The following is a 144,179-nucleotide window of genomic DNA, read 5'->3' as shown; positions in this document are numbered from 1 at the left end:
AATTTAGGCTGCATTTATTGTATTTTTTTATTTCTGTGTTTTTCACTACATTCCTGTTGGACAATTATGTTGTGGGCAGGACACAGTTTTGCAATTGAATGTATTACAAATACAGGAGAACCTCATTACGAGGACCTCAATACCATTTAACAATCATTTTGTTTTAATAGATTTCTCACTGTATCATGGTGCACAAACAAAGATATGTAGAGTTCAAACCAGCTTGTTTTTAGAGGCTTTTGTTAAAGCCAAACTCTTTATGGCGAGGTGGTGCCAATGTGATCTCTTATGCAATAGAGTAGAGGGACTGCTAGCATATAAACCGCCTTCAAAAAGTTGGAATAAAGCTTATTTGGAAAACCGCAATCTTTCTTTAGCACACTTTCAAAGTTATTAAATGACTGGGAATAATAGAAATGCATCTCCCACAGATTATATGGAAGTTTCTATCGCTGCATTCCACAAACATAATCCTCCTTAAGGTCACCTTTTTTTTTTCTTTTTCTTTTTTTTATAGAACGCCTACGCCTACGTCATCCCACTGCTGCTCGCTTATACGTGACGCAACAATCGGATCATTACTCTGTTAATATGTCCATTTCAAGCAGAGTCTAGACGTTTTCAGTTACTAGTAATACAACTCAGGGCATGGTCAATATATCTACAAAAGACAACATAGTGTTGCTGTCTGTGGATGAGGCGTGAAATTATATGAATCAGGTACTTTGTACTGAGAATGTAAGAGCGACGCATGGGCGTTGTTTCTCTGGCAAGATCAGAGCCCTTCAAAGAGCTCTGGGCAAAATAATGAAAGCGCGCCATCTTTCGTTCACTAATGTACTTTGTAGGCCTACATTATCCCAGGGAGGCGGAAAAAGTTGCACCTCTCTGATTATCCCATGATCTAAGCAGCAAAACACATACGTAAAATAAAACAGAGGCCTAATACTGTATATCAAAGATTCATGTGTTTCGCAACGAAAACGTGATTAGAAAATTCATCCATCAAATACTACATTAAATTAAAGTTGTGAAAAAGGATACACGATGGTGTATTAAAATCGCAGTATGGCCTGTAATAATGATGTCGATATAGTTGAGCACAACAAGTATTTCTGTTGCCATGACCCATTGATGGGAATGTCTCAGCTTTTTCATTTCTTTACTGTCCTTTTTTTAAGCTGGTAAGTTACATATGCAACCGAAGAACAGTGATTTTTGTCTTTGGACTTTCAATGTGGGGGGGGGGGGGGGGGGGCGCATAGCCACACCTCATGTATACGCTGGCCAGCTACCAAGGAAATCAACCCAACAAATTTTCTGATATAACGATATTTGGGACGGACGGAAGGAACACCAAATCCCCAAATCATAATGCTTAATAAATGAATAAATAAAAAAAGAGAACAAATCATAATCACATGCAGTCTTTCTTTCAACGTCTCAAACGTGCATTATCGTGCATTATAAGGGAGTTCATGGTTAGCGCATGCCTCATTATTTTGACCCCTACACCACAGACTTTCATATAACATGGAAAGGACCTGTGACAGAACATTTTTTGTTGAAGCATGCCACCTTTGTAATCAATGTCAATGAAATGCGTGTGCAGCTTTTGTTAAACACTATTGATGAATCACTTTCACCTGTGCGTTCTAACAAGGTGAAACACACAACTTAACATTCCAAATCATCATTTGCCTGAGGATTCTTTTCGTTTGAAAGTCAATGGCAAATACACAAACATTCTCATTTGACCTTTATTTTGCACATGCGCAAATCGCAACCGTGAACTCCCTTATCTGTATTTATTCTAACTTAATTGCCGTTTGCTTTGTTCAGATAGAAGTGATTGCATAAAAATTGTCGTCCCTTTAAACCCTGAATTATCATCGGCATGTCTGAGAATTATTGATTACGACTGACTGACACCAACTTTCCAGTTACTTTGGTTCTCGAGGAGGTTTTTGTTTCTTCATCAGATTTCGACCAAAGTTATTGCATCTTCCTAGCTCGTGATAATGGCCAAGCGCTTTTATTACAAGTTTCAACCCATCGCCCCTCTCTAATGTGACGAGACAAAATTACAGAGCGTTACTCCCAGACCAGGGGTCCGTTTCATGAAGCTATCACATAAAAGCTATCACATAAATCTTAGAATGGCCAAGCCGCTCTTAAGCTAGGAGAGACTTTCACAGAGAAGTAAAAACCATTTCACGAAGTCTCTCCTAAGCTATGAGAGACTCTAATTTTTTCAATCGTCATGTTCGAGGGTAATACTAATTAACATATCATTAGCATATCATTAACTATTCTCCCTATTGTGTTACATGCGGTGAGCACTCGCTACATAGACATAGCACGTATACACACAGTGTATACAGCGCAGGAGGCAACAGATCTACGACGGAGGCAAGATCCTGAAGGCTAAGTTGCATTCTACACCGCTACCAGTACATATTTCTATTAGTGAGTATATTTAAAGCTGTCTGCAATTGAAAAGTAATGCATGTGGATTCATAATGTGATATCATTTGGATATATTTTTGTTCGAATCTTCTACAATTCTCCAAGGGCTATCTAGATATAGGCCTAGATCTAATCTTATCGGTATTAGCGTTATCACAATAGTCCCACGTAGGCCCATCGCCGTTTGTTTGAATGACCAAATGGCCAGCTGAGTTTAGGTAGTTTGTTAGCATGGTAGGGTCTAGCCCCGGAGACCGCGCCGCTATGCGGCTGCATGCACGTTGGGGCTGGTCGCAGTTAGGACAGTGTGTAACTGTGTACACGGAGCGTCCCGGGGTTAGGGCCGGTAGTACCATCTGGAGAGTCCGACAGTGGTTAGACTAACTAGATCAAGTAGTAATAGTAGGGCCTAGTAGTAGTACGTAGATCCAGGTCTACACAGAATATGAATTGGAAACCATAGTTCAGATCTTGGTTCAGACTTGAAAGCTATCTTCAACAATTCTAAGTGCATACAGCACTGTAATCGCAATGCTGTGTGTGTGTGTGGACCATGACACATGTCCTGAATTTGTGCAGCAGAATTTGATATATTATAAGCATTCAATCTTGCTAATATTCAGGATTCTCACTATGAATCTGAATTATCATATGTTATGTACATGTGTGAGCACTTTGGAGACAAAAATGTAGGAATACTTTGATGCATTTTACCACTCCTGACCTGGACCTGGATTTGGCTTTCTTGGCAGATCTTCCATGTGTGCCCACCTATAGACATCCAAGTTGGTGACTTGTAACTTTCTCACTTCCTAACTGTGAGCTGTATACACAACTGTATACAATCATATTGCACTAAACCATACTTGATTTGAATTTATGTACATGTTTATATGCATAATCACAATGTGTGATTCTAGTAGTGGCAAAGCATAGAATTTCAGGCATATTTTGCTCCATGCTTGCTATCTTTTCTCACATCATGGCTGGAACTTCAGCCATATTGGTACTACTGGTAACTATAGACTTTTTGATAGCCCTTTCATGTGCACATGCATTACTGCTGAGTGGTGATGTGGAAAGTAACCCAGGACCACGAAAACCGAAATTCCCATGTGGTGAATGTCATAAAGCATGCACATCTTATAGATTAGCCAAAGCCAGTATACTTTGTGAGTCATGTGATACATGGTTCCATGCTGACTGTGTGAACATTGACAACAGTTTCTTGGACATCCTTGGTAGATGCGATGAACCCTGGGAATGCTGCAACTGTGGCCTACCCAAATACTCATCCAGCTTGTTTAACAACTTAGTAGAGAGCTGCAGCAGTGACTTATCCAGCTCGACATCAGACTGCAGCAACTCGAGCTTCAGAGCTTCCGGGTCCTGTTCACCTGATCCACCACAGGCTGCATCTTCACCAATCAAGAATCTGTCTTCTGAAAGGAAGCAACATCTAAAGACCCTTACTATCAACTTCCAGAGTATCGTTTCAAAGAGGGAAGAATTTTGGTGCCTTCTCGACGCAGTCAAGCCAGATGTGATCATGGGCTGTGAAACATGGCTCAAACCAAGCATCAGTGTTGGGGAAGTCTTTCCTCCTGGTTACAATGTGTACCGCAAAGACCGAATTGGTGGATATGGAGGGGTCTTGCTGGCAATCTCAACAAGCCTTAATGGTCACCAGGTAGACATCACTACTGATGCGGAAGCCGTTGCAGCTAAGGTGGTAAACGGACCCACGAACAACAACAGCGTCATATTTGGAGCTGTGTACCGTCCTCCGAACACTGACCAACAGTACTTGGACAGCATGAACCAGTTCATCCGAGACTTGTGCACATCCAACCCCGGTGCAGCAGTCTGGATTGGAGGTGACATGAACTTACCCGACATCAACTGGGAGACAGAAGAGATCACATCTCACCAGTATCGACACTCACTAAGTGAATCATACCTGCAGACCTTGGGAGACGTTGGAGTTGAGCAGATTGTCAACTTCCCTACCAGAGGGGAAAATACACTGGATGTCATCATCACAAATCGTCCAACACTAGTCAGGCAATGTGAACCCATGCCCGGTCTGAGTGATCACGATGTGATATTCATGGACATGACAACCAGGGCCCACAGGAATAAACCAACACGGAGAGAGATTTTTCTGTGGAACAAAGCCAACCTTGAAGCACTTCATAGTGATGCTGAGGCATGGGCAGACCAGTTCATGGAGTCTCATAATACATCAACCCCAGTGGAAACGCTCCTAAATGAGATCCAACAAGGCTTGGAAAAGATCCTCACAGACAACGTTCCCAAAAAGATGTCGTCAACAAGACTCAATCAGTGCTGGTTCAACACCGCTACCAAGCGCATATGCCGAAGGAAGGCCAGAGCATACAAGAAGGCTAAGGCGACATCTTCGTGGCACCGCTACAACATCTTGAAGAAGAAAGCCCAGAAAGTCTGTAGACAGGCCTACAACAGATACATTGCAGACCTTGTCAGCAATGATGCAGGCTGCAACAAGCGCTTGGGAGCGCTTGTCAAGACCATGCGGTGTGACCACTTGGGAGTAGCACCACTGAAGGAAGGCAACATACTGCATTGTGACCCAAAGCAGAAAGCTCAGATCCTGAACAAGCAGTTTTCCTCAGTCTTCACATCTGACAAGGACAACACCCTGCCAGACCTGGGACCAAGTCCTTACCCAACCATGCCTGACATATCGATTAGCCAAGTCGGAGTAGAAAAGCTGATGAAAAGACTTAAGCCACACAAAGCCACCGGACCAGATGGCATTTCTGCCCGACTACTCAAGGAGACGACTTACCAGATCTCACCTGTCATCACCTTGCTTTTCCAGGCCTCCCTCATCCAGGGCAGCATTCCATCTCATTGGAAGAAAGCTTTTGTTGTACCAATCCACAAAAAGGGATGCAAGTCCAACCCGGCAAACTATCGGCCAATCTCACTCACTGCAATCCTGTCCAAATTATGCGAGCATGTGGTGCATTGTGCTGTCATCCATCACCTCATTGAACTCAACATCCTGTCAGACGCACAACACGGCTTCAGAAAGCGAAGATCCTGTGAAACCCAGCTCATCCTCACCATCAATGATCTTGCAAAAGGGCTCAACGACAAGGAACAGATAGATTGCATACTGTTGGACTTTGCGAAAGCATTCGACAAAGTCTCTCACCGGCGACTTCTACTCAAAGCAGACTACTATGGCATACGCGGCACTACTCTCAGATGGGTCAAAAGCTTCCTGAGCGACCGTACCCAACAAGTCGTACTTGAGGGCCAGATCAGTCAGGAGATCAAGGTTACATCCGGAGTACCGCAGGGCAGTGCCCTAGGCCCACTCCTTTTCTTGATCTACATCAATGATCTACCAGACAGCGTTGAGCACTCGACAACACGCCTTTTCGCTGATGACTGCCTGCTCTACAGGCGTATTAGGTCAGCCCAAGATTGTACCAATCTTCAGGAAGACTTAGACCGGCTACAGGAATGGGAGAGCAAATGGAAGATGGAATTTCACCCTTCTAAATGCCAGATCCTCCGCGTGACCAACAAGAGGAAGCAAGTTACTGGCCAGTATAACATCCATGGGCATGATCTCGAAGTGGTGAGTTCCGCAAAATACCTCGGCCTCCACATCGACTGCAAGCTTAACTTCAACTCTCACGTTGATACCACAGTGAAGAAGGCTAACTCTGTTACTGGCTTCTTACGTCGCAACTTCAAACACTGTAGCCGTCACATCAAGCAGGCCACTTACTTCACATATGTCCGACCAGTGGTGGAATATGCTGCAACAGCATGGGACCCACACACTCAGCGGAACATCAACAAGATCGAGATGGTCCAGTGAAGGTGTGCTCGCTATGTGACAGGTGACTTCAACCAAACATCCAGTGTGACAGCCATGCTGAACAACCTGCAGTGGCATTCCTTACGGGACAGACGCCTTCACAGCCGCCTGGCTATGTTGTATCGCATCCGCTTCAACCTTGTTGACATCGCTTGGCAGTCCTACCTCAGCGAACGGACATCAGCCACTAGAGGACACGGCTCTCGACTGCAAACGATCCAATGTAGCAATCAGGCGTACGCTTCTTCCTTCTTCCCAAGGACCTGTAAGGACTGGAACAGCCTCCAAGAGGACCCGGCTTCTTCTTCTTCTCTCGACGCCTTCCGGCTTGTCTTGAGTGGGAAGAAGAAATAGTTTTGTCTCCAGAGGACACAAATTTTTACTTACACGTTGTATATACATGTACGCACTTGCACAAAAGCTATCCTGTCTTAGACGTGTGTGAGGGTCCACACACACACGCATTTCACAGTGCGATAATCTTCAAACTTGAAGCTGCACTCTACCTGGAAGAAGAAGAATAAGATAGGGAATGATGTTTACCTAAATTCATTGGCATGGAACCTCTAGAATTCTACTGCTATACTACCAGATGTCTATAGATCTAGAATCCAGTGGTATAGTGATCCTGAGTAGCACCTACTGACCTAGATACTACTTAACCAGTGTATACCAAAAGTATAACCAGACTAGACCCTTTGCCTTGGTATTCTTAAACATATTATCATTAACATAAGTAGGCCTATCACTCATCAGTAAGGAAGTTAATAGGTCTTCTAAATAGTGCTATCTATCTAGGCAGTTAGTAGATTCTATAGGTCCATACTCCGATGCTAGTACCGCTTACACAACTTCTTTTAGCAATTTAATTGATGATGATGATGACATGACAACGTGATGATCAGAGTCAGACTGTGGCTGCATTTCAGGCTGTAACTGTGATCAACCCGAATGTGAAGCCACAGTACAGCTGGTCCTACCAGATCTTAGGTAGATGTAGACCTTGCAACATGGATGCCTATCGACAAGATCTAGAACCTCAAGAAGTCATAATACCCTAAACTATAGGCTTACACATGTTGAATTGAGACAACTCAAATACTAGTAGTACAATTGTATGTCTTTTAATCATTCCCCCCCCCAAAAAAAAATAATAATATAAGGTCCTTTATATATTTAAACTGCAAAAACATGTGAACTGATTTCAAATTTCATGCAGATTCTAGATATTGTGTGTAAAATCTTGTATAATCAAACAACAGTTTGAAAACACATTTTCTATTTTGTATTCACACTTTTAATTATAATGTTAGATATGGAACATCAGTCAGACTGCTACAATCAGACTTCTTCATCTCATAAAGCCCAGAGTCAGTTGCTGAACTTCACTGAATACAGAACCAAACTGCTGAACTTCCATCTTCTCCACAGCTAGACTGCTACTGAACTTCGTCGAGACTTACGATGTATCTACCAGCATGGTCACCTTCAACAGAATGCAAGTATTTTAGCTTATAATACTATTTTAGCAGACAACATATCTGTATATTTTCAAATACTACAATTGCAACATTATTTACATTTGGACATCAAATTGTCTCTGGATTGTTTGTTGAATAGTGTTAGACAGGAAATATTAAAGACAATGTTTGCTGTAATGTCCATCTTGGTAATTGAAAACAAACATTCTTATCCAGTGAATAGTGACCCTTCTAGAAACAACTGTTTTTTGCATTTTTTATTTCACTATCTGTAGAATATTACATACTGATCCAATTAAAAAGAGATAATTCATGGAAGGGGGGGGGGGGGGGTACCTGCATGTCTACATGTATCAAGCTCCTGAAACAAACTTTAGCAGTCACGTTATCTTAATAATGTAGGCCCTACAGTGGACTCCCGTTATAACGAAGTCCTCGGGACCGGCAGTTTTCTTTCGTTATAACGAAATTTCGTTATAACCGAATGAATAAACAATAAAAATACATAGAGTCGATAATGTTGCGGCCCTAAATGTTATTTCGTTGTAACCGGAATTTCGTTATAACCGTGTTCGTTATAACGGGAGTGCACTGTACTATGATTGTTTATTTACCCTCTCCCTTTTCTAGTATCAAGAAAACCTTATGCTCTTACAATGTTTGAAACAAGAATATTCGACATAGCTAATCATTTTAAACTGTGAAAAGTCCCATATATAGCTTATGGATCAGTAGATACTAGTGAATTCATTCTTTCAAAATCAATGGTAGGGCTTTTCAATTTGATTGCTATAGCTTGTTATAGCAAAGGCAAAGTACCCATCTCTAACATACTTTCTAATGTCCCATGTCCTGCACTATTGTTTTGTTTGTAAGATATTAACTATTCTTGTATATTGAATAAACTCCAAACAGCCAAGGACCAGACAACATGTGAACTTCATCCACTTCAGAGTTAAGGACTGGGGGCAAGATGCAAATGGAAAAGTCAAGTGACAGTGTCATGGATATTCCACCATCTTCATTTGGTGTGTTAAATGATTATTTTTAGCTATTGAAGCAAGTTGAGAAATCATGTTATCTTGATCATCTACAGTTGGCAGGAAAATTATTCAGCCCCTCTCTTGCATGTTGGACACTCTGGCATAATGAATCACATTATAACTGAGATCATTTCTAAATCATAAAAGTGGTGATCAGATAGTTTGCTACAAGTAATAGATCAGTAGCCTTTGATTTGCATATAGTTACAAACTTTGATCATTCATGTATAAAGAGATATGGTCCAGGGAGCACATTTATGGTCATTTTCAGTCCTTTCAGTGATCACTGAAATGCTTCGTTGAATATGGTTTGTTCACTCAATGTTTTGATAGGTGACACAATATGATGGAATTTGATGTAGGATTCTTAATATTTCAATTGGCATTTTTCATTGTACAAAAATATTTAAATGAACTCCTTTCTAGTGAAAGTTGCCACCATAGAGTTTGTACAGAGGTTTAGCCGTGATATTAATAATTCAAAGTTTAAGTCATGTCAAAATGAATATAACCCGTTGAAATGCTAAGAGTTGTGTATAGAATGGCAAGATACTATTTAAAATTCCATAAAAACAAAAGAAATTAATCGTTATCATCAGACCATAACACGTCATGCTTCAGTGATCACAGAAAGGTCTGAAATGACCATAATGTGCTCACTGGACCTTATCTCTTCATGCATGAATGATCAAAGTTTCTAACTACATTGTATATGCAAATCAAAGACTATTGATCAGGTATGCATTTGTCATAAACTATCTGTTCACCACTTGTATATGATTTAGTAATTGTAATGTTATTTATTTTGATATAGTGTCCACAATGCAAGGGGGTGAATAATTCTGCTGCCAACTGAATAAAGTGAATGCTTGTTATGAATTTCCCCTCTCATTCATTACTAAAATTACCTCATACTCTTACAATTTGCTAACAGGGGCTCATTACATAGTGATTCAAACTTTGAAAACTGGCAATTACAACTTGTTGTTCACATAATATATCTTTAAAAATTGATAATTATTAATGAACATTTTGTTATTATTGCTTGTTTTAATAAAGATGTACACTCATCTCAAATATTTTCCAACTATCCCATTTGTGCATCCGATGTTTCTGTTTGTATGGTATTTAACTGTTCTTATATTTGCACACCCAAAGGCCTGAAGAGAGCTGAACCTCACCAAGCCTTGGGACAGACAACTGCAGCTGAACTTCACCCAGGTCAGAGTCAGACTGCAATTGGACTACAAACTGTATAGCAGCATCTTATCTACGACAGAACACAGGTATGCTTTTCTCAAATTAAACTTGAAAGTATAAAGATTTTACAAAATAAACAACTTGAATAACAGTTGAAAAAGGGCAACCTCTGTTGATGACATATCAGTTACAGGTAATTCGGTCTTTCTTATTTTAGCAATTATTGTAGACTTGGTGGACAAACAATGTCACCTCTATATGTGAACTGTTCCATACGAGAAATGAAGAAATTAGTGCATTTATACACCCCAGTTGGTAGTTTATTTAATGTTTATGTCTATATCAGCCACAATTGGGAATTCTGTACGGCTTACATTAGTTGATTAACGCACTGACATAGCAATGCAGCTGATTTATTGCATAACCCATTGAATCATCTTTCTGTTTATTTTGGAACCCCCAGCTTGCCTGACATAAGTTACAATCCTTTTTAAAAAGTCATGAATGTATAACGTTCTGTCAGACGAGTGTTTAAAGTCACAAGCACATTCTCATTTTGAGTCTGTGTCACACCTTTTTTGTTATCAGGAAGAATCTGCTACACTAATTCTTGTGTATGACATCCCAGACGATTTTCTTAGTTTTTTTTTTTCGTAGATGCTGTTAAACTGTTTCTAATATACTGTATAAGAAATTGCTGAAAAGTAGTTCTGTGTAATGATATGTGTGCCAGTCGTGTGTGTATTCATTCAACTGTAAGCCCACATATTTTAACGCTCTGTATAATGTCAGGCAGAGGGGATGAATGGCGTGTCATAAAATTTCAGTATGTAACCAATATTTTTTTTTCCATATTTGTATTTCTTTTTTCTTTCATATAGATTCTCAAGGCATGGAGCTTGCCGAGGGTGATGCAGACAGGTTGAATGCAACATATGATAGTTTTTACCGCTGTAAATATATGTATATATATATATATATATATATATGAATTTAATCTTTCAAAATCAATGTATATACAGTGAAACCCCGTTATAACGAGGTCCGTGGGACCGCCAATATTGCCTCGTTATAACCGGTTCCTCGTTATAACCGTACGCACTAAAACAAAGAAAACATAAGCATGGAGTCACATATACCAAGCAATCAAACTTATGAGCAGTCTTTGTGTTGTTATTACACAAGTAAATGGATCATTATCATTGAGAAAGAATAAAAAGGAATCATTTGTGAGTTGATACCAAAAGAATTAAAAAAAAAGAAGGGGTTGAAAACGCGTTCTTTGTTTTTCTTCTGAAAAATCTCTTCGCGTGTGTTGTGCATGCCTTCTCGAAAAGTGCACGACAGGGTTGAATTCGTAATCCTTTCTACACCTATCTCTTCCTCGTGTATTGAACCATTCTGAAAGAATGAAAATATCATTTGTGAAACACAGTATAAAATTTTAATCAACAAAATCACATTGTATTAAAAACATTTGTTACTTTTTTTTCTGAACATGGGTGCAAGCAGAGTAACATGCATTATTAAACTTATTTTACGCTGTGTGCGCCCAGCGGGATCGCAATGATTACATTATTAATTATTTAGGCTGTATTCCATGATGCTTGCACTAGCAGGGGTTGAAAATGCATTTTGTATTTTTCTCCCCAAAATCTCTTTGCATTTTGTACATGTGTCCTTGAAAGGTACACGACATGGTTGAATTCGTGATCCTTTTTACGACTATCTCTTCCTCATTATAACGGACCATTCTGAAAGAATGAAATCATTCATTTGTAAAATACAGTGTGAAATAATATGAACATCACAATGATTTCATTAATTATTTCGGCTGTAATCTTTTACGTAGTATACACATCAATGTTTCACAACCAGCAAAACAACTGGAAGTCAGAACTAATATGGAAAGGATTATGAGTTTGCAGAGGTTGTGCTTTTCTAATATACAAATAGGTTAGGAGAGTCCATCTGAATTGAGTTGTACATCATTTTAAATCTTAGAGTCTGCTCTTTCATAAAGAGGATTGAGTTTTTAGATATTAAGCTTTTATATTGAGCTTTTTAAGATATTAAGAAACCACTAATGAAGTGTTACAGAGCATACCATTCTCAGAGGAATTCAAAGTTCATTTGATGAAAATCGATTTTGAAATGGCTGAGACATCCAAAAACAAAGTAAAACAAAGTAAAAGCGATTCTAATGAAAGGTTGGTTCCACCTTTTATTAGGAATCGCTTTATTTTGCATATTTCAGCCATTTCAAAACCAATTTCATTAAGTAAACATTGAATTCTTCTTGGAATTATGTGCCCTTTCATATTTCAGAAGAGGTTTCTCATTATATCACACACAAAAAAAAATCTGAAACCAGGTCTCAACCAAAACTACACCATCCCTTTAACCAGAAATCCATGTTTGGTGACTTTTTGTGACTTTTTGGGGGTTTTGTGATGCAGAGTCACAATTGCAGTGTTAGATATGAAGCTACAATCAGACTATTGCAGTTTGACTGCTGAACTTCACTCAGAATTTTGTCATAGACGAGTCCATAGGTGATGGCATAAGTGCTTTGCCAGGCATTAACCAAAACCAGAAATGAGACAAATCCCCCTTAGAAGAAAAGAGAAACAAATGCATTGCAAAGCAAAACAGAACAGCTAAGCATGCAAAAAAGTCGGTGAAAAGCAAACGGGTGAATCGAAGCACACTAAAAAAAATAAATAAATAAAAAAAGATTTAAAAAAAACCGAAAAGAAGATTTATAGTAAAGTGGAAGAAACCATTTTAAAATGGACGAATGCAAATCTCTGTCAGGACATAACAGTCTGATTTCTGATTGCTTTGATGAATAAAAGCTATTGTGTAGTAGACAAGGTCATTATTATTACTACTATTATCATAATTAGTATTCTGATGTAGGGAACCTCAGAGTGCAAAAAGAGTGGATTGCAACACATATCATTGTTTGCTTACCAAATATTTGCAATGATAGAATTGCTTGAAGTTCAGCTGCTTTCACAATTTGATTAATAAACCATGAAAATATTTCAAATGATTATGAAAGATGTGTTGAGGTATAAGTGATCCAAACATAAATACATCAGTGAACGTTGCAGTGCATTATTTTTGTTATTGTTTCCAGGCGTGTGACGGCAAACTTTATGTAACCAAGTTAGAAAATTATATCTATGCGGGCAATTATAATTTGATCAGAAAGATATAATTAAGAATAAGTTATTATGTAGAAATGAAGTAGAGTGTAACACCAGAGAATACTGTGAGTGATAATAATTTCACAAAGACTCTAACCAGTATCATCATTGTGGTTATGATAATTGTGCTCTGATTATGACGATATTGAATAATGAAATACATGTTTTCAAGATCAGATTTTCCAATGAATCAGGCAACCAGAATATTAAAATTTGAAAACTGTTTCAATAGTTTCTGCAGTTACATAATCTGTCACATGACATGTAGTTAAATTGTGTAGAACTAATATTAACCCTATAAAGCCCAAGGGGGGGGGGCACATTGTGCCCCCTACCAGATTTTCATTCGCCACTCCTTCGCCCTTTATCCAATTTTAACCAAATTTGGTGACTTTTCCTAAAATCTTATTCCAAACATTTTGATATATAATTTAGCTATATTTGATATTGCTGGTTGCCATGGCAACCATAAACTGACAACCATGTCAGTCAGATTTTTGCGTATTTTTCTGTTCCAATTCAAATTTACAATATTATAATGTATGAAATGGGCGTTTCTTGGCTGAAATTTGCTGAAGAAGCAGAATGTGAAGTAATTATGGCCTTGAAATGTTTTTCCTATTATTTCCTTTGTTTTTCTGTGCCAACAGCATAAAACAATAGATATAATAGAGATGCTTGAAAATAACAGTATTTTCCAAAGATTGACGTTCTATTTTGTGTCATTTTGATTCCTTCACCCAAGTTATACCTCTAATATCATTTGTTTATCACATTATCAATCTGCAAACTTAAAATTCCAGTATTATGGGAATATGAAATATGATTACTATGCATGTACCTATCCCAAACAATACATCATAGGTCTCTGACCTTGAGAAATTTCAACCATAACAAATAATCAGCTTTGACTTGCACATCATTTGTGGCAAATATGAAAAATATTGGTCTATGATAAGACATATATACTGGGGATAAAGAAATCATACAGAAAAATCATGTTTTTAGCATATTTCCTATGTATTTCTTTATATTTTGATAAATAGCGCCCTCTATGGGTGACCTTGAAAAAACTCAAGTATGCGGTCATGTAGAGTATGAGTTGCTCTACCCATGTGCCAAATATGACGATGAGACATCAAACAATAACAAAGTTATATAGGGGGCACAATGTGCCCCCCCCCCTTGGGCCTGGGAAGGGTCAAAATAGCTTGGGCTTTATAGGGTTAATGAGTATGAAATTGATAGTGGTGAATGAATCATTATCGGCGCTTGTCATTCTGCATCTTTAAATGAAATGTGTTTCAATTGTGGCAATTGATGAGTAAAATCAAATCCAAGTATGAAACCATGAATACCTGCAGAAACTTGAACTATTACTTCATGTGATTTTTACCCCCCCCCCCCTCCAACTGAGGGAGTTCGTTCAACCAGCACTAACTTTATACGGTTTTATTTTTTTTTTTAAAGTTGTTACCATGGGAACGCATTGTTCAACATTGAATAAAGTTGTGTTTTGTTCATTAAAAAAATCTGTTCGTCATATGTGTCATAATTACGTATCGCAATTCAAGTGCTCAAAAACTGAGGGAGTTGGATGAATAAACTGGTAAGTCTATGATTTTCATAAAAAATGATGTTACCATGGCAACACACTGTCCAATATTAATGGAAGAAAATTTGAAAGAAAGGTTTGCACAAATACATATTATGACTGTCACATGTGTCAAATATCAAGTCAAATGCTCAAAAGCTGAGGAAGTTAGCTGAATCCACAGTATTTTTATATGATTTTCATTCAAAATACTCTGTTACCATGGCAACACATTGACAACGATCAAAGAAGAAATTCGCACATCAGTCAATGTACTTTAGCAGTCTCATGTGCCAAATTTCAAGTAAAATGCTCAAATACTGAAGGAGTAAACTGAATCCACAAATTTTTTGTATTATATTCATTGAAAATGCTGTTACCATGGCAACACAATGTTCCATATCTATGAAAGATTGAAGTTTGCACAACTGCATATCATAGTGGTCACATGTGCCAAATTTAAAGCCAAATGCTCAAAAGCTGAGGGAGATGGCTGAATCCACAATAGTTTTGTATGCTTTTTATTCAAAGTCTGTTGTTACCATGGCAACGCATTGTTCAACAATGACGAAAAATGAAGTTTGCACATCTACGTACTATACCGGTCACATGTGCCAAATTTCAAGCCATTGCTCAAAGACTGACAAATTTATCTGAATTCACAATATTTTTAGGTGCTTTTAAGTGAAAAAAATGCTGTTACCATGGCAACGCATTGTTCAACATCAACAAAAGATTAGTTCTGCACATCTACATACTGTAGCGGTCACATGTGCCAAAATTTAGGTCAAATGCTGAAAAACTATACGAAGTTAGATCAATCCACATATTTCTTTGTATGATTGGTATAGAAAAAACTTGTTGCCATGGCAACAGATTTCTTCACATCCACACACGGAAAAAAGCGTCTTGCACAACTACACATTACTTTGATCTGATTCTATGCTGAATTTCAACTGCATTGCTTTAAAACTGAGTGTAGTAGTGTAATCCACAATAATTTGTATGATTTTTATGAAAATATGTCGTTGCCATGGCAAAGAATTACGCGATATTAACGAAAAAGATGTCTTTCACATCTACCTTTGACAGTGGTCACACATGCCAAATTTGGGGTCAATTTCTCCAAAAATGAGAAAAAAGTTTGATACAATGGCTCTCTGAAAAAGCTATCACATAAACTTAGGAGTGCTCCTGACCACTCCTAGATTTATGTGATAGCTTTGCCAAGTTAGGAGAGACTTTATGTGCTAGCTTCGTTCATGAAATGGTTTGTGGAAAAAGTCTCTCCTAAGTCTGAGTTTATGTGATAGCTTTATGCGATAGCTTTTTCATGAAACGGTTTTTAGCAAAGTCTCTCCTAAGTGTGACTTAGGAGAGAGAAAGTCTCTCTTAAGACTTTCATGAAACGGACCCCAGTATACGATGACCCTTCCGCTTCACAAGACACCTGAAGCAGTGATTCGGCAACTTTTCACTATAATAAGCGGCTAATTAAGTGCGTGTGTAAATTGCGCTGAACGAAGATCGAATGTGTGCAGTGGCAAGCACAGTGGAAAATTACTATCGGCATAAATTAGGGAACGTTGCAGGCGCACCAATATTACTTATACTGAATGACTCGCTGGTATCTGCCGACAGAGGTGTTTACGAAACCAGTATTTATAATCGAACGGGACTAAACAAGAAAAATAAAATAAGATAAAAGACATACACATTAGCAAAAGCTAGACATCCACGACAAACCTCTGTCATCCGCGTAGAAAGTGCCATTAATTTGATTCTGGGTCAAGGTCTATTCGTCACTGGCGCTCAATTTCCTGATCTTTTTATGAATGACGAGCGTAGCTTATAGTCAAAGAATAAGCATGATATAAAAATGACAGAGACTGGAAACGAGATAGTTACATACTATACTCCATGCTTGCAATGAGACTTATTAAATTGATTTGGTTATGTTGAACGAAATCATGCTGCGTTATCTATCTAGACCACTTCACGATATGTTTTTGAGTATCCTTTAAAGAAAGAAAAAAAGATGACTCTCTATAGGGGAATTAAGTGATTTGTTTTGGCTCATTTATTCCCCTTTCTCCCACATTTTGTTGCTCTGATCATGTCTTTATTTATTTCTTCAATCGATTTTTTCCTCTCTATCAAAATAATATTGATCTATTTTGGCATCTCATGACAGATATTATAGGTTATTCCGGCTGCAATTGCAACATCTATTTCAAGCAGTAAGCCCCATCACTCTTGGGCCATCTACTTACTATTGACTCAGAAAAGTCGGTGATAATTATGAATAGACGTTATAAAGAGGAAATTCACCCCAAAAATAAACACATTTTAAAAGAAAGAGAAAAATATTCCCTACAGATTGATACAAAAATGACAAAAATCGGGTAAGAAATGAGGAAGGTATGACATTTTGAAATTTCACATTTTTTTCGGAAAACATTTCTTGACCAGTCCTCATGAATATTCAAATCAGCAAGTTGACGATGTCATGCTCTTACAATTTCTTATTCATTTCATATACAGAAATAACAAAAATCTCATATTTCAGCTGTACAAATATAAAACTTGCATGTCTTAAAACCACCCAAAATAAAAGAGAACAAATGCTAACTCTGATATATCTTGGTATGTTTTCCGAAAAAAAAATGTGACTTTCAAAACGTCATATCTTCCTTATTTCTTATCCGATTTTTTTTTTTTTTTATTTTTGTATCATTCTGTAGGGAATACTTTCTCTTTCTTTGGAAGTTTACACATTTTTGGGTGGATTTCTTCTTTTAAGAAATGCTGTTCATGTGTGTTTAGCTCCGCCAACAGCATACGTAGTTTTATATCTGCTGTTCTGATGAATACTGACACGTGGGATTGCATGCGTCGAGACTTGGTAGAAATGGGGGGGGGGGGAGGCTTCAATGTACATTATTTTGAGGGCTATGACCACTGAAAAGAGAATAATCACAAACAGACGGAGCATACAGATTGTCATATTTTATTCAACGATTCTTTTTTTTTTAATCGAATTAAGTTATATATCTTTTGCATTCACATCTTTTAGACATTCCTGTACAATTTCAGTAAAAACACGTCTCAATGTTATGACTATTTACAATTTATGCACAGTATACATCAATATCATTATCATGCACAACTTACAACCAGTCGGAGTTTTGGGGCAATAACTTCCAGAACAATAAAGGTTTCATAGAAAATGCCGGACGCCCATCACGTTGCAGCAACAACTGAAAGACAGTACATTCGGCACTTCTGGTGGCACAAGATTACAATATTGTCCCCTGGATCACAACAATAGTATGTTTCCAAGATAAAGTCGAAAGAACAAACTCTACAACACATGCATTCGATTTAATTTTCATATGGATTGATTTGTAAATGTACGTGTACATCATCTCAGTTCAGAGAGCTATTGGACTATTTCTACTGTATGTGTGATTGTTTTTGTCGAAATTAGCTTGTATCATTTTTCTCAGTGAACACTGGTATGAGTTATTGACCATCAGAGGTTACGAGGAGATGCTCATGGAAAACAAGACACCATGGCTGTCCCTAATAGCATGGATCTTTACCGTTGCGTTCATTAAATCAAACACTTATTGGTTGTCATTATAGAGCGACGTCTGAGAACGTGGCATGATTGCTTGTGTGACAGGACAGTAAGTTATCATCGGTTGTCATGTAATGACCAAATGGCCAATTGGCCAATGATATTTCCGAGAAAGCTTGCTGTAGTTCTCTTCCACGCTATATACATATATATTTTAGCTCGCTTAACCGTAAATCAAATCTCCATAATAAAAGTTTGTTTGTCTACCGGGCATAATAATGGCGAAGCTGCACTGTAAATGAGTAACGCTGTAACATCAAACAACAGTCTGTCCTTTATCACTGAACTGGTTTCCATCACAAACGAGTTGAGTGGCAACTATAAAGGATTTTGAAATTTCGTATGTCAAGTACGATTAGTAACAGTGTGACTTAGAGAAGTGGTTAATGTTGAATGGATTACAAAGAAAAAAAAGTGATCACATCACATATAGGCAGGATTATCAACAATACTGGCATACTTGAATAACAAGAAATATCAAGGTGATAATGAAATACCATTATAACATGAAAGTGAGATAACACTAACATTGGTTATTTGAAGATGAGCAAATATTTCAACATTACATACGATGATTCCTTTTTTCGAAAACACACACGGAAAAGTAACTGCTAGTGAAGACGTCAAACGGTAGCTGCCTTTGAAGTTCCCATATAATTTTGCACTATATTATCACACACTCTTACACAAGTGCGAACAGATATACACTGTACATGTATGAAAGACAAAAGTTCACTCATGTCTGTGTGTATAAGATTGAAAGCTACTCAAAGGCTTAGAGATATTTTAAAGGAGTATCAAAACTGATCCAACGGTAGACAAAAAATTCAATGAGATATTTCTGGTGAAACGAAGGATCAAAGAGTGTCAAAATATATTCCATAAGTACTCTTTCCTCGCTTCAAGGAACGTATGATGTTTCACAGACGAGTCATCACTACTGGATTTGCATTCTACTGTCGCTTTCGGGCATAGTGATTGTCAAAATTTTCAAGTTCAAACCTGCTATTATCAGTCCATCGAAATCAACTAAGCCTCAACTCGTCGTCAGTCGGATGAATTCGAAGGGCAAGAACCAGTGCAAGGGCAGGCTATCAATAACTGTCACAGAATCAACGGACTCTGCCCGAGACACGATTTTTTAAAGCAAACGTTCCAATTGTTTATTTGCTTTCGACAACCACCATAGCTTTATCAGGTGCTTCGGGCGGCGAGTTCCGGGCGTCGTCTGCATTCGCTTCCTCGTCCGTGTCGTCCTCGGGGGCGACCTCGTTATTCCCGCAGAGGATCATCATGCGGTAGCCCTGCAGGAGGATGACCAGGACGTTCTTGCAGGTGAAGAAGACCATCATAATGTTGAACACGTTGAATTGGATCATGAGGTAGAGCCGCATGGCGAGGAACGGAATGTCCTGCATAAGCAGCGTGATGATCATCGACCACATCTCATTCTGGCAGCACATACAGCAGCTGCAGCACTCCTCCGAGCAGCTCCGGCTGCCGTCCTGCAGCACCACCCTCCGCCGCTTACCGGCCACCGACGTCAGCACCAGCGTGAACTGCGTAAGGCTCCAGCTCCAAATGATGAGGACGATGATGATGAGGGTGAGGTTGCAGAAGACCGTCGGCTCCTTGAGGCTCTCCAGACTGAACTCGAGGATGTCGGCCGCCATGCCGACGTAGACGAGGAGAAGTTGGGAGAGCTGGTCACGAGTTAGCGCCCCTTTCGGCAGCAGCCAGCGACCCATGATGAGCAGAAAGAGGATGGTGAGTTCGAAGACCAGCACCCATTTATCACTGGACAGCGACACTGGGATGGTAACCTGCATCAGGGAAGAACAAGGAAGGAAAATCAACACTCATCATTGGAAATATGAATTTTGCAGCACTCTAGGAATTAGGATTTCAGTTTTGTCCCGCAAAAATATTGACATTTAACAAGCTTGCTGCAGAAAATATGAATGCTATTTTTTTTGGGGGGGGGGGCATCTTGAAGACTAAGGCCCTAAAAATGAATATTTGTTGTAAATGTTGTTGTTAGCAGCTCATATTGAATCATGAAGAATGCAACAACAACAACAAAAAGAATGAAGACGTCTAAATTAACGTAAAATCTGTCGATATTGTCCAGTATCAGAATCATGAAACGAAGCATGAATTCAATACCAGTTTTCTTTCATTTATCTAACACAGCAAATAATGTACATGATTTGGTGTACAGCATTTTTGTTAATGTGATAACATTGTTCTTTGCAAATGAGACCTCGGGAATGATGTTTTATTTGCACTATCTTAAAATGTTGATATCATGTATCTTTTGATTTGCTAATTTAATCAGGGAGGCTGCGTCACCCCCCTGATTTAATTGAGTGCATGATCATTTGCAATCGCTTAAATGAACAAATACACACACATGTGAGTATACACACTTGAATATGATATTTGCGTCGGCTGTATCGACATTGTTATTTAGTCAACACTATGCTATAGGAAAGTACTTTTTTTCGCTTACGATACGATGCTTCTGCATCGAGTCACGACACATAAGCTCATTATGGTGTTTCGAAGAATTCAATAGACTCGGGCAGTGGAAGAGAGAGAGAGAGGGGGGGGGGGGGGTTGATAATTTGAATTGGAGCTGCGAGGCAATTAATCTCAAAACAACCTGCTCTCCCGCGTCTTCTCACTTAAAACACGCCGAGGCGCTTTTTTCGTGATTACCCCACACGAATGCGAAACACAATCAATGGAGCAGACTATAACAGACGCGACCAATACAAACACACAGCGTGAGATTATAAGACATAACGCGTTGCGTGATTACACACATTTAAAAGGCGACTTTAAACAAATTAATTCTTCTCCCGTGCAAGAGTTATTGACGTCGTTATGCCTTTTTTGATCATCCATCTGCCAGTACCTTATTTCTTCACCATCCATCTGGCATTATCATTGTATCCATGATATGACGGAGGATATACAATTAGCAATGATTAGTGAAGTATAAAATTCGGCACTCACCCCCTGCACGGCTTCCAGCGTGGATTCGTTGTAGGAGGTTTCGGCCACGCACGAATCGAGGTTGTTCTCGTCTCTGTACTCGATGCGGTCACTGTAGAGGTTGAGCTGAAGCAGCCACATACAGGGCACCACGCTCAGAAGGTAGAGGAGCACCGAGGGACACATCCTAGTTGCAAAATGACAGAAAAAGTGTAATTATTAATATTTGTACATGTTTTCTCCTCACACAAATCAATGCACCAACCCTGATGGAACGGGGACATCCCACGAGCTAGACACCCACGAGACAGACGGCCCACGAGCTAGCCATTGAAAGAGGTCTATGAGTCATACACCCACGAGTCATACAGCCCGCGAGTCATGCAGGCCACGAGCTAGACAAGTCAAAGAGGTCCACCAGCTAGACACTAAGTAAAACGGACCCATGGGCTACAAAGTGTATAAAGACACTTGGCAAAAGCACAAGGCCCATGAGCTTGACACTCGGCAAAAAGGTCCTCGAGCCCGACACTTCCAATGTCGAGTTTGTAGGCTTTTATCGCTTAGTGGTAAGCTCGTGTGCCTAGTTTGCCTATTGTCAAGCTCATGGGCCCAATCTCTAGCTCGTAGGCTGTATGATTCGTGAGCTTTATAACTCGTGGGCTGTGTGACTCGAGAGCCTACCTTACAATCAAGGAGGTGCTTTAATCATCTTGACGTGCAGAACTGAAAGGATCTTATCTCGACAAAGTACATGCCAATGGGGCGCGCTTATGGATGTATCGTGCTCTATTGCATTGACAAAAATGACAACACAGAAAAGTGCTTATACTTCTTACACGGTCGACACTATAAAACTGTCTTTGCTGAAAACACCAAGGTCTGAGACACACATTCTCCAGTTGGTGACACACAGCGATTATAGTGTAATTCCATATGACGTGTCATTAACAACTTAAGTCTGTGTGTGTTTACGAATTATCTAAACAAAATAGTCACTGCGTTTAAATAATGCTAGAGGGTCCAATTACAGATAATGATGGGACTGCAATGTCTATGATAAAAACTAAACTGGTCTTGGACTGACTCTCTTAATGCATCTTCCTCCTTTATTCCTTTTCCGTAACTATTACAATGCTGACTCACAAACACAAGTCCAAGGTAAAGATTGTACGGCAGCCTGCATTTAAAAAAATATACATTTAATAATATAAAAACAACTTTGAAATTCAATTCCCGTTACGATTGATTTAAACGGATAGTTACTCACAACATTTTAAAAGAAAACGAAGAAACTTTCTAGAATTTCATCAAACCAGTGAACCTTCAGAGCAAGCTATGCAACAAATAAAATTCTAATAAAACTATAGTATACTATGCACCCCCACCCATTTAAACCTTGTAGCCTTGTTAAACCTAACTCGCATTACATCATTGCTTTGTCATTGCAGTTATGCAGCTGCATTTGAAGGCGCTGTTAAATAATGTTAAATAATTAATAAAAATGAAGCGAAAGAGAAAAGAAAGCGGCGATGGAGACAATAAAGTAGGGTGATTGATGTACTTTACCCTCCCAAGCCCGCGTTCTAAACCCTATACCAATCGATATTCCCACCCGAGCAACTGGGACGCAAACAAGCTTTACTCTCAATACACCCGTCGGCTATCATCGTGCGAACTATTTTCATCCTTGATGATAATCTGATAACGCTCTTTGAATTGTATTCGATATGATGAAATGATATTCATGTTTATTAGATGAGGTTAATTCATATAGTTATGAATTCAATACACAAAAGTTGACTATCGCCTTTCATATAATATCTCAGACACAAAGCGAACACTTCCAATGCAAGAGAAGAATTGGAAACACTGTTCTCACGACAATGTACGTTATCTTCCTTTCACTTGACATTACTTAGAAGTCTGTATAATTATCTGCACGAAGTGTTGTGGTAAAATAATGTGAATAATCACAGCAACTTATATTACTTTGTATTGATGCACAGCGGTTTTAGAATTGCCTTAGTAGGAAAATCATCATCGTCATCATCATCATTATCATCATCATCATCATGTGTATGGGAGGGAAGGACAGTCCTGTACATTTCCTAGGTAGAGTCTGCGATGCTGAAGAATTTCCACAAAACTATCACTTCCATGACTGCGTTGCGCGTGAATGTCAAAAGTTATATCAGACACATTCTGTCCCCTGAATGTCTAAAGTGATTGTATGATATTGGTTGAAGCGAGAATTAAGCATTTAACCTTTTGCGTGATACTTAAAAAAAAAACACTTTAAGAAATGTTAAAGAGTCCACGATGGATTATCCCGATGGAATCCCATTTTCTTTGCTCACTAGTAAAATTATGTTAAAGAGCATACAATTCTAATAGGAGCTGAATGTTTATTATATGAAAATTCGTTTAGAAATGGCTGAGATATCCAAAAACAAAGTCAAACAAAGCGACACTAATAAAAGGTGGGTCCCACCTTTTATTAGGATCACTTTATTTTGAATATTCCCTCCATTTCAAACCCAATTTTCATGAAATAAACGTTGAATTCCTCTGAAAATTATAAATGCTCTTTTATATTCAGTAAGAGGTTTGTCATTATGTCAAAAAAAATCATCATTAAAAAAAAAAAAAAAGAACGTTGGAAACCTCAAGCCCCAAATCAACATAAACTATACCATTCCTTTATGGAATTAATAAAGGCAAGGACTGAATGACTCTCAGCCTTTATAATTTTTTCACTAAGGTTTAAGAGTAATATTATCTACATTTCGATAAGTCATTATACTCGTCATTATTACTGTCATATCGAAGTATCGACGTGATCGAAGTCCATGATCTTAAATATGCCTTTAACGTTATTGTATACGTTGTAGGTCATTGGAAAACTATCGTCTGCCAAATTATGACATCAATTCAAAAGCATTTAAGCAGAAATGTGTGATGAGATGTGGTACTTTCATTATACTCGAGTTTTGTCATTGATATCGAAGGCGTTATATCAGTGCACAATCCAAGTCCCAAAGAACCAAAGTACGTAATGCACACACTTCTCAATGAGGTCGGGGCTATCTCAGATAACTTGCATATGATCCAAAGTATCTCTCTTGACTTATGTTATCGAATTGTGAGATCATACAGAGAGATTCTGATTTTTTTTTCTTTATAGTAAAGCATTCAAAGTAGACGAATGAGAACACTTCAGTGTGGATTACAGGATGCTGGTATACACTGACACCACATACACTAGACGTTTAATGAATGATAAAAGTAAAAGAGGAAAAACAATTCTGGAACAGAGGTACATGACAATTGTTAAACATTATACCCGTATTCAGCATCTACCTCAAGCACCATTAGTACACAATATACTAGTATATGAGAGAGAGAGAGAGAGAGAGAGAGAGAGTGTGTGTGTGTGTGTGTGTGTGCGTGTGCACATTGTATATAATTATGAGAGTGCTTGTATGATTGTGTGTGTGATTTTTTTTCTATACTCACTCATGAGATAAAGTTCTCAAATTCAGAAATCAGAATTATATGCAGATGACTTTTAAAACGTGAGTAATATTTTTTATTAGTTTTCCTTTATTTCATCTATTCGAATCATGGAGTAAATTGAAAAAAAAAAACTTTAAATAACAATATAATTCAGTTTTATTTGTTAGTGTTTCCGTGATTTTTAGTTGTCGTTGTTGTTTTAGTATGATTTTGGGTAGACTTACCACTTCCATTCCCCCGTATCAGTGCACTTGAGAGTTACTCCCATCTCAGCAATCAATAAGACGAGTGGTGCCAGCAGGGCGTAGAAGTAGTAGGAGTCGTAGATCGTGGTCACCCTCCATATCACTATAACGCCATGGACTCCGAAGAACAGCCGGGCTATCAGAGCTTTCACCAGCGAGATGACACCCATGGCGCCCCGCGTACCGAAACTCGCCGACACCAGAACGAGAAACAACACTTACAAAGAGAAAACAGACTCCAGGATCCTCTCAGTTATTTTCGCCAAGGCTGGTATATGTGATATATTTGCCGACAATCTCTTGTAGCTGATGGTAATCACGGAAGTTCGGTTGGAAATGCAATTAACCTAGTTTAAGAATCATTCTCTGACGTTCTGAAAGAAATGCTTGCTTTGCCTTCTATGCCGGCGACTTTCCGGAGTGCTACCAATTAACGCAGGTGTAGTGGGTCATCTATTGATCACGCTTTTCGGGGAGGAAAAAAACTTTGTGCAGCATTCCTAACAAGCTACATTGTTCAACATTTTGCGGTCCGTGGCGCAGCTTTCGAGGTGGGGGTGGGAAGGTAGGTGATCGATCCCCCAAATCGGAGGCATTCATCGCCCCTTATTGTCAAAACGTCGACAACGTGAAAAGCTTCTGTAGCTTTGAATGGGCATTAGGAGCTTATTTGGGAGCGTAACTCTGGCAACTGTTGTACGCCTAGGTCGGCCAAGAAAACGACAGGGCCGTCATTATCACACCGCCCCGCGATCATCCCGTGTATATCCTGCCGCGTCGTGCGTGGGGTTTTTGTGTGTGCGCATGTCCTGTCACTTTTTGTCTTGTTTACTATTTCCATGGAGCTACAATTCTATTTCCAAGCAACTGCCAGGTGCCGTGTTGTAATTCAAATATTAATAATGCATTCTAAGTAAAGGTCTCTTTTTTAACATCTTTTTCACTTGCACTGTGTATGTGACGTAGATTAAAAAAGATTAAATATTAAAATGCACCAGGAAGTGCAATGTATCAATGCATACTGTACATCAGGAAAATGATAATATTGGATCCGGAGACATAACATCCCAAGTCACTTTTGTGCCATGTCATCCACTTTGTTTACTGCTTTGCTAATTTATCAAGTTTTATCATTACTTTTAAGGACATTTCATTCTCACATGGAAAGAAGAAAATGAATTGCTGAAAATAGGGCAGGTCAGTAACTTTACATACATTGAAACGGGACAATTTTGATAGTATGAATTAGATATCATAACGCAAACTTACACATCAACATACACAAAATACACTTTAATACAAATGATATCACTTGTATTCAATCTGTTTTGATTTTGTTTGTTTAACAGGTTTCACAATTCTTTTAATTTATTTATTATCATTAAATATATATACACATTATACACAAATATATTCATAGATAGATACTAGTACATGTAGATTGATATATAGATAGATAGATAGATAGATAGATAGATAGATAGATAGATAGATAGAGAGATAGATAGATAAGTAGATAGATAGGCAGGTAGATAGATAAATAGATAGATAGATAGGTAGATAGATAGATATACATAGTAGGTAAGTAGGTATATAGATAGATAGATAGATAGATAGATAGATAGATAAATAGATAAGTAGATAGATAGACAGGTAGTTAGATTATAGATAGATAGATATACATAGTAGGTAAGTAGGTATATAGATAGATAGATAGATAGATAGATAGATAGATAGATAGATAGATAAGTAGATTGGTAGATAGATATATAGATAGATGGATAGATAGATAGATATAGGTAGATAGATAAATAGATAGATTGATAGGTAGATAGATATACATAGTGGGTACTAGTAAGTAGGTATATAGATATATATATAGATAGATAGATAGATAGATAGATAGATAGATAGATAGATATAGGTAGATAGATAGATAGATAGATTGATAGGTAGATAGATATACATAGTAGGTAAGTAGGTATATAGATAGATAGATAAATACAAGTAGATAGATAAGTAGATAGGTATAGGTAGATAGATAGATAGATAGATAGATAGATAGATAGATAGATAGATAGATTGATAGATAGATAGATAGATAGATAGATAGATAGATAGATGGATAGGTAGATAGATAGATATAGGTAGATAGATATATAGATAAGTAGATAGGTAGGTAGATAGATTGATAGATAGGTAGGTAGGTAAATACCGTAGGTATAGATAGGTAAATAGGTATATGGATAGACAGACAGACAGAGAGAGAGAGAGAGAGAGAGAGGGAAAGAGAGATGTCAATACCAGCAAAATTAGAACAGTAGCTTTCTCAGGATCTAGATTTATACTTAAACAATGATTTCACCACCTGATGTATAAAGCGTATTTAAGTCTGGGTATACTTTCTTGAGCTTTTGTGGGATAAGTTCTATCTGATAATGTGAAAGGCCTGACCAGTTGTTGAGAAAAGAGAGAGAAAGAATCCATGAGATCGACACTTTGATTCATGCACCGCACCTCTAACACCGATGTCGTAATCGACCATCACATCTTCTATAGACCGGATCAACCATGTCAACAGCTTGATGAAAGTAGTGGGATTATACAATTCCCATGAGTCAGTTCTGAATAATTCATACATTATAATGTGGTGCATGCGTCTGGCGTTGATATCGTAACAACCGGGGAAGAGAAAGTTAAACAGAAATGATTACAAAATCTTCGCCCGTCCCTCATATCCTTCCCCTCCTCCCCCCCCCCCCCCAAAAAAAAAAAAAAGTGAAGAAGAAATAGACTTCAGAAACGTCTTACAAAAGAGAAAAACGTGGGAAGACATAGGGCGAGTTCAAAGGCGGAACCAACACAAAGAAAATTCCTGGTCAGTGTCCTTCCTTTTGTATGAATTGATTCACTATAGAACAACGTCATCACTTCCAGTCATCTGCATCGACCCTTTCCAAGTACCTGTTTCTCGCATCAAGTGTCAGACGCTTTCTCATCATTCTAATCGCCAAGTCTCAAAAAGACTGTAAACGCTCGGATGAACATGACAAATCCTGTAATTACTGCCTGGTACATCTATCCGTCGCCGCCTCTTGGTTTGATTGCTTGCTTGTTTGTTTGTTTGTTTGTTTGTTGATGTCAGGTGGATATGTAGGCATGGGTTTCCAGTGATTTCCCGTTGCTTTGTTGGGGCGCTGTGGCTAAGTGGACAAGACTCCCGACTCCCAATCGGAGGACCCGAGTTCGATTCCCGCCCAGTGCTTTACATCCTTGGACATGTTTTCACCCACCATGCCCCTCTCGACCCAGGCGTATATAAATTATAATGGGTACCTGGTAACGCTTGGGTAATAATAATGGCAGGGCCCTCTGGTAGAGGAGTGGCAACACTAAAGAGGCTACCCTGGATTAATAAGACTTTATTAATGATTCATTTTATATAATGATAATAGTAATGATAATAATAATTATAATTATAATAACAGTAGTAGTAGTAATAGTATTTTATTATTATTTTGTTATTATTATTATTATTATCATTATCAGCATCATCATCATCATCATGATTTAATATACTGTCATTATCGTGGTTGTTATTGGCTCATCTGCAGAATTCCAACATCGTGCAATACAGAATGATATTCGTGAAGACGACCATCGTAGAAGAAGAAGAAAATCAAACGAGACGCGATTGTCTCGATCACCAATGAAATTATCGTGATGTTCGAGATGAAACCAGACGGCATTTTGTAGAACTGGAATTAAAGGAGACAGTTTATTAGGAGGGGAAAAAAGAAATGAAAATGCTTTGCCATTTGGTATCATCGTAGTATTGGGATATCATAACACGGTAAACGAGCACGTTTATCTTCGACAAACCCACCTTCTTCACTGTGTTCATGAGCATGATTCATGGGAAAGTGTCACTTGTCGGAGCACGGTATGTCAATATCGCTTCAATTCGTTCTGATTCCCCCCCCCCCCCCATCCCGCAAAAAAAAAAAGAAAAAAAAAAGGTGGAATAATGCGCTTAAACAAATCGACGAGATCTAGTTCATTCGGGCCATTATCTTGGCAACCGTGGTGTCCAAGCAATCTGTTAATCCTCTGTGTGCCACATAATACCAGTACATTGAAATATGTGCGCATTTAATTCATTGGCACAGAAAGGGCTAATATAATAGTATTGCGTCGTTTATTGAAGGGTGTTTTTTTTTTTTTGTCGAAATGTGTGACCATATCTCTACGGATGTGACGCAGATAATGTGGTGTCATCACGACAAAAGACGTTGCGGAGATCATTGTATGGATTATCTACATAGGCATTTTGAAAATTAAATAATACTTTGTCTCTAGCAGAAAGGTGGAAAGTAACACCTTCATTGGGGGATTTCATCACGCGTTTTGTCAGATATTTTCTCTGACAAACTCTTCTGAATTCCTTGTATCTGATTGGCTGAGAGCAAAGTTGTTGCTCAACAACAACAACAACAACAACAACAAAAATATATATATATATGTGACTAAACGCTTGATGAAATGCCCCCTGGGCACTGTTTCATGAAATATTTTAGCCCTTACAAGATTTCAGTCTCTGACAATTTCAGTAAAATCCTTTGTTTTGATTAGCTTAGAAGCTCTGGTCACTGACTGTGTTACTATGGTGATTGTCAGAGACTGACAACTTGCCAAGACTGACAACTTTCATGAAACGGTGTCCTGGTCTCTAGTGTTCTTTGGCGAACAGTATGAGTGATTTCAATTACTAATGATTTCAATTGATGACGCTTTTGACTCACGTGGTTCAATAATTTACTATACATGCCCATGCAGAGTCCTTGAGATGGACACTGGGGATGGACAATGGTCTTTAACTCTACTGCCCACCTTTCATTGATATTTCTACGAAGTGATTATGCACTGGTCTGCGCTTTGAAGACGATCAATAATCATGAGCTCAATGATCTTTTATGTTCTGTAGATTTTAATGATATGAATTACTTGTGGTGAGAAATGACGTGCTCAGGTCTAAATGTCTGCATGACATCTACAGCAAAAACCTAGGTGTGGCATTTTTGTATTTTTCGTTTTCATTTTTTTTTTTTCTGTGACGACCTACCGGCTCATATAAGAATTACTACTTCATAACCGTCTCCCGGCACTGCACCGTTTCATGAAAGTTGTCAGCCCAGACAAGTTGTCAGTCTCTGCCAATTATAGTAAAATCCTTGATTTTGATTGACTGAGAAGCTCTCATCACTGACTGACTGTTGCTATGGTAGCTGTCAGAGAATGACACCTGATCAGGGCCCCGTTGCTAGAAACTTTGCGTTTAAACGCAACTTGCAACTGATTGTCACTGGCCAATCAAAATCATTGTTGCATGCATGTCTTCTTAATAGGGCAGACCCTGAGCCAATCAGAATGGTCAGTGACAATCAGTTGCAAGTTGCGTTTAAACGCAAAGTTTCTAGCAACGGGGCCCTGGTCTGACAACTTTCATGAAATGCCCCAAGGTTTATCTTTTCTTCTTCCTTAAAAAAAAAAAAAAAAAAAAAAGCACGCAAGAATACAATGGAAATATTAAAGTAGAAAAAATAATGTCAGTAAGAGGCTGCGTGAGAACAGTTGATGGATGAATGGAGAGAAAACCAAACCCCCGTTGCTGTTGGCAGAGGAACGTATAGGTTGGGGTTTTTTTTTCGGTGAAACCTTGAATTTTTCTTTCAATATAACCTTTGAGAAAGAAATGCTGCGAAATGTTTGCTTGGCCTGCAATTATTTAAGTTAGGTTTTTTACCCAGGTCCCATCTGATCAAACATTTAAATTATGGAATAAGTGCATGCACCTTGCAATGACAAAGAATTATTAGGTTGCATATGAGTATCAGCTGGGCATGCACCAAGTAGCTCAGAGTTGTTACTGTGGTAACTGTAATAATTGTATCTCGCGAACCGTCGATTATAAAATGGGCAATTCATTTTTCAATTACAATTACTGTATTGTGATCGACGATCTGGATGAAAACAAAGAAAATCGATAACACAGAAAATAATCACGTACCATATTGGATTAAGATAATGTAAGCAAAGATGCCCTACCACAAACCTCTCAATATCCTGATCTTTTCGTGATTTTTTTTTTCTTGCGTGTGTGTATTATGTTGATGTTGTTGTGTTGTTGTCGTTGTTGCTGCTGTTGCTGGTTTTTTATTTTCTGTCCAATACATGTGGAGCGTCCAAGATTGACAACAAAATAACATTTCTCTATACGACTATAAAACTCATAACGCACCATGATAATGATTTAAAGAGATTATTATAGCTGAAGTCTTGACAGCACGTACCTTCAGCTCGTGTACTAGTATAGAATAATCGTAGTGTGTACTTGACGCATACATTCCCCTTGACTCGGCTATATTCAGCATCGGGCGCCGTTTTGCTCGGCCGACAGGTGATAATCTTACAGAAGCCGTTGGTGGTTGTGAAAAGGTTTGCAGATATTATACACATGTCGGGTTTCGCGGTGGAATGTCACGAAAAGCTGTTTCTAGTCACAGACTGTATGAGGCTTCTTTAACTATATATACGCATTTCAAAGATCTATGCTCTTGGCTTCAGCATGTTGGTATGGGGGAGGTGTTCTTTATCGACCAACCAATAATTACTTTCTGTGCTTTGCTGCAGCTGACTTCAGTTTATGCATCAACTTGTGTTGCTTTGGTCGAGCAATTCATTTATATAAATACTCAAGATGATAGACACACATATACAACGCATATATATGACTGTTTTATATATACTGCACTACTCTATGTAAGATAATTTCTTACATTGTTTCTCTTTAATGTTATCATATCTGTCTTTTTATTCGCTGTGTGCATACGTTTGATACACTGGATCTTCTCATTATGCAGGTCTTGAGTATCATACTTAAGTCCAACACGATCGGCCTCACGAGTCGGCCTTGCTACGTATAATAGGTTGAATTTATCCCTAACATGTATTCGGATTCAATGAATGCATGCAGACATGATAATCAGTACGCTGTAGTTTGAGGAAAATCGGACAATCCGTTCAAAAGGTTTAAACTTTTAAGTTTTGGTAAAATCAATGTGCGGTGATGGCTGAATAAGAAGATTACAACAATACGCGATGTCACAGTATTAGCAACGGTACTGAAGAAGTACAGAGTTCCACATTTCATTTCTTGTAACTTCACTGGTGTGTCCTACATGTAGGCTCTCTATACTAATATAGATTCACAGATCTGCATTTATATAACATGATACTTGTATATTTGAGGTAATTCCCATTTTATACAAATTGCCCTATAGGCCTACGTTGTGATGGTTACAGTTAGTTATTCCGAAGGTTCGTTATACCGAAGTTTCTTTGGTCCGAAGGTTCGTTATTCCGAAGGTTCGTTAATCCGAAAATGTGATAAGGTTTGATATTCCGAAGGTTCATTAATCCGAAAATGTGATAAGGTTTGATATTCCGAAGGTTCATTAATCCGAAAATGAAATAAGGTTCGTTATTCCAAAGGTTCGTTAATCCGAAAATGAAACAAGGCTCGTTACTCCGAAGGTTCGTTACGGACCGTATTTCATTTCGGATCAACGAACCTTCGGAATAAAACCCTATTTCATTTTCGGATTAACGAACCTTCGGAATAACGAACCCTATTTCATTTTCGGATAAACGAGCCTTCGGTATAGCGAACCCTATTTCATTTTCGGATTAACGATCCTTCGGAATAACGAACCATCGGAATAACGCCACAAAATGTTCGGATTAACGAACCCTTTTTCATTTTCGGATTAACGAACCTTCGGAATAACAAACCTTCGGAATAACGAACGTTCGGAATAACGAACAACACCCCGTTGTGATACACATAGAATTTGTCAGAATCTGTAGGTCTACAAGCGAATCATAGTTGTGCAAAGATCTCTCTCACAACCTGTGTGGCTGGAGGCATGGCTACACCAAGCTCTTGAGATCCTTCATAGGTTCAAGTGGAACGGTGCCACAGTGAACAGCGTGAAAGATGGGATTGTGCTTGAGGCGGCCTGAAATTATGCCAAATTGCCATGAAATTATGTTATTATATATCAACCGATGTCGTGGTGCCCAATCAGCTGACAAGCAAAAGAAAAAAAAAAGGTCATCACATTTTTCTTTTGCCATAAATTGTGGTGCCCAATCGGCTGACAAGCAAAAAGTAAGGTGCTCATTACTTTTTTTGGCTCCCCCCCCCCCGAAAAAGATTCTCGTAGTCCATGCTTCAAATTGTCAATCGACTGACAAGCAAGCAAAACAACAACAACAACAACACACACACACACACACACACACACACACACACACCAAACAAAAACAAACAGGTCTTCACAACTTTTTACTTTCAACAAATCAACTGACAAACTAACAAACATAAAAGGTACCACAGTAGGCCTACAAAACGCATAGTGGGAGAAAATTAAATTCATGATGTATGTGACCAAATTAATATACGTATTTTTTCTTTTCAAATATAATCTTTTATGAATAACATTCACTGTCCCATGAGGAAATTTGCATATCGAGCCATTCCGCTCTAGTGAACAGATTAAGTGCATGAGGCAAAGGTAGATAGTCTCAGGTAAAAAGTATACATGTGTAAGTATGGGGGAATCTACCCTCTAACAAATATGGATTTTGGACATGCAGAAATGTTGGAATCCTTCAGTGAACTATCTGTTCAAGAGTTGTGAAGTTTCAAGTTTTGGTTGAATTCATGTGCTATCTTCATTGGACAAGCGGCTACTACAGTATAGCCACGTTCAGATATATTTCTAGTCGGAGTAAAATTTTATGGCGCAGCAATTAAAATTCAAATTTATACATATCTTACCACGACCCTGTGTCCACACAACGGTCGTGGGAAGAAACTCCGACCAATTTACCACGGCCTTCTCGGGGATCACCGTGGAGGGTCAGTGCAACTTGCGGAAGTGGTAGCGCTGCGCGCGTCGACCATACGATTGTCTTTTACCAGAGGCATTTGTCTTCTCCATTCTTGTTGATGGAAATTTCTGAGCGCTAGCTTCTTCATCGCGATCGACTAGGTTTAGAATTGCACTACACGCGCACGTTTACTCGCAAAATGTCAACATTGCGATTTGACCCCGGAAGTTTTACCTAGGTCATAAGGTTTGTACGATCAGAGATACTCCGAGGGCTTGTCCACACGGGCAATTTACTCCGACCGGCTAGTCGTGGTAGCAAGATACTCCTGAGAAAACTCAGGAGTACAATTGTATCTTGGTCGGAGGAAGAGGTCGTGGTAAGTTCCTCCGACCGGCAGAAGTTACCACGACCTTGATCAGACGGGCACTACTCCAACCTTTCCTCTGAAGTTACTCCGACCACGCTTCCTCCGACCCTTCCTCCAAAGTTACTCCGACCAAAACTGCCCTCGTCTGAACACAGCTAATGTGATATCACAGCAATGCAAAGAAATGCAAGCAAGTTTGCATTGACAGCACATGGATTCAAACAAAAGCTTTAAATATTCACAGCTATTGAACAGATGGTCTTATTTTTCTAAAACTTAACGCATGTATATGAATTATGATGGTATTTCTACCTTCCATGAATTTACATGTGTGTAGGGTCTATTCTTGTCACTTTTTTTTTTCTCTTTCTCTCTCTAAAAAACAACAACACAACAAACAAGCAAAAGAGGTGATCTCTGTGTTTCTAACTTCCCACCTTTAAAGGTGTTATGACATACAAATGCATTTTTTTAATGACATACAAATGCATGTTGATTTGTGTTGATTCATGATACCCTCAACATCACTATTGCAGTGAAACAAATATCCAGAAACATTCCATATACAGTATTTTCAATATTTTTCTTCTATTTTTCTTCAGATTACTTGGATACCCCCCCCCAAAAAAAAAAAACAACAACAACAAACAAACAAACAAACAAAAACAAAAACAAACCTTCCAAACCAAGATTCTGGTTGTGACCTCATCTGTCAATCATTGCTTCAGTACTGGTATGTTTAACAAAAGACATTGGAATGCACCTTCCCCTCGACTCAGCATAACTTGCATGTTTCTGTGATATCAATGTGACTAACAAAAGACATGGCGAGGTATCATGCAGGTTATGCTACGGGTATCATGAATCAACACAAATCAATATGCATTTGTATGTCATAAAACCTTTAACTATGATTCTGCATAGAATTTAAGATGCTGCTTTGAACGTCTTTCCTGCACTGCCAATGGACTCTCATTCTTTAGCAACTGTTAAAAACTTTTAATCACACTTAAAATCACAAGGGAATACACTTCAAGGAAGACATTTCTGTTTGACAGATGTACCATCATATTTGTGCATGCATTCAAATACACAATAAAACTTAAACAAAACTTTGAAAGCTACATATTTGGCCAATTCTGCTTTCTACATTACTGAGAGGGTTTACTGTCAAAAGTAGGTATTAAATTAAGTACTTAGTGTTAGTAGTGAGGTTATAAGAGCACGAATGAAAATGTCACACCGAATGATTGAATAAGGCTACTCATTTCTGTTGGGCCACTTGTCAACCACTCAGCTGGCATATGTTACTTTCATTTTCATGTGCAAACACAAAATCACTTTGTAAGTTGGATATGCAAGCAGGTAAGTTTAGTTTTAGGAGTGGCAGACACATCTCAATACTCATACGGACACAATATGAAAAGATTGATTGATCAATTCACAGTATTTTGTACATCAGATGCTAAAACATTTTTTTTTTTTTTTACATGCTCCAATGGGAACAAGGATCGAAATTGTATTCGCTAAAAATGGAGAAAAATTGATTGCCCCAAAGAACAGTAGACTAAGAATTATCTCTGTTAACTACCTACATTATACTTTCACAGATATGTAATCTTCTTGCATCATCAATATTTCAGATGCCTAAAAATTATGATGTGATAATGAATGGATGTTTGGCCCATCTCCCAAGATTTATCCAGGCGAGTGCAGCGTTTCATTGGGTATGCAGTCGTAGCCAGCAGCTGGGCAGGTGTCTGTATAATATAATACTGTACTTGCCCGAAAGTGAGTCTAGGTTGCCCTGGGAAAATGGACAGGTGCAGTTTCAGCACCATGGAACACTCAAGTAAGCTGAGCCACAGTTTGAATTAGTCATCTACAGACAATAATGGACAAAAAGCACTCATTTTTTGTGTAGGTTCTGCATGGCACCACATCAAAAGAATGCTTTTATCAGCACCATCTGAAAAGGCATAACTTTCAAGCAAAGCTACCAAACTTTTCTGCATCAACTGATAAGTTTATTTATATAAAATAAAGCTATGTAACACCCTGAGGTTGCGATGCTTTATACACGTGGTAAATTTTGGAGGATTTTGCTATTCTTGTGAATTTCACAAGTCCACTAATATCTTCGTGAAATTCACAACTCGCGAAAAAGAAAACAATGTCACCTGTAACACAAATGCTGCATCGCTTATTGCAGATGGGAAATCACTCAAGGATAATACTCATTTTTCATTCTGTGAATATGGTTTTCGATCATGAATTCAACCATGTGCAAAACCGTCTTACAAGTCCCAACTGGCAAGATATGATACTTGCGAAACCTATGGTTTGCCAGGATACAAAGTAAGAGCTTGACCTAATCTGGTGTCTGAGAATCCATGAACCTGTATCAATCTAGACAGACACTGCTACTCGAGTACACATGGCCAGTGTGTAATTCTGTCCAATATCGGTGCCAGTGTGTACGTTATGCTCTGTCCAATATCTCACAGAGTGCAGCCGAATGTCACAACCCGACAGCAGATAAAAATGTCGAGGGATATAAAAGATGCAACAAATACATTTTCTTAATGCGGATAGCAATCTAACATTCCACAGCAAATCATCAAACCCTGTACCACCACACCACTGCCTAATCATTGCTCTTTGAATAAATAGGGAGGGCTCCATTTTTCATAAATGATGCATTATCAAGTAGTGCTTTAAAAGGTAGATTGCATCAATGCACCACCTAATACAAACACTGACAGAAATGATGATAAATCAGGACAGAAAAATCACTATTAACGTTTTAATGCCTCTGCATAGTGCAGCAACAAAAAATATTTTTCAGGCTGTTCTTCCCTTAGTCTGTCAAATTTTATTCACTGTTCCACTTCCATCTCACCGTCTCTTCCCATGTACCCACACCACCAAAAAATTCAATTTCAATGGATCATTTTATTTGCCTGTTTATGTATTGCTGTGCACACTAGAATTGCACTACATCCTGGTATTTATGTTAGACACACTGTCATTGGTGTCGCATTGTAGTGCGGCAAAGAATGAATGAATAAAATGAAATGTAATAGATCCCACACTAGGTGCTCACTAGGTCCCATGTCGCAGGGACAGTCATGAGAGACCTTATCTTCATTACGACTGACCGTCCACACTACTATCCTGACTGTCCAAAAGCTGTGGGGGCAATTGGGGTTACCCCTGCCATTTGACACCATGATTTCGTATTTGATGAATACAGCTGGGTGCTATCAATTATGTCACAAGGTCACCCCCCCCCCCCCCCCAAAGCTTTGCAAGGACAACGGGATCAGTCCCAGTAATTGTCCACACAATGGTTTGGGTTTTTTTTGTTTTTTGTTGTTGGTTTTTTTTTTGGGGGGGGGGGGGGAGTAGGTGCGGAACAGTGTGTGAAAAGGTGAAAATGGGGAAAATATGTGACCCTGCATCACAAAACTAACAAAAAGTCACCAGACATGGATTTTAGTTAAGGGCAGATTCTGAAAGAGCAGACTCTAAGCTTTAAAATGATGTATAACTCTACGCAAATGGACTCTCCTAACCTATCAAAATACTAGAAAGAAAACACACACTCTGGAAGAGAGTGAACTGAGAAAAGAGGCTCTGAAGTACAGGCTCTATTCAAGTGCTTAATCTTTACCAAACCCTGCTAGCTGTGGGAGGAATGGGACAAAAGACACAATGTAAACCACCAGAGCAACAACAATGAAGGGATTATTAGATTAAGCTGGGATTGAGCGTGCTTCATATACACATTCTGGCCATGATTAATGCTACCTTAAAGCAGTAGCATTATCTTTTCAAAAGTTATTAGAATTGAAAGTGGAGAGTGTGCAAAGGATTTTCAAGAAATGAAAAGGGGCCTCTTAGACATACTTGATCTCACTACTTTACACACACAAAAAAATCAGATGGTAGAAAAACTGCTGAAAATACACTTTTCCATTCATGTTTTTGTTATGATCCTAAACTTTAGGAATGATGTAGAAGGATAGCTCTTTCAGAAAATATGAAAAACTCAAGATTGAGTTGGTTTACCCGTTTCGCCTTATTTGAGTCCTCACATGAAATCAAGGGGTGCGACTTTTTTGTTGGTTTTGTGATGCACAGTAACATATACACAATAATTGACTACCAGTACATCAAGTGAGTCGAGTATACACCTGAACGTGACAGATCCACCTGTAGGGCACTGGATTTGACAGTCGTTCATCTTGAACTTCAAAATTTCACAACAAATAATGCCATGCATCCTGATAATTTTCTAAGTTGGCTTGCTGTGTCTATAAAGATGAAATTGCAAGCATTTTCACTGTCACTTTGTCACCCTCCCTGAGTAGAATTATCATGCATTCACATATGCTTTCAATATATAATACCAAAAAAAAAAAAAAAATGATAATTTTCAAGACAAACTGCTTGCCACTGTAGGAAATCTAACTAGTGTAGAAAACTTAGTGCACACAAAGCTGTGAAACTGATGCAGTTTGGCTGGACCCAAATTCACTTGATTTAATGTTTTGCAATCAGATTGTCGTCAATCAAATAAGGCATGTCATCAATCTGAGCAAACAATTATCCATAATTTCTGCTCAATATCCTTCGAAACAAAACTAAACAGAACTGACGAACAAAATTTCGTCAACACGATGGCACCCAGTTCAGAGAGAGTGCAAGAATGTCAAATGTCCGAGTTTAGAAACCGCTTCTCTATGACTGCTTTTGGCAATAGCATAGGCACCAGTTTGACTGACAGTAATATCCTCTTTGCAAATGAAAATGTCGTCCACAGCCCAGGGTCCATGTGATTGAAGCAAAGTCTCTGTTCGATCAACCAGCGGCTCTCCTGTTTGCATTCAGGTGTTATCTGAGATGGCTGGCAAGATCCTCAACCTAGCCTGGAGGGAGACGTGATCGGAGGAACACGTGGCATTGGGCAGTCCCCCGAGGGACTCCACTTCCACACCGGTGAAGAGAGCTCGACGGTTCACGGAGACCAACCGACTGGTGTGCTTTGGACTGTCTGCGTCCGGCGAGGCCCGCCCGTGTCGCGAGCCGTTGCACCTCAGCCCTCCGTAGGTGTAGAAGATGTAGTCCACTGTACAGTTTGTCTTTGAGTGGTTGGTGGTGATCTCCCCGTTGTCAGGGTGATGATCGTAGACGGAGGAGAAGGCAAACGAGTGTAACAGTCTCCCCCGCAGATGGTCTGCTGAATGCGATGCTGATGACGGCTCATGGTCAATTCCAGCACCACCTGCAGACCCTTTAGCCATAGAAGTAATAAGTGGAAGTGCTTTTATCATCTCATCTCTTATCAATACATACATTTCAGAAATAGCTATATTGCATCGGAATAAAATTTGAAGTGAAATACACCTTATGCGACATTCGCACTTCATGCCCACATGTGTTGCATATCATTACATCAGCGATCCAGAATATTTATTTAATAATCTGAGACATCAATGAAGCCGAGTCAGACAGCTTCTTTCTAGGAATCAATTCGCAACCAATTTTAAGTTACTGAAGGTTATGTCAACTAGTTTCACTGGTCCACCATGGACTATTCTGATGTCCCATACTGTTTGCATTGTGCATATTTGATATCTGCTTGTTGGATACTGGTATGTTGTTGGGGAAAATGTTCACTGGACGTCACTGCGAAACATATGCATAAGGCATATTTCACAGGGCTGCCAACATCTAACACATACATATCAGGGAGCCTCCAAAGATCAATCCCAGAGAGACTTATGCACTACGTCAATCTCAAAGACAATATCACTTCCTCAATCAAGGAGGCTTTTACAATACTGTATATGCCATATCGTCGTTGGGGCGACAAGACCTCGTATCTACAAAAAGTATTCAGGAGAGCCAAAAAACATGGCGGCCAAAGCACTATACCGAATGGGACAGCCGTTCCTTTGACATGCCATGGTGGCTTCACATTAGGGGTAAGACACCTAGGACTTGGACAGGACATCACTTAACTGATTATTTGACCATAAATGCAAAAAAGTCATTTTCACCAAAATTGCAGATACAAGGTCTTGTCACCCCAGCGACGATATATTTTGCAGGCTTTCTATTTTCAGGATCTTTGTGAGTCAAGTGCTAACCGCAAATTTTACAGCACATGAAAATATTCATTCTGATCACAACATTAAATGCGACATGCACGCATACATTTCCCCGTTCATTACTGTACTTCACAATAGCTAATTCAGGCACTGGCTCACAAAATTGATGTGAAGTTCCGACTTACAGAAAATTAAATTTGCTATACAGCGTACATAAACATATACAACTAAGTATTCTAAAAAGCTTGTGCAGAATTAGGGATTTTTAGCAGTTCTGAAATCATGTGATGTAAATCTTGCATATACTGTGTATTTTTTCCTCCACAAATTTGATGGGAATTGTAAAAAAAAAAAACTAGATATATCGCTATGGCGACTGATATGCCTCCGCCATAATGCATGGTTCTCCTAATAGGTCTATGGTACAATGTCTTGACAATGTGTGATGACAGTTTCACACAATTGGCAAAATACTAAAATGACAGGTTTGCCACAAATGTGCTGAATGTTCACTTTCCTAGAACTAGGTTCAATTGGATGAATGATTAGAATGTCAGAGTGCAGGTATTTGGGGAACTGATGATTTTTACTTCACTTTTGACCCTTTTATAAGTTTATGCATTGAGTAATTTTCAAGGTATTGAGAAAAAGTATAATTTCAGTATCAAATGGGAAAATAGCATCATCTAAACCTGGCCTTTGACCTTTGACCTCACAGTTCCAAAGAGAATCACTGTTAGGTTGAACATGCATAAATATGTAAGTTTCATGATGATACCTTGAGTTACTTTTGAGATATGGAGGAAAAAGTGCAATTCAGCACTTTCACTTGACCTTTGACCTTTTGACCTTTGACCTTTTGGCAAGAAACTTCCCACAGAATATATATTGGGTAATACATGCATACATCAAGTTAAAAAAAAAAGAAGACCTTCAGGCATTGCATAAATATAAGGAAAGTAGTGATATTTTGAGGAGTTGACCTTGACCTTTGACCCCCTGACCTTTGAACCATGACCCCCAACTTCCCTAGATAATCACTGCCCATTGGAACAAGCATATATACTAAGTTCCATGAAGATACCTTGAACCATTTGCAAGATATGGAGAAAAACATGAATTTTCAACCTTTTTTTTTCACAAAATAACCTGTGACCTTTGAGCTTTGACCCGTGACCCTAAAATCCAAACAAAGTATCATCCCCCCAGGATATACCCTCATACCAAGTTTGATGCAAAACCACCTCACGGTTCTTGAGATATCGACAAAAACAAAACGGGACGGACGACCCGAAAACATAATGCCTCCGGCCACTTCGTTGGCGGAGGCATAAAAAAAAAAAAAAAAAAACACACACCAAAAAAAAACCACTCTAATGGCCATAGCATGGCAACAGGTACACATTTGTAACTTAGTAATCACATGAGTCTGACCTGTAGCGAGAGTCCTCGTAACAGTGTCCCTGCTGGTGTACAGACACCTATGTGTGACCCCCAGCTTGCCGGGCAGCAGGGGGCTCCTCATGGCCTTTGGCTTCTTGACCTCCTCCTGACCAGACACTTCGGTCGCCTCCATGCCTGCGTAGGCCACGTGACCCTCCCGGACGAACCTGTAGAGGGGGCAGTTCGGCAGGCTGTTGAAGTCGCCGCACAGGACGATGGGATGGTACAGGTTGCTGCTGCTGGAGTCGGCCACATGGCTCATGCGCTCTATCTCGGCGAAAAGCAGTCCTGCAATTTGGGCAAATGTGAGGAGATGGCGGCTGCTCAGTGGATTATACAAGACAAGTAGATGTAGGTATTCAAATTTTATTCATTTCTACGTCTTTTCACTGATGACCGCTAATACCATAAGCTCTCCTCATAAATTTTAAGTGTCTGGTCTTACTCTGGGTTTAAAATCAGATGCCTATCGACTGTGAAGTAGAGAAAGTTTTTGAGATCTGCATCAAAGTATACTATTGGAACGAAAACATGGTGGGTTGAAAACCAAGAAAGTATTTTTTTTTTTTAATTCCATGGAGAAATTCTGTTTACCTGACACATATATATGGGCAAACCAAAACAGAGATAAATCTGTCAGTACGTGAAGTAGCCATAGATCTTAAGATTGAATCTGTAAATATACATTTGCAAAGTTGAATACAAGTGATTGACTTTGCAAAATAAGTGCATTTGTTGTGAAATAATCAAGAGTTTTTAACCACTCACCTGACAACATTAGATGGTGTGAATAGAATTAAACAATTTGAAACAAAAAAGAAACAATTGAATGTGACTGACTCATGATGGAAGACAACCATGCTAGAGATTCACTATAGAATGCAATCAATAGGCCAATAGCACGATGAGCTGAAAATCTTAAAGAGTATCACGTGTGACCTGCAGACTTTGGAAACCAACCATTGACAAAGAACTATTGTCAAGACCATGTTCACATGCCACATCTTGGGTTCTTGAATAATAACACACTAACCCAGGCCACTTCATTAAAAATCAAATGTCTCATTCTTTATACAACACAGAATGCGGCACTCCACGATCCCAATGTAGAGTGCAGCGTCCAGTTCAAAATACACAAAACTTTAGATAGGATAGGTCATATATCTCTACCTAGCTGTGCCAGTTTGATGTCCCCACGCCTGGGATTCCACAGCAGGTGGGTGTTGGCTACGCAGAGCTGGCGTGACGAGGGCAAGCCCCGCGGCTGCAGCATGACGATGACCGCCACGTTGTCCCTGTCCAGACAGCCGACATTCCGCCTGTACTCCAGCAGGGACTGACTGACCAGCTGGAGCTGCCCGGTCTTGTAGAAGGTCACGCAGCCGTCCAGCTTGTCTCCAGTCCTCTGCTTGTAGACCGACGCATAACCTGCAGGGAGCACAGAACCGTTGTCATGACAACTTCTCAAACAAAGCACAAAGAATGTGAGAACTGTCTGTCTTTTCCTCTCAACCCAGGTACATTATATAGATGAGTACCTGGCAATTGCGGGGGTAAGGGCCCTATGGAAAACAAGACTTACACTTGAGAGGCTACTCTTAGTAGCAAGGCGACATTACTGAAAAAGTGCATTTGTGTGTGTGTGTGTGTGTGTGTGTGTGTGTGAAAGTAATTTGATTGTACTCAGCTGGTTAAAATGAATTCTGTATGTGTTTAGTCCCCCGGGATCAAAGAAATAAAAATCATACAATGAATTGCAATGCAAGAGTACTAACTTGCTTTTATTTCTGTGGTAATTTTACATTGCTTGAAATGCACACACACACACACACACACACACACACAAAAAGAATCCACATTTTAGTGGAAATTTCCAATACAGTATCAGGGATTGTATATTAATGTAAGAGGAGCAGCAATGCAAACTGAGTTAACCATCATCACTGTCATCAATATCTGTTCACATTTGGCACACACAAGATGGGCATTGCTTATCTGATTGAAGAATTTAATGTTTTGTGAAAAAGCAAATAACATTCAATCATCTTCATAGGTGCCATGTGAGGAAATGAGTCATCTCTCTCCTAAATATAAAATGTGTACAATCCATTAGTGATCTCACAGCAAAAATGCTTTATCTCTGAAAAAGTATCTAGTCTGTCCTATAAATGTGGATATCTTTACAAAATACAGTGCTCACTTGGCTAGACTATCTCCAAAAGTAACAACACAAATAATTTATTGAATAAATAAATAGATCAAATAAATAAATAAATAAATTTATAACTAGAAATGTTGCTATGGCAACTGATGCCTCCGCCATAATGCATGATTCTCCCAATAGGCGTATAGTACAATGTCTTCACAATGTGTGATCCGTGACAGTTTCACATAACTGGCAAAATATTTAAACGACAGGTTTGTCAGAAATGTCTTGAACTGGGTTTGCTATAATTTTCTAAGAGTGCAGGTACACATATTTGGGGAATTTTTGCATTGAGTAATTTCCAAGGTACGAAGAAAGAGTGTGATGACGGTACAAAATAGATTTTTTTTTTTTTTTGGGGGGGTGGGGGGGTGGGGGCATTGAAACCTGGCCTTTGACCCTTAACCTTTGACCTTTGACCTTCTGGCTGGAAATTTCCTGGAGAATCTCCATTAGGTAATGCATGTATTAAGTTTTGAAACTAATAATGCAAGCATTGCATATACTAGTATATGAGGGAAATAGTAAAATTTTGAAGAGTTCACCTTGACCTTTGACCCCTGACTATTGACCCATGACCCCTAAATTCCCTAGATAATCCCTGCCAGACAGTACATGCATATGTACTAAGTTCCACGAAGATACATTGAACCATTTGCGAGAAAAGTAACATTGCAACATTTTCACCTAACCTTTGACCTTTTGACCTTTGACCTTATGACATGAAACTCTCTCTGGAGAATCTTTACGCAGTAGTACATGTCCACACAAAGTTTCAAGAAAATACCTTTGGGCATTGCATAGATATGGGGAAAATTGCAACATTTGTAGCATTTGACCTTGACCTTTTGACCTTTGACCTCTTGCCAATGTCACTAAAATCTACTCAACTAATTGTCCCATCATACATCATCCTTGGACCAAGTTTGGTGAAAGCTGCTTCATCCAGTTTTGAGTTATCACGTAAACAGATAAATTTTAGGATTTGACCTTGATCTTTGACCTTTGACCTCTGTCCGATTTAATTGAAAAAACTAATTAAGTAATTGTCCCATCATACATCATCCTCCAACAAAGTTTGGTGAAATTTGCTCCATCCAGTCTTGAGTTATCGCGTAAACGGATACATTTTCATGATTTGACCTTGACCTTTGACCTTTGACCTTTAGCCGATTTCACCCAAAATCTAATCAAATAATTGCCCCATCATACTTCATACTTGGACCAAGTTTGGTAAAATTCCAGTAAATATTACTCAAGTTATCGCGTAAACGAAAGCGGACGGACATATGTACGGACATACGGACGTATGGACGTACGAACGGACGGACAACCCGAAAACATAATGCCTCCGGCACCACTTCGTGGCGGAGGCATAAAAATATATATATATATAAACCATGCAAATTAAGACCTTTACTCAAACAGAAGCATACAGAATTGCTTGGATGAAATATTGCACACAAATGGCACTTATACTACAGAATGTATGTAGCACGTGAAATAACAGAATTAAAACCAAATCTTACCCAGCTGCTCTAACTGTGGCTTGAAGAAATCCTCATAATGAGATTGTTGAACTTCTTGTAAACATACAATCTGAACAGAAATGGAAAATGAACAAAATGAATATTTAAGCAACAGATCAATAAAACTCTCATTAAATGGGATACCCAAAATTATTTGGGTTAACATAGGCAACACAGCCCTCTGACAGACTACACAAATAGAGGCATTTTTCTTGACTTTGCTTGTGAAAATAATAATCGTGTCATCTGTTCCTCGGTTCATTACACTTTCTGCTCCTATTAGCAAAACACTTGCCAAAACATATCAAAAATACATAGTACTGAGGTCTGTGTCAAATGTTGATAAATCCTCAAAAAATACATCTAGATAACCTCTACAAATTAAAACTGGTGTTTAACCAAAAATCATCCCAAGATGACAGTTCGATGTGGAAGACCCCTGTTTATGACGTGGAGCAATTGAATGTTCCAGTGTACCTGTCATATCATTTGTCACATTGACTTGTTTGTTTGTTTGTTTGTTTGTTTGTTTGTTCATTTTCCATCTGAGAAGATGGCTGGATAGCCCATATTCAGCTATGTTAAGCTGGTCTTCCATGGGGTCCAGTTGGATGTGAGGTGGACTTCACCAGGTTAAACACCCTGCTCTTTGCAATGATTGAGTGCATGAGTTGTGACTCTCTCACACATGGGACCTCCATTCTATGTCCTATCCGAGGGAAAGATCAGTATTGATCAGTAGTCTCTAGCCAGTGATACAAATCTACACAGCACACACACCTCAGCATTGGCCTCCTTGAGCTCTCGTAAGATATTGTGCCGCCGATATTCCCAGACCAAATATTTCTGCGGGCAGTGCCTGTATAAATGTCTGTGGGAGTCGAGCAGACACTGGGCCAGAATGTTATATGACACGATGCTGAAGTCCACACTACCCCTCTGGCTGTCTCTACCGCTACCGTGCTCCTGTGCTCGTGATTGGACACGCTGGCGCTTGAAGTATGATTGTCTGGAACCTGCAGATCACACAGAGATGAGCAGCAAGTCAATTAAGCGAAGAAAGAAACAAACCCCACAAACAATCTTATCTAGAGAGAGAACAACACAATCCATGGCTCCATGTTGCAAGTGAAGTACAATCACTGATGATCACTTCCTCAACGATTAGATTTGGTGCTAAAGTGCAGATTTGAATCAAATTTCAGCTGAGCCAAAAACCAATAAAAACTACTAGCGCATGCTGTTAATATTGGGAAAGTGTGTACAACTAGCCAGTCTTGAAGCACACTGCTAAAAAGCTTGTAATGTAGTCAGCAGAAATCAATTCATAACAGATATCGGTACTAACAATATTTGTTGACCACAATTTTCTGGACAGCAATGATTGTAATGAAAAATAAACAGACAGTATTTCCCAATAATGCACCTAGAAAACATTGCTGCAATAGCACAAATGTGGTTGGCCCACACATTTACCATGCATCATTGTAACTGTGTTTTGTGATTTCTTTCAATATCAACACTGCCCAATGAGCAGATGTTAGTTTGCAATCACTCTGACCTTGACCGGTGGTCGCCATCTGAGGGGTGGTGCGGTGGGGGTGCAGATTCTGCTCTGGCTGTGTCAGGTTCACCTGCATCGGATTACGCCAGTTGAGACAATCACTTCGACTGGCATTACCTGCCCCAGTAGGTCCCTGAGCTCCTCTGGAGTTCCACGATTTGGCAGTGCTTTTTTGGACTGCTGGCCGATGAGATCTGTGCTGCTGCTGCTGCTCTTTTGCAGGAATCCTTCCCTCATCTCTGTCTCTTTCACTTCTCTGGGATTCCGGCTGCGCCTGGTACGCTTTCGCCTCCCGCCTCCACTGGCACTCCGCCGAGGTCTTGGGCCAGTCACTTTGAGTAAATCCTCCTCGAGCCGAGGAAGACACTGATGGCGGCCGCCTCTCGCGATCCCTGTGACGACAACACACGGCTCCCATGTTCTCTCCTCTGCCCCTGCCAACGGGTGGGTGCCCCTTTGTGGTGTCCTCCGTTGTGGAGGACGAACGCTGCCGCTTCTGACGGGTGGCCCTGGAGCTGCTCATTTTCCAGGGACCTTCCAGGACAGTTGATTGGCTGGGAATGGTACTGCCAATTCCTGTTCTCACATTGTGTATATTGCGTGTCAAGATTAAGAGCTGGGTGAACTGGAGAGGGTACTGGACAGCTCTGTGATGTCCTACTTGTTGCAAGGTGCACTGGGCGCTATTATGCTGCACACTGAGTTCAGAAGGAGCACAACTTGAGAAGAAGTCTAGGGTGTCATATGGAATAGTGCAGCTTAGAGGAAGAATGTGAGATTGGCAGACCAGCTGACTGGTCAGTCGAGGACACCATGTGATGAGGGACCTCTGGAACATTGCAAATTGTAGGGTGGGCCCTACTGTTCCACATCCACTAAACCATCTAGCATAAGTTTCATCGACACTGTTGACATCTTGGTGATGAACACTAACAGAATAGCGAAAGGTATGAAGTACCTGTATGAAAGAATAAATAGCGATGTAAGGTACTGATGAATGTGCACATCATTTCAATGTATAACAACAGTAAAAGTGGAAATTTTGTGTATTTGAAATTTTTGCAGCTTTCGCGCAAACAGAAACTAGCGTGAAAATATAAGCACACAAAAGTTTTTGCTTTCTATATGTTCCAGTAGTTCATGTCTTGATTCCACAAAATAAAAAACATGCGAAACTCATCTTATCTGGTGGAGAGCAAAAAATTACTCATATGAAAATACGCTGTATCCACTTTTACAGTAAGCCATAATATCATACTTTGCTTTCTTTCTTGCTATTTTTCCAGAATTCTGCCATTAAAATGTGGATGTACATGTATGCAGAAAAAGTTGAATTGAATGTCATGGCTTGGTAAAACTCTTACAGAACAAACTTGTGAATGGCAAGTGCAATTTTAACAAATACTGTAACTCCCTCATCCTACTCCTTAGCCCTTCTCACATCTAATAAGAATTTTCAATGTCAGCGCTGTTAGTATACATTGTATTTTTGCATACATATAGGCTCTGATTATATATCATATATTTTTTTTTTTGTTAGTAGATCTATATATAAATGTAGGCCTACATAATGAATGCCACTATCCTAACATTAATGATAAACAAAATCAAACCTGATTGATAACATTTGCAAATAGTCTACGAGGTATTTAACACACACACACACACACACACACATAAAAAAAAAAAACAGGAACACAATGGAAGTATACGAGGACTCAGTAGACTGTTGTCTCGTCTTGTCTTGCTGAAGATGCCCACAATCAATAGGTTGATTATCATGGCACTAGCAGAGATATCAAGTTCAAAAAAATGTTTATGAGCGAGATTCTCATGACTGGGCGTCTCGGCACGAGGGAGGGAGCGAAGCAACTGAGCAGGGGGAGGGTGTGGGAGGGGGTAGTCCCCCCTCCTGCTGCGGTAGGGAGCTTTTTCAATTTTCAGCTCTTAATGGTGCGATCTGGTGCATACTTGAGCGACTATTTTTTATTTATTTTGAAAGACGAAAGGGAAATATACCTTCAATTGCTGCTATCACTTCAATCTTTTCAGCCCTGTCCTGATGCGCGAGAAAAATGGGTAGGGCCTACATGCACATGCGCATGCAGGAGATTGTGAGACAGACCCTAAATTCGCGAGTCCTACGCAGAATGCGTGAGACTTGGTAGCTCTGCACTAGGGATGCAGACCAAGCCTGACCTGTCCTACGTTGACCTTCAAAGCTGCTATTTACACTGTACAAATTCTTTTTTTTCTCTGTTATTTTAAAAAAGGACTGAAAAGATGATTCATCAGTTTCCAACTTTTTTTCCTCTTTCTCACACACTGTCTCTTGCAATGTAACAAGGCAAGGACAAACCTGACAATGCAATGCACAGTCATATAACGTTTGGCACATAGTCATAGATCAATACACCAAAGGAGGACTGCATTGAACAGGAAGAAGAAGATCGTACATGTACGTCAAATGCAATGTGGATCAACGCAACGCTTTCAATTCCCGATAACGTGGACCCACCTACGTATAACCATGTGTTGTACTCTGGATCTGCTATAATTTGCTCAGGTCTATAAAATAAAATTACGAGTTTTAATAACAAAAGCCTGTCAATATCAACACCGTTATCATTCAGTAGTGACCTGGAAACTATAGTAGAATTGGAGTTTACTGTTTCATGAAATCAAAGGTATAGGAATATTTCGTAAAAGTAACTTACTACAAATGAGGCACTGACGAATTCTCAGGCAGCATTCGCCTCCCGCACCGGTCGGCGTTGTTTACGTACCGGCGGTGGTACCGCGGTGGCATTACTGACACTGGTACAGTTGTACTGTACTATTGCATCAGCTCCCGATCATGATGACTGATCTGCAAGGAGCGGCTGAAATACCTTCTGTGCGCAAAAAGGGAAGCGCTAGCGTATTCAAACTTGAGATCGAGAGATGGCGCTATTACCGACGCACGGCTTCGCAAACTCTTTATTTTTATTGGTACCATTGAAGATTCTTTTCTTTCAAAACACCCAGAAGTATTAGCATTAAACATGGATAGATCGGCTACTGCAGTTTGTTTTTCTATTCCTAGAATTTCGACACTAGACTGGAAGCTGAGAGAATTCCAATGTTATTTTTTGTAATGATAAACTTCACCAGTTTGGAATAACACAATCAAATCTGTGCTCCTTTTGTAGGGAAGAGGTTGAAACATATTATCATATATTTTATGACTGTCCTTTAGTTTATCGAATATGGAACGAGGTAGGAAATAAACTAAAATTTCCTCAGTTTGTTAATATAAATTGGCTTGACGTTTTACTTGGATTCAGGGAAAATATCAAACTCGATGCTTTGTTGAATCATGTGTTAATTTTGATTAAGCATATGATTTTTGCTAACCGTAAAAGTGGAAGAGTTCCAACCTGTAAAGAAATATCTAAGGCAATTGCCACCTCAAAACAGTCTGAATATGAAAAAGCAATTTTAAAGGATAAATTGACATTACATTACGCGAAATGGGAAAATTATACTTCATGAAATACCGGGTTTAATTATTGCATCCCGTTTAAGACATATCTTTTGTATTTATCTCAGTCAATCTATTTAAAATGAATGGAATATCCTGTGTTTTACTTTGCCCGCTCCATATACTGGTTCTTTTTCTCTGATCGTCATTATTAAAGCTTAATTATCTGGTTATGAATCTCCACTTGCCTATGACCCAGAGAGATATTAGTTCTCATGATGTTTATAACTGGTGAATAGATTACATTTTAAAGATTTTGTAATTCCATCACCTCTCATGTTTCTTGTACAGTGTATTTGTTTTAGATAAAATCTTTATTCAGACTGGTGACTGAATAAGTGTGTACAATTTATTAATGTTTAATCTATATTTTGCACAAACCTTTTTGATGTCCGTCAAACAGTGTAATATAGATATTTTGTGTCACTACAATGTAACAATGTTGATTGGTCTGAATAAAGGCTATAAAAAGCGTCAAAAAAAAAAAAAAAAACTCTAACACCTCCGGCCCAAGGAAATAGATGGCTCTCATAAGGATGACGATGTATAAATTGTGATTTTATAATGGATTATGTAACAATGCAGACCTAACAATATTTTTTTTTTTTTTTGGTCGTGGGGGGGGGGGGGACCTACTTTCTTCAGCAACACTACACTGATGAAAGCATTATTTATACCATAACATGTAAGATATCCCATAATCATGATTTAAAAAAAATGTTGGCTGATATAGTTTGCAGCTTACTTCCTATTTGAAAGTATAATTTGCTCTACAACTTTATGCAAACCATCGTCAGTTGAGCAATGCAGCAAACAAATGATAATAGGTATACAATGACGAGGTTTTATAATGCATTCAACTTTTAGTCACAGCCTGAAAACGAAAGATTTTCCGTAGCAACCAGTAGAGGCCTGATTCTACTTTATCCGAACTATTGTCATACCAATCAACCAATGGAATGCAAAATATTAGATCAGACGCAAGTAATATCGACAAAATCCACCAAGGGCAGTAAACAGATTTAGAAATTCCAGATTACTCGCATCATCTGAAAAGAAGAAAACGCCTTATTATTGCAACAAGACCACAAAACTGTCATGAAACAACAATGATCATTAACATTGTTTGTAAATGCAGCATAATTTTTTATAGTGTTTTTGTAACTCTCAACATAACATAAAAGCAAAACCAGGGCATTTCACGTTATTGACAATCTTGATACATTTCCCCCTCCCTCCCTCCATCTCTTTCTTTCTCTCCCCCCCCCCCCCCTCCCCTCTCTCTCTCTCTCTCTCTCTCTCTCTGACGCTCTCTCTCTCTCTGCAAGAGACATTAACGTGACGTACATTGCGTTTTCTTTTGTTACGCAACAATAAGCCAGATATACGTCACTGCGCGCATGGCTCCTCCGGACAACCAAGACATTGAAACAACAGCTACAGCATACAGCATGTAGCAAAAGCAGTATAACATCATCATGAACTTGAAACTTAACACACATACATCATGCAACAATAGGTAGCAAGTACCACCATACCGCATGTCCTCCCCTTAAAAACAAATAAAACAAACATAATACAAGACAAGACAAGACAAGACAACTTTTGCGCCGATGATGTATGCAAATGCCATTTGGAGATATATTATTTTCACTTGAAGAAAAAGACCGATCGACATCTCCATGGCACACCTTAAACTTCTTTCACCTCGAGGGGTTCGTTGGCTTGCTAGTCATCCGTTCGCGACTTCACATTTCCTCCAGCAAACTCAGGTCTCGCCTGATCTTCGGGCACAAAAACCACCCCTCATCGGCACCGCCCAGCAGGATCCGGGACGACGGAGGTCGATATGGACAGACTGCAAGCCGCGGTTGTCGGTGAACCCCAAAGTCTCGCTTGTCGACGAGGACCTGGTGATCGAGGCATCGGGCTTGGATGCCGGCCACCCGGTGACGATCCAGGCCGAGGCAGAGTCCGCGTGTGGCAACGTCCGATTCGTGTCAAAAGGGTGTTACGTCTCTGACAAAGAAGGAACTATCTCAAGTGAGTGGAAACAACAACAACAACAACAACAACCAAACAAGCGATAACACTCATGAAATCATTCAAAATTAATAAAAACAAAACTTATGAACCCTTCAACTTGCAATGATTATCACTACGCATTTTAATAATCAAGCAAGACAAACTTTAAACTATAACAAAAAATCTATAAGCTTAAGTCGCTTTGTCAACTTTGTCGTGTATGTTTTCCTTTCAACTGGCATCTAGAATAATGATAAAGAAACGCCTCGCCGTTCCTTACACGTTGTTGCAAGTTCTTCAAGCACATTACTTTTGTGGATTTAATGAATTTAGCAACTGTTGTAGTAGAATAAATTAATGAAGTTTGAGGAACATCTAGCGATCCGTTCTGATGTTATAACTTTTAACGATTTTTAATCAAACTCCTGTGACCATCATCGCATGATAAGAAGACTTCAGCAAATCGTGTTGCCACAGTTCAGTGGAACGATGTAGAAAAACAATAAAGGATACAAAAAACAGTTCATGATGAATGATATTATGGTACACATTCTTTTGATGACATGTTATTCATTTATCATGTTAAGGCTAATATCATTCCTCATGTCTTTTGAAGGTGGTAAGTCAAGCGCTCTTTCTTGATGATTTGAAAACAAAAATGAAAATATGTTGAAATGTCTTTATTTTTTCTTTATGTCATTCCAATATCCTGACGTCACGAACTCTAGTCTTCTCAGCCGGTGAAAACGGCACTAAAACTTGAAAAAAAAAATCAAATTGATCGTCCGATCTTTGCACTGATGTGTTCTGTCTATATTGACTCATTCAGTGAATCCACATAATTGATATTTTGGATAAATTTCCCTTTGACTATTATCCATATACGACTGCGTTCGGTTTGCTCAACCTCCAGCATCCCGTGACCCATGTCTCCGGGGCACGTATCGAGGTGTCGACCACATGGGTCCCATATGGAGCATGACTACCGTGATGACGCCCGACGTCGGTGACCCGTCACCCTCCGCCCGAATCAAACACCGCGACCCGAGTCGGTCCGTCACCATCAGGTTCTCGCTGCTCAACGGTCACGTCGGTCATCGGGAAACGCGCTTCGACGTTCTGGTGGATGACTGCGAGGTCGAGAGACGATTCATGACAGGAAATATCAGTCGAATGACCATGAAGAGTGGACCTGCGGACTCGACGCTCTATGTACCCACAGACAGAGGTAAGGAATAATACATGAATATCTCCAGAAAGTGTCATCATACAGTAGCACTTCTTTAAAGGGCCTACATTCCACCACAGTTAGCCATTTACAAAATTGATGACTAAAATAGATTGTATATTATTGTTTTCCATCTCCTATTCAGCAGTATCGTCATCAGATTTGTAACGAAAACTACAACGTTAACCACGTTAACAGTGAGTAGACACTAGTTGTGTCATATTTATTGTTTTAGCTCACTTTGTTTTTCTATTGTTGAAATATAAAAATACTAAACAATGGAGATCTGACCTTCCCTTCAATAAGCCATGATTTCATTTGTTCGACATAATTTCAATTTTGCCAAAGTTTCCCACAATGAGAACTTTCAAAGTTAATTCGTCAATGTGAAAATATAAAGGGCTGGCATGACAACGTGCAATTGGTATACAATTTGTTTTTCTGTGTGGTTCCATCATGGTTCTCATTAGCACGATGTGTTGAATTCTTTCTCCAGCACGTTCCTTCTTACTCCCCCCCCCCCCTGTTCAATCCATGCTACCATGACATTCCAATGATCCATTCAAATCCTGGAGAATTTCGGCAACAGAAATTTTTGCCTTGCCATCCTCACTAAAATAGGCTCCTCTTAATTTCACTATACGTATCTTACATTGAAGGCAAAATGCATTAAATTTTAACAAAATAAGAAAAAGTACAAACAATAAAGTTTGCTAAAAATGCCATGAGTTGAAGACAGGCACTTTAATTTTCTTAAATGCCTTGCGAGTTCAAAGATCAGCAATCTAGAGGCTGTTCACAATTCTGCAACCAAAATGAACAATCATGATAATAAAACATTATGACCAACCAAGCTAGGACTCAAATCAAGTGAAAGATTTGTTTTTCTTCTTTTTCACTCTAGCTTACAAACGTATGAAACCCTACAACACCAAACTACAAACATGTCATTTCTAGCATTTGATGGGTTAAAGTCATGATGTCATTATGAACTCTACTGTCGATTCGCAGGATCCCAGCCACTTCCAGCAATACTTGACTTCCGAGCTGAGGAGCACGATGAACATCTTCCAGCGTTGCTCGCCTCTCACGGTTTCGTTGCCATGACAACAAAGTTCTCTGTTGCCAACCAGACGGGAAACAACGATCATATCAGCGTAGAATGTCTGGAGGTGATATACATGAATGACATGTCATCCAAGTCACGAGGAGAAGGCATTAACTTTTGTCCTAGAAACGTTAACATTGTCAAGCTATCTTAACCTCCCTCAGAATGGTCACATACAGAAACGTATCATTGGCGATCATACTATCTAGAATCTAGAAAGCTTTTCCGTCCCTTTAATCAAGATCATAGTCATAGACCCGGGAGAGTCATATCATGGTGAGATACAAGAAATTATCGATACAGTTTTATCAGACATTGATGAAAGAACATTATCAAGTTCCGTGCTATGTAATTATGATCATGCGTACATGGCAAATCATATGTTATTATCCTTATGTGTGATTCTTCAAATCAGGGATTATATGGAGCATTAGCTTCCAACCGCATGGTTGACAGAGAGCGGATTGGGGTCCTGGGGCGAGGAGATGGTGTCTCTATGGCTCTGGGCTTAGCGGGGCACTTTCCCCACCTTCCCATCAGGTGTCTTGCTGGCATCAACGGTGTAACCTTCAACACGCGTTTTGGCTGGGTCCTACCTGACGGGTCGCGAGCGGAGTATTACCCGTGAGTTCTGCGTCATCAATGTCTTTCATCCCCGTTGGCAACCTGTTTATGCACACAAAAAGCATTGTACGGTGACAACCCCAAAAGGGATGTATACAGACCTTCTTCAAGACCCATCCCACTTAAAGTCGCTATTTATCATTTGCAGATAAAAAACAAAAATATAGTGCTTTAAAATAGTTTTAAAATGTGAGATAGAGATAGAAACAACCAACCTAAAAAACAAAACAAAAAAATGTTAGTCAGTATAATATATAAAATACGGACGATAGTTTTATCAAAATCATTTCTAGAGCAAACCGTCTACAGTTATGGTTAATATTGAGAGAATTAGTGATATCACCTTATATTTGCGGCTTTATTGCCTTATTTTTATATGGTAGGTTTTTTGATTTTTTTTGTGTGTGTGATACAACTGAACTGTAAATATGCATCAAATGTGACAATTCGAACTTTTTTAATCATTGCTTTCAATGGTAAACAGTATCTTTAAACTGTTTTGCAATATTTAGGGATCTCACTCTGCTTAACATAATGCTCCCACTTCGTTATAATACACAGCCGCTAATTTTTATTACACACCTGCCAAGAATTGCCATCTCTGAAATAGTAAACTGCTTGGAACATCATCAAGGTTGTATGATTTTAAACCTTGCGTATTGCAATGTTCTCTGAAGTCATTGATCACATGGTTGTGTAGGGGCACAAAGTCAAATCAAGGAGGTACAAGGCGAGCTAATATAGCTTAGTACCTCCCTGGTCAAATGATAATTATCCACTACCATGATCTTCATGTCTTTCAGGTACTACGACAATGTCAACAAACGGAAGGGAGTCAACAGACGGAAGGGAGTCAGCACGCCGATACGTTTAGCGGCCCAGTTTGAGCCCTTTGGTGTGGAATCAGTCTTAAACTCTAAGGAAAACATCTTTGTACCTGTGAGTGTACAGAATGCTAGATGATAGCGAAAGATAATACAAGTGACGTGACCAAAAAATGAAAATAACGGGCTTCATTTTCTCGATATAAGCGGACATTTCTTTGATAAAAAAACGTATTTCCTGAATAGACGATTCCACCTCCTGATAATAACAGTGCCTGGTATCACAATCATGCTTCAAGGCCCTGCCTGTGTAGGCCCTATAGTCCTGTTTCCGAAGATCCAGTGCTGAAAAAGATAAGCCGGGCCTTAATTTTCTTATAAAGGAAAAACCAGCCCGGAATACGCTATCGTTTTAAGATAGATTGGCTTACCATTCTTATCTACAATGAATTGCAAAGTAATAAATACATTGTACTCTCAGACACTCACGCCTCATATTCTACTCATCAGGACAATTCAGCAATTCAAACCACACAGAGATTTGGTTCTCCGTTATAATTATTTATCTTTGCACAGGTCCGTGACATTACAGTTCCTCTGTTAATGTTCGCTGCTTTGGACAACCAATTTTTACCGTCGCAGTACTGCATGCGGAAGGTATGACCGATCACACAATTTCGATAAATCGGTTGCATAACAGTGAGACATAATATAGGCATATTAGGATTTGCGAAGCGTGTGCAGTGGATTTTTGTTAGAAAATGAACGTAATGCTTCAGAATTATGCAACATAGTCACACTAATGAGTACGACCGTGCATCTTTTGTTTTTTTTTTTCATAATAATAATAATAATAAAAAAGACTTAAGCCAATATCGTACAAGAAAAACAACAACAACAGCAATTTATACAATAGATTTGATTCACTTTGTTTGTTTGTTTGTTTGTTTGTTTTGCCATTTTGACCTTAAAAAAGGATTATTGCATGTCAGCATATTTCTCTGACAAAAAAACAAACAAAATTGCAGTAAGATGATAGATTTCAAAGATATATTCCTAAAGTTATATCGTCAAATAAACTCCGTTGAAAATGTTCCACCGTTAAACTCACCTGTATTTCTTTCTGCGTCTATACCACACAATGTCTACTGATAATCGATAGATTATCCCGCTTTGTCGAGATGAAATAAAAGAAAGAAGCATAAATGCAACCGTTGTCGTTTATTGCATTGAACCTACAGCTGCAGCGTCAGTTGAGAGAAGCAGGAAGAGAAAATCAGTTGGAACTGGTTGAATACCACGGGGCAGGACATCTTCTCGACCCGACAAACGTCACACATATACCAGAATCCATCGAATATTTACCAGGGGTCGAAGGTCAGATAGTGACGTTGATATCATTTTCCCATCATCTTTTAATAGATCACTTCCAAATCAAGCAGTTATCTGTCCGATGTTTACCCAACTGAAAATGAACGACATTATAATAATGTTCATCATCGTAAAGACATAAACAATTGGGTGCGCGCAGTTGAGACGCAAAAGCTTTTTTTTTGCTTCACAAATTCTCTCTAGAATCATTTTTAAATTCTGTTCTTAAATACGTCACAGATTGCAACTTGGCTATAGAAAGTGAAAGCATGGAAATCAATAACAATATAATGGGGTCCTTCTGATGACGCTGCTGTTTAGTGGATTTAGGAATTCAACTTAAATTATAAAAAAAAAAGTTGCCCAAATGTGTATATTACTTATCATTTAAGTTTATTTTCTTTTATACTTTTCACTTCCTCTTATCCTGCTTGCTTTTCATTACGATTTTCACAGTTCTCATCATTTTTTTTTTAACATATAGCATTATTATCTCACATTTTCATATAACTTTTATTAACATCATCATCGTCTTCATCATAATTGTTATCATCAGTACAGGCAGTGACGTTGTCATCATGATGGTAAAGAGTTAAAAAAGCAACATTTCTTTGAAAAACCCGTTTCGTCTTCTCTTTACAAAGTGGACAACGAAGAATCGCCAATCCAGACGAGAATACGTGGACAACAGACTATTCTGCATTCTGAAGTTTATATAATTTTATATATTTTATATATTTTATATATTTTATATCTTATATAATTTGTACAGAATATTATGTTCATATGAAAGTGACTCAATCTTCTTTTCCTTCTTTTTTTTCACCACCCATGTCATATCATGCAGGATCATGCACGGGGCAACGGTTGCTGTGGGGAGGACGAAGCGATCGACACATGCACGCTGAAACAGACATGTGGAAAAGGACTCTTCAATTTTACAAATACTATTTAAGTAGAAGTAATTTCCTCGCATGACTATTTGCGAGGAAATAGTAAAGCGCCATCAACGCCACCTTGTACATATTAATTACTTTGGTTTCTGTCTTGTATTGAGTGTATATAATCTGTGTCACGAACTTTGCAACGGAATGAAATAAAATGAATACTGTCTTTGTAAAAACCTGGAATTTTTTTTTTGGCGAGTAGTTTTTCGCTGTGTTTTAAGCTTTGACTTCCACAAGGATTGTATATGCCTGTATTTGCCCTAGGTTTTGTTTGAATGTGCTTTGCTAAAGAACATTGGATTACCTCACATTGTTTCATATTAGACCCTATATAACAACAGTACATCTACGGATGTAGATGAGGTTTGGTAAAGCTATAGGCCTACCTTTTTTTCGTACCTCGAGTTTCATAGGCTTTATAAAACGAGGAGTGTTCGCATGCATTTCAATTTCGCGAATTTCGCGAGAGCCAAGCTTCGCGAATAATAAAGAAAGGGATGTATAGTTTCGGTTGAGGTGAGGATTCAGCTTTTACCTTTTGCGAGATACTTAGAAACCACTTTATCAAATTTTATAGAGTATACACTTCAAAGAGGAATTCAAAGTTTATTTGATGAAAATTTAAAAATAATTTAAGTTTTAACATTATCTATTAGAAAAAAAAAATCATCATAAAAAACGTTGGAAACATGAAATTGTACCATCCCTAATGCACGCTAAAGTTATTGTCTACTTTTTTATGCGTTGAATACCAGTGGTAATTCGTGAAAATTTCATGCGGCGAATTTTTACGTTTTACAGTAATTTACTATGCGGCTCACCTCCCTGCTATGCTCAATTTTTCAGCTCCGACAAATTTTACTACACGGTACAAGTACGTCATTCAGATCTGTATTACATAAAAAAGACAATATCTTCGGACATGTATTACACATCCGCGTACACTGTAGTAGAACGTTTCTGGCGAAGTGGCTGGAAGGCGTTGCACTGATAATTTCAGCCATTAAATCTTCAAGGAAAATTTCCTGTTCACTGTTTCACCATCTTCTACAATGGGAAACTCGGGTATCAAACAACATATTCAAAATGCGGAGAAAACAGGCGTCTGTCAGTTGTGTAATATGGGACTGACCGAGGTAAGAAAGAGTTCAGTAGTAGTTTTTAGTATGTCCCACATACTGTTATCTGTGTTATTGCATACTATGTGCGTCACTGAAGTGATGCCATGGGTGGGTGGGGCCATGGCCTGGGCAGCTGGGGTCACAACAAATCGCATCAAAGACCAGTCATACTCCTTCAATGCATTTTGATTGCATAGTGAGAACGGTTTCCGTTTGTTAAGTTGATTGTAGAGTATAATCTTGAAAATATAGCATGATAATCTTGTTTATGATAAATATCTAAAATTATTGGCATTATTTATGACATTATTGTGAAATAGGTCCCAACTCCATTGACATTCACCGCCATTTTGCTCATTTCGTCGGTGTTTGTATAGCCGGGGACTTCTTTGTGGAGACACACACACAGAACAAGAGGGGACCAATATCATGATTTTGCCAATTAGCTATTTAGCTCTACTAGTTTTCTACTATTCTAGATAAACGTCTACAGCAACAGGCAATTAAAATTTCTGTTTTTTAATAGTCAACTGCCTATAAAAACTTTAATACAAGGAACGCAAGCAGCCCAATTGATTCTACCACAAGTCACAATGCGGTCCAAAATTAGACTGCCTGCTACATGCAGAAACCTTAACCCTGCTGCGGGGCGCTGTAACCCAACACATACGTGTTGGGGTCGCTGTTTTTGCGGTTAGTGTAAGCTTGAGCATTATGGTATTAGTGGGGTAGCTCTAGCTTGGTTTAAAGATTACTTGCAAAATAGACAGCAATGTGTAACGGTAAATGGAGTTAAATCACAGTCGAGGCAAGTAACATGTGGTGTTCCACAGGGCTCAGTCCTAGGCCCTTTATTGTTCCTTATTTATATTAATGACATTATCAATTCATCTAGCTTGTTTACTTATTCGCTTTTTGCAGATGACACTTGCTTACTTGCCCACCACAACTATTTGTTACCCTTAATAAACTCTGTAAATGATGTAGCCTGACCAGACACTGTGCTGTGCACAGGGTCTGACATGTGTCAGTGTTTCAACGTTGTAAACGACCGTCACTATTGACGGTAAAATCACATAAAATACCTTTTATTTTGTATGATTTTAAGAGTAATATAATTGCAACACTTACCTACAGCATATTTTCCTGATTGTTGAGTTGAATTCGGCGTTTTGTTGGTATCCAGACCTTATTGTTGAATTTTTCGGAGTATAGATCGTGCGGTGGCATCTTTTCCTTCGAGAGCTTCAAAAAATCAACAAACTACCACGCATGCGCATTCAGAAGTGGTTGCTTTTTACCTACGCCCGTGCGCCCTTGCGTTTCATGTGTTACGTAAAACTTGTAGTAGATCCGCGCGTGCTGCACCGGCAATGATTTGACCTTTTTTAGTCGGGGTCATCCGACTATCTCATCACTTCCGCCCCGACTACCTACGTTGTAGTATACGAGAGTGAATGCCATTCATATACATTTGTAACACGCAGATGAGGAGTGAAGCAGTAAGGACGTTTACAGACCTGATTTCAGCCATAGATTTCGGTAAGTTTTAGACGTAATTAAACAAAAAATCGCATACCGGTTATTGAATAATGGTCATAGATTACGATAATTCCTTATATTTCAGTTTTCCACGATTAATAAAGATATTCAAGAAGGAAACAGTGAACGATAACAACGTCCGCGAAGGAATAGAGGTGCAGCGCTGTCGCGATTCGCGACAGCGGCTGCGTGTAGTTATAAATGATGAAATTGGTAATATATTTGAATGGTTTTGTTGTAATAAACTATTATTGAATACTAGCAAATCTCAATATGTTGTATTTAGATTAAGAGGGAAAAGAATCCAAAATGACATTGTTCCACTGGTTATAGGCGGTAACCAGATTGATCGAAGCCAAAATGTACGATTCCTAGGCGTTATAGTCGATGAATATTTATCGTGGAAAGACCACGTCAGTTACGTCTGTACTAAAGTTTCTCGTAGTGTTGGTATCATATCCAAGTTACGTCTCTATTTACCAAAAGAAACCTTAATTACTCTGTATAATGCCATAGTTATGCCTCATTTAATGTACTGTAATGTAGCTTGGGGAAATACTTATAAGACTCATATAGATAAGTTGATTGTTCTTCAGAAAAAAGCTGTAAGGTATATTACAAATTCAAACTATAGAAGTCCAAGTTTGCCATTGTTTATTCAACTTCATATTTTGCCATTTGAAAAATTAGTTATCTTGAGTTGCTTGATTTTTATGTTTAAGACACGAGGTGATCCGAAATCTTTCATGAAGGATGCATTTGTGTTAAATTCTACCGTTCATGCTTATAATACGCGTAAAAGTAATCTCATTCATCAACCCTTTGCAAGAACTCAAACTGCCCAAAATTCATTTGTATATGTTTGTATTAGAGAATGGAATAATTTGCCATTGAGAATTAGGTCAGCCTCATCACTATCCAACTTTAAACGTACATGTCGCATCTATCTTGAGGGAAATTTGTAAAACAAGAATTGATCAGGGAAGCTGAATTTAAAAGTATAGTAAAATAGAAAGTATCTTTCTGCAATTTCATGTGAATTATATGTATGTGCCTGAGCGTTTTTGTGACACGTGTTTGTGTGATTGAATGTGTGTGTGTGCGCGTGTGTGTGCGTGTGTGCTTGTGTTGCATCTGTCCTATGTAAATATGTTACTATTATACTTCTTGTTAATATGTTTAAAACTTATGTATGTTTTGCTTTGTTTTATATGTTTATCCGGGACCCCTTTTTTACAAGCTCTGCTTCTTTTGGGGTCCCAAACCATTCATTATTCTTAATGCTGTATCCTTTTGTAAAATGTCAAATGTTTAATGAATTGGTTAAATAAACTTGAACTTGAACTAGTGCAGTAGAAACCTTAACTGCATCAGTGACCCCCAACCCCGTAGATTACTGGTTACAGCGCCCCATGCCGGGGTTATAGAAACCTATAGATGCTTTTGCGCACAGTCAAACATCAGCACGGGGCAGGGGTCGGTCGACTCCAACCATGGTGCGAGTGCTGATAGTTCTGAATGATTTAAATAACTCTAAGATTAGACAGTCTAGATCTGTTCTAGGAGTCGAGGACTTGCCGGTATGTTTCTAGAGAGTGTTCTACTTCTAGACTGAAAGATCAGTCTTATATTTCCTTTGACTCATGGAGTCTGCGTCTGGCTTCACAGAATCCCTCTCCAATACAGACTGAATGCTCTAATACCTGATACTGTAGTTGTAGGGGGAATGCTTTAGTACATTGTACAATACAATACAATCAGATCATTTATATAGCGCCCTTACACAGTCAATGACTGGTTTCATAGTACTTCACAACAAAATTCAGTCACAGATACCAGTACAAAAACCAGTTTTTCCATATGGACAGTGATTAAGCATCCTCCCCCCCCCCCTTCCCCCACGCCGGTGCCTACAACATATGTATAATTAGAGGCTTCCGTCTGACTCGTTGGAGAACCGTGAAAGTCCCAAAAAGTTATAAAACTCCTATAAACAGACAATTTTTCTATCTATTCTAGGACTAGATCTTGTCTATCATAGATTTATCCTAGATTCTTCAATCATTATAACTTTTCTAGTCTCACTGTATCGTAAACACTTAGATCTACTTGCAACTGTAACTGCATGATACATAATAGTAGACTTGCTAAGGGGGTAAACGCTGCATTTTTTAGTACAAATGTCCTACTTGGCACAGATGTTCCCTAGGGCAATTGAAAAATTTTCATCTAAAGAGACACTCTGTATCTATGCAAATAAGCCTTAATTTGCATAATGTCTATAGAAATACATATAAAAATTATCAAAAATATATGTGCATCCAGCAGAAATACCTAATTTGGTAGAAGTATTCTATAGAGTAAGTGGAAACAATACCTGCAAAAATTGATTTCATACCTATAGTAAATAAACATAAAATTTGCATAATTACGCAAGTTATTGTGCAAAAATCTGCATTTTGAGAGAATTTCTAAACTATTAAGCACTGGATCTTGTAATACAAAGTTTGAACGTGGGATGGATGTTCCTTGGGTCAAAAGTAAATGATTCATCTGAAGAGACAAACTGTCTCTATGCAAACAACCTGTTATTTGCATAATATGAATATCAATACCTACACATCCACAGATAATCAGAACAAACAAAAAGCCTTAATGTGACAATGTCTTAAATCGCTTTGAACTTAATATCCAAAAAGCTAATAGAATAATATTCTCACAACAACACTTTTCAGTTGCTTAAATTGTTTCCATATCATTTAATTAACTTAGGCATTTTATGCATAAATTATGTAAATAAGTACATCAGACGTGAAATTTCAAACCATATTGATCTGTGAAAGGATTTTTGCTCAGTATCAATTTTCCCTCATTGCATAAATGCTTTGAAGGGTGGGAAAAATAGCAATCGATAGTGACACTCTTAAAATATGATTATGCAAATCTAACAGTAGGGCCTACATATGAACAGGTGCAAATCGGAACAATATTGCTTACAAAAAGACTGTTTTTCCCTTGCAAACAGTGCACAACTGAGGTCATGGTTAGAAAATCATTACAAAAAAACACTACCATAGTGAAAGTGTGAATTCTGATTTTCATTGTATTTTGTAGGCAATCAAGCGAATAAGAGGCTTTTTACATTATACTGATTATAAATTTGTGCAAATTATGTGGATGTAAGGGTATCTGCACACATTACGAACTTACAAGCCTTAGTTAGAAACAAAGTCTGTTTCTGGGAAAAAAAAAAACTTAACTCAGTATACTGATGAGCTACTATGGCATGGAAACTATGCTAGGAAATTTATACGCAATAACATTTTGATAAGGCAATAATATGCAAAACTTGTCATGTGAACAATAAAGAAAAATGTTATACTTTAAGTCGAATAATCTCAGTCTCTGACTTAAAATCAGTCAATTTCAACCATAAATCAAAGCAGAAATAATATTTTCATAGCCATAAAAGAGTGTATTCGATGGCTTTTACAATTACTAGGATGTGATTTGTCAACAGATCGTCACAGGCTACTGTTTACGAGAATCGTAAATGTCATTCGTTTCTCCCTGGTTGTGATTGTTTTCCCTTGGGATAATGTAACTCCCTGGCGGTCCAAAGAATGTTATATTCCACCACATATCAGCTAATACCTGTATAGATGATCATGACCTACATGATCTTGAAGCTTTTTCCAAAAAATAATTATGCTAACTGGTTTAGTGTAAAGATGTCAGAGGTTAAATTAAAAGAAATATACAGGTAAAAATGTAGAAGGTAAGAATGTCAGAGGTTATACATGATTGTGTGCATCAAAATTAACTTCCATGCGACCCATACAGTAAATGTAATGATGGTGATGACTATACCATGTCACTGAATTTCATGTCCTTTCCTACTTATCAAGAGGAAACAAAAACACTTGAGAGGGGAGGGCTTAACATTTTTTCGATAATCAACAAAGGTATCACTGTCAGGTAGAACATGCACACATATGTACTAAGTTTCATGATACCTTGATTCACATTCAAGATATGAAAGAAAAAGTGAAATATAGTACTTCCATGAGAGCTTTGAAATTTTGGCAGGAAATTTCCCAGAGAATATCCATTAGGTAATACATGTATATATCAAGTTTCATGAAAAATCCTACAGCATTGCAAAAACATGAGGGAAATAGTGAAATTTTGAGGGCCCAATTGACCTTGATCTTTGACCCCTCACCTATGACAAATGACCCCTAAATTCCCTAGAAAATCCCTGCCAGTACCAAGTTCCATGAAGACACCTTGAACCATTTGCGAGATTCAGAGAAAAAAAGTGAAATTTGAACATTTTCACCTGAACTTTGACCTTTGACCTCTTGACATGAAACTCTCTGGAGAATCTTATTTTGGTAGTACATTGTATGCAGTCAGTAAGTTTGAAGAAAGTACCTTCAGACGTTGAATAGATATGGGGAAAATAATGAAATTTAGCATTGACCTTGAACTTTTTGACCTTTGACCTCTTGCCGATTTTACTTAAAAACTACTTACTCACTTGCCCCATCATACGTCATCTTTGGACCATGTTTGGGGAAATTTGTATAATCCAGTCTTGAGTTATCGCGTAAACTGATACAGTTTCTTAAGTCGACCTTGACCATTGACTTCTGGTACATTTGGGTATTGATATGCACAATATGCTAATTAGGTGGTATTTGCATAGACAAATAGTGTTTTGATATTACAAAACCATTTCCTTTTGACTAAAGGAAATGCATACTACTTCCATAGTTTTCATTATAAAATGCAGTTCTTTGACTGTAAGAAAAATGTTAAAAATAATGTTTTAACTTTACTTTCTTTAGTAATTATGTAAATTAGCTGGTAATGATGGTTCAATTATTCAAATTCTTTTCTCATTTTGTTTCATAAAGTGTTTCTAACGGGTTATATCTATCTAGGATGAGATTTAAGGGGAGTTTCATTAAAGCTTCATTAAGGCTTTTTGTTTGTTCTGATTATCTATAGATGTGTAGGTATTGATATGCATATTATGCAAATAACAGGTTGTTTGCATAGAGACAGTTCGTCTCTTCAGATGAATCATTTACTTTTGACCCAAGGAACATCCATCCCAGGTTCAAACTTTGTATAACAAGATCCAGTGCTTAATAGTTGAGAAATTCTTTCAAAAATGCAGATTTTTGCACAATAAATTGCATAATTATGCAAATTTTATGTTTATTTACATAGGTATAAAATCAATTTTTGCAGGAATTGTTTCCACATACTCTATAGAATACTTCTACCAAATTAGGTATTTCCGCTGGATGCACATATATTTTGAAATGATTTTTATATGTAATTTTGCATAAATTATGCAAATTAAGGCTTATTTGCATACGTACAGATTGTCTCTTTAGATGAAAAAATTTCAGTTGTACAGAGGAACACGTGTGCCAAATAGGACATTTGTACTATAAAATGCAGCAATCACCCCTTTTTTCGCCCTTAGCAAGCCTGCTATAAATGTTGGAGAAACACTGAATGTCACTGGTTTCTTGTCAGTGTCTTGTTGCACATTTACAAGGTATATCTTGACTTTTTTACTTAAAATCTTTTTTTGGTAGTGGTATTTAAGTGACATTAACCATGATGATGAAAGAAATAATTATGGGGCTACAGTATCTTTTTCTTTTATATGTAGGATGATTAGCCTCCTTAAATCGTTGAGTTTATTGCAGATGTAACTTGGCTGTGTACATTCCATGGGGGAGAATTGTGCAAGTTTGAGTACCATGGGTATTACTATTGATAAGTGCTTTGGGTTAATTTACAATAGTGCCAGATCAGGTTGATTTATAAATGTCAAACCTTCCTTCAAATGGCAACTGAGGAACTCTACAGACAGCACCAAGATGGTAGAGAGTGGAACATTATTCCACTTTCAGGCAGTGAACGGAAAGGAAAAAATACATATTTCAATGAGTTCAGGAGAATGGAACTTGAAGAGTGGAGTCTAGGGTTATCTCTCATCAATTAAGCTGCTCTATTTGCAACTGATGGCCAGATGTACGGCATCAGGTCAAAATCAACAAGTTGATTTTGTATCTTGTTGGAGAGGATGACATGTTGCTATTCTCTTCTGGACTGAAGTGATACCCATCCAAGTTGTGCAGGCATGTTGGGAACATTACAGTTGTTATAGCAATTTAGGATATTCTGAGCAGTATCAGTGTAAAGGTCCAAGACAGTGCAGCCATTCAAGGAGTGGGAGCAGCTAAGGACTGGTAAGCAATTGTCGTAAGCAGGGCATTGGTAGATCGGATGCATGGATTTTTTTTTTCTCTCATAAAGGCAATTGTGTTGGCCCTCTAACAGATATGAGAAGACAAATGTGCTTCTTTCATTTGAGGTCCAGTGACAGTTATGCCAATGTACTTTTATACCTGGTGGTACAAATTCCGAAGGTTTCCCGCTCAGATGGCAGTGATGTTTGGAATCTGTTCCACGTTCTAGTGACTGCAATCACCTGGCAGTTCTTGCCATTCAGCTCCATTACAGAGTGGCCTCACCTCTGGCTAAATTATTCCAAATCCTGCTGAAGAAGATACCTGTATCAGGCGGAGTCTTGATGATCAAATACAGATTGGCATCATCAGCAAACGATTTGACCTTTTTACACTTTAGATGTTCAGGCTGATCATTATTTTGTGCCGCATTCAAATTTTCTTGACAGTGACATACATAAGTATTCAGTTTGGTGGAGTGTTGTTGTCATACCTTGAGATTTATTTGAATTTTACTGTTAATTACAGTAATGAAAAATCAGGACAGCTGAATTCACCTTGTTCAAAAAAGCAGTACCTCGTAGGCAAGCTTGTTTCTTTGAACAAGGTAAAAATTTTGAATGCTGAATTTTACTTTGAATGTAAGAATTGTTTACAAAAAAAGTAAACAAAGAAATTATACATATAAGACTTGTGATGTGGCATTCAAGGAAAATGGGAAAACTTAGGACCCGAATTCACAAAGGTGGTACAATCTTTGTCCATGGTGTAAACCATAGTTAATTTTGTGTGGGGCGCCAAGTGCCGCATACCCTACTTCAGTCATTTCGTTGACGAAATGTTCTCATTTCATTAATGAAATGACTGATTGTAACGAAATAGGCCATGCGACACTTGGCGCCCCATACAAAACTACGGTCTTTAACCATGGACAAAGATTGTACCACTTTCGTGAATTTGGGCCATTGTAATTGGAACATCCTCCCATTCTAGCCTAGTCCCAAATATCAGGTTATGACCACATGGATAGGATCGCAGGCTTCAATGTACATTTGAGGTTTGAATCCCAGCCTGGCTGTAGCACCCTCCACTTTTTCCTTGTTTCCAAGACTTTCAGGGGAGACTTAACTCATTGAGGATGAATCCCGAGTATACTTGGGCAGGGGTCTATTGGAAATGCATGTTGTAGCAAAATCAGCCCATCCTCGATGGGTTAAAGTCATTGTTCACTTGTTAAGGAGAGACCCTGTATACGCACAGATACAAGTAAAAGAACCCACTTCACTTCTCTCAGAAGAAATCCTGTTGAAATGGTCACACACACACACACACACACACACCCAGCTGATATCTGCAAGAATTGTCAGGATTGGACGCCGATTAACCTCAGAGGAGGAGGAGGAGGAGGAGGAGGAAGAAGAAGAAGAAGAAGAAGAAGAAGAAGAAGAAGAAGAAGAAGAAGAAGAAGAAGAAGAAGAAGAAGAAGAAGAAGAAGAAGAAGAAGAAGAAGGAGAAGAAGAAGAAGAAGAAGGGAAGAAGAAGAAGAAGAAGAAGAAGAAGAAGAAGAAGTTCTGTATTCACTGAAACCCACATGTCTGGTGGGACTTACAATGTACCCTTTATGGGGAGGTCTTCTGAAGTTGAAATTTTATTTTTCAAGGCAGGGATGATATCAAGTGCTTTACTATTTTTTTTCTTTGTATTCACATGTTTGGAGGACTTTCCCTTTGTTGATTTATCATGAAGGATGACATTAAAGGTAGGGGATACCTTTTACAGAGCTCCCAAAATGCAGCAAAACATTAAAGGTCCAGTTTACCTTTGGGAACAGTGATTTTAAAAATGTTCAAGATATAACATTTGATGCATATGTGTAGGTCTGTTGTATCACAAAACATCCTACCATATAACATTTTCGCAATAAAGCCTAAAATATAGGGAGATATCAATATTTTTCTCAATAAACCGTAACTGTATACGGTTTATTCTGAAAGCATTCTTATTATAACTATTGTTCACATTTTGTGAATTTAACAATACTTAACATCGATTATACGGACTCAAATTTTTACAGTGGTTGTTTCTATCCCTAACTCACATTTCAGAACTATTTTTAAGCACTAATGCTGGGTTTTTGTTTCATCTGCAAATGGTAAATTATGCCTTTAAATATGAACCTCAGGGGACTTGTATAGGCCACTGCTTAGAAATTTGGAAGTCAACAGTTATCTACAATTTGAATAATGCACAAAACTCAACTACTCAGTAGTTCTGTGTGTCAGCCACACTTAAGCCTTTTTGTTGCAGTCTTCTGTATTTTTTATCTATAAACACAAATCTAAAAGTATATGAGCTGATGTAATAACATATAGAGTGTGAGGCAAGAATGCATAAATGTTTGTAAGTTTTTATGAACTTTATTCACAAAATATACATGATGGACACACATGCAGCACATGGGTCTGCAAAGGTAGCCTAGTAATGTACTGGAATTTACGGTGAGCCCCGAAAAGAATTCAATTCAAAATCTAACGGTCAATAAAAATGTACTAAATGTTACCTTCCACTTTCAATACTTTATGGGAGTTTCTAAAATGATACTCTCTTCAACAATTCCCTACCTTTAAATGTGCTCCAGAGTTTAAAGTTTTTATTTGTATGATAGATTTTTTTAAAGGCTCCAAAGGAAGCACTGAATGCTTTTTTAAGCAAGCAACCCACAAGATCAATTACTTAAATAAGTCCCTTCCAAAAGACTTCATGGTAAAAATGCCTTGGTTGATTTTAACTTTGATTATTATTCCGTATGATTCTCAAACGTATTGAAAAGACAGAAATTGCCACAACTATACATGAAGAGTGGGTTCACAAGAACTGATAAGTCCATTTGTCGTGAAAATGAATTAATATTGTGATTTAAGTAATTGTGGAACCAGTCTGGAGATAAAATCAGTTTGTAACAAAATACAGTATAACTCAGATTATTCCAATCTCGAATCGTTGTTTGGTGCAAAAGCCGATGAGTCGTCTTTAACCAATTAATGTGCGGCCATCGTATATGTGCCAGGTGATTTCAAGATGTCTGCATTGATGTTACGCATGCTGTACTTGTATCATGTGCATACATGCATGATACGGACTTAGTGATAAGCATGCAAGCTTCAGTACCAATGTCGCACCTGTGTGCTGATCTAAATATGAAGCTTCTAGAGGCTGCCCAGCTTTTGTTCGAACCAGGACAAAATGGAAGTGCAAGAGAGAATAAATGCCATTACTATGGCAATGCAGTTTCCTACACATTTGAAACGTGTGTCCTTCTCCCCTTGATCCAAATAACAGTATATATGTGCCAAATTGAGTGAGCATTGCTCAAAAAAATGAGAATGTAGTTTGATCCAAGTATTTTGCCCTGATTAATTTTCATGAGGGAAAAATGAGGGAATTCTTTGATCTGCAATATTTTCCTGATTTGTTGCTAATGATATAATATTATGCTGTTTACATACTATTACCATAATATTAATATGTCAATAGTTTAATAGTTTTCAACACATTCGAAAGATATGTTGTATACTTCATCACCCGACAGTAATGTGTCTTTAAAAAGTGAGGAATTTTCTCGATCCCTAATATATTTCTGATCAATTGCCATAATATGCTGTTACCATGGCAATGCATTAGAGAATGTGACTTGCACATCTTCACCCAAGGCCAATGTTTGCACCAAATTTCATGATCATTGTTGGAAAAATGCAGAAGTAGCTCAATCAACAAAAACTATGCCCCTAATCTCCTGTTCAGCACTGGCTCTCAGTCGGAAGTTCAATGGTCCAGTGGATATGATGCCTGTCCCGTGATCATCAGATCATAGGTTTGAATCCTGCCCGAGTATGTATGCCCATGATCTTTTATCATGGCCACTAATAAAACGCTGATTAATTTGGTGCATATTTACCTCGATGTAGGCCAAATAGTCAGTCAGTTGCAATTTCGTCACAGTTTGGAGGCTTGGCACAGCTGCTTACCTATCCAAGTAGAAGAGCGCCCTCTTGTGCCCAGATATCACTAAGTAATTGAGTTGACCTCAAATTCTGCCACAGCCTGCTTTTCCTGTTTTCTCATCCTCCTCTGCCTCCTCCATCTCTTCTTCTTCCTCCCCTCCTTCTCCATTTCTTCCACTTCTTCCTCCTCCTCTGCATCCTCCTCCATCTTGTTCCTTCCTCATCTGTTTCATCTTGATCTTTCCAGGCTCACCTCTTTCTTTCCTCCTCCCCCTGCTGATCTTCTTCATTGTCTTTTCTTTTCTGTATCTGTTCTCTTCCTTATCATCCTTTTCTTCCTTCTTCCCTTCCTCTTTGGCATCTTCCCTGTTCTCCTGATGCCCTTGCACTTCAGTCCATTAATCAGTGTTTCTCTACCAAAATATTGCTAAGAGCCACACATAAGAGTGAAAGCGATAGGACAATCTTTACTTGCTCTACATGTAACTGTCATGACAAGGACAAAACAGTCTAAATATTTCATGGTGAAATAGAATTTTCTGATGTAGAAATGATTGATTTATAATCACCTGTGTTACTTTGACAGTATAAGGTATAAGGCCATTTAGATTACTGAGATACTTTTTTTTCTGTCATATTTAGTAAGTTATATGCTATAACTTAAGAATATTTCTTTTTTATGTCCCTGCCTGTCTCATGTTATACAGTGTCTGTACTTTTATGGTGCTTTTTGTTTCCCTTCCTAAAAATGTGTGAGATTGTACTGTGATGTCGAGAGTAGTATTCAAACTCTCTTTATTTTAATCCAGTATGTTGACATCCTGGACTTTCTTCACATGCTCAAACTTGCAAATAGTTGCGATTTTACTTCTCAAATCTGTGTTTGGACTATCTTGAAGGTGTCTAATGATCTATTTTGGATATCAATTCCTTTCCTTTTCTTTTGGTCCTTGTAGCTTTTGCCTTTTTTTTAATTTAGGAGGTAAAATGTACCTCAATGTTACTGTCACAAAATCTGTGCATGAATTCAGCCATGTTTCATTCTACATGTATCATAGAAGGGAACTTCAGGTCATCGAAAATATTAATCCCAAATTAGTAACCTCTTATTGACCTAGCAACGAATTTCACACATGCTATTGAAACTTTATATCGGCACATTGTCATAGATTTGAAAACCGCAAACAACCCCAAAGTGGGAACAAGATAATGATCCATCAGATAATTTTAGAGAGGTGTCATATATTCTGGTATTGGTGTAGGCTATCTTGATAAACACATGTACTCACACACATTATGGGAACCGTGTTATCTTTTCTGTGGCCATGTTAAGAAAAAAAAAACAAACCTAGATTGGTTGGGGGGGGGGGGGATGATGAGTGATGCCTCTTTTATTTCACTGGCCAGCCAGCAAGTTATAGAGACTGAACGTGTTAATGATTGAGCCATAGCTACAAATAGGTCAATCCTTGGTGTGACCTCATTGCCAACACTCTGTATAGAACATTATCTGGAGATTGTTGACGCTGAATCCCGGCTGCTGTTAAACCTCTCAGCACCGCTTTGACCGGAATCTCATTGACACTTGATACAGTATGGCTGTCTGTGGTAGTCATAGAGTTAAGTCCCAAGTCTCCTTTTGCTCAAGGTATCTCCAAATTTCACACGTGTGGACCAAATGCTTTAGCATGCGTAATATGCAGTTTGCATGCATTCTTCCAGTGCCGACATATGGTCAGTCTCGGAATCCAATAAGTGAGGGTAATACTGGTAGGAATGTCTCAGAGGGGTTGCCCATCCGCCAAGCCGGAGCTCTGGTCCCCCTGTAATGTTGCAGTCCGCCCCTGCCCCCCTGAGGGGTGAAATGAGTTCATTCATTAGTCCGACTGGTCAAACAAGTTCACTGACATTACGCTCCAGCACTGTTAAGCCGAGTGCAGCCATGATTCACACACAGTGAATCTGCATATGGCATTCAAGTTCTGAAACTTCTGCTTATCAACTATTTATCTTGAGAGAGCAATATGTGACTATTATGTTATCTGAATCATTGTGTAGATAAAATAAAGTGATTTGTTTTCCCACAGAGTGAAATGTCTGTGGAATTTGTCCCCATAGCTTGTGAGCTGATTTGGGACATCTTTTTCTTTTTCTTTTTTTTTTCCTCAGAAGTACTTTTGTATGTTATTGTATTTCAGTCAAGGTACATGTACTCTCTGTCTCTTAATTTTTTTCCCCCCAATTCGGCATTCATGTAGGTAATCAGATAATGTGTCTATGCCTCCAGGGTTCCATCAAGAGTACAGCTAAAAGACAATGCATCCATGTATAGGGCCCCAATTTTTTCTCTCTTTCTCTTCTTTCTTTAAAACAACAACAGCAACAATGCATCTTCGAGTCTACCACATACAGAGTTGTGCCAAATTGTTATGCCAGAAGTGCAAGAATGTATACATCTGTGTGTTTTGTAATTGGTGCACTAATTCCATTGTTAAAACATGCATATCATTGCACTTTATTAAATTGTTGGTGTTTTTTTAATTTCAAATATTTTTGCCACCAGATTGCTATCACTGCTAAGAACGTTTACAAAATGATAAGAACATTCTTTGCTTTGTTTTCTGATACAATGTACCTATCTGAATACAGACTGATCCATAGAATTGAAATGAGGGGAACTATTGGAAAAGGTATACACAGTGACTGTGGTGGACTGAGCAAAACAAAGGAAATATTTTGGTACATCATGCATTATGGAATTGTGTTGCACTCACACCATTCATTAGCCTGCATTAATACTGTCGTGGATGTCTTTTTCACCCATTCTAGGATTTTGAATTCTGATTGATCCATCACTTGTGTTTGGACCACCATTTGTTTGAAAGTTGTTGGTTTTTTCCCTCTCCAAATACCTTTAAAGTATGCATAGATGCAGATAGATATTGATATTGACTGCACCTTTAGTATTTTTATCGATCTGTCTTTGTTCATTTATTCTTTCTTTTTTGGGGGGGAGGGGGGACCACCTTTGTATTACAATGTTAGTTTATCTTTGCTTTCATCTTCTATGTTTTTCATATCCTAGTAAGATGGAAAATCACTGAATTCCCTTTTGATGTTACTCACAAAATTAGTTACCACAACTTTTTCATTTCAAGTTACATAAGACATGTCCACCATCTAGTAAAGAAAGTAAAGGCCTGGTCTTACTGGCATTTAGGAAGATTTGCATATGAATTGTGCACAAAGATGGTTTCTATTTGCTAAACATCCGCAATATTCGTGAAACATGCTTGTATGAATCGACCGACATCCGCACACGTCCGCAATTATCCACAGAGGCGCATTTTTCCGTTGCCAGGATTTTTGAGCTGCACACAATTTTGGTTGCAGATATTAACAAATATAAACCAATTTTGTGCACAATTCATATGCAAATCCTCCTAAATGCCAGTGGTATTGGGCCTTAAGCAAAGTAAAGTTAAAAGGGCGCATTCTTTTTACAAAGTGACAGTGGCTTCTAGGGAGGATGTGAAATGTTTGTATATGATCGTGTTACATATCTGCATCAGATATGAAATTTTCTCTCTCTTTTTGTGAACAAAAATTTTTAGCAATAGTTTTCTTACATTTTTCATGCAAAGTCTTAGGAAGACCACAAATAATTAAGTAAAGTGTTTGCTTGGACCCTGAAAAAGTAGAAGCTGCATTCCAGTTTGTTTTTGATTTTATTTTTGTTTTGTTGTATTTTTTTTTATTGCTTTATTATTTAAGCAGTGATAGGCAGATGATATCACTGACAAAATCTTAGTTTGGAAGGTTTATTTTTTTGTGGTTGTATCCAAGTAGTCTGAAGAAATATAGTAGGAAAATTATTATAAAACATGCAGCACATATTCAGATATTCATTTTGCCACATGTGAGGGTATGATGTTGAGATATTGAGGGTATCATGAATCAACACAAGTCAACATGCATTTGCATTGCATACTTCTATTAAGTTCAGAAATGACCTCTACCCAGTTTGTACAGGAAATCAGATATCAACAATAAACGAAAAGCATATCAAATGAAGAAAAGAGATTATGCATGCAGAGGGGAGAAGGTGTGCTGTAACAGGTTTTATCTTAAAATGTCTCCCTCTGTTTATAGAGAAAGCTCATTGTTCTTTAAATAGCGAGGTTTGTGGATGTAGATGGGTGGATCTACAGCAAGATGACACAGAAATCAATTTTTTGTTGATTAGTGATGGAGTAAAACTGTGATGTCACATTCACAACAGACAAAAAAAAAAAATGGTCACAGAATATCCACTTTGCCAAGTTTGTGTGTGTATCGTACAAAATACACATTTTGTGTATGGAGGTTTATATGTTGAGGTACAATAGTAAAGATTTGCGTGTCTTTTGGTTTCATTGATATTTTCTAAATTGCTCAAACTTCCTCTTGTTGTTTCCTCTGTGTACTTAACAAGCAAAATGTGGCAAAAGCCATAAAGTTCCTTTGGCACGGTAAGTGACCGTTTTTTAATGGCTCAGTCTGCAAAAGCTCTGATTCCTTCTCTGATTTTATGTGCCAAGCACTTTGGTTTTCGTGGGACAGGATGGGTGGTGTCATGTTCTCTTGAGGGCAGCATTCAGCCTCAGTATTCAGTTGCAGTCCTGTGGTGGGGTTTGTGAGCCGTCTTGATTCGGTAAACACTGCGCCAGGAAATTTGCCGGGATTTCCCGGCAGACTCTGCTAGAAGCCCCGTGTGCTAGCCTGCATTACGCTTCCAGAGGGCTTTGCGGTTGCATAGCGTTGGCTAATGAAATTGGGACTGATCTGCCCATGCCTGCCTCCAAAGCCCCCTCCAAAAATTAACAGCGATCAAAATCCATAAATTGAGGTTTCTTGAATGATTTAGCGCAGACGGGGCCTGGCCGTCACTGTCTTGTTTTTGTTTTGTGCAACGGATAGCTTGTCCTTTGTTGTGGTCAATGAATGCTGTGTGTTTGTGTCGTGGTTTGGTTTGCGATGAATTCGTTATCATCATTTAGTTATTAAATGCATCCTCTTTAGCTGCCACACAAATTCGATATTTAATCATCAATCCGTGGTTGATTCTTACAAACTGCGCCATTTTTTTTTTTCTATGCCATATAATTTCTTTGACTTGTTTGACAATTTCATTGCATTGTAGTTTACTATTTAGGATACTCACATGAATTAATGTTGTCTTTGCTTGTACATTTTTCGCCGCCGCCTTGTTTGTTTGTTTGTTTTTATTTGTTTTTGTTTTTGTTTCTTTTTTTTGGGGGGGGGGAAGACTTCAATGAGTTAATAGATTATTTCTGCCACTCACTGAGAAAAAGCTCAAGTCTCCCAGAAAACAGCACTAACACCATAAACAAAATCAGCAAGGACTCTACAGAAAAAGATGTATGTCATTGTTTTCTGCGGAGTAATAGGATGATGCTGATTCCTGTGAATACTGCATATATATCACTTTATATCTAGATTTCATCTCCTGGGGGCCATTTCATAAAACTTGTCATCAGTGACAAGTTGTCATAGATGTGACAAGCTACTGAAATCCTTGCATCTGATTGGCTGAGAGCAAATTTGTCATAGAAATGTGGCGGTTGTCGCTGATGACAAGTTTTATGAAACAGGCCCCGGGTCAAAACGCATTTATGTAGCTGAGTCAAATCAGTCTTGAAACTACTTCTTACCTGCAGTCTGTCTGATATAACAGCAAAAAGGGAGAAACAAATATATGAATTTAAACTGTAAAGAACTGGTCATATTGCCTTTAGTAATAAAAGATGTACAGTACCTGCAGCAGTTGTTTTTCGATCTTTCCACAAAATTTCTAGGTTGATATTTCACAAATTGATATTAATCATGTTTTATTTCTTTAGCTCAATTTTCCTTAAAATTCTGGTTTCCAACTTAAACCGTGAAATAGGACTTCAACATTGAATGTTCCCACAAAAAAACAAAAACAAATAAAATAAAAATAAAAACAGAGATTTCAAAAGTACCTCTTTCACTTTACTTTAGAAGACTTTCCAAGGAAAATCCACTGCACAAAGAAATCCATTTTGAATGGAATTGATGAAGTCTGATAGATGAGGAAGAGTTTTAGTGAAGTTGGTTGAGCAAGAGTTTTAGTGTTCAAAGAAGAGTTGAGGTGGTATGATAGTAAAAGTTGACCTCATGTGAGTCACTATTGTACAGTATTCATCGCATAATCGGGCATCTGATAATCGGGAACCTCGCTTAAATGACATACGCTTCCCAGAAACATTTCCAATGCACGTTATTTTCACTGGATAATCGGGCGGGGACCTCTGATAAACGGGACAATTTTTCTTCAAGCGATCTTTGATTTTGTTGATATTTTACACAAAAAATCTACCAAAATACCACAACAATATTTCAAAGATTCCCTATCAGTTGTCGTTTACATCAAACTTACAAAGCAAGCTTCGGACTGGTATGTTTTGACCTCCGTCCATCCAGTACACGTACATTTCAGCTCGCTGCCCGCCTTCGCTTTTCTGTACATACCTGTGTATATATGGCGAGCCAGATCGCTACAACACATGTACAGTGCAGTGATCGCGGCAAGTAAACAATCAAGCCGTGATGATTGAATGATTGAAGGACTTTTCATTGACGTTCCCACATCAGTTCTGGGTAATCATTTCCCATGGTTGTGGATATGTATTTATACAGAACGCCCTACGTGTACAAGAATTCTACGAATGTTTAAGAAAGTGCTAGCTTTTAATCCACATAAATTTTGTGTTCGAAGAGAGGCGACAGAAGAAGAACCCGGTTGCGATTACTCTACATCATTGCGAGAATGCAGGGACAGCTAGAGGGTCGCGCTGAGGGGTAGCGTGGTTGTGTATTCATGTACATGTACAGTACGTCAGTGTGCATGTGTGTGTGTGTGCACTACATAATGTACATGTCGTATGCCGTTAGTGTATGGTGAGTGCTCAACGCGAAATCGGGCACCCCGCTTAAAGGGACCATGTTTGCTACTCCCAACCTGTCCCGATTATGCGATGAATACTGTACCTGGTATATTAACAGGACTTTGAAATGATTATCATGAGAATGTGTTAAAAGCACTGCATGCATTGCATTTTGAAGTCATTGCACACAAGAAAAAATGAATATGATATTCCTTTTAAGAATTGTGTGAATGGTAAACTTCCGATGACGTGCCAGTTGTGCAATAATATGATATCCTTGCTGCTTATCTGGGGCAAAATCATTGGAAAATGTATGTGCCTATTGAGAAAATTAGGTTTTAGCAGCATAATTACTGAGAAAACACAATCGTCAGGCTAATGTCATCATGGACGTGTAATTAAGTTCAAGTTTGTGAGGTGCCAACTGAAATCGCGATGATATCAACCACAAGAAAATGAGGAGGAAGAAATTCAGAGACACACTCAAAATCAAATTCATGTATGCTTCCTTTGTTTATTTACAAAGTATACACACAAGTTCAGATTTCAGGGTTTACCACTGTCAGTAGTGACTTTTGACAGATTATTCTAATGTACAAGTAGCATGACTCAGCAGCTTGCATTGAATTTTTAGAATTAGGACATCGTTTCCTTATTACCAGTCTCAGTATTACAGACCAGCTTTTATTATTAGACATAATTTCTTTCTGTTGTCAATATTATATGTACAAAATAACTTTTTAAAGGTGTGTACATCTATTGTTGTGAATGCCGTCCATACATCTTGTTACCTTTGTTGACGTGTCATTTCCATCATTATTTATTTTGAACATGACTAAGGGTGCATTTATGAACTCACTTCTGGCACAGAACTAAGCCAGGTTTCCCAAGGAACTTTCAGGGGTAGAAATGCATTTCTGAAATACTAGAAGAAAAGTACAATCGCATATATGCGTTTGAGCCAGAAACGCATTTCTGTAGAGTTAATAAATGTGAAGTCATTTTGAAATGCATTTGTAGCTTGGACCTGCACCGCCCCAACCACTGCCAGCTACAATGTACACATCTCCACCCCTTGGGTCAAACTGCGCAAGAGAACGTTGCAGTGGCAAGGCCTCTCAATCGACTCACAACAGAGTTGATAAACGCAACAACTCAAGAAACACGATCCAAAAGGCGTTTCTAGCAATCATGTTTTGAATGGGTATTGAAACACGTTTTAAACATGGGAAAATGATATTTCCAACAGTCAGTTTTGTTATTACAACTTTACCCTTATTTAAATCTTTTCCTTGTTATCAGTTCATTATTTCATCTTTTTGCCACTATCAAGACATGCTTTTTGATAGATTTGATGTCATTATTGCATTCATTTTGAAATTCCCCAGTTGCCAGAGGAGCTGCAACGACTGGCGAAGAACCTGCGGACACTGGACCTGTCCAGCAACAAACTAGCCGCCCTCCCGCCATCCATGGGCAAATTCACAGTCTTGAAGAGTCTGACAGCGAACAACAACAGGCTGGGTAAGTGGTGTCCCCTGCCCCCCACTTCCTCCCCCCCTCCCCTTCCTTCCCACCCCCATCCCCACCTTCACAAAATTATGTTTGATGCCAGCTTGTACTTAGCCAATTAGGGCTAAACTGTAATTGCAATGTACCTGTGGTCTACCTGCTGTAGAGCAGCGGTGGGCCAGCAATTTACCTGTGGGATACCTGGCGGTTTTACGCTCTCAGTCTCAGGCTCTACGAGGTAAAGCGAGTCTCAGTGTGGCATAAAAAAAAAAAACACCTGATGGGCATTTCCGGGAAGAAAATCCAACATGAACTGTCTCTCTTCATCAGTCTAACAGCCCTCTTATATATCGAGTGGGTATATACCGATACCAAATGTTTACAGAGATGCCAAGTTTAATACGCCTTTCTGAGTGTGTGAGGCGGAACCTGCCAGCCTTTGTTTGTTTTTTGTGTTTTTTATTTGTTTGTTTATTTTTTAGTTATTGTTGTTGTTGTTGTTGTTTTGCTTTGCTCTTTAAAGGAAATTTGTTCAGGGATTGCAGGTAGTCTTTGGTGCAATGTCATGCTATTCAAACACTAGCGATCCTTTGCATGAATGATTTTCATTAATGAATGTATTTGGCTATGTTGGCATCTGGGAGAAGTACTGCAGTATACAACCCCTTGCGTGGTCACGTACATGTAGACTTGGCTTAACTTCCAGAGTATCTCTGTCCATTTAAAGGGATCTTATAGTTTTGGTTGAGACCTGATTTCAGGTTTCTAACATTTTTTGGTGAGATAATGAGAAACCTTTTATGAAATATGGAAGAGCATTTAATTCTATGAGGAATTCAGCATTTATTTGATGAAAATTGGTTTTGAAATGGCTGAGATATCCAAAAAAGAGCGATTCTAATAAAGTGTGGGACCCACACTTTATTACGATCCCTTTGTTTTACTTTGTTTTTGGATTCGTCAGTCATTCCAAACCCGATTTTCATCAAATAAACTTTGAATTCCTCTTAAATGGTATGCTGTGTACTATATCATAAGTGTTTTCTTGGTATCTCGCAAAAAGTTAAAAGCCCAATTCTCATCTCCACCAATACTGAACCATCCCTTTAAATGAATCTCAAGGGATTTGGATGTTTTGTTATTGCTGTTGTTGTTTGTTTGTTTGTTTGTTTTTGGTGGGGGGGGGGGGGTAGAGATAATAGCTGCAACCGAAGACAAAGCAAGAGTCTTGGAAAATACCAAAATACTGTTTGAATGGCTCAATCCTAAAGCACATTGCTAAAAAAAGAAGAAAAATGTGCATTTACTATTTCATTTTGGGAATAAAAGGCAAAAAAAAAGAAGAAAGAAAGTCTGAGGCATGAGATTTAACTTGCCAGGTAGTTACTTGTCAAGCAGGCCCAGCATCCCAGTGTGAGAAATGGCTCTTAGATAGGCTGTTACATGTGGCACAGTATACAAATAGTGAATGGTCATGAGTGCAATAGTACAAGATTTCGCACGAGGTGAAAGATAGAGGTGCTTTATTCAACTGTAATTGTTGAGTGCGCGCGGCACATGTTTGTTTATTGTGACATCAGATCACATGCAGTGGAACATTTTGGTCAAACAAAATTGCACTGCTGACAGCCAGAGAGCGTGCAATGGAACTTTTCACTAGATGTCACGTGATGGGCAATCGACCAATCGGATAGCTGTACATTCTAAATAGGTGTTGTATATATAATATAGGCCTGATGTATGCAGTAATTGCACTCTCTGAGGCTGTTTGTCTTCCACGGAAATGAATATTGGTCAATTAATGGTGAATGAGGATCAGATCAGATGTACAGACTGACCCATTCTTATTCCCCAACAAATATCCTGGAAGGTTCCATGTCCCCCCCCCCCCCCCATCACTTCTTGAATATTAACGAGAAAAGTACTCTGAGAGTGCAGACCTCCGAGGCCAAGCAGCTAATTTTCACTACTTGATCTTCTTCTTCCATAGAGATCAGTGATTTCCATTCATACATGCATGCTGAAAATTGCCCAATTTCCCAATATTGAAGTCTTTTGTTACGTCATCAGCTTCCAGCTACATTATGCAAACCTCAAATACATGCAGCTTAAACTCCCAAGTTTATTGACCCTATCTGTCAAAATAACAAAAATCCTTTAAAAAATCCATAAAAATTCCTGGATCACTACCAAACTTTAATCATCTGTTCCTTGTGTCAATATCAACTTTTCCTGCAAGTTTCATTCAAATCCGTTCACAACTGTTTGAGTATATTTCGCACAGACAAACAAACAAACAACCAAACAAAAACCAAACTAACAAACAAACGAACCAACGCCAATGAAAACATATGACTGATTGCCATTAAATCCAAAACAACAACAACAACAACATATCCTCCTTCCATGGTGGAGGTAATAATTTGAGAACTCTTGATGAGGAAGTAGGAAGTAGGAAGTGGGAAGTGTAAGACCAAGATGGAAATTCTGCCACTGCTGTGGGTAAACATTTACTGTGACTGGAGCAGAGATGACACATGCATCTGATCTAGGTTGTTTTCATAGATTTTATTGTGAGTCTTTGGGTGCCATTTTATCGTGATATTGACAATGAAACAGAGCTCGTCAGTTCTTTATTCACTTTCATCACTTCTTCATATTTGTTTGCTCCATTCATAAATCTATAAAAAAAGTCCTATAAATGTAGGTCTCTTTCAGCTCTGATTTTCTTCAATAATTTCCATTGCTTTGACCTGGAATTTGCATGAGAAATGAAAATTATGTGAAATTCACAATAATAGTTAGGTGTATGCATCATGTGGGATTGTTCATCCTTCTGGTCCAGATGTCATTATCACATTATGGAATGGTTGTACTGTGGATTTTCTTCATACCTCTCCCAGCTATGCAACGTGGGGTATAGATTGAGGCTGATTAGATTTTGGGTGAATCCCTATTAAAAAGTGAATGTCAAAGGTCATGAAACTTTTTCTAAAAATGGCATATTTTTTATGTAACTTCAGCCGGGAGTAATCAGTGGTATTATTTTAAAGGATGGGTAAAAATATAAAGCAGACTTGTATTTACATGAAATAACTAGAGGGGCCGTCAAAGGCGGCAGACCCACGCCGTAGCAGCGCTACAGAGTCGGGGTAAACATACTATGCATTCGGTCACCTGCCAGAATTCGGTCACTTACCAGTATCACTTATCACCAGCCAGTGAGTTCTACCAAAGATCGTACACTTCAGTGTACGATCTTTGATTCTTAAAGTCACATCACACGCAAATCACATTATTACACATACTGGAACACTCATTCACAACAGGAAAGTCCTTTAGTCTCCTCCAAAAATCCATTGAAAAACCCAAATTCCACCGTCAAAAGTGCAGAATCAGAACTTTTCCAAGCGCGCACGAATTAAGTCCAGTTTCAAGAGAAGGGTCTACGGGTCGCCAAAAAAGTGCGAAAAATCAAGAAATACACCGTTTTCTTGCGGGATATTTTGCTTATATAGCAAGTCGAGAGTGTGATGGTATCAAAGGTCGTATGAGTGTACGATCTTTGATGGTATCCACAAAAGTGCAAAAGAAAAAACAAAATTTACGTACCCCCTGGGCAATTACCCCTATGGCAATTATTCAATGCAAGGGTTGAATGCAAATGTCTACTGCACCAGTATTCAGTCACCAACGACCACCGCAATGTCCCCGATACAATTTTGCGCCAACAGGGTAGAGCGCGATGCATTTTTAGCGGCCTTGAACACGCATTGACATTGAGTGCGCATATCGTGCAGTGTGACTGGGACCGAGCAAATTTTTTCATGATTGAGGAATGCTCCTCCAACGAAAAAAAAGAATCAATATTAATTTGAAAAATCACCAAATACGGGCCAGTTTGTCACGATGGAGAGCAAACTTTCATAAATCCAGAAGGACATAGTCCCTCAAATAAACGTTAATTATGGAATTCTTACAAACATTTGAGCAGCGAAGTCGGATCGTTTGGGAGTTATGTTTTCGTATGGTAGCGGAAAATCGCAAAGTAAGAAACATGAAATGTTCGGAGTGGTCACTATACAGTACCATGGGGTCAAAACTTCAAGGTCACACAGAATTTGCAAGGGTCAACCGATTATCACCAAAATCTAATTGATTCTTTCCTGTCATTATCCAAACATTCCCTGAACATTTTGTTCAAATCCGTTTACCCGTTCTCTTGTTATCTTGTACACAAACAAAAAAACAAAGAAACAAAGTACGGAACCCTTTACATAACCCCCTGCCGATTTTCATCGGTGTGGATAATTATGGTGATACGTCAAGATAAAGATCAAAGGCCAATGCACTCACCCCGAAGAAAAATAGAAGAAAAAATCATTGAAAAATATATGGAATGTTTCTAGATATTCGTTTCACTGCAAAAGTGATGTTGAGGGTATCATAAATCGACACAAATCAACATGCATTTGGATTTCAGGGCCCCTTTAAAAATAATCTTGTGCATGTAGAGGATTATAGGTTAATCAGTAAGGTCAGTTTTCTGTGATACTTGTGACGAACAAAAGACATGGTGAGGGAACATGCAAGTTATGATGAGTCGAGGGGAAGGTGCATTCCAGTGTCTTTTGTTAAACATTTCAGTACTTTAGCAATGATTGACGGATGAGGTCATCTCAAGAATATTGGTTTGGAAGGATTTTTGTGGGCGTTCCCAAGTAATCTGAAGAAAAATAGAAGAAAAAATCATTAAAAATATATGGAATGTTTCTAGATATTCGTTTCACCGCAAAAGTGATGTTGAGGGTATCATAAATCAACACAAATCAACATGCATTTGGATTTAAGGGCCCCTTTAAAAATAATTTTGTGCACATAGAGGATTATAGGTCAATCGGTAAGGTCAGTTTTCAAGATCAATAGACTCATCAAGGTGGAAATTGAATTCCATGTAAAGACAGTATAGTGCCATGGTGAGAAAGCAGAACCATCCCAGTTGAATGTGTGCACGAGTGAAATTACTCTAGTTTTACATTATTATGAATGAATCTCCACTGTGCAAGGGATGTTTTAGATATGACTCTATTTTGCTAGTTTTTTTTAATATTTCATATTTCATTCCACATATTGTTGTGGTAAACTGGTATGGTACAATGCATGTTTTTATTTTGCCAAAACTTGCAGGAATCTTTGTGTAGGAAGATTCGGTTAATCTTGAAGACAGCTTAAGGAGGAGGATGATAAGTAAGCTGTTTTCACAATTTTCTGTACACTGAGAAAAGTGAGCTTGAGCTCTCTAAGGGACTTGAGAGGATGATACACCAGGGGAATGATGAAGGAAAGAAGCTTTTGTCATCCGGTCCTCGCCTAGCAACCAGGGCATCTTGCATCTTGTCTTAGCGCATATGGTGATAGCTGCAACAGATGGAGGCGAGAGACCAGACCACATCAAACGGCACAGCAGGATCGCCGGCTCACGTACACCCAGATCTAATTGTCCGGGATGACTGCCACTCCCAGTACACCAGGCCGGCACCTCCGCCAATTCAAGTTCATTTGCACCTTAAAGACTTAATCCCATGGTATTCCACACGGGCCCCTTGTTTGCTGTGATTGCTTGCCACTGATCTGGGAATTGCATTTTCTCCTGGCCACCCCAAGAATAGCATGTTGTTTCTAAATTCCATCACTGGCTAAATTTTTCCTGATTGGGATGCCCTGCACCCCCCTCCCATTCCCCTCATCCCATTTTGCACCTAGTCTTTGAAATTTGAGATTTAAGAATGTTTGCTGGAATTCGTTCTTTCAATGCCCATGTATCCATATAAAGATGTCCAATATTTCAGCCGTGTTTACCCATCACAGGGGAGAGGGATAGATGAAGCAATTGCATTAGGTGTTCCGCTTGACGTGCAGTTCAATGCGCTGGAGAACTTTGGTGGAGAAATGGAAAAACATGAACCCTAGCATTTGTGACGACAGCTGCTGAAGTGCGCTATGCTGCACACCATCATACCATAGTGCAGCCTCACCTCAAGTTCTGGTCTTGTCAATTAGCACAGCAGTTCTTGTTTTTATTGTATTTTTCTCTCTTTTTTTTTTTATAGTAATGATAGTTCCATGTCAAGTGGGAGTGGATAATTTTGTATACAAATCTTTTCAACAGAAGGAAAGACAAACAAGAAATAAGAAATATCTGCAATGATGGGAGTGTTTTGATTGTGTAACCTTCTGATCCTACCAGCCAGTTCGATGGTTGATTGACGGGCAAGGCAACGGTGGACCATGACCCCTTTGGTTCTGGACCAGGAATAGCTTATGAACTGCTCTTTGTGCATGACACCACAGTCCAAAGTGTAAGAAGCCATCCTCCAAACATCCCCCGTGGGCTAAATATTGTACTGCTTTGATGGCATCTATGTGCTGAATCGTACAATTGTTTATCGGTGCAATCCCCTCAGTGCACAGGCCTTTGTTTCATCAGTGTGTTCCCATGAACTGTGCAGATGTTTGTCACGTACATCAGGGAGGTGGAAAGCCACCTCCCTGCGTACATCAAGGTTTGAAAAAGAACAAATGGATACAGATATTTTTTCTTTTTATTTGTAATTCACAGCAGCAGTCTCTTATTCTACTCACTGGCTGTACTTATTACCTCTACCAAGCAGCATTATGCTTTTATCAGCATTGCTTGTTTGTCTGCCTCTCTGTATATTTGTCTGTCTGTCTGTCTGTGTGCAAAATTACTCAAAAGGTTATGAACAAATTTAGAGGAAATTTTCAGGAAAGTTGACGATGACACAAGAAACAGAAGATTAAATTTTGGTAGTGATCCAGATCACCACCTGGATCCAGGATTTTTTTTTTCGAATTTTTAAAAGGATTCTTTATCACTGGGAAATAGGGCCAACAAATTAGGGAATTCTAGCTGCACATATCTGAGATGCGTATACGTGCACTGAGTGTACCACGCTCGAGGCATCAGCAAAAAATGACATTTTCTCAAGCACATCACTGCCGAAGCTATTCAATTCAATTCAATTCAATTTATTTATTTTCATTCTTCCTTTTCCAACAAATCATAACACAAGATAAATCAGGTATTACATCATAAACAAAAACATTTGCCTTTGCCATAGATAAATGATATCGATAAACATAAGAGCGCATACTGGCAAAAAAAAAAATGATACAAAGTTATGCTTCAGTTGGAAAAAAAATAGAGAGGTCCACTAAAAAGCAAAGCTTGTATATTGTAAACCACTCATAACACTTATGAATTACTTATTTACAAACACTTGTCACAAATATAGTATACAACAGGAGAAACACAACAGCATGACGCAACTTGCCAGAATAGATGAAAAGAATGGAAGGAAAGAAAGAAAAAGAGAGAATGAGAGAATGCCTACACGCTGAACAAGGGAAATGGAACAGGGGATGGAAGAGAATGTGCTTCATAAGAGTTGGCGCTGCATGCAGCTGTGCAAGGATTGAGATGGCTACTTCATTACTTAATAATGAGTTTAGTGGTTGAATGATTGGTGGATGGGTGAATGATGAACCCTGAGGTTGACAAATCTATAGCTAATGAAAAAAAAAAAGCATATCAGGGAGGATTTAATAGAAAAGATTTCAACTTGCGCTTAAAAGAATACAAAGATTGGGAATTTTTCATTTCGCAGCTTAGTGAGTTCCAAAATCTAGGACCGGTATATATAAATGTATTCTGAGCCAATAAAGTTCTCAGGAGGGGTAAATGAAACTCATTAGATTGTCTAGTGGGATAATTATGAAAAGACTGGTTCTGAGGGAACATTGAATTGAAAATACTGGGAAGTGCATTTACATTGTAATTAAACATTATCTGACCAAGTTGAAAAAAATACAAAGCTTTAATTTTCAAAATCTTATATTTAGTAAATAATGGCTCTGTATGGGAACGTGGCGGGACGCCACAAATAATACGAATAGCCTTTTTTTGTAATAACAGTAGTTTATCTAGTAAATTTTGATGGGCACTACCCCACGCTAAGAGTCCATAATTAAGATAAGGTAAAATTAGAGAAAAATACAACGTCAACAAAGAGGACAATGGAATATTGAGAGTATGTCAGATGATCTGCAAAAATCATTAATATAGATGATAAAAAGTAAAGGTCCTAATAAACTACCCTGTGGGACGCCACATTTAATGAATTCTAAACTCGAGCTGTTCTCGTTCAGAGATACGTATTGTTTACGGTTTTGTAGGTAACTCCTGAACCACTCCAAGGCCTTCCCCCGTATTCCATAATGAGACAGTTTATAAAGTAATATTTCATGATTAATCGTATCGAAAGGCCTTGGAGAAGTCCAGGAAGATACCAATAATATGAGAATGATTATAAATAGTATGCGCAGCGTGGTCAATAAACTTTAAAAGGGCATGAATGGTGCTATGTTTCTGATGAAATCCAAATTGAGAAGCTACCCGTCTCGGTCAGTACAAAAGGTAGAGGCATTAGAGAGGATTCTTTATTTTTAGGAAATAGAGCCATGTTTAGCATATGTATACATGTATGATATGTGTACATGGGTGGAAATAAACTACTTGGTGAAGCTCTATGCTGTCTAGGTGCTTTTCTACTGTAAAATGAAGTGCTTTGGCATATTCAGGTAATCTTGAATTAATAAATAGTAAAAGAAAAAATAGACATCACTTGGTGGATGTTTCATTGACTTTGGCTGGAAAAGAAGAAAGTTTCTCATGCCATCATAAAACACTGAAAGCATTCTCTTTTAAACTTTGTAGAGGAGTGGAAATTCATTTTGGCCTACTCTTCATGGTTTTTGAGCTAGTTACTCTGTGGAATTTTATTATACCTCCGCCACAAAGTGGTGCCGGAGCCGGGAGGCATTATGTTTTCGGGTTGTCCGTCCGTCTGTCCGTAATCAATTTTGTGGACAGCGTAACTAAAAAACTGTCTGAGGTATCATAATGAAACTTGGCATGTGTGATGAGTCGGCAAAGTTGTGCCTATCAACTTCTAGGCGCACATGCCAAAGGTCAAAGGTCAAAAGGTCAAGGTCAAATGCTAAAAAATTTCACTCTTTCCCCCATATCCATGCAATGCCTACAGGTATTTTCCTTAAACTTAGTGTATACATATGTACTACCAAATAAAGATTCTCCAGAGAGAGTTTTGGGTCATGAGGTCAAAGGTCAAGTAAAAAATTTTGAAATTTCATGTTTTTCCCTATATCTCACAAATGGTTCGTGGTATCTTAATGGAACTTAGTATATGTGCATGTACTGACTGACAGTGATTATCTAGGGAATTTATATGTTGGGGGTCATGGGTCAAAGGTCAAGGTCAACTCCTCAAAATGTCACTTCTTCCCTCATATTTATGCAATGCCTGCAGGATTTTTCTTGAAACTTGATATATACATGTATTACCCAATGGAGATTCTCTGGGAAGTTTCTTTCCAAAAGGTCAAATTTCAAAAGGTCAAGTGAAAGTGCTAAATTTCACTTGACCTTTGAATTTATGGTCTTTAAGTCAAAAGTCAAGGGTCAAAGGCCAGGTTTAAATACTAATGTTTTACCATTTAATACTGAAATGACACTTTTTCTCCATACCTTGAAAATTACTCAATGCATAAACTTATAAAAGGGTCAAAAGTCAAGTTAGTAAAAACCCTTCAATTGCCAAATACCTGCACTCTTAGACAATTTAGCCATTCAGCCAATTAAGCCTAGTTCAAGGAAAGTGAACATTTAGCACATTTGTGACAAATCTGTCATTTTAATATTTTGCCAATTATTGTAAAGACATTGTACTATAGACCTATAAGGAGAACCATGCATTATAGCGGAGGCATACCAGTCACCATAGCGACATCTCTAGTATTTCTTCTTTTACTCAGTATGAACACCTTGTAGGATGAAAAGTTAAGGTTTCACCTAGATTTGCCATCTCAGCCATGTGACAGTAAATCCCAGAAATATTTTATGAAGGTTTAATGATGGTCAATGTGGTGCCATTATTTTTCAGTTCAAGGTATGCTAGAAACATTCCAATTCAACATGTATATATATCCAACATTTGAATTAAACAAATTCAAATATACCAGTACCATAAAATCTGTAAGTTGGTGGAATTGATCAATTTTTTTTCTTTCCTTTTTTTTAGCAGTGTTTACACTAGAGCCTGCCTGCCCATGTGCAAAGTGTATATTGCATCCACTTTGCATAGAATAAATGTTACAATTTCCTCAAGCAAATAATCATTCTATCATATAATTCCATTCGAAAACCCCCCTCAGCATGTGTTTATGTGTTTGATTTTTAATGGTTCTGATGAAAGGTTTGTGAGTGCAAGCTAGTACTCAGATGAAGTGGGGGCATTCAATTACATTGTCAGTCAGTGTACCGCCTGCGTATGGGGGAGATTTGTTTTGCAGGGGGTGCCAGAGAGATATTGGTTCCTCGAAGCCAGCCTGCCTAATGTCAAATGTGAATATTTATTTAATCCTGCAAATGTTTGTTTATAAATGTCAGAGATGAATGAGTTTGTAAATGTGATTACTTAGGTAATGTCAGCTTGCGTGTGTGACCATAACAGCAGGGGAACTCGGTAGGTGTGTTTGGCAGCTGTGAGGTAAACAAAGAAAAAGCTGTAATCCGCAGCAGAAACATGGTGCACTTTTCATTCAGATCAGAGATTTCTGTGAAACCCTCATCATTTGTGAATTTTTCATTCCTGACAACAGAAGTATGAAAGGGGTTAGTGTGATAATATACCGTATGCGCTGTATATTTTGCCAACTTATGTTAGGTGCTTTTTGCAAATGTAAAAATATGCTAAAATATTAACTCTGATCCTGACATAAATGTGACATGCACATGTATATTTCTTTGTTTGTTATTGTACTCCAAGATTGTGTCTTTAGTCACTTACAAAATCATGAAGAAGTCCAAATTTGCAAAAAATCAGACTCCCTTAATATATGGCATATGTAACAGTATTGCATTAAGTTGTTAAAATCTGAAATGACTTTACATTCAAAATAAAACCAGAGCATTGAAATCTCTGAACAAGTTTTCATCACTATGCATCCCATTTTTATATCTATTTTTTTTTGTGTGTGTGTGTGTGTGTTCAAAGTTTTGAGTTTTGAAAAAAAGTCATTTATGTAGTACAAACTGTTTAAAATGTTTGAATGCATCAACTAAGCATTCAATTTCAAAATAATTATTTTCTAACTTTAAAAAAAAAGTCATCAAGTACAAGTAGTTTATATTCTCCCACTGTCTCACTCTTTGTGTGGCAGAGAGCTGAATCTAGTGATAGATTCTGCATTCTCAAAATGCTTGAATTGTGCTGACAAATTCTCTCATGCAGATTGCAGGGTTCAATGACCAATTTCATATGATATGTTGCCAGTAAACTTTGTGTGAGTTGAAGTCTCAGAGATTGGCGGAAGTCCTCTGCCTTCAGCAGTATTTAACTCTTGTGAGAGACAAAGTTTTATGGACTCTCTCACAGTGTTTACTTTTTATCGCCTTGTTCAGTTCGTAGTTACATGTTGATACATTTAAGTGTGTATTAAATGGTGTTTGGGCATTTTTCTATTGCATGTTGTATGAATGTTGCTATCAATTAAACATGGATTTTGTCAACAAAATGCGTACACTTTCCCTTTTAAATAAAAAGGGTACTTCCAGGCAAGATTTTATTTTATTTCATTTATTTATTTATTTTTTTGGCTGTATGACAGATACACTACTCACAGACATTTATCGCAACTATTTTCATTAAAAAAAAAGTACCAACCCCACTACAGGACAACAGTTTTGCAATCTTTTGGTATTGCTGGCCCCTGCATGCAACCAGTCTTGCATGCATGATGGGTAGCTAGTCTATACCTGTTGTAGGTGCATGTATTTGGCCAATATTATACTATTATGAACACACGCTATCAAGGCAAAGATCAACAAGGCTTCCCTTGGTAGATAATGCATGTTACTCTACATTTCAACCATCCCTCTCAGGTCATCTTTGAGTAGCCAGACCCTCATAAACCATTCCAAGCACTCAGGAATCATGGATGTGTTCTTCATCATTATTTTTATGTCCTGCTCTCTCCCCCTCCTCCTCCCAGCCTCCCTGCCAGAGGACATATTTGCCCTGAAGAAGCTGGACACGCTGTCCTTGTCCCGGAACCGACTGACCACCATCCCACCCTCCATATCCAGGCTGGCGGCGCTCAAGACGCTCACCCTCTCGGGCAACGGCATCAAGCAGTTCCCGCTGGAGATCTCGGCGCTGCGGCATCTGGACGTCCTGGACCTCTCCTCCAATGCCATCACGGAGATTCCATCAGGATGCGGGGGCGTGCAGGCCATTGAGATCAACCTTAACCAGAACCAGGTGAGGGGTGGAAGGATGAGCTTGGTTGTACTGAGGAACTATTGCGGCTCTGTGGAAAAGACACAGATTCTCTATCATGAGGTTCAAGTCCCCTGGCAGCTGTAGTTGTTGCCCTAGGCAAGGCATTTTCCTTGCCTAGTACTTTGGAGGGGATCTAGGGTTAGTGGTCCTGTGGTAGCTTGCTAATAAGCATTTGAGTGCTTCATTTGTTCCCATATAATAGAAAATGCAGATGTACCCAAAAAACACAAAGAATAACCCCAAAATACAACCGTAAACACTGTTATCTGGTATATACTAGTACACTATATGCAGCTTGAGCTGAATAGAACCTTCCAAAAATCTGATGGTGTTGTATGGTTTGTGATGGATCAGGGGAATTTGATTGGAAGCATAATTATATTTATGGAAAAATATTTTACTACCATAAATTTGCAATAATTTGTAGGCAAAATAATCTCTTCAAAACTCACATTTGATCCTCAGAGGGTCTGTCTGTTTTAGATAGTGTATAAAGGCTGGAACAAAAGTCATCATGGGGTGTGGAAGAAGGGGAAAGGGGAGGGAGAGTTCACTCAGTATGTCATTGTTGAAAGAAACCTGTGTATCCCAACATATTTGCAGACATGTAGGTGTGTGTAAGCAGTCCTAGGGAGTCTACAGTACAATATGTCTGGTCAGTGCAGTCCGTGTTTCCAAGAACAAAGTGGGATGTGCAAATCTTTTTACAACAGCAAAATAAAAAGTTGTTCACATACATGTACATAGCGATAAATGAGTTTCAGCTGAATTTTAGAGAGGAGTCCGGCTTGCCCGGAAAAAGAAGTGTGATAGGCAAAGTTCAGTGCAGAGCCAAATATGTGTGGTGGATTAAGTCATGCAGTGCACTTATTAGTTGGCCATCTATCTGTCATCGTGGAACGGAAACGAGGAAGACACAGAATAGCTTTGTGCACAGATTTCCATCACGCCGCACTGTGCTAAAGTCGTCATGGTCTAATTTTGCCGAACGCTGACCAGGATTAGTCATCAGGCGGCCTGGTGATGGCAATCCCAACTGGCCGCCGATCGGAAAATGAAAATGTACAAGTTGATGGGGTAATTTGTCCCCCCCTCAAACGATGCGTCTGTAGCCCTGGTCTGGCATAACGCCCATCGGGTAAAAGAGACATCAGATGTGATTGGGTTGTTGTCAGGGTCTGGTTCGCGGGGGCCAGTTACTGCCAGCTATGCCGAGCCCAGATGATATGTCTGGGGATGCCACAACAGGCTTCTTATATCCACCTTCACGGCCAAGGTCAAATCAATTCTCGGAATCGGCGCTCAATCTCAGGGAAGATGTCAGCTGCACTTCTTTTGCCTTGGAAGATCTGGAAGTCATAAAGGAGACGTCTCCTATCAATTTTTTTATTGATTAGATCTGTTGGTATGCACACTTAGTTTGCTGATTGGTTGGACCTTGATTCATGTCCTAGCCATGACACCAGCGTCCTTGGAAGGAGACAGACATTCACACCCTCTGTTTCTCAGATCTTCTAGTGTGTTTGGTAATATGGCACCTGCTTTGGGTGTAGAAACCCTGTCATAGAAAGATCCTCACCTCACCCGTGAGAGCAAGCAAGGGACACATTCCCAGGGAAGGGAGATAGTGCACATTGCTATGTGGGATTGCAGTGCCCTCCCTCCCCCCCCCCCCCCCACCCTACTTCTCTCTGGGAAGTAGGTGAAGGGTTGCAACTATTGGAGATGGCCAAAAGCCATCTGGATTATAGAAGTGGCTAAATTATCCCAGGGTTTAGGCTGTGAGATTGCGAAGTATCTGCTCAATATGACATCATTTTCCTCAGGGCATCTTAGAGAAGAACCAAAATATGATATCTTTTAAGGTAAATTTTGGCATTTAGTTGCGAATTATGGGGATAATTATGTATGTGTGTGAGAACATATCTGTGCTGTGAGCCACCCCCCCCCCCCCAAGAAAAGGTGTATTTCCAGTAAGCATTACAGCACTAAAACTAAACCTCCCGCTCATTTATTCAAAGTACTGCAAAGGTGGAAATTTTTGTGGAATGCAAATTTTTATGTGAATTTTGCACAAAATGAAACTAGCATGAAAATAAAAGTGCACAGTTTTTTTTTTTGCTTGTTTATAATTTATCATTTTGTTGCTTTGATCACAAGGTACATGTAGGCATATATTGCAGGGAATAACTGTTGATATAAGTTTTCTTCATGTTCCCTAGTCCTGTAGAGTGAGTCAATGTGCTGTCATAATGCTACCTTTATGTGCTGCCAAAACCCTTGACTGCCATGGCAGCAGTGAGCTGCTATTAAGTGGTCACTCAATTGTTATGACCATCAGAAAGTAAAAACACACGAAATTCATCTGAACTGGCCAAGCGCAAAAATTAACTTATATGGGAAAAGTTCGGCCTTTGCTACATTCTGCTACAAAGGTCTATTCTGAACTTCCACCAGCATGGTACAAAGTATTTTGCTGCCAGAGTCTATATCTCACAGACATATTTTTCATACACCATTTCAAACATCTGTTGTTAACATTTCAGCTCCTTTTGATTCATTTGTTTATTGGATATCACCCTTTGTAATGAAATTCTCTCTTTAGCGCTCCATCTGTCACTGAGATGAATGTAGGTCAAGTTAAATGGTTGATTTTGTTGTCTTATTAGTGATTTGATGTTGCTAGTCATTAAAAAAAAAGTATTTTAAATTACAAACCTGAGAACAAGCTCAGGGTTTTGAGGGGTTATTATAGATTGTTCTAATGATGCATAGACTTCAATTCATCTCGCTGTGGGACCATATACAGTTTTACTTCTTGTTTTAACATACGATAGTGACCTGCTACACATAATTGTCAGTCACCGTAAAAAGTCTTGGTTCTCTCCCCAATCCCCATAAATCATTCCAGACTAACAAAAGAACTTATTTGAACACATGTTTCGAAGCATGTTTCATGCTTATGGTTATTTTTTGCAGGTCTGGAAGCCAACTTCAATCATGTTACTCCCCACCCTCCTCATCCCAACCGAACAAGTTTCTTGAATCACATTTTGCCAGTTGTTGTGTGCACGTGTTTTGCAATTGATATTTGCTCTCTGTATGGTGTGGCCTCTCAAAGTGATTGAGTAGGTGGAGCTTAGTCTGCTTTCTTTTCACCTTGGTGTGTGCATGTACTAATACTACATTTACACCAAGTTCCCGGTGGCCAGGTCTCTCGGCGGCCGGGGCGTTTGCCCGAAACGTAGTGCACCATGGATAGATGGGACATTCTGCTCTTTTTTCCCTCTTCCTAATCTAGTCTTGTTCGTTCCAGCCCTCGCTCCGGCGAACATATAGCTATCAGACGCCATTCTCATGGAGCCTGGTCAGGGTAGACTACACATTATTTTGAGTCGCATCTCACTATGGACGGCTCCAAGTATTGTTACGGCCTGTTTCATCATAACCGACAAGGTTTCTCTGTAACACCAGGACTGCCGTGGCAAATTTTTTTAACTGTTTAAGAATCCGACACAGTATCCACAGCAATTAAGGCCTGTCAAGTTTGCTATCCCATCCCACCGCGTTGTCTCACGGCCATCCTGTTTAGTCCACGATGGCCTGAAACATGACTGCCGTGGCCGTTGGGAACACAGTGTAAACATACTATTATACATTATTGTTGCATGTGAGCTCATCAGGGGTTTAATACTTCAAATATTGTAATTTTCACGGTGGTTTTATTTTTGTAGATTTCACAATTAGGCTTTCGATCGTAAAAAATTGAAAGATGAAAATGAAAGCAATAATTTGCCCTGCCTGCACTGTCCCATGCCAGCTCACTAGCATTGCAATATCAAATAACTATCAGTCCCTGTACTTTTTTTTTTCTGAGAGATTTCAAGCAATGTTTGAACAAAACAGCTTATTTTGGAATAAATATTTTCTTCTGAACATTTGTGTAATATTTTTTTTTTCCGGTTATCATGAAAAAGAGAAAACCGCAGCTCACAAAAACATGCAATCAACTGTCATTCACAAAATATCTGTAGGTCTAAATAAGCAGCATTTGAAGTATTTGCTGTGAGAGGATTTTGTGCGAGGACTGATTTCAGTGTGTGAGCAGCTTTGTAGTAACTTTAAACATGATTTAGAAAATACAAATGATTAAGAATCATGATCATGTATGAGAAATGTTTGTATTCTGAAACCCCTCTGCATCTCCCCTCGTTATGACCCAAGCAGCACTTCTTGGAAGTACAGTGACATCTTCTCCTCGCACGCAGCAGCGCATGGGCTGTTGTGATAGCAAGAAACACAACTCTCGTGCATCTTACATAAATCACCTCCTTACATTGGCTCCTCTTACACTGAGTTACAGCCGACATCGTATCGTTTGATAATGTTTTATAGTTGTCCTGGTCCGTGGTGTCACAACATGCCTGGCTGTCGTAAATCTTTGGCAACAGTTCACACAAGTTATCCGAGTATGATGGGAAAGTTTTGAGCAGTGCCTTTCTAAGAAAAGAGACTTTTTAGCAGTCAAAGTTATGTCACGTGAAAGTCTGTCTGTTTGTTCATTTTCCTGAGAAATACAACACTATGTTGTCTTTCTCAAATGATATGAAGTTATTCAGTGAGCCAAACGCTACTGATTTATAGTGGTATTAAATTTATTTATTTCATGTGTATAATATGAGCACTGTGAAAATTGAAGAATGAAGCAGAAATGTGCAATAAATACAAGCTCAATGTATGTTTATTAACTATGATCCTTAACAGGCAATTAATTTAGAATGTTCTTACGATAAAATCATGTAATGTTCAAGATTTTATTTCATCTTGGCCATCCATAGATATTGATGGGAACGATGCAAGTATTCTTGATGTGAGTGAATTGAAGTGGCAGCCATGACTACTCTGTGTCTATATTTAAATATCATTCAGAGAATCACTTAATGAAGTTTTGAAAGGAGGGAAGAGGTCCTCATGCACTCAGTTTCAGTTTTGATATTGATGTATAAATATTATATTAATAATGCTTATGAGACAATATTTTATGCGTCACTGTGATCATTCTAACTTAAAAAAAAAAAATTACATGTCTATATTGATAATAGGGAAAGGGGAGTTGAATGAAAATTATGGCCTGAAATGATTAGTGTAATAGATAGACTGGAATTTAGTGTTTTTAAGATTTGCAATGATTTTCCTGTGACTTAGCATGAGAAAAGTCACGTAAAATCACCATTATCCTCCTCGCCAAGCCCACCTCATCTTGTTTACGTGGAAAATTTCAAACATTTGTGGTTGTTTTTTGTTTTTCATTGTAGTGTTTTCTGAAACCTCAGAATGTCATGACTGCAGCAGGGTCATGTCATTAAAAAAAAAGATACGTGATCCATGTTTTTAATAACGTGAAAGACAGAGTCATTTTGTTTGCTGTCATCATCTATTGTGAAAGTAGAGAGCATTGGTAATGCCATCATAGTCTGAAAGTGTTTTGTCGTTGTGTTTGTGTGTTTATTTGTGTTTCTTCGCAATGATTAATTCCATGTGAATTCATTATCACAAGAAGTTGCCAATATTCCTGCATGCTTGGACTAAAGCTATATGATTATGTATTCCACTCTTTACCCGTTGAGGATGGACTGATTTTGCTACAACACGCATCTCCCATAGACAATTGCCCTAGTATACTTGGGACTCGTCCTCAACGGCGTAATGGATCCTTTGAGAGTGAATGGGATTGGCTTCTTTGCCAAAAAGAAGATGGAAAAAAATGCAAACTGCACATTCAGGGGGGAAAAAAAAGGAGACACCGAAAACCTGATGATAATAAATAACAAGCCATTGGTGCAACAAATGTGCCTTGTGTAGAATATCCTTGCCTGTGGTGAGTATTTCTAGATTCAGAGTGTCTAATTCCATGATGGATTGTCTGTTCTCACCCAAGTTCCGTGATTGCTGAGCGGAGTTGGCATTTTAGGTCAAGACAATTTGAAAATAGAGTTGCAAAACAGGTTTCAGTTTTCCGAAGCGAAGGAAAGGAATTGAATGTGTTCGTGTCAAAGAAAGGTAGTAATAGTAATAGGTAGTAAAAGGGCTGTCAATATCTCAGTGTAAGCTGGGGGAAAAAAAGACATTACGTAAGATTTTCTGTAAATGACTAAATGAAGTCTTATGTGTAATACATTTCAACAATTAATGACAGAATATGAGGAGCAAAGATTTGAATCAATTCCAGAATAAAATCAAACTGAACTTCATAAAGTAATGATAAAAAGGAAGCATTCTGATTTCAGTATGCTGTTTACGATACAGCAAGACTATATTTTTGTGATTTTACTGTTGTGCCAACCCTCTGTCTATTCAGCCATCTATCTATCTATCTGTAGCTATATTCATCTATTATCTATCCATTTATCTATCTATTCTATCTATTTTTCTATATATCTGTTATCTATTTCTGTCAATCTATCTATATCTGTCAGTCTCGGGGGCCAAGAGAGACATGTTCAGATGTAAACATGCCTCTTCACCTGTAGCTGAATGTCAGGGGTGACTGTCAATGCCCTCGATGGGACATAAAATGTTCACATGATCCAAGGTTTCATTCAAAAATTTGTCCTTGTACTCGCTCAATGACCATGACATTCTACAAACTGTCTTCCCCAGGCACCATCCAGGAGAAAGACTTGGCAGAGATGCCAGCTGTTACTTTTTTTTTTTTATTATTTTGTACTTTTTGGCCAAAAATACTGCAAGTTTTTGGAAAATACTGTTTTCCCCCAAATTTTGTTGCTAGATGTGTCTATTGCAGGAAAGATAAAAATAGTGTTTGTTTGTTTGTTTGTTTTTACCCAAAAAAAAAATGCAGTAGCAATATACAGTGTGCAGACATTTGATGTGACAGTGATACATGGAGCTCAGGCTGTCAATAAAAGCTCATCAAACATTCTCTGTAAAGGTAATAAAAACACCCCAATTAGCTGTGAAGATTTGACATTGAAAAAAAAAAACCCAAAAGCAAACAAAATTTGAAATGTATATTTATTCAACAGTCCTATGCTGTTTCATGCTGCCTTATATATACACTAAATTTCATCTTCTACTTTAAGAACCAGCGTAGTTATTTTCCTGATTAACCTTCCATTTCTTAAACCTGTGACTTTCCCCACCCCTCTCCCAACTGCTGTAATATTCAGAATGTGTTCGGAATGTATCAGCTCAATCTAGCCACAGATATTAAACAACTTCTACTTGCAGAAAGCAATTGAGTGTTTGTCAATCAAGCAATCATTACTCATGCTTTCGACACACAAAGAAAATGATCTACACTTGTATTCTAGAAACAAACAGCTTGTAAAGATGTGAAGTTTTGTTGTTGTTTTTTTCTGAGCCAGATGAAGTCAGTTTCAATGCTTAGATCAAATTCTAGTCTAAAGTTTAATTCTTTTTCGCTATTGTATGCACAATGAGATCACAAATACAGTGTTATTGATGATTTCATCTTGTCGTTGACATTGTACAAATAATTGCAGATAATTAATAACTTTGCTAATGGTCCCCTGCATTGATCTTTGAAAGAGTTCAAGTGTAATTGCACGAACTGTCATTCATCTGTTGAGAACTAAAATGGAGATAAAGTGAAAAAAATGTAGTAATTTTCAAACTTGAGTTTGTACAGCAACTCATACTATCTGTAACTCAAATAAGTAAAAAGAGAAAGTTCTTTGGAAATGTACCATTCAAGACTTATCAAGTAAACTCAAACATATATTCAGAAAAGTAAAGATTGATATAGCAGAGATATCCTGATTTGATTTTAAACAGGTTTTTAAGTATTGCAGCTAGCAATCCATTCAATGTGTTATAACATGCACAAATGCTGAAAGTCACTGTGACTCTCCATGACCTTATGAGGATGCCTACACCTATATTGATACAATGTCCAAAGTAGGTATGACTAATCCCAGAAAAAAAGGGGGGGGGGGGGGAGACCAAGAATGAGTGTCAGAAGTCAGTGTGAATGAAGTCACATTGGCACTTGATTGACAGTTGTTTAAATAACGTTGACATTATCACAACTTTGATAGAGCAGAATGAACTTTCATTCTTTTATGTCTTGAGTGCCTTTTTCTGCTATTTTTGGACACAAAAAAATACACTATTGATGTTATTGGCATAATCTACTCAATTTTTGATGCAGTTCAGCCCACTCCTATCCCGGGGATCATTTTTTTTTTCTTCTTATCGATTTTGTGAAAAGTGTGAACATTCAGCTTGATGGGGTTATTTGTTGTTGTTGGGGTTTTTTTTTGTGAGGGATGCTAAAACCCGCAAAAGTTTGGTCAACTCACGACTGCATGATGTCTTGCAGATCATGCATGTATGTGTGACATGATTGTTCTCTGGTTGCCGGTAAAAGCGTTACTCTTGGGACGCCAGACTGGTGCAGTCAGCCTTGAGCGAAAGTGTGCGGCCGTGACCATGACACGCGTCTATTCCAGGGATCAGCCCCGCCGAACGGAGCCGTCATTGACAAATGCTAATGCCAATCTGCCCGCCCCGGGTGCGCACGCGTGATTAATGAGCCAGATTTAGTTCTGTGAGGCTACAGCAAAGATGTGGGAGGGCATGTGAACTGACAAATCATACATGCCACCACTGTACTGAATTTGTATGCACTGTTGATATTAATTCCTAGTCAAAGAAGGTCTTTTCTTCTCGATATGATTGTGTAATCAAATCATCCGATCAGTCACTGAGAAGCTGGACATGCTGGTCAGCAGATAATGCATTGGAGCAGATAGAAATATTTATAATTTTTTCACAGTCCAGTGTTTGTTTATTCTACAATGTTTACAAATGTATATTTCATTATGATCTTTTTAATGGAAATATGCAACATGACAAAATGTTGTAACTGTGGCATATATCAAATGATGAAAAGGAAAATACCCAAAAGACATATACAGCATTTTTAACCATAGCTTTGTCACTCCAGACTCACAGACATAAAAAGAAATCTTAACTTTCCCCGCCACATTGGTCCATGTTTAGATGATATAGGCAGAGATGCCATACTGTTTGTTTGTTTGTTTTTTTTATTGTCGGCAATGTACTGTAGTGGCATAAGCCTTGACATTGGTGCCCAGTAATCCTCTGTCACTTTGCGATCCCCCCTCTCTTTTAAAACACTCAGAATTTCCCTGGCTGTCTCTTCCACCACAAAGACAGAGGATCCTCCAGGGTGGCAGCAGGGGAGGGATGGAGGGAGGGGGGTGAAGGGGAGAGAGAGGGAGGTGCGGCCTCAAAGGCAAAATCTTGCCACAAGCTTCCTCCAAATTCTCAGCTGATATTTCATGTCATTTTTTGGTGGTTATTGTTTTTGCTTGAGATTTTTTAGAGAGTTATTTGGCATTGAGCCAACATGAGATCCTGGATCTATCTCCCTATCTTTCTTTTTTTTTTTTCTCTCTCTCTATCTTTCTCAACATTGAGAAGAAAATCTCTTTGATTATGACAGTGGACTATGTCCTTGGACTGAAAAAAGGAAGCGGCTGTGATTTTGACTGATGGGATATCGACCACATTGTGACATCACGGCGTGCCAATTTTTGTACGCACCACTGATAAGTTCTGGTTGTAAGAGAAGGAATAGAAGAGAGAGAGAGAGAGAGGGTATAGGAAAAAGTAGGACAGATGTTTCCATCCTGGATTCATTGTTTTGCCGAAGTGTAAGCAAAGTTTTTATCGTACAATGGACATCCCCTGATAAGGCGCTTTCAGTTAGTCATGCGAGTCCATTCTGCCAGTGCTGTTTTCAAATCTCACAAAGTGTGATGAGGTAATAAGTTCCCTGTAATGAGTATTTGTCATACGTGTAGTTGATGCTGACTGTTGCAAGACTAATGCCTTTTGTCTCTTGTTTGACTGTTTTGATCGATGCAAATTCTTCAAAAACAACAACATCAACAATGGAAAGAAGAACACACAGATTAGGCAGAAATGAAACTAATTTGGATATGGAATGATGACTTAATGCTGTGTCAGACAAAATTACTTATGCCAGCAGGTTTCAAGAAATTGAACATCAACCATTGAAGGAACCTAATGATTGTAGGCCGGAGGAGTGTCTAAAAATGCTTCAGAAGAAAAGAATTTGCGCTGAATTTTGTAAGTGTCAGTGAACTCTGATGAAGCTGTGACAAACCATTTTGTTTTTTCGTTCATTTTTCATAGAGTTAATCCAGTTAATGTTCAGCTGCATGCTTGAAAAATGAATGTGTTGTCTTTTATGGTTAAAAGAAGGTTTGTTGTATTATTAATACCTATTTGTTGTTGCTGTTGTTGTTGTTATTGGCATTGTTGTTCTTGTTGTTTGTTGTGAAATGCTGCTCCTTGTGCATATTTACCCGAATTCAGCAGCTATAACAGCACATTAAAAAGCTTGAACCAAATTTTGACAGCAAACTTTAAAGTTATGGAATTTTAAAGATTCTCATGTTTGCACAGAAGACATTAGTCTCAAGTAACAACTTCAAATTAGTAAGAGTATTTGATGATGTCATTACCATCCACCTCTCCCATTGGCTTATACATAAAATTTTACTTGAAAATATGTATTTTTTATGTGGTCATTAAACTTTTTGTTGCACCTTTCCTTTAAAAAAAAATCAACAATGCTATATTTGAAGAGCTTGCTTCCAAAAGGCGCTAAATCCATCACTTTCCAATGGATTTAGCTCCTTTTGGAAGCAAGCTCTTCATTTTTGCACCTCTTTAAAGGAGAAATTCTGATGAGGTAAAAGTTCATCTGAAAAGAGAAAGTAAAACTTTAAAAGCACAACAATAAAAATTTGATCAAAATTGGATGAAACCTCAGGGAAGTTATGAATTTGTGAATTTCCTCTTATTTTCTCAAAACAGTTATTGAACAGTCAATATGAATAATCAAATAAGTAAGTTGGTGGTTATGGTATAGTACTCTTTCTTTTCAGATCTAGATTATTCCTTTATTGATTCCATGCAAATGAACTAATTTTTCCTTTTGAACTAACTGTATGTATAAAAAAAGCCAAATAAAAGTGATGATTTGCATTGAACTGAAAGAGTGACTGTATTTTTACTTTCTTTACCTATGTGATCATTTATACCATTTTGCCAGAAAATATTGAAACATTGAAACCTCATAATTTTCTTATTTAGTGTCAAATTCAAGTGACCTTTCTATCTTTCTTTTGACTTGATGGCGACATGGTCTGTGAAAGTGAATTGAACATGAGAGTGGTGTTTTAGGTAATATTTTTCTCACATGACATATTTTAATAGCACTTTCTCTCTCTAAAAAAGAAGAAGAAAGAAATAGAATAAGGTACAAGAGAATGAAAGGTTATTTTAAGATGCTGCTTTGACAATGAAAAAAAGGGGAAAAAAGTACATAGTGCGGGTGAAGGAAATGGTCTGAAGTGATCACATGTGCTAAATTAGGTCATTTCTCAGAATTTTCAGGCCTTAATGGTTCCCGCTTCTGGATACACAATGCCACAGATATCACGCACAACGGCCCAGAGATGGGAAAACAATGGCAAATAGTGTATGACTCCTTCAGAGAGGAAACCATTGGAGGTAGTCACAATTTGGACAGGTCCATACATCTCAGGCATATTGCTTTCTTGCGTTATCTAACTTAAAGGGAAAGGTCAGTGTTGTTGTTCAACAGACAAGTATATACACTGTATAATACCAACAGTCATGGTTTGTATTGTAGTATGGTAAATGCATGTGCACTCATTGTCACAAAAAGAAATTGTTCAAACACCATTGTTGTTTTCCTTTAAGTATGTCAACATTGAACTATTACAACTCTACAAGGTTTGTATGCAATTGATGAAAAAGTTATCCTCTTTCAAGTTATTTCAAGAGAAAATGCAAGACTTTGTTCAAGTTCAAGTTCATTTTTTTTTTGTCTCCAACGTAATAGCATATACATTCAATACTGATAAATAGAAATAGATGTCAAAATACAAAAGTATTCCCCCCCCCCAAAAAAAAGAAAGATGTGTGGTTGCCAATTAATTATTTAACCCGTTGAGGACGGATTGATTTTGCTACAACACGCATTTCCCATAGACACCTGCCCGAGTATACTCGGGACTCGTCCTCAACGGGTTAATTGACCAAACTACACATATAAATATCCATGATTTCTTATCTCGTTTATGGCATTGATATCAAACTAAATGAAGTGTTTGGAAAAGATGGAAGGAAGACTGCTTATGGGAGACTTGAGAATTTTTGTCTTCTTTTACAATAACGCGAATAGTCTTTTAACACTTAAATTGTGTGCCACACTCGCAGGCTTGTCAATGTCATATATTTTGCTCAAGAACACAAGCCATGGGCAGACCAATTTGTTGTGAATACTGGCCATTTTCAACAACAACAACAACAACAACAATAGCCACACAGCTTTGACGCAGAATTTACATTACATGAAAGCTTTCAATTTTCTCTGCAATTTTGCTGTACTGCATTTCTGGCATAAATGCTTAAAGGTTACATGGCTTTGAAAACAGGATGTTTTCCAAAAGTACCAATGCATTGTGGTCTGAAAATGATATGGTACACAAGGGGTTTGCACAGTAGCACACAAGTTAAAAACATGACTGACATATTCTGTGATGGTACTTTATATCATTTGAGTTGACAGAAGATTCTTATTTTCCCCCTTTGGTATCCCACTTTGCTTTTGTTTGAGGTTATAAAGAGAACGGAAACATATCTTCACTCTTTCATCCATGTCTCTCATTGTGTTAAACTAGTCTTTTGTTGTCATTGTTATCTTGAAGGGCATTTGCAAAGAAAAGACATGTCAATTTTTGCAATTCTTACTTTTGTGCCTCTAAAGGCAAAAAAAACGAGTGTGCTTACTAATGCATAAAATTTCCCCTTTGTATTAACCTACTAGCTTTATAGCTAATTAGATTACCTTTAATATGGTATATTATAATACATTGATATTCATCAAAATCTTTTATGGAAAATATGAATTTGAAAAAAGTGTTTACTTGCCTTTTTTGTTGTTGAGTGTATGTATTACTAGTATAGTGATGCTTTTGCCTTTTCTCGGTGGTATAAAAAAAAACTTAAAGCGATAGTACGGTACTGGTGATTATTCAGCCTTTAATTTTTTGCAAGATACTTACGAAATTGCTTAATGAAGTGTTTACAGAGCATACAACTCTAAGAGCAATTCAAAGTTTATTTGATGAATATCGGTCTTGAAATAGCTGAGATTATATTTTTAAAAAGCTGAGATTATATTGAAATAACAAAGTAAAACAAAGTGATCCTAATTAAAGGCAGGTCCCACCTTTTATTAAGATCCCTTTGTTTCGTATATCTCAGCCATTTCAAAACCAATTTTCATCAAATAAACTGTGAATTCCTCTTAGAATTATATGTGACCCGCTACAACAAAAGGATCCAAAAGTCGTCGGAGGACAGTTTTCTGAAAATGGCATGACATTATTCCCTTACTCTTCTACTTTAATTTCATACATAACACAACTCATAGAAGTACTTGGTTGTGGATATATAGATGATTTTATTAGCGCATGTCAAATGGTTATGGAAATCAGAGTTTCGAGAAAAACGCCTTCAAAGTTTTCCTTCCGATGCTATCATGATCAAGGGGAGGCGAGACAGTTTTCACCGCTTGACAATAGAAGGTATGCTCCTAGCGACCTCCGCCATGTTCATTCAAGCTTAGCGCCAACGGTCTACCCACAACCAATCAGTAATCAGGATGCCACGCACTGACCAATAAGATCACTCCCTCGTTGCTAGGGGTGGAGTCTAGCTGCGGCGCTAAATCCAAATCTTCAGACACGTTTCTGTTATGTTGAAAGTCGGAAAATCATGGCGAAGAAAAACGTCTGATTTCCTGCCTTTCCTTTGATCATTTAGCTTCAAAATTTCGGCAGATGATAGACAAAACATTACACTACAGAATTATGCCAAAAACAGAAATCCGATTGTTTTGACCAATTTTGATGATGTGACTTCAAACTTGATTTTCTCAGCTCAGCCGTCAGCGACTTTAGGATCCTTTTGTTGTAGCGGGTCACATATGCTCTTCCATAATTCATAAGAGGCTTCTCATCTCAACAGACGAACGTTTGAAACCTGAAGTCCCATTTTAGCTGAAACTTAGACTTTCCCTTTAAACCTGCTTGAGAACTTTCTTTCAGCACAAGAGTGATTCATTGGCCAGTTTGTAGTTTACCTATTCTGACATAACAGTAGGCAATTATTATGCTTTGTCAATGAAATTGTATGGTTTGGTTTCGGGAGAAATGCTAGCTAATATGGTTGATAAAATTATCTTAGATTAGGATAAGCATTCATACAGGGTGTGGCCATCTGCAAAACACACACACACATGTATAATATTGTATATTACAGGGAAGTAAAGGGACTGTACAGTACTGGTTGAGGTGGGGATTCATGTTTTGAACATTCTTAAGTGAGATAATGAGAAACCTCTTATGAAATATGAAAGAGCATGTAATTTTAAGAAGGATTAAACATTTATTTGATGAAAATTGGTTTTCAAATGGCTGAGATATTCAAAAAAGTGCTAATAATAAAAGGCGACAGGCCACAACTTTATTAGGATCTCTTTGTTTCACCTTGTTTTTGGATATCTCAGCCATTTCAAAACCGATTTTCATCAAATAAACGTTTGATACCCCTTAGAATTGCATGCTTTTTGCCATCTCATAGAGTAGTTTCTGAATATCTCGCAAAACGTTAAAAGCTAAATCCTCACCTCGACCAGAACTGTACACACCCTTTAATTTCAGACTTTGCCCTTAGTTTATATGCACACGAGAGCACAAAGTCTAAGATTGTGATGGTCCGACCTTTAAAGCCCATCTGTCATATCAGTACATGAGAGCTCTGTCAATTCAAGTCTGGTTCACACGCTTCTAATCACGGGGAGTCTGTTTTTGTTGTTTTTTGCCATCACTGTGTTCCTCAGAGCGCAGAGATTGGAAAATCATGGCAACTACCTGTTATCGCATTCATTACTGCCGGCAAGCTATGCTGCATTTAGACCTCTAAATGGTGATTTGATGAGGAGTAGAGTTGAAGGGGTTAAATACTAGTAGCCTATGATTTTTTTTTTTCTCATGAGTGAGACAGCCAGAGAGAGACCTTGGAGTCTGTGATATGGCGTGTGCCCTAGTCACACCAAGGAGGTACTCCTCCTTGGTCACACCCTCAGTATCTAGGTTCCCTCTGATCTGGGGGTCTATATTGCATCAAAATTCCCGCCTGGCCTGGCCTGGAAACAGGGAGGCACAGGTATAGTTAGCATTTTGTCAAGGCCCTCTCACTGTAATGGGTGAGCGAAGTGAGCCCAGCGGAGCGCGACAGCGCGAGGGCCTTTTGAGATCTGCTTCACACATTATTATTCATAACACACGAATCTACTGAATATTCATATTAATGGGTTCCGGTCAACCAATGGAAAGGCGTGCTCCCCACATCCTCCGTCTTGGTGTTGTCATGCCTGTTAATTCGCATGCATCACTGACCATTCTTGGGGATCTGTGGCGTGCATTCGCCGTATGCAAATCGGGCTCGGGCAGACAGACACACTGATTGGTCAAATTTTGCTTACGAAATTGAAGAGCAAAAGTCGGTAAATTCAAAGGGCTAACAAAAGGATGCGAAGCAGATCTCAGGCTCTCGCACAACCCCACACAGCTGGGCTCTCTTCACCATACAGGGAGAGGGCCTTGTCAAAAGGCTAAGGTATAGTAGAAGGTGTGCTCCACACGCCACTCTTCATGCCTCATTTAGGAAATTACTTTCTGAGCTGTCGTGTGCTTTAAAATACTTTTTTTTTTGTCTGCATCTTCTTTTTCTTTTTTTCAATGACATGGCGTTCTGACTTGTATAAATCTGCCAAATTGTCTCTGCACGTGACCACGGAATGACACGTGGAAGGAGTGAGGCAAACATACTCCTTGCCAGGATATCAGGGATGTTTTGTAGGGTTCTCATGCGACATCTGTCCACCCGTAACAGGGTTGCTGAATGTGAACAGAATGCCACATCTGGATGAATCGGGGGATGAAGTCACTATTTTTGTCCATTATTGCAGCATTTCAAGGATGAAATCACCATTAAATGGTGGACTGCTTTCTCTGCCGCAATTTTCCGGAATATTTCTGGAAACAGAACAAAGCTTACAATGCAATGCTCATTTGTGCGGAAGCGTGTCTTTCAGATGTTATTTCCTCATGCACGTGCGAGTGTGAAATCATTTTTCTTTTCTCTTTTTCATTTCTACTCTTGAACTTCCCGACCAGAAATTATACTGAATGGCCTGGACAAAAATGTGCTGACACTTTTGCTATTTAAAGGGAAGGTAAACCCAAAGAGCAATGTGGATTGAGTGAAAGCAGCAACATTAGTAGAACACATCAGTGAATGTTTGAGAAAAATCGGACAATCGATGCAAAAGTTATGAATTTTTAAAGTTTTGGTGTTGGAACCGCTGGATGAGGAGACTACTAGAGGATATGACGTATGAGTGGACAACAATACAAAGAAAATATAAAGGATATTCAACAAAAATTCACTTTTCTAGAATTATGAAAGAGCAGTGGACCAACCGCTTTCAGAAAGCAGGGGGAATAATTGCTACCCTTAACATATGTCAATATCAAGTTGATGGAATTTGTAATTTTCATGAAAAATGGATTTTTGTAGTATTTTCTGTATATTTTCTTGATATTGTAGTCCACTCATACGTCATAATCTCTAGTAGTCTCCTCATCCAGCGGTTCCAACACCAAAACTTTAAAAATTCATAACTTTTGCATCGATTGTCCGATTTTCTTCAAACTTTCACTGATGTGTTCTACTAATGTTGCTGCTTTCACTCAATCCACATTGTTCTTGGGGTTTATCTTCCCTTTAAAGACCTAGGATTTGGCATTTGTCTAGCCGCAAAATAGCTGCTCCTTCAGAGTCTGACTCGACTCTGTAAGGCCTCCTGAATAGGGGTTGCATATAATCATTAAGGTTTGTTTGTGCACCTTTCTTCATTTCCCAGCAGGAAAAATCCTGAATGAACATGACAGACACATAGATGTAACATTCACAAACCCTCTATATTGTGTGAATAGTTAGAACTTTCCTGAATGCAACTACCCTAATTAAGCTGGAATCATGGGGTACATAATAAATATAGGCCTGTGTCTTGTGGTTTGAAAGTTTGTTTTGTTTGTTTGTACATTGTCCATCTGAGAAGATGGCTGGATAGCCCATATTTAGCTATGTTAAGCTGGTCTTCCATGGGGTCCAGTTGGATGTGAGGTGGGACCACTTCACCGGGTTAGACACCCTGCTCTTTGTGATGAATGAATGAAGCGGGATCTTTTACGGGCATGAAGTTGTGACTCTCTCGTACGCGGGACCTCCATTTTATGTCCCATCTGAGGGACAGAGTGTTTTGCCTCTTGCTAGAGGGGACGGTATACTTACACACAACATTGCTCAGTCCAGTCGCGGGTTCGAACCCTGGCCCATAGGATCGTGAGGCAGACATGCTACCGACTGAGCCATCTCACCGCTCAAGTAAAAAAATCATCTTTATATAATATCATAAAATGCATGACTGCACCTGTTAAAATGTGAATGCATCTATCAGTTTCTCTCATTCTCTCTCTTCCTTCAGCTGTCCCAGCTTCTCTCTCTTGCTTTGGTATATAAGAGAAAAATGAGCCAAAGTATCTTCATTTTGCATGAAATAAATCTTGCTAGACTTGCTAGAAAAAATTAGTTACCCTTGCACATGGATGAGAACTATCTACTACTGTATACGCCGGATATTTTGCGAGGTTTTTATTTTTGCGAATTTCGCGAGTCGGGTGCTATTTGCGAAATTAAAGACTCACGAAAATATTGACTCTGATCCCGATGTGGATGTGACGTACGCGTGTACATTTCTCCGTTCAGTACAGACTCCACGATCGTGAATTTAACCACTCGCGAAATCGTCGGGAATTCGCGATTCGTGAAAATTTAGACTCGCGAATTATATGGCATATACAGTATCTGGTGATGGTTTCGTGGTTCTGCTTCTTCTTGTGTAATATCACAAACCTGGGTGGCTAGCTGTACATTTTGTGCAACGCTGCAGGCAGGGAGAAATCCGAGCATTACATCGAAGTCATGTAACAAATATCACTTTTTTTATGCAGTGAGCATTTTCATTTTGAAATGTCATGACAAACTTCATGCACAGTTAGAAAAGTCACATTCGAGTGGCAATATTTCTGGCAATGTTTCCCATGGCTTTTGATGCGGTTGCCTAACGACTTATGTTGCACTATTTCGATTTGTCAATGGCGAAGTGAATGGCCCTTTTGATGGATTTAAGATTGTAGAATGTTCCCCACCATGCTTCACTAACAGATCTGTACTGTAGAACTGACAACATGATTTCAATTATTATAAACATAGAGGGAGAGGTTTGGGGTACACCATGATGTACCACCATGAGATATGGTGTACTTCAAACCCCTTCCTATGTTAATATTACCACCATGCAAACCTTCAAATATCATATAACAGCATTCTTTATTCACATTATCATATAAAGAAGACTTCAGCGGATTCATCAGGGTATAATACACATAATAAACAGAACTTTAGAAAATATGAAGAAAAAAAAGAAATTTGATACATGCTGTCTTCTATTACTCATGAAGAGAGTGAAAAAGACTTTGTGGGATTCATATGGTGATTCCAGTTTACCATTGCATTTGTCATGCTGGAGATATCCTATGTGAAATGTGTGGATCGTGATTCTCAGTAGATGAAAAATTGATTCGTGCACTTAATAACTTTTTGTGTAGAAAGAGTATTTGACTCACTTTATTTTGATGGTTTTACAAAGCAGTGTTTCCCACAGGTTACAGAACTTTCCCTTGTACTTTGCATGTGCTCATTTTCTTTTCGTACCACATGAAGGTTTCGCAAAGTTCTCTTACAGTTCATTCTGTATTTCTTTCTCTCGTTCTCCTTCCCACTCTCCGTTTGTCTAAAAATAAAAAGTGTGCCATATCTATCAAGCATCCTTGCGTGTAAGTGTCATTAAGTTGTCTCCCAACCAACCATTCCCAACCCCTGCCCCCACCCCGTACCCTCCCTCCCCCCAAACATCACACGATCAAACCAAAAAGCCCCAATTCTCGTCAATCCACTTTTGTACGGGTCCCTTTCCTGTGGGAGGCTGCCGGTGTCAGAAGCAATCGGAAGTCGGTGCGATATGTACGTTGCTCTCTATATACCTTGAACTTGAACCACTGTTGCCGAGCTCCCATCGGTGTTCCTGTCTCTCCCCCCTCCTGTTTTGTTGGGGTTGCGCTGCTGTTGGACAGGGTGGTCTGGGCAGGATGCTCGACAAAAGTATCCCAGGGGATGATTTGTTGAGCTCTTCATCCTGTATGACCCATATCAGCTCCTAATTTGCTCTGCAAACCCACCCCGTCGCACGCGGTGGGCTCCCGTATCTGCGGGCTCCAAGCCGTGGCTGCACAGAGTCCCTGACCCTCAATGGGTTAAGCCAGAGGTGTTGGGCGGTCTGTTCTCTCCTGCATCGCGTGACTATCGTCTTTGAAATCTCTCTGAAATGCTGACTCTTAAACGGGATTGTTTGATAAGCAAGGTTCATCAGATAGCATGAATGTTTTATTTTGCCGCAGATATTCGTGCTCCGTTTTTCACCAGTGTAATGAGTGGCTTTCGTTGATATTGAAACTCAAAATGTCACATTTCCGCTGAAGTGACAAGCGAAGAGTTGTCAAAGGCACAGAGCTGAGTGATTTGGGGTTTTTTTTTGTGTGTGTGTGTGTGTGTTTGTGTTCATGCAGTAATTTCCAACATTTTCTAACATATTTGCCACATGGGTCTTTCTAGGTCTCATAAAAGTATTGAAATGCGATGATTCCAAACACCCTAATAGCTAAAAAAATAATAATAAATAAATAAAAGCATATTTTAAAAACCTAACAATTCCCCACCAACCTTTAGATTCTGAAACCACCCCAAACAAACAGAATATCAGCACATCATTTTCAAGGTTTATTTGTGAAAGCCATCTTCAGATCAGTAGCAGTGTAATTGATAAAGCTGTTTTTTTTTTTTTTTTTGCCCATTAGTTTTTGACAAAATTTAAGAAAAAGAAGACTCAGCATGTGGAAGCATATCCATGCAGGAGTGGAAATTCCTTAAATTTGGCTAGGTATAGAGTTACAAGATGGCTGACAGCAAACTTGAGTGACTAAAATTTGACATACTCTTCAGGTCTTCAACTGCTCTTTGCCCCATGAATATCTGTATCAGTAGTGGAAATGCCATTAATTAACTATTCATCTAGGCTTATGATGTGGCTTGTAGTAAAGCTAGTAAAGTTTCACGTGCACTTTGAAGCCCTTTTAAGTGTTCCTAGCGGTACAATAGTTTCTTTAAAGGCAAAAGAAAGTAGAAAAACATGTGTGCTTTTTTGTGTCTGCTCAATTGAGTGTGAATAAAGTTGGTTTTCCGCACCTATTGTTTGTTTTTGTCTGATGATTTTGCAGGCTTTGTTTTTCTGCACGGACGGAGCCAAGTTTGCTCATTATACTGTGTATGGTAGGGCCCCCGGTTACCAGTGGAAACATTAATTTGGCCCTTGGGAGAGACGAGGAAGTTTGGGATTTGCCCCCGCGGCCAACGAGATCAAAAGGAGAAGAGAAATGTTGTGGATAAGGTGTAGAGTTCTGCACAAAATAAAACAGCTCAGACCTATTAAATTATTGAGCTTCTTGCATCTGCCTAGAAACGGTATGATATTACGGTAGCAATGATAATTAGGTGCAGTATTGGAGAAGGAACTGTTTCAATAACATTGCACTGATACTGTGCACAAGAAAGGGTAGCACTTGGCATGAAGCAGAAACAAAACCAATGAGCACAAATGAAAACAAACTTTTTTTTTTTAAATATTAGGAATCATGTCAGATTTGGACTTACAAGGTTTCTATTCACAATCTGATCAAATTGTGAGTGGACTCTTTTCATATTTAAATAGATTCTGGTCTTATATCCATAGAATCTATTAAGATCAGAGCAGATTTTTAAGTAAAGATCTCTTAAGTCTCCATTTGAAATGACTCCTATTCAAATTGATGAGCAGTTGTGTTTTTGTTTTTTGTTTTCTGTGAGTGCGCCGAGATATTTTACTTTCTCTGTTATGAAATTAGTCATTTCTGTGTCTATATACAAATTGTTTACTTTCTGTCTGTCTGGATTAATCCGAAGCTGTACATATTTTCTCCCTTGTAAACTCATCAGTACATTTTTGGGGGATATGTGCTAGACAAGAATGGCTTAATCATCATCATTTGGTGAAAATAGCAAGAGGGCTACTAACATTGACTCTCTTAACCACCAAGTTGGTATGGCCATGAGTGGGTAGTTACCTAGAAAATACCATGCTATTGCAGTGACTCGTTTTATTTTTTATTTTCTACCTCATGTTCATGGGAGTTTAGAACTAGGTAATTTGGAGGGTGGGTGGAACATAGGTCTGCTGAATATGTTTCCCAGTCATAGAAGGTTGATGTCAAAGAGATCTCTGTTTTGTTTAATACTGCATCCTAGCAACAGCTTATCATGGAAAGTACATGCCAACTATAGTGACACACGTTTAGTCACTCAGTGATAAGTATTGCAGGGTCCAGTAATCTCCAAATGCCCGCTAGGTCACGTATCTCAACAATGAGCATAGTGGACTGTTATGTCTCATGTGATTTTCAGTACTAGCTATATCTACATTCACCTCTCTATTTTGAATATTCATAAATCTCTTACTATTTCTCTTTTCTTTCTCTGTCTGTCTGTCTGTCTCTCCCTCTCCATATATTATACATATATATAAATATACATACATACATACATACATACATACATCAGGGCTCGACATCAGCAGTGGCCTGGTGGCTGAGTGGCCCTGGGCCACCAAAAATTTATCTTGGGCCTCCAAATTTATATTCAAATTTCAATTTCAAATGTAAAGATTTTAGTGGCCAAAATGGGCCACTGAAGAAAAAAAAGTCAGTGTCAAGCCCAGCATATATATGCATTGAATAACTAAAAAAAAAAAAATAGATATGTTATATACAAATACATGTATTCATTCATCAATATATTTCTATATCTTTCTGTTCATTCAGTCATCTATTTATGTTGTTTGATGCTGTAACCTAGCAACAGCATATCATTATAAGTACATGAAAGCCATTGTGACACACATTTAGTCACTCTGTGATAAGTATTGCAGCGTCCAGTAATCTCCGCTAGGTCACATACTTAAACAATGAGCATAGTGGACTTGATATGTCTCATGTTATTATTTGAAAACTAGCTCTAGTCATATCCTTATTTTTCTGTAATCATCTACTTCTCTCAATAGTCTTTTCCCTTTTCTTTTTTTTTTCCTTTCTTTCTACATATAAATATACATATATACTTACATAATACTTTCCATGTTTCTTATCTGATAAACATATAGGGGATATGCTAAGTCATAATTTTATGATGTGATATGACATGGCATGATATGATATGATATGAATTGATATGAGTGATATCGTCTGCATTTACAACCCTTCTCAAATTCTCCTTATTATCCCTTTGATGCCAACAGATTTCTACCATATCTGAGTCCATAGCCGATTGTCCGAGACTGAAGGTACTGCGCCTGGAAGAAAACTGCCTTCAACTAATGGCGGTCCCATCCAAGATTCTTACCAACTCCAACGTTTCATTGCTTGCATTGGACGGCAATTTGTTTGAAATGAAAAACTTCCAGGAACTAGAGGGGTATGAAACGGTGAGATATGAATATATGTATATCCATTTTTTTTTTCTGTTTCTCTCTTTCTCATTCTGTTTTTGTTTTCCTTTCTGCTGGATGGAATCTCTGAGACTGTAAATAGTACATCTATATTTCAAAATGGATGCTAAATTGGATGATTCACTTAGTTGTCCAGTGTTTAGAGAGGAAAAGTGGTGTATCATTGAATATCAGTGCTCAAAATTGTTGGTTTTCCAATGCAAGTGCAGATGCCAAATCCCCATGTTGTGAATATAAATCCAGATGGGCATTAACTCGCCATAGGATGGTTTACCAATCAAAAACTCATTTTGCCAAGACACTTTCTCTTCCATAGGTTGAATGTTTTTTTTTTTTTTATGTGTTTCTGTTTTGCTTTTTTTAATGCCACATATTCCTGGGGATACATATTACATGTGGCTTCTTAGCCTGTATAACACAGCATTGCAATCTTTTTTTCTTTTTTTTCCCCTTCGTGAGGCAAGTCACCACTGCCTTGTGCAGATTTGAACAGACATCTCTGAACCCTAACGTGCCAGAGTTACCGTAAAAGGGACTTTAGTGGTCTGATCAAATGCTCCCCTCGGAATTGACAAACGGTGCATTAGCCATCGCTTTTATAGCTTTGGCAGATATACACACACCGGATCATCGGCAATGAAGTGGATGGGGCGAAATTGGACTGATTAGTTGCTTCCTGAAGTGGAAATTGTTCTACTTCTTCCATTCTGCCAGCGGCCAGAGCCGTTGGCTCTGCGAATTGCCGATGGGCACATTTCCTTGGGGGCATCCAAAGAGTCTTCACATCCCTTTTGCATTAGTTATGCCCAGATTGATGACTTCTGTCTTAACAAGGTACACCCGGGTCTGGTTATCTGTGGTCCTTCCTTCTTATTCTTGTTTCTTTGCAACTGATTGACAAATTGCCCTACATCGACGTAAATAAAAAAAATCATGAATTTGAATATTCTTGTTTCGTTCTGCTGTCATCCTTGGTTTGTGTGTTTTGTTTTTCTTTCTTATATGATTATGATTATTAATATTTTTTTTCTTACAAAACATAGCGCCCTTTGATATCCTTTCAAAATATGATGAAAAACAGTTGAATGTGTATACTCCTATTGCAAGGCTAAGTTTACTTTTCCACAAACCAATATCATTTCTTCTAATTATTTACACTTTCATTGTTCATATGTTACATGATGCTATTTCCTAGTGGTAAAACACAATGAAACATTGGATATTTATCAAAAAGAGGAGTGATAATTGTAAACAAACAAAAAAACTGTGTTTAGCAAATGTAAAAATAAATTTAACATGGATAAGTGCCATTCGCGGGTGATAACCAATTTCCTAACCACTTATGAATTGGAAAGATAGGCAAATTTTGAGATTTTGCAAAACACCCAAAAATGACAATTCGGTTTGTAAAAAAAAACCAACAACAACCAAAAACACTTTTAGTTGTTCTGGACTGTCGATGTTGCAGTTCACAGAGAATCATGGTACAATGTCATTGTTAAACCAGCCATTAGTGTGAAATATGGAGCATTGCTGTAGTGTGTGTACTCTTGACGTTGCTGACACAGATATGGGTGTGTGGTGCATTATGATGAAGAAGATGATGATTTTTTAGTTTGTTATTTAATGTCATGTTTATTTCCAGGTTCTAAGGTTATGGATGTATTGTAAGATCTTGTTTAATCTCATCCTTTCATTAGTATACATGTCTTGTATAATGTTGTCTTTGAAGAACGTCGTGAAATTACACTGAAATTTTAGTCACAGTCTTATTTGGATAGCTTTACAAGTTCACACTTGTTTGATGTCCTACTTCCTGTTTTCACTTCTCATTTAACAGTTTGCCCCCCGTGAAGGTGGCTAGTAAATGCTCCTAATTAAAAGCATGTGCCTTTTCAACAAAAACAGGACACAGTATTATTTGTCATCATGTCAAATTGTGTGGCAGAATACGGGAGTGGGGAATATTTTCCTACAGTCAGATATGTCTTGCAGCAAGATGAGAAATATCACAAGAATTTATATTTCTTTTTTCTTTTTACCAACACAGTATATGGAGAGATATACTGCTGCCAAGAAGAAGATGTTCTGAAAAGATTGGATGGGTTATTTTTTTTTTCCTCCGTGCCTCGCCCATCATGGTTGCCTAGCGCTGCATCCACCTCCCCGACGAGATGACAGAGTGTGCGGCCGAGTCTGTAGTCAAGCAATGCTAACATCAGTCGAGAAGGTATGGTGCAAGTACCTTGAAGATGTGCAGATCAAACATGGATGTTTGCAAAGTATGATAATGAAAAAGAAGAAAAACACACCTCATTTTGCATATACATAACTGGTTTTACACCATCATGTTTTCTTCATGGCGCACCAAGGAGCAACATTGGTATACTCCAGCACCAGTACACTGACTTCTGGAACCCAAAGAGTGTGTTGTCTGCGGGCAGCTAAATCTGCTTCCAGAATGAAGAACTTGTGGAAAATCAAAAACAGATTTGTAGGAGATTGTAGATCAGCTGTTAGTCATTGGTAGATGCTGAAGCCTGAAGGTATGTTATTTTTCTTCTTTTTTTTTTAAAGTTTTGTAGAAGAAAGGAAACAAAAATATGCAATGTTGTAATGCAATTTATTGTTCACAGAGATATGGCTGGGGATATGCATGCTATGCTGGTAGTTTAACCCTTTTTTATGCGAGGGACTTTGGAAAGTGTGTACAATAGTATGGAATTTTCTGTGCAAAATGGAACTCAAAGCACGAAAAGGTTTGTATGGCATCCCTGAAGAAAAGTACTGCTACCTCTGCAATGACAGTGTTCAGCACTGATTTAGGCTGAGCGAGCTATCAGGCCAGGATTGGCTTATTACGCAATGCTCTTATGTTTTGTTTGCGGGGGTTTGTGAAATGAGCATGTGACTGAGAGCGAGCAACGGGGCATTTTGACCTACCTGGCTATCTAACTATCTGGGCTGGACTTGGACAGGAAGTGAAGTGAAAAATTCTGTTCCCATGGCTCTTATTTTGTTTTGTTGAATGACAAATTGCGAGAGTGAAGCAATTAGCGAAGAAAAACAGACCACAATTATCTGATACAGGTAATCACTTTTTGTTTGTTGTACTGTCCAGCCAAAAAAAGTACACTTTCACTCAAAGCAGTCGTTATTTCACAGAAAGTTGCTTAATGCTTTATATGACATTCAGAGCATTAGCAGCTTGCCTTGTAATACATATATCGTAGGTGATGCATGCTGATAAAGCCTTATCGTCAACACTTCTCCTGAGCATATATATCATCATGTGAGAACCATGAGGGTATTAACTCTGTAAAGATATCTCTGGAGGTGTGCACCCACTGGCGCTCATCCAACCGATCTATTAACAATTCTCTATATTTTTCATCTCTCAGAGCACCATGTTTCGGGCTTGGGAAGAATGAATGACACGATTGTTATCTCGATGATAGGTATTAACGTCCATCAGAAGATGCATTGTGCTTTTGCCGAGTGATTTATGTGAGCTGTCACATGGGAAGTTTGTGATAGAATGGAGACAGAAAACTTACCACATTGTTGTCGTCAAGGAGGGGTGTGGAAAAAGAGTTATGGTGACATTGTGCAATCTTGTCTTTCTTAGTCCCACCTATGTATGTTTGAATGCATGCAGATAGATAATGGGGACATTGAGAAAATGCAATGTATCACAAAATAAATCATCTTGTCATGTGTTAAGGGGAATACCTTCATGAAGATTCACTTCTTCATGTAATCTCTGTGACCCCGTGATAATGTAGGAGATACATATATTTCGTTTGTCAGTCCAATAATTGGGTTTGCACAATTAACTCTTTTGCAATTTCTGTTCTCAGCACTTTTTGCTGGTATTGTGGTGAGTTGTAAAACCCTGGAATTGAGGTCTAGGTTTACTGCTCACATGAAATTTGTCATCTTGTATAAAAGCAGCCCATACAGTAGATGCCCTTGGCATGCATGAATAATGGAACAAATTCAAAGGAGCAGTTTCATATATCCTCGTTGATAAATGGGAACCAATGAACTACACTGTAGGACAGGATGAAATCTCTGTTTTGAAATCACATGCCCATTTTCAGATATTTGGCAGAAATTGTCTAGTGTCATCAAACTGTATTCAAATTCAGAGTCATTCCCAGATGTGAAACGGCAAGCCTTTCGTGTCCCCTTAGTCCATGTGTTGAGATGGAATTTGCCTTGATGCTAGGTCAGGCAAGGCTTTGACTGTAAACTTATGAACTATAAACTGTAGGCTATGCTGTGGATAAATATTTGAAGAAGAAGATTGAAGAAGAAAAAACATTCATTGACATTGAACACAACTTTTGGCCAACTCGCTCAAAAAAAAGTTTCAGTAGGGCTATTACAACGATCATTTTCTCTTTAAGAGAAAATCACAAAATTAAATACCCATTGGAATTTAGAAGCAGCGTGATGTTTGAGCTAATCACTCAATTGTTCAATTCACATACATTCAAAATTAACAGGTTTTGAAATGGATTTTCACCATGCGATGCGAAAACCTTTAATTCTGTGTGGATACAGAAAAGAATTGTCAACTCTTGCGATACACATTGCAATAAAAATTAGACTAGCTTGAATGTTTTAGAAACTCTTGTGATAGTTTGCCTGTGTGGTATGTGTGACTGGCACATGAAGAAATCATCAATTTTTTTTTTCATAAAATCACATAATGCCACTCACCACAATTGGTTCAAATGCTCCAATAAAAAAAGCATGCCCAGTCTGGTGATTCAAAATGCTCCATTTGTGGCAAAGTGATTTTTTTTTTTTTGGTATGTGTGAACGGTGGCAAATTAAATCAGTTTTCGCATCATGCTGCGAAATGTGACAGCTTTCGAGTGTGAATACGGCTAATAGCATGTCAACAGTCAGAAATAATTCATCACACTTTTGTCTTTTGAATCCGGATATCTAGACCATTGGGTATATGGGTTGACGACCACAAATGTTTTGTCAGTTGAAACTGTTCTGTTTGTATCTTGTGTGTGTGTGTGTGCACAAGGAGTAAGGATATTTTGCAACATGGTGATGTTTTGCTATAAGATGGAATCAAAACCCCCTTGTCTGTGTAATTAGATGACCTGTTGGTAGTTAGGATTGTCTTGGAAAGGGGCAAATATTCTTCAGGGCTGGCACAAAGACTTTCTCAGTTTTAAAGCACACTAATGTCCTCACATTATATTCCACTGTGGGGATGGGGAAGAAGTGTCTGGCATTTATTATAGGATTACTTAAAGTATTGTTCATACTACTACTACTACTGCTACTACTACCAATAATAATAATAATAATAATAATAATAATAATAATAATAATAATAATAATAATAATAATAATAATAATAATGATAATAATGATGATGATGATAATATTAATAATGATAATGATGATGATAATATTGATAATGATAATAATGATAATGATGATGATGATAATAGTAATATTAATAATAATAATAATAATAATAATAATAATGATAATAATAATAATGGTGATGATGATAATAATATTAATAATAATAATAATAATAATAATAATAATAATAATAATAATAATAATAATAATAATAATAATAATAATGGTGATGATGATGATAATAATATTAATAATAATAATAATAGTAATAATGATAACAATGATGGTGATGATGATGATAATAATGATAATAATAATAATAATAGCCAGTTTCTATCTGTTACATTCAGGCTTGTCAAGAATTTTAATTTGCTGTACCCCTGTCTCTGAATACAGTATTTTCAACCAGCACTGTTCAGTAACAATGTTTCTGCAAATTGCATAGATTTTTCGTTAGAGAACAAATCTCTGTAAGTTAACAACTTTGTAAAGGGGAAATACAACCTCCCAAATAATGGTGATTAGGATGTGATTACAGGACTCAATGGTAGGCCAGTCAATGTGTGGTTGAGGTTTCTTCAGTCATTGCAGATACTTCTAAGGCTTTCTTGTGTGATTTTCTAGAGCTCTAATGTGTCAAGAAGGTGGGTTTATCAAAACTTGTGAAAATATTGTGATATGTTGTGATTTTATGACAAATATTCATAGCTGATAAATTCATTAGACACAAAATGATTCCTTGATCCAACAGTGATTCTTTAACTGGAGTCACCAAGAATTTAGAGAATTTTTTGTCACGCATAGGAGGAAAAAAATGGCAACTGTCCTCCAATGTCATTGCATGCAGTGTGTGATTTTATTTCAATATAATTGCTTTGGACAAAAGAAATCCAGTGGTATTGCAAACTATTTCCCATCCATCATCACATATGTCAGCGCTGAGCATTGGGTAGGTTAGCTGTCGCTGAACAAGAGTAATAGGTGAATTGATGCTCAAAATAGACACACCTTTCTAGGGAGGTGCAATGTGTAAAATGCCTTTCGTCATTGTTTATCTGCACCATGTCGAACATGTGGGGCAGAATCATCTGTTGTACAGCACAAAAGATTGAAACATCATCAGACTTTGAATGTAGTGAGTCCCCAGCTACATGTTTGGTCTGTGTTGCTCGGCCTTGTTTTCTTTCAAATAATGAAAATGAATGGTGTATGTGTGACCATGTATATATCCTTAAACAAAAAGTTACAAAAGTTCAGTTTTCAGGAAACCTGAAGTAATATGTATTGTGTCAACAATGTGGGTGTAGGAGTTTAGGTGTTTTCTGGAAGGGTAACCCACATTCCATTAATGCCTTAAAGTTTACAGCATGAACACAGGGTTGAAACAGATGGGGTCTTTTTTATGAATGTTCTAAGGTTTGACTGTGTGTTTCTCAGCTTTTGACTCAAAGAGTGCATAGAAATGTGCATGAAAAGCCCACAAAAATTGAAACAGACTCTAGGTACATTCAGATGGCTAATTAAGCAAGATAGGCTAACTAAGGCAAGATATTATCCTCAAAGTTAGCTAACCTTGAAGTTCAGGATCACCATCAGAACATAACTTCTGTACAAGCTCCGATACTTAAAGTCAATTCACAGCAGTTGATAAAGAGCTTTACACCCCATATTTCTGTTGCACAGTATTAAAGGAGCAAGTCTGTACCCTTCTAAAGACCCTCACTTTAAAAACTACTTTTCTCCAAAGAAACTTTCCTACAGGTAAGATTTTCTCTCTCTCATTCTGATGTATAATTTTGATAGGTTACAAACATCAACAAATTTTTGAATGTATGCATTATTTAATGCTGAGAGTCTCTCCTATCACAAATTGAACGATACTAAAAACAACAACAACAAAAAGATTGTCTAGCAGTATCTGATGGGTTTGTGATATATATATTTATACAAGGTCACCAATATTTCTTTGTCAAGTGCAAATCAGAAGGGTTTCCATGCTAGACAAGGTCAGTGAAGTTGAGTGAAGTTTATGTCTTTCTGCTTCTCAAGCGACAGAGAGTTCCTATTCATGAAGTTTGTGCTATGCAGTTGTATTGCTCTCTCAATGTTTTACATAGTTCTTATTAGATTGTTCAAATGTGTACAGAGAAATGCTATATTTGTTTGCCTCTATGGTGCTAAAATTGTCAACGGAGATCTAACTGAGTAAATATTCTTGAAGATGTCACATTGTCACATGCAGCATGTTTTGTACTGCATGTATGTGTGTTGACCACATTAATGTACATGGGTATGTTCCGATCCCTCAGTTTTCTAGCACACATTATATTGTTAGTGTGTACAGTGTATATAAGACAGCCTTTAGAAGGATGGAAGGTTTTTCTAAGTAATCTAGTCTTGAGGGATCAAACAAAATGAATAAAGTTGGAGTACAAAAATTCTGCTACTTGTCGTGCTTAGGTTATGCACAGAATTGTGATCTTCAAACTACTGCGCTATATACTGTAAAACCAGATATGTTTGTGTGCATTTTAATTTTGAGAAGTTCGCGAGAGCTAAGATTAGTGAAATTGGAATGCCCGGGAAAGTTCTTGTCAACACTATAAATGCATTGAATGACAGTGGAAAATTGTTAAAATTTATGCCGCCAAGAGACCTTGGCTCCAATTTGCAAAGATTTTATGCCGCGAAAATATCTTACTTTATAGTCATGTCCCAATGATTAGAAATAAGAACAACACACACCTCATGAAGCAGGGACTATTTTGTTTTTTTCATTCAGATGCCTGGGTGATATAGGTAACACCATTGACTTTTATATTCCTTTCCTTTTGATTACAAAATTGGGAAGGGATGTCATGGAATATTATCATGTGCCTCTATACTGCAAGAGATCTATAGTGGTAAATCAACCTGTTCTCCATTTCCACGAAAACTTGATGACGATCATACAATGCCATTCAAGAAGAAGTTTTTGAGATGGTATTTGTTTACTGATAGAAATTTCAATTTTAGTCAATGCATTTGCAAGTGTTGTGCTTGATTTAGAGGAGATCCCCTAATTTCTTTATATCCATGAATTGATAGCTTGATTGTTTGCGATGAAGTGTGATGTCTCCATGGGAAAAACCAAAATGGCAGAAAATTGTGGAAGTACATGTATATTCAAGTCAAAATGCAGTGGGCTGCATTTTCTGTTGTGGAACTTAAAGTTGTCCTAACTCTGACGAAATTCATATATCCTCCCAATATCTTTTCTTGGCTTTTGCCTGCCCTGTTATATTTTTTCTTTTGATGGTCTAAATGTAGTATGTAATTGAATTTTGTATTCTATATTTCATATTTCCGTGACTTATTGAATAAGATTTTGTATTGTTAAATTTGTCAAAATTTACCACTGCTGTCGGTAACTCTTCTTATAACTTGGATATGTTGTTATTTGATGATCACATTTTCACTTGATTGGTAAAAAGTTCATTTTTCATAGGAAATGTTTATATGTACACTGTATGAACATATGTGAATGGGTGCAGCGAGATGTTTTGGAGAATGAGTGAAATCTATGATGTGTATGGTGATAATGGTGTAATGGGCAATTGGATGTAATGTCAAATTAGTGTAATGCAGAATGCAATGGTGTAATAGGTAAATGTGTGTAATGATCTGATGTCATTTACAATGTAAAGGTGTGATGTAGCTGACAACTGCCTGACCATAATTATAGAAAGACAGAGGGGGAAAAAAACCCACATGAAAAGCTAGGTTGACTTTGGTGTCTTACTAAACGTATAAGAGAATCTAAACAGGGGCCTCTTGATGTCACAATGCTGAGGAATACAAACTCACCAAATATTTTACAAATCAGATGCTGCAGGAGGTGATGTTTTCCGCCAATGCGACAGATATATGTCTCCAATATCATCCATTGATGGACGATGTAGTCAATGAAATAGAGTGATGATTGTTTTGTGATGTACATGTATAAGCAATGGTGTAGTTTTCACTATAGAAGCCTAAATACAGTAGGATTTGCAAATAAACCAGTATTGCATGGCTGACCTAAGCTCTTGTTGATTTTATATATTTATGGAATATTTGTTGAAATATGAACTCTAGTAACCAAGAGCAATACATTGTTTCATAATTAGAAATAGAAGGCTGTCTTGTACCTGATTAAAATGTTCCATATGGCTCATATGCAGTAAATGAATTAGCAATAGTCCAATTTGCAGACTGTTAACTACTAAAAGCTGTGTTTACAGCAGAATTTAACTGACCTATTACAGTATTATGTTGAATATTGTAAAGATATTTACTAATAAACAAGAGAGACACACAATGTCACTACTTCATTAAAGCCAGACTTTTAGTGATTGTCTTTGGATCAGATAAAGGTCCTTTCCACACTGTTTTGTCATATTCCTACTTTTTTCATGTGACATTGCTTCAAACTTTGTAATATAGCATTGTGAGTTTTTTATCATCACAAAATTTGGTAAAACTTTTCTTGTGTTTGCGCTGTACTTTGCGAAGAGAAAAACCTGCAAAGATAAAAACAAAATTACTCTTCTTATGTTCTGATAAAGCTTTGATAATGGTGACTTATGTCAGGTGAATATTACTCATTTAATTTTTACACTTAATGATATCTCGCACGAGTTTCTCGAGTCTTTCTCTCGTGGACAAGCCAAGAAGAAGAAGAAAAAAAAAAAACTCCCATTTTTTTTTTCTTTTTGAAACATGTGCCAACATTGATTAGTACCAACATAATATATTTAGGTATACATGAGGGACCAGGAAAATCTCTCCAAAGGATTGCTTTGTCAGTCATTTAATTTTCAAGATTGGTACAAGAGGCAGTATTCTAAAACTTTACTTGCATGCATAACTGATGTTTACTTCTTGTGTTTAATCGCAGAAAAAAAGTATGAAATGCCGTAATGGTCATATAACGGCATCTCGCGTTACAGACAAAGTTCAGTCACATTCCCTATGCTCAATGACGCAATTCACACTTGCGCATTGACTGCAGTAAAAACGGTCTGCACTGTCTGTGAGTCAGAAAATGTAGTCGATATATAAGAAGTATTTTGTGCAATATTAGATTAATAAGGTGTATCTGTGAGAAGACAATATCTGAACTTGTGTCATCTTTGACGCCGAAATAAGAAGTATATTGTGGGGAGACCTTTTGTTATGAGGTACAAGAGTTGCAAATTCTTGCGTAGGTTTCCAGTTTGAGGGGCTTATCGTCTAAATCTCATGTTTATAATTTTACCTATACATCCAGGATAGCGTAAGATATATACCTCTACATGTTCAGAATGAGTTTATTGGCGCCACGTGATGCTCCAATAAACCGGTTTACAGAATTTTTTCCGAGTAGATTTAAAATACTAGCATAGGTCGTTCTTTACAAGCAGAAAACGTGCCTGAAGCTTGCCCGTCAAAGCAGCAGCTAATGCACTGCAAACTGAACTAGTGTTCTAGAATGAAATTTGAATATAACTGAATATCTGACAAGTTGCTCTCTAGGTTCTCTCGGGGGAATATTCCCATAGGTTTGAACATACATCAGTAATCGGTGCAATGGATGTGGCGCATCTGTTACATACAAAGTGTAAGATCTACTGATGATGTTCGAAGGTTTGTTAATCCAATAATGAAATAAAGGTTCGTTATTCCAAAAACCACAAATTCCGTATACCTAGATGTTCGTTAATCCGAGAATGAAAAAAAGAATTCGTTGATCCGAACTTTTGTAGCATTATTCCGAAGGTTCGTTAATCCGAAAATGAAATAAGGTTCATTATTTCGAATGTTCGTTAATCCGAAAATGAAAAGAAGGTGCCTACTAACAAACCTTCGGAATTACGAACCCTTTGTCGTTTTCGGTTTAACGAACCTTCGGAATAATGAACCGTATTCAATTTCCGGACTTAGAAACCTTCGGAGTGACAAACCTTCGGAATAACGAACTGTCGGACTAACGAACCATATTTCGTTTTCGGATTAACTAACTTGCGGAATAACGAACTGTAACCAAATTTACAAATGTGCATGGGTGGATAGCAAACACAGCGTGTAGTGTTACGCTTGACTGTTGTAACAGGCCCCTTGCAATAGTATATGGCGTGCTTCAATAAATCTTAGTCAAAATAGATATTCTGGCTGGCGGATCATTCCTTAATAAAGTCTTCTTTGGTAAAAAGTACTTGATTTGTGGTTATGTGCATCATTTCGTTTCGCTAACGTCTATATAGTTGAAGTTGATGACGTAGAAATCGCAAATGTTTCATTTCTCTCCGTTTCACGCACACACACACACACACACACACACACAACCTACCCAACACATATTTAGATATGAAGATCATCTTATTTCTCAAAATCGCCATTTCTATTTCATTTTGCAGCATGGAGATAGAAGTTTGTTCCCGAAATCCTTCCTTGAAAATGACCTGCGTCATTTCCAAAATTGAGTTGTGTCCGTTTTATTTATCTATACACGATCAAAATAATGACATTGTGAAAGTGGAGCATCCATTATTTTAAACAAAATAGACGTGCAGATTCAAGGCAAAAGTTTTGGACTTTTTTAAAACCTTTTCCTGGAAATGTGTGCATGTTTTTGTTTTCGTTCTCACCTAAGTATACTTCCATAGCATTATATGCAATAAGTGATAAATTATACAGTACCATGACATTACAATTACATGATTATTCCAAAGATGTCATAGGTTCTTTTGGACTTTCATTCTATAGATTAAAAAAAAAAAAAATAAATAAATAAATAAATGAATGAATGAATGAATGAATGAATGAATGAATGAATGAATGAATGAATGAATGAATGAATGAATGAATGAATGAATGAATGAATGAATGAATTAATGAATTAATTAATTAATTAATTAATTAATTAATTAATTAATTAATTAATCAATTAATTAATTAATAGATAAAGGTATAAATAAATAGTGGAAAAAGAGCTCGACGAATCCGCCACAGCAAAAGACAATGGCGGAAACAATTTAGTGTGACTATATTATGAGGGATCATACCCATAGTCAAGCCATATGCATAGATCCATAACGAAACAAGGTTTGTCTTGCCATGTTGAATTCAGAAAGCTTGCCAACGCTTCTCCCAAAATCATGAAAATAGAAACAACGAACACACGCGAACGTCATTCTGAGCAATATTGAATGTACGTGTAGGAACTCGTGAATTCAACAGCTCGCTGCTTGATCCTCTGGAAGAAATATCCTAAGAATGTGAATATATTGGTCAAGTATCGTAAGAATGTGACCGATCAGGACTGTCAAACAGCTATGAGTGAGATCTTTACTTGAAACGTTTCTGCTCACTCAATATCTGTCTGATATCTTTCATGTCGTGTCTATTTAAAAAAGAAAATCACAGATGTACATTATCTAACTTCACTTAATTTATATTAGAAATGCGCAAAAAATAAAAGAGGAAAATTTGACTGTCTTCCGTTCAGTTCAGTTCATTTATTTTCATTCTCATTTTTCTTCCAACAAAACATAACACAGAATAAATCAGAAAGTATATCATAAGCCTATATATGGGGAAGCCCAGCAAACTGGGATGACGTGCACCGTGGCATGCGCGCTCACCTTTGTGATACATGTACGTGCAAATGGTGTTCTCATCCACCTTGTTCGTCATTGTTTAAGAAGTAGCCTATGAAGAAAAAAAAAAGAACAATAAAAATACGGCTCAATGCAAAATACCGAATCAACCACATCCCTGCCTACATACACCATCTTTAAAAGAAAAAAAAATAGAAAAATAGCCGCTGAATGACAGCATCACCTCGATCAGTAATCATTTATTGTGTACAGTATTTACATTTCGACCTATTTCTTATGTCCTATTAACACAGTCCGTGTGACTCTATGGTGCCGCGAATGCGTAAAAAAACCTGGTATTTTTAGTAGCTCAATGTCCAATGCTGTCTATCATGTGACAAAACTAAAATTGTGTTCATGATGATCGATGTAATTTTCCATCATTAAAAAGATTTGTCATCGAATTCAATCGCCGAATAAAAAGGCAAAGTGATATAAGTTTCGATAGTTCTAGTAACCTTGCATTGGCGATTCTACAACAAGATCATTCACGTACGCGAGGGTCATTTAAAACGTGACCTCGGGATGAACACTTTCGCTTTACAACCTTCACCATTCACACGCTATATTCCTGTTTCTAAATACGGTGTGCTCTCACTCATCTCATTTCTACTGCACTCGATAATGATTTCAGTGTGTCCCTCACTTGATCACGTATACGAACATGTTAATAAAGTGACAGAAACAAAAGCAATCTCACCTATAGACTGATCAGCTCATATTTCTGGTGAAACTATTCTCATATATATATATTGTGATGGATTCGTATGCAATCTCTTCAGATGGACACGTTGTTGCAATAAAGAACAAAGAAATCCTCGGTTTAACGTGATGTGGGTTCTTTATTCTGTTACACAGCATGTATCGGCGATGTGTAACTGTGCATATACTGCAAACTTGCGCTTGCTAGTGTGATACGTAGTTATATATATATATTCAACAACTGTGTTGGAATGAGTGGTTCCTGTAAGATACAAACAAGAAGAAAATTATTCATATAGCACGCCATACAAATCAGTATACTCTATTTCAATTCTACACAGAAATAGTAAGACGATAATGAATATTTTCTTTCTTTCTTTTCTTAAAGAAGCAATTTTGGCCAGAATATTCAAACAACATTTATATCCATTTTTACTAACTCAATGAGGGTGACTGTGTTAACTATCATCATGAGTATTGCCATTATGTATCTGGTGTAATCTACAAGCAGAATAAACATAATGAACTTTCAATATTCTGTCTAAGTCAGACAAATCATCGTCGGTTAATAAACTTATTTAACACAATCAATATATCTTGAATCTTATGATTGTAAACGCTCAATGCCACATCTCACAACAATGTCACTATAAGACGTCCTGTAGCAAATTGTGCATTAACAACAACGAGCATTAGATTCTCCCTAGCAACGCTTTTTGTGGTCTTAAATGAGACTATCACAGAATCTACAGCTAGACATATCACTATAACTTCAACTTTAATATCCCTCCGCGTGCATGAACTTCGTGCGTGGAGCGTTCCTAACACAACTATCGTAATGATATACATACGCGAAAAGATATAATCCAACTTATACGTTTTAACGTGAGCAATACATAATACCAGAAAACCCGTTTGAAACTCCACGGATTCACATTCACAATACTATCATTTCGGACCGTTCTCCGATAGGGAGAGGTCTTTACAAAGACCGTCCAAAACGTTCAACGTATTCGCATTAACACTTTCCACACCGCGGACCATGCACCACGCACGCTACACTGAACGTTAATGCAATTGAACAATACACGGAACAATAGACGCTTATACGTAGTACAGCGTATACGGCGATGACCTTGACCTTGACCTTGAACATACATAATCTTATTTCTCATTTACGGTTTTTCCTCTTAACTCCCTGACCATGGAAGCTTTGTTTGTTCCTTAAATGGTGCACAAATCATAAAAGAACGATTTTTGACATACCTTGGATTGTTGGACTTCGTCAGATTGTCCAAGAAAACCAAACTATAAGCAAACTGCTGTGGCCAACTGCTGAGCAAACTGCTGCTCTTGTGGAACGATTGACCGGAACTCTTTGCTAACAGTCTATAATTCAGACCCTAATTTTGAGACTCGTAGTATACTGTATCATTCCATGACATCCTGCCCCCTTGAACGTGACGGAAGTCACTTTATAAACACTCAAAACGTGTACAATAATGCGATTATTTACACAACAACGAACAGATAACTGCTCTAAGGTCGAGACCTAAATAGATCTAAAGTGAAATTCAAACCAGTTGACAAACGAACACTCAAATAGAATGTTTTCTAATGTCCAAACAGAGTAAAATTAAGTTTCACCGCCTCCATTAAGGCAAGAAATTGCTTGTTCGAGTTAATAACCAAATTCAAGAACTTAGTAGCCCAAAATGTTCTGATCAAACGAGGAAAGCCAAACAAAGGCTACACTGAATCCTTTCTTCAGATGAACGCGATTATTTACTCAGTCCTTCAGTTACACTTTAAATGTCCACTCTCTCGGTTCTCTTCATGAGAAGAATCAGTTTGGTGACAGGTCTCTTTGCGACTGACTTGTCTGCGTATCTAAGCTCGACGACGCGAACCAGCTCATCGTCTCCAGGGAAGGTCTGCACGATTTCAGCCATTCGCCAAGTGCCGCGCCTCTTGTCTTCTCCGATGACGAGCACAACGTCACCCGCTTGTAGGTTCTCTGCTGCACGTTGGTTTTTCGAGCGCGGTGAGAGCTTCTGTATGCAGTCCATCCAACGCTTCCAGAACTTGTCGACCATTGCGTTGCACAGCTCTCTCCGCTTCTTGAAGTCTCCATTGTACTGCGCACAGGGAACATCTGGGCTCGGAAGATCTCCTCTCCCGATGAGGAAATGATTCGGAGCAAGAGGGGGATGATCAAGTGGTGAAGATGACACAGCTGTAATCGGTCGACTGTTGATCAACCCCGAAATCTGGCAGAAGACTGTTTCCCATTCAGGGAAAGGCAAACGATCGGCTTTCACAAGATGCTTCATGGCTTTCTTGACTTCTTGCACCATGCGTTCGACAGCGCCCTGATGGTGGGGTCCACCAGGAGGCCCAAATTTCCACTGCACCTTGAAGCTACTACAGTGTTCCCTCAGTTCTGTCTGGTCCAGTCGTAGATTGAGCGTGTTGATCGTGTTGTAAGCACCACGGAAGCAGGTCCCGTTATCACTGATGATGGTGGCCGGTGCACCCCTGATGCTGATGAAGCGATCCAGGGCTTGCAGGAAAGCTTGTGTCGAAAGGTCTTGGACACAAGTGAGATGAACAGCCCTGGTAGCCGCACATGTGAACACAGCACAGTAACCCTTGGCAGTAATGTTGCGGCTGACCTTCACGTTTATCGGCCCGAGATAATCCACGAGCGTTGTCTGAAATGGCGGTGAGAAGGGCTTCACACGACACTCTGGGAGGTCCGCCATTTTCTGTTCGACTGGTCTCCCTCTATGCCTGCGGCACACGATGCATTCCTTCACCACGCGTTTGGAGAGCCTTGTGTCACCGACAACCCAATACCTTCTCCTCACTTCTGCCGCAGTCCTGAGTTGTCCTCCATGGAGAGCAAGGGAGTGTCCATCTCTGACAATCAGTAGACTGATGTGGCTTTCCCTTGGGAGGAGATAGGGATGACGAATGTCGTATGATATCGGAGCATGGCGAATGCGACCTCCAACGCGATACACTTTTTCTTCTTCGTCGAAGAACGGATCGAGGCGCATTATGTTGGCATCTTGAAAGTTGATGTCCTTCTGCGCTTGACGTATCCAGTACAACTCGGCCTCCTTCAGGAGTTTGGCAGACGGCCACTGCGAAATCTGCTGAGTAAGCTTCTTGAACCACTCTTTCTTTGGAACATCTTTCACAGATAACACTCGAGCTGTGACCATCTTCAGCCTTTGCCAATTCGAGAAGCTGGTGGGATCAACGATTGCGGTAGTGTGAGCCACTGCATTGACTTTCAGCGCTAGTGTCTTCGCATTTCGAACGTGGAATTTCTTCCTCTCTGGATCCGAAGTGTCTTCCTGGATGTTCTGCGGTGTCTTTGGCCAGGACTCAGGTGGTTGCTTCAGGTAAGTTGGTCCCTTGATGACCTCAAGCATTCCTTCCGCTGTGGTGCCTCTGGAGACGACGTCAATGACATTCTGATCAGTCGGCACGTAGGCAATGTCCTGGTGAGGGTCGAACTCTGAGGTGATTTCGCCCACTCTGTATGCGACAAACGAGCGAAAGGACTTGGACTGTCCCCGCAGCCACCTTACTACAGTCAAACTATCCGTCCACATCTTCGAATAGGAGATGTTGAAACGAAGGGCATCTTTCAGGGCAACCATCAGTCTTGACAGGAGGAGAATGGCCTGAAGCTCCTTCCTTGGCATGCTTGTTTGTTTGAGTGGAGTGAGTCGGGCTCTTGCAGCGACGAAGGACAACTGCACTTCCGTTTGTTCAGTCTCTGACCACCTCAACCAGACGCCGATGCCCATGGCATCTTCAGATGCATCACTGGCTCCGTGTAGAGAAACCTCTGGCAATGGCCTTTTCCCTCGCAATGTCTCAGGAATGAGACATCGTGGGATCTCTATGGTAGATGCTGCTTCCAAATCCACCTTGATCTCCCTGACGATTCGACAGAGCTCAGGTCTGTCGTTGAGTGGCGTGTCCCAGTCGACATTTAACTGCCACAGTTGCTGGAGTAGAATCTTCGGCCGGATCAACATTCCAGAAAGCATACCAAACACATCATAGTATGATGCGGTGTGAGCCAACAACTTGCGTTTGGTTAGGACAACATCTTCCATTGGCTTGACTTTTTTCACACTAAGTGTGTCAGTCGAAAGGTTCCATTTTGTTCCTAACACAGATGCGGTCTGAGTGTCCTCCTCAGAGTCGCACACTTCCTGTGCGTTCGACTGCCACTTGCGAATGTCAAACTTGCCCTTAGCAAGCGTTTCTACAAGCTTGGCTTTCAGATTGACGGCTTCCTCGACATTGGTGACAGATTCACTCAGGTCGTCCATGTAGAATTGATCGGTGACGACTTTCTTCAGTTGCTCATCATCGGGTGCGTGTCGATCTATGACGTGCCTGAGTGTGACAATTGCTGCCGTTGGAGAAGGCCTGTCTCCGAATGTCACAGTAGTGAGTTCATAGACTTGAATGGGTTGGTTCGGGTTTTCTCGAAAGACGTACCGATGGAACCTTGCATCTTCCGGGCGGATCTTGATTGCCTGAAACATTTTTCTGATATCAGCGATGACGCCTACTTCGTTCTCTCTGAAACGCAGAGCCACGTTGAACAGATCAGCATTCAGGTCTTCACCCTTCACGAGGTACTCGTTCAAAGAATGACCTTGGAATCTTGCCTTTGCGTCGTAGACGATCCTGACTGGGGTAGTTGCTGAATCTTTCTTTACCGCAAAATGTGGCAAGAACCACATTTTTCTCCCAGCTTCTCTGTCTTGTCGAATTTCTGCGTCACTGACACGACGTGAGACACCTCTGTGTTGCAAGTCCCTCATCTGCTTGCAGTACACGTCCCACTCTTCAGGCCTGTCTCTGAACTGTCTCTCTAAGCCATGCAACCTCTTAACGGCGTAGTCGTAGTTGTCTGGCAAACTGTCAGGAGACTTCTTCCACGGCAATCTGACTTCGTACGAGCCGTCCTGACGTTGAGAAACACTTTGCTCCATGGTTTCGGTTGCTCCTCTGTTCAAGATCTCTGTTGAGCACTTACATCTTCTCGGTTGCAAGGCTGCTGTTTCCAGGCCGAGGAACTCCTCTAGGGGACCGATTGCCGACACGTTGACGTAGTTAAGCAGAGCTGTAGGGCCTCCTGAACGTCCTCCTTGGATAAACCATCCCAAGGGGCATCTCGCCGCCACTGGCTCGTCAGGTTTTTCCCCAAGGATGTACTCCTCCCATACCATCAAGTGCGTGTTGTCAACGCCAAGCAACATGTCGACAGTTTCAGACGAGGCGGTGTGAATATCCACTTCCCGTAGATGGTGATACTGCTGGAGGTCTTCTGCTTGCACGACAGGGGCTTCTCCACAAGGCTTGTCTATTTCTGTGACGGAAACTGGGTACGACAAGTTTCCCCCGATGTCTTCGATGAAACAATCTAATAGTCGAAGCTTTCGTCTGATCCTGGTACCGCCAACCAGACTCAGATCATGATCCTGATAGATATCTTTCTCGGTCTTGGAGAAGATGCCCTCTCTTACCAGGGTAGCCTGACTTCCACCGTCTAAGAGAATCCGCACCAGCTGACGGTTATTTCCGTGTCGCAGATATCCCATCACAGTGGGAAGGACGCTCTGTAGTGCGCCTGCGTCCTTGTTCGCGACAGTCTTCACACTCGCTGAAGTGGTGTGTGGACGTGTTGGTGGCACATTGCGATCCTGTGAAGATGACGAGCCTTGATCTCTCCCTCCATATACGACAGGGCAGATAGCAGAGAAGTGGGAATCATCTCCACAACTCTGAACCTTGCATGGCGACGCAAACTGACATAACTTGTGGTCGTATGGGGATTTCCCTGCAGGACAGTTGTCATGACCACATCTGCTGCAGATGTCATTCTGTTTCATGACGTCATACTTTTCCTTTAGACTGAGGTTCCTGAACTTGATGCACATTTTCAGGAAGTGCGTATTCGAGTTGACATGAAGAGGACACTTGGGAACCCCGGTACGCTTCCCCTCTTTAGATTGGATCTGTTTAGGTGGATTCCACGCTGCTGCATTTGAAGACTTGCTTCCTCTGTTTTGACTCATCTCACAGGTACTCGTCTTCTCTGGGAATGGTGACTTCGCCTTCTCTTGGAGTAGGAGCTGTCTATGTAGCCATTTGACCAAGCCTCCAAGGGAGTCACTGATATGCTCGTCTCTGACATCTCTGTAGTAGGCGATGCGATGTCCCTCAGGCATCTTTTGCTTGATCTGACTTAGCATGATTTTACTATTCAGCTCCCCAGAGAGGCCGATTGATTCGGCCTGCATCTCAAATACCTGCAAGGTTTGAACAAACCCAGTCATGGCACTTAGACTAATCTTGCCCTTGATTTCGTACGGCTTCAGGTTTTCCAAGTCACGAAGAAGACTGTCGACAACTCTGTCTTGGTCTCCGTACTTCTCATCAAGTACCTGCCAAGCCCTCTGCACATTAATGCAGCCCTTTATCATGTTTCGTTCACGAGCATTAATCATGGCTTGAGTGAGTTGGTAGAAACACTCTATCTCTGTGAGGTCAGCAGCACAATGTTGAAACAAGGTACGGAAACGCTGGTAGTCCTTGATATCACCGTTGAAAGTAGGAAATTTCATCTTCTGCATCTTAGGTGTGCAAGATGAATGTCGATGCATCGGAGAGGGCGGAGCTAAGGGAGCAATCGGTTCTGGACTTGTAGATCGGGGTTGCCATGACACAGTCTCGGCTTGCGGTGCCGGATCTTGAACAACAGATGGTGTAGAAGTTTGGGGAGTTGACGGCGTCACAGGCTGGGAGGTAGGCGGCTCACGGCAGCTTGCGGACCCAATGGACTTTCTCGCACGTACGATGGTCTCCACAAACCTACTCTCACACTCTCCCATCCAGGTCTCCTCTTCTTCGAATGTCGCTTCATCTGTTATATTTTCGACCAGCTCCGCATGCTTGCTTTCAACTTGTTTGAATTGACTTTCCGCCTTGGCTATGTATCCCTTTAAGGTGTCGACCTCACCAAAGGTGTCCTTTAATAGCCTGTCGATTGAGTTTAAGGTGCGTGTCAATCCCCCTTTGGTGTTTCTCCTGATCAACTTTAATTTCTCTACATCAGCCATGGTATGGTTCTGGAATCACAGCCTCTTGATGGTGAGTAAGTTGTTATAGCACGATAAATGTCAATAGTGCAAGTTGCATCCTGAATCCAATATATAAGAGTTGTTGAAGCTGTGATGGATTCGTATGCAATCTCTTCAGATGGACACGTTGTTGCAATAAAGAACAAAGAAATCCTCGGTTTAACGTGATGTGGGTTCTTTATTCTGTTACACAGCATGTATCGGCGATGTGTAACTGTGCATATACTGCAAACTTGCGCTTGCTAGTGTGATACGTAGTTATATATATATAACTACGTATCACACTAGCAAGCGCAAGTTTGCAGTATATGCACAGTTACACATCGCCGATACATGCTGTGTAACAGAATAAAGAACCCACATCACGTTAAACCGAGGATTTCTTTGTTCTTTATTGCAACAACGTGTCCATCTGAAGAGATTGCATACGAATCCATCACATATATATATATATATATATATATATATATATATACATATATATATATATATATATATATATATATATATATATGTATATATATATATATATATATATATATATATATATATTAACATATTTTTTTTTTTGAAACAAGGAAGGAAAAACTGACCAGAAACAATTGTAATAATAAATAGCGAAAACTTTGAGCAAAGAAGATGGGTTTTCATCGGAATTCGAATCCCGATGAAAACCCATTTTCTTTGCTCAAAGTTTTCGCTATATATATATATATATATATATATATATATATATGAAGAGTTTGTTTGCAAAAACCGATAAGTCCATATTTGCCAAATGGAGATATTTGCGATTAAAGGTCAAGAAAAATAAAAAGAATAATAAGAAAATTGTCGCTTCTTTTGACCATAACTTCAAAAATATACCTTTGTATGTAGTGACCAATATATCATTTAAAAGGTATTATTTTGTACTTTATGACAGAGACCGTACTTCAAAATCTTCAAAAATGGACTTATCGGTTTTTGCAAACAAACCCTTCATATATATATATATGTATCTTTAAAATGAAGTTGCAAGCACCGCAAGAAGCCCAAACAGTCTAGATTATGCAACAAAATATGAATTCCATTTGGTTATGTTTTCTCTCCTTTATGATGTATGAATTGTTTGTACCAGTCACGAGCACATACACTTAGAGCCTATTATACATCAATATATGTATATATGTATGAATATATTATATATGCATAATTGTTGATGTTGATATGAACATGTTCACAATACATGCAGATCGTGAGGGTATGTAGACGTGTGGTAGGCGTACCCAATACCTCGTTTTGTATTGTTCGTTTCAACTTAAATCCAATATCGACGGTGCATCGCAACAAATCTGAAGCTCGTTTAGGAGTCGACTGCATCGATCATTTTTTGTGTGTGTTTTATTAAACAATCAAAATATAATAAGTAGTACATATAATCTTCACAGGTAGATATAAACTGATAAAAAAATACGATAAATCGCGATGTTTAGAGATGGTTGGGATGATTAGTGGAAAAAGAGAAAAAATGCATCGAATAACTGAAGCTTCAAAGGCAGAGAATATTGTCCTGTCAGTTGATTTTAGACACCTGTCGGCTCTCCGCTTGTTGTTTTTGTTTTTTCCTCTTCCTTTTCTTTTTTGATCATACGTGTATGTCTTGCCAGAGCAAGCCGCAGTATACGCACGATCACGGCACATTTTCTAAAATTGGTCATGATCAGCGGTTGAGTGAAACCCGTGGTGTTAGTAGGACGTTATTATGTGACTTGTGGCGGGAGATTTCGGTGATGACGTTCTGATGAGTAGGATGACAGCTATGTGCGAGAGGTTGATGGCTTCATCTATACCCTGTACTCACCCGTTATCTTTGTGACGGGAATGATGCGTTCATTCCTGTCCGCGTGAATTTAGTTTAATATTTCACCATGATTATAGGTATGTAAAGGGGATGGTATAGTATTGGTTGAGATGAGGATTGAGCTTGAACCTTTTTGTGCGAGATACTAAGAAACCACTTATGAAATGTTACAAAGCATGCAAATCTAAGAGGAATTCAAAGTCTATTGGATGAAAATCGCTTTTGAAATGGCCGAGATATCCAAAAACAAATGTAAAACAATGTGATCCTAATAAAAGGTTGGTCCCACCTTTTATTAGGATCCCTATGTGTTCGATATCTCGGCCATTTCAAAACCAATTTTCTTCAAATGTACTTTGACTCCCTCTTAGAATTATATGCTTCTTCATATTCCATGAGAGGTTTCTCATTATCTCACAAAAAAAAAACAACAACAACAAAATGAAAAGCTGAAGCCCCATCTCAACCAAAACTATATCATCCCTTTAAAACCTTCCATACAATTATACCGTCTGAAACTTCCAGAACTAACGTCACAATTTCCAACTTCCAATTAGTACTAGTACATTTCCCCCCTTTTTTTTTTTTTTTTTTTTTTTTTTTTTTTTTTTTTTTTTTGGTGATATTGATTTTTGTGATTCATAGTAGGGCAACTCAAACTGAGCCAAGCATCATTAACTATTCACCATCATCTCGGACCGGTGTGGTTTTGGTGCTGGCAGCTGAATGGATGTCTCCCTCCCCCTGCTCCATCCTCCCCCAATTCCTCGGAGTCAAAATGTTGTACCCACTGCATCAACTAGATGAATCATAAAATGCAGAGCAGTTAACCGGAAATCTAGTTACCCGAAGCAATCGAATACAGAGTGGAGGTTAATAATTTAATCATCATCAGTGACGAGGATGACTTCCAGCATGTCGTATTATACTCAATAAAACTCAGGTTGTGGAAGATTCATCTTGGCACTTGAAATGGTTTCAAGCATCCTCTTACCAAAGTGATATATGACTGAATTCTAGGAGCAACAGCAGATTTCGTTGTAAAACCATTGGCCAGAAATAATAGTCCATATTGTTCATATTTTCCCCCTTTGACACATCGTCACCACCACAGCATTGTTCGAGCCAGTTTTCATTACTTTTGATCTCATCATTTTGACCATGAAAAGAGCGGTACGTGCTATAATGAGCGACGTGGTGTTAAAAGGCGTCACCTTTCCGGCAACGGTGCTTATGAAGATCATGTGGTTTGAAATGATACTCTTTTTGAATCCATCATGTTTTTTCTTTCAGTGTCGTCTTTCCCATTCTCTTTCCTTCACTTTCTCGTTGGTATTTTCTCTACTCTGCGTACAGCTCGCGCGCCGCTCTCGGACCGCCTGCCAATTCGTGGTGGGTGTGCGCCCTTCTCGCCCAGCGTGGTGCTACTTCGGAAGCCTCCAGCCACCAACTCGCCCCAAGCTCGTCGTCAGATGATACCCCAACGGTTCTGTTGGCTCGTTGTCAAGAAATATGTTTTCGGTACACTGTTCCGTCGTGACTCAGTAGAATGAAAACAAACCTTTCTCGAGACATTGGACACTACTCCACGCAGAACACGTAGCAGGCAACATTATCGTTATGTGAAAATAATGATGATAACGACAGTTCCCTATGACAAAGGAAATAGCATTTACTAGAAAAAAAAAACACTTTCCAATTTAATAGCAATATGCACTCTATATCTTGTGGTTATCTTTCAACGTTTTACCGTTTGTCAATTTGGTGTAGGCGATCATTCAGAAAGTGGCATGTATCCTGTTTTTGTATGTTTATTTTACTGATATTTTTTTTCATAAAACAATGTCGACAAATTTTTGTCCATTGAAAGCAAAAGTCGATAAAAAAGTGATGAGAGATCATCTTATCTGTTTTGAAGTACTTATATTCTCTTTTTTTCTTGGTATGTCTAGTCAGTGAAAAATATCGAATGTGCGAAGAGTAGTATGTAGCTTGAGAATCTATTCCCTCATCTCCTGATTCATCAAACGACCTACAGCATGTTTTCGCGAAGGTTACAATGAGAATCGAATATTCCTAATGTTGTACTTGCACCGTTCGTTGTCGCCGTTTTGTGAAGGGTATAGGAAATATTATGGCTATATGCTAGCTGTATCATCTTCCTGCGACGAAGTACTGTATATTTATACGTTTATCCATTCATTTCTTTGTAATGACTGATTTTTCGATGGCAAGCCTAATAAGTGGTACCAGCAAAAGTTTTATTTGAAGATATACGTGGTAATCCGTTATCATAAGAACTAAAATTTTGTGCCCATGTTTTTCTACAAATTGGTTAGTTTATATGCAATGCGGTCATCCTGTAATCTGTTCTATGAATAGAGTCACACTCCTATTACCATTACCTTCCGTGATATATCAAATTTCAGTTTGTATTTCAAATTGTAATTCAAACTGTACTTTTAATCTTTCGCCATCTATCATTATGTATACAATGTATAGTCATATTTCGCTGATCATGACGTCGATAATACCGAATCGGTGAACACTGTCTCTGCCGGCTTCTGAAATTTGTTTTACTTCAGCTATTGCAGCGCTGCTTTGTCCCATTGCGAAAGTTGGAAAATCTGAATTTTAGGGCAGAATCTAAATTATAGATCATGTTACTGCGGCATCTGTGCTTTGTTTCGGATGCTGTGGTCTGTATATCTTATAACGCGCCCTCAGTTGATGGATAAAAGCTCATTGTTTAACCCTGTACTTACAGTCAGTTACTAGTCTGTACGTATTGTCGTTGACACTTTTGGTGTGATGGTGGCGAGAGGATTAAAGTGGGAGAAACATGACGCGCTGTTTGTTGTTTTTTGTGACATCCGTTCTGACGTTCTCTGAGGGCAGTGTGTATCTTCCTCCGTGCTCTGTCATCGCGGCCCGTGTTTTTGGAATGCGTTGCATCTTCGTCTCATACAAGACACAAGACAGATACACTCGTTACCCGATCATCTATAGTTATTTCGACAAGTTCATCCCCATGTGCTGATGGACACGTGTCAACCACTGACCGACCCGGACGGAGTCCGACAAGCCGAAGGTTGCGGCCCGTCGACGGCTTAAGAGGATCGTGTAGCCGTGTCCGAACTATAGGATACGTGGTTTCTTCAGATAGCTGACTGACCTCACATCAACACACGTTGAATTAATTGCCCTGACAATCACGTCCATGATTTAAAAAAACGTGCACAAACGAAACAAGAAGATAACTTTAATATACTCACACAAAGTATAACGATGATGTTTATAACATTACTCAAAAATGGAGGAAAAGTCTACCTGGTGTGTTGTTACCTTTATGGAGCAATAAGGTCAAGCCTATCATGTGGAGTCACAGAAATTGGCCAACACGTGCAGTCAAAGGTTGACATTGAAAGGAAATATGTGTAGATTTCATTCATGCACCCTCCACCCCATCCCTTGCTCGTCAATCATTCGTGACAAAGAGATCAGTAGTTGTCTCCCCCGCTCTCTTTTGATATATATTGGGCCCTCGCCAAACTTCGTGTGACGCCGAAACACAGCGGATGGAATGCACAAAGGGTGGTACGAAGTGGGTCGGAGCGCCGGTGATGTTTTTAAAGGTAGCAGCACCCATTCGAACCCTGGCACACAATGTCGTATTTTTTCTTAACCTGTTTTTGCAGAAGATAATTATGTCCTATGGAGGTATAAGTATGTGTCAAAATTCATAAGTTTATTCGATGAAAATCGGTTTTGAAGTGGCCGAAATATCAAGAAACAAAGTAAAACAGAGTGGTCCTAATAAAAGGTGGATTCCACTTTTCATCAGGACCTCTTTGTTTTTGGATATCTCGGCCATTTCAAAGCCAATTTTCATCCAGTAAACTTTAAAGTCCTCTTAGAATTGTGTGCTCTTTCATATCTCATTTAAGAGGCTTCTCATTATCTCACAAACACACAAAAAAAGTTGGAAAACTGAAGCCTCTTCTCTCATCATTTTCAGCTGTTGACTGTCTATGACGTCTGCTGGCCTTTCTGTAAATGAGTGCTGCTGCTTTGAGCCTAGAAATGAATCTTGATAAGAACTCCGGCACGGCGGTTACATTGAACAATTAATTATTTTCCTTTTTATTTTTTCTTTCCTTCTATATTTCACCTGCGTCGTAATGACAGACAACCTGTTAAAAGTTCGCTTCCCATTTTGTTTCTTTCTTTCTTTTCTTTTGCCTGTGTCTTATCACGGACACTGATACCTAGCGATGTCGGCTCAATATCCAGGGTATCACTGAATTCTTATTAATCACTCAGGATGAACTTACAGGTTGTAGTGACGTCACGAATATAGTTCCGTCTTTATCTGAACCGCAATGTACTGTAAGTCGAACTCGGAAGGATTTCCTTCCTCTCCCCCCCCCCTTCTCCTTATTGTCCCACTACGTCTTCTTTTCCTTCTTTATCTCACATCACGTGAAACAACCGGCACACATTCATTTAATAAGTTTGTTACGAGTTTACGACAGAAGCCAACAAGCCGAATACATTTTTGCTCATCTGCACACATGATCGTGAATATGTTTCATGCAACCAACTTCCAGTATACATAACTGTATTAATAAACTATACTATTTGTAAATAATTTCCAACGTATTACATCAGGGCTCCTTGTCAAGTTACAGGCTGAATGCCAAAAGCAAGGTTGCCCTGGATTTATGCTCTTGAAAAGATTAATAGATGTGATATGATAAGAATTGATTTCCATTTATTGTGGGTTGTGAGCCTTTTCAGCAAGCGCTGGTTTTCAAAGGGGTCCAATGTACATCTAAACATAGAATTCATTTACATAGACAACGAAAGTGTATTGCATGTACAATATAAAAGATGAACGCTAAAATCATATCAAACACAGGAAAATCATATCTAAAACCAACTATGTTGCAGTAATAACAAAATGATTCAAACAAAATTAAGACGCTACCTAGAATAACATCACAAGGTCATCTCTCGGGGAAAATTAAGTGATGAACACAATACGATACCAACGCTGGAACTGTATATTCATTTTGGTATATTTCTGAACACTAATATGTAATTCATGGGAAGAAAACGCTCTCAGTCTTCACCAAAGATAAGCACCATGCAGCTGCTTGATATAGGCCTAATGACGAGCCTTTGACATCTGAAATCTACCCGCGCCCGTTGACCAATGGGCTCGAAATATGGTACTTCCTTCGCCTTTTTCCAATGTGTTCCAAAATTGTAAAGATAGCTGCTCTCGTGTGCCTGCAGAACTGTCGATTTTTTGCTGTAATAGTGCGCTTATGTATAAGAAAATGTGTAGAAGAACGCCAGGATGTACGATTACCGATGGGTAATGACGAAAATGCACAATATTAACCAAAAAGGTTC

At 38.6% G+C, this 144,179-nt stretch overlaps 5 protein-coding genes and 1 long non-coding RNA gene across 6 annotated transcripts; 3 read left to right on the top strand and 3 right to left on the bottom strand.

The window, feature by feature from the left end:
* Positions 1-2,395: 2,395 nt before the first annotated feature.
* On the top strand, positions 2,396-11,030 carry LOC140227272 (uncharacterized). The gene is made up of 5 exons (XR_011901034.1): positions 2,396-2,469; positions 7,784-7,850; positions 8,749-8,861; positions 10,035-10,162; positions 10,958-11,030. It is a non-coding gene; the product is annotated as an uncharacterized lncRNA (long non-coding RNA).
* Positions 11,031-19,691: 8,661 nt separating this feature from the next.
* Positions 19,692-25,462, bottom strand: LOC140237172 (transmembrane protein 26-like). The gene is made up of 3 exons (XM_072317116.1): positions 25,272-25,462; positions 21,550-21,715; positions 19,692-20,351 (listed from the first exon to the last, which is right to left on the bottom strand). Exons 1-3 carry the CDS (start codon positions 25,460-25,462, stop codon positions 19,692-19,694), a joined length of 1,017 nt encoding a protein of 338 aa, XP_072173217.1.
* Positions 25,463-39,208: 13,746 nt separating this feature from the next.
* LOC140237162 (protein angel homolog 2-like) lies at positions 39,209-48,316 on the bottom strand. The gene is made up of 6 exons (XM_072317106.1): positions 47,476-48,316; positions 46,695-46,930; positions 45,915-45,984; positions 43,350-43,607; positions 42,171-42,467; positions 39,209-39,916 (listed from the first exon to the last, which is right to left on the bottom strand). The coding sequence occupies exons 1-6, from the start codon at positions 48,314-48,316 to the stop codon at positions 39,510-39,512; spliced, it is 2,109 nt and encodes a 702-aa protein (XP_072173207.1). The 3' UTR covers positions 39,209-39,509.
* Positions 48,317-52,461: 4,145 nt separating this feature from the next.
* On the top strand, positions 52,462-59,303 carry LOC140227263 (peroxisomal succinyl-coenzyme A thioesterase-like). Its single transcript, XM_072307688.1, has 8 exons — positions 52,462-53,044; positions 53,940-54,254; positions 55,266-55,426; positions 55,778-55,986; positions 56,790-56,925; positions 57,387-57,467; positions 58,052-58,187; positions 59,029-59,303. The coding sequence occupies exons 1-8, from the start codon at positions 52,684-52,686 to the stop codon at positions 59,157-59,159; spliced, it is 1,530 nt and encodes a 509-aa protein (XP_072163789.1). The 5' UTR covers positions 52,462-52,683; the 3' UTR covers positions 59,160-59,303.
* An 836-nt stretch (positions 59,304-60,139) lies between these two features.
* Positions 60,140-118,139, top strand: LOC140227252 (leucine-rich repeat-containing protein 57-like). Its single transcript, XM_072307677.1, has 5 exons — positions 60,140-60,264; positions 80,430-80,565; positions 92,707-92,975; positions 115,762-115,947; positions 118,022-118,139. Exons 1-5 carry the CDS (start codon positions 60,181-60,183, stop codon positions 118,061-118,063), a joined length of 717 nt encoding a protein of 238 aa, XP_072163778.1. The 5' UTR covers positions 60,140-60,180; the 3' UTR covers positions 118,064-118,139.
* Positions 118,140-128,957: 10,818 nt separating this feature from the next.
* Positions 128,958-136,894, bottom strand: LOC140237153 (uncharacterized). Its single transcript, XM_072317097.1, has 2 exons — positions 131,001-136,894; positions 128,958-129,084 (listed from the first exon to the last, which is right to left on the bottom strand). Exon 1 carries the CDS (start codon positions 136,892-136,894, stop codon positions 131,543-131,545), a length of 5,352 nt encoding a protein of 1,783 aa, XP_072173198.1. The 3' UTR covers positions 128,958-129,084; positions 131,001-131,542.
* Positions 136,895-144,179: the final 7,285 nt, after the last annotated feature.

Source organism: Diadema setosum, chromosome 1, assembly GCF_964275005.1.
Source record: "Diadema setosum chromosome 1, eeDiaSeto1, whole genome shotgun sequence".
Lineage (NCBI taxonomy): Eukaryota > Metazoa > Echinodermata > Echinoidea > Diadematoida > Diadematidae > Diadema > Diadema setosum.
Note: the sequence above shows the minus strand (reverse complement) of the source record. Positions and strands in the feature narration are given on the sequence as shown.

What these genes read in the sequence shown, in the direction of transcription:
- LOC140237172 (XM_072317116.1), bottom strand. Translation starts at nt 25,462, where the DNA reads ATGGGTGTCATCTCGCTGGTGAAAGCTCTGATAGCCCGGCTGTTCTTC. An exon ending in GATACGGGGGAATGGAAGTG is followed by an intron (nt 21,716 to 25,271) that starts GTAAGTCTACCC and finishes TTTTGCAACTAG; the next exon opens with GATGTGTCCCTCGGTGCTCC. An exon ending in CGCTGGAAGCCGTGCAGGGG is followed by an intron (nt 20,352 to 21,549) that starts GTGAGTGCCGAA and finishes TCCCTGATGCAG; the next exon opens with GTTACCATCCCAGTGTCGCT.
- LOC140237162 (XM_072317106.1), bottom strand. Translation starts at nt 48,316, where the DNA reads ATGTTCCAGAGGTCCCTCATCACATGGTGTCCTCGACTGACCAGTCAG. An exon ending in TCAAGGAGGCCAATGCTGAG is followed by an intron (nt 45,985 to 46,694) that starts GTGTGTGTGCTG and finishes ATTTCTGTTCAG; the next exon opens with ATTGTATGTTTACAAGAAGT. An exon ending in CATCAAACTGGCACAGCTAG is followed by an intron (nt 42,468 to 43,349) that starts GTAGAGATATAT and finishes CCCAAATTGCAG; the next exon opens with GACTGCTTTTCGCCGAGATA.
- LOC140227263 (XM_072307688.1), top strand. Translation starts at nt 52,684, where the DNA reads ATGGCACACCTTAAACTTCTTTCACCTCGAGGGGTTCGTTGGCTTGCT. An exon ending in TCAGCGTAGAATGTCTGGAG is followed by an intron (nt 55,427 to 55,777) that starts GTGATATACATG and finishes TCTTCAAATCAG; the next exon opens with GGATTATATGGAGCATTAGC. An exon ending in TCGCGAGCGGAGTATTACCC is followed by an intron (nt 55,987 to 56,789) that starts GTGAGTTCTGCG and finishes CATGTCTTTCAG; the next exon opens with GTACTACGACAATGTCAACA.
- LOC140227252 (XM_072307677.1), top strand. Translation starts at nt 60,181, where the DNA reads ATGGGAAACTCGGGTATCAAACAACATATTCAAAATGCGGAGAAAACA. An exon ending in GTAATATGGGACTGACCGAG is followed by an intron (nt 60,265 to 80,429) that starts GTAAGAAAGAGT and finishes GAAATTCCCCAG; the next exon opens with TTGCCAGAGGAGCTGCAACG. An exon ending in AACTAGAGGGGTATGAAACG is followed by an intron (nt 115,948 to 118,021) that starts GTGAGATATGAA and finishes TTACCAACACAG; the next exon opens with TATATGGAGAGATATACTGC.
- LOC140237153 (XM_072317097.1), bottom strand. Translation starts at nt 136,894, where the DNA reads ATGGCTGATGTAGAGAAATTAAAGTTGATCAGGAGAAACACCAAAGGG.